The sequence below is a fragment of the Hippopotamus amphibius genome, chromosome 12, assembly GCF_030028045.1.
Source record: "Hippopotamus amphibius kiboko isolate mHipAmp2 chromosome 12, mHipAmp2.hap2, whole genome shotgun sequence".
NCBI lineage: Eukaryota > Metazoa > Chordata > Mammalia > Artiodactyla > Hippopotamidae > Hippopotamus > Hippopotamus amphibius.
This window is the reverse complement of record NC_080197.1, coordinates 101895857-102040035: the sequence shown is the minus strand read 5'-3', so window position 1 is coordinate 102040035 and position 144179 is coordinate 101895857.

Genomic DNA, 144179 nt, shown 5'->3' with positions numbered 1-144179 from the left:
TAATTGATATCTAGTCTCATGGCGTTGTGGTCTGAGAAGATGCTTGATATGATTTCAATTTTCTTGAATTTGCTGAGGTTCATAACAAACTTTTTATTTTACATTGTGAGGAAACTGCTGTAATCACCGGCAAAAGAAGAGAGCCAGACAATGCAGTTATCAGAATGATTGGTTTACCTACTTAGAATTTTATGAATTCAAAAACACTATAGCCTTGTAACTAAAGAGATGTTACAGAAGTAATGTCACCCAGGACGCAGATTTATCCTGTATTTTATTGACAGCTTTATAATTTGTTTTAGTTTTCCTCTTTTTTGGTCATTTTTCTTCCTTTTGAATAGTCACTTTTAACACACTTTCTTTTCCTTTATTAATTCACAAAACGCTTCACTGAAGTGTTTTTAAATAACAAAATCAACTGAACTGACAAGTTACATGTACAGGCACCAACATCCATGGATTTTCATTTTTCTACTATCGACATGATATTTTTGCCCTAATTTCCTCATTATTCATCTGTTTAAACCAACATATTCAGTACTTTTCTAATTTCTATCTGGATAAATCAACACTATAAGTAAGCTTGGGATACATCAATGACAGATCAGACTAAGAACTCTGAAACAGAGTAGTTTGCTAAAGTTTTATTTTGTTTTTGTTGTTATAGCTGCTAATTTTATTCTAAATAATGCATATGTTGGTAAGCAAAGCAGATGCTGTTGTCACAACAAAAATTAAAAATCCGGAAAAAAAAAATAGTGGAATCTGTTAGAGGTTGTTCACCAGGCAGAGAGGAAACGTAGCTCAGCTGGAAATTTGGAGACAGAGACTCCTCACTGATAAAAGTGCAAGAGGTTCAAAGTTGACCAGGTTTTATCTTCTGAGACTAAGGCTCTATGGGAAAACATGAAGAGACAGAAAGTTGAAGCATGCGTTTGCTATAAGTGGCTGAGTTCATCAGCGCATTAGAGGGAAGTGACGGGCTCAGACAGGACCGGGCAAGTTTAAGAGCAAACAATGGAAGCTAATAGAAAGAATCCAAAATCTTGAGACTTCCAGTATTCGAAAAGTCAGCTGCTTTTAGTCCTCAAAAGTAGAAGATATGATTGAAAAGGAATTTGGATGGGACAGGCCCATTAAGATTTATACCTGCAAGATGAGATTAAGAATAGGGCTTTCCTCATTCAAACTCATTCCTTCAGGCAGCCTCAAGATATACGTTAAATTGAGAGCAATGACTAAGGGAGTTAAAAACGAAGGCATAAATCAGTTTCAGAAGTTTCCTTTGGAAAAGATTTTTGTATAGGTATTGTGGTATTGGCTCATAGAACTAACGAGAAATAACTGGATCTCAAGCCCACTAAGTTTTTTAGAAAATTATGTTGTCGGATAAATTATTGATTTGAAAAACTTTGAATATTAAAGTCTTTTTATATTTTACTTTTTGTTGAGTGAAACAATAGTGCTTTACAATTTTCAAAAGTTTCACACGTGATTTCACAGAATCCATTAATAACCCTTTTTTTAATCCCCTCCCCCGCCCCCTCCCCACTGGTAACCATTAGTTTGTTCTCTGTGGGTCTGCTGCTTTTTTGTTTGATTTACTAGCTTGTTGTATTTTTTAGATTCCACACGTAAATGATATCATACAGTATTTGCCTTCATCTATCTGACTCATTTCACTTCGCATAATGCCCTCCAAGTCCATCCATGTTGCTGCAAATGGCAAAGTTTCATTCTTTTTTTTTCATGGCTGAGTAGTCTTGCATTGTGTACGCACCACACCTTTATCCATTCAGCTGTTGACGGACACCTCAGTTGCTTCGATACCTTGGCAATGGTAAATAACCCTGCCATGATCATCAGGGCGCGTGTATCTTTTCAAATTAGCGTTTTTGTTTTTTTCGGATATATACCCAGGAGTGGAATTGCTGGGTCACGTGGTAGGTCCATGTTTAGTTTTTTGCGAAACCTGCACACTGTGGCCCCCAGCGGCTGCAGCGCTTTACACTCCTATCACCAGTGTAGGAGGATTCCCTTTTCTCCACATCCTTACCAACAATTGTTGAATATTTGAATCTTAACCCGTGGGTCCCCAAACTTAAAGAACCTGAGTCTCCCCAAGAGGAACTTTACCACTGCCATAAAAGCAGGATCCACCCACAAGTTTATCCCTGCCGTGAACTAGCGATGCTGTGCTTTTTCTTATCTTCTGATAAAAGTGTTTGCTACAGGTATGGTTCCCCTTTGCCACCAGTGAGCACTAGTGTATGTGTGTCTCTAGTGGGAAAAGATGGAAGCAAACACATTTACTTCCCCTTTATAGAGCACCGGATTATATGCAGCTGCATTTAAACATGAAGGAGAGTAGTTCACGTAATTCAGACTTCTCGATCTTTGAGCTGAATAAAATAACTGAATGGGATTGTAGCTCATTTATCTGGAGAAGAGAAGAGCTCTGGGTGTGGGAAACATCTGCACATTGATTTTTGTTGGCCAGACTGAGAAAATCCGGAGAGAGAGTGCTCTCTACCAAGAGTTGTGTTCTTTCTTCCATAGTGTTATCTTGCTGGGGTGCAACTTCCTATAAAGAGATTACTTTTTTCAACATTCCTTGTCCCTTGGGGACCTACATGAATAATGTACTCATTTGTTAAGAAGAGAAAGCATAGATGAGGAAAAGTCTTGGTGTAGAGGGTGAGTGAATCAAGATAGTTATTTTGGACAGGTTTAGTTTGAGATGGCTGTTAGATATCCGGGTGGAAATTTCAATTAAAAATAGGCAGTTGCAAATACTGTTTTGGAGTTCTCCTTATGAAAATCCTTTTGTCTTGTTAATGTTTACTGAGGCATAGCCCTTGAGGCATAGCTCTTAAGGTCATGCTTGGCTTTTTTCCTTATTTTTAGAGCTAGTATTAAAACTCTATCACTCTAGAAACCATTTGTCCTGATGGCAAGATCTGATTTTCCAGAAAAGAAGGAAACATACAACATGGTGGATCAAGACAATATAGTGAGTGTGTCTGGATTTCCATTTTGTTCTCCAGCTTTCTAGCTCTATAACAATAACAAAGTTACTTCATCTCTATAAGTTTCTTTCCTCTGATGTAAAATGACATGAGCACTTGTCAACTTGATGTAAGGATTAAATGAGCTAACATATTTAATATGTAAACTATAGAAAATGTGTGAAATATGGTAAAAATACAATGATAATTGTGGTAAGATTGATAAATTCCCTCTGTATTGTGCAAAAATTTAGTACCAAATCACATTGCACACCTCCGGGGCAAATGATTCATGGTCTAAGGAATGATAGCGTGATGCTATCATATTTTATTATAATACCAAATGAGTTTTCTTTTTAGTATAACCATGATATCAAACTTCTAGCTCTATTGTATAATTCATAAATGATATCTCAAAGTCATAATCTTTTAAAAATGGGGCAAATTATTTTGACAAATACTTTTCCTTGCCAAGAAAAGAATAAAACCTGTTATTTTCTACTTATATACATCATGTTGTGAAATATTCGTACAGTTTAGGCCTGTTAATTTTTATGAAAGAAATAGCAAGAAAAGGGAATTGCTTTTAAAAAACAAAGCAAAACAAAACAAAACCCCAACTATTAACCCCGTCAGTCTCTTAGCCTTTAATGCAAATGAAGACCTTTAATTCACAATCATCTTGTAAAATACTGGCAAATTTTTATAACTTATTCTCAATATCTTTTCTCAATGTGAGGGGTATAATCTGGGATTCTGCCTTAAAATTTAATGTCATAAGAAACATTTGGCTTGGATGAAAAGTTGAACTAAAGGGAATTCTCACTTTTCTTTCTTGTTTTCTGCTCTAAGATGCTCATTTTTAATGATGTAATTCTTTTTTACAATATGTCAGAGGTTACAGTACATTTTGCATGTACTTCCAGTGGCAGATCATGAGTTGTTAGCCCATAAATTTAATTTTCTTACTACTAACAGAATGACTAAATGCTTTCATCTGGCAAACTTGCCTGTAAATGGATCCTATGTGGCGTATTTCCAATGATGAGAGATTAAAAGGTTATTTTCAGGTGTTATTTGTCTTGCCCAGAAAGAGTACCCGCCAATATGAAAACGGCGGGAGCGCGCATTTAAAATTAGTCCAGGTTCCAAAAGTGGATTACAAATGATCCATGCATAAGTAAGGCTCCTGAAGTGTAACAAGTGGTGCTGTTCACTGACAACACTGTGATTCTTCAACGTTTGGCAAACATAGGCAACAGATTATAAATCGACTTGCTCTTAGAAATAACGATTTTGATGATTTTGAACTTGGCTGAATTTTCTACAGTTGCTCAATAAACAAAACATTAAGAATGCATTTCATGCACCTGATAAAAGGGCAGAATTCCAAAGCAAATGAACACATATTTTATTAGTCTGCTTATGTTCCAAACAGGGTAAGTTACTGATGATGAAACAATTTCGTTTCAATACTCTAACTCATATTCCTCCAAAGACTTTTTTCAACAGCTTGACATCCAAAGTTATTCATGACTGTACTCACATATTAAAACCACTTTTCCAATTGTCGGTAATTTAATCAATTTCCTTGTATTTGTCATTGTTTATCATATCTTCTCTCTGTTAGGTCTAGAGAAATAGTTAAGGCTCCACTTTTTACTTTTTCTTTTTTTTTATTATTTTCATACATTTCAATTTGCTTCTACATATATATTGTCATTTACTATTCACATCATCCTGTTAGAGAATTAAGACAAGTTTTTATCTTCACTCCTTTTACGTGTAGGAACCCACAAACATTGTGAAAAGTCAAGTGTCACAAGCTAGCTAATGATAGCTCCGCTACTGGAATGTAATTATAATTGGTCACATTATGCCCCAGTTTAAGATTTTTTATATCACAAAAATATTATTTGTCCTCGTGTGTTCTCCCTTTTAACCCTTTCCTCTGCTATTATTTGTATAATTTCTCGCATCAAGAAGCCACAATAATCATGGAGACTGTTTCATAGCAGTCCCGCTATTTCATTAGCATATTTGCAAGCTCCTGTTATAGCAAAGGAGGAAAGTGTGTGGAGTTATGAGGCAAACAAGTCAAGTAAAGATATTTCAAACAGCATGGCTGATATTGTAAATAAGTGATAAAATTCAATTTTAACTCATATTTACCTAAAATGTAGAATACATGTTCTCGGATAAAAACAGTTCTCACTATAATGGTGCCATTAGTAACAACAGTCAGCTGTTTTAAAAACAATCTCAAGGGAATTATTTTGTGACATCTCTTCAAGGACAACCTGCTTCTATTCCGCAGGAGGTGATGGAGTCAAATGCATCTTGTGTCTTTAATGACTGCTTAATTTTTTAAGAATGGTGACATGTTTCCGTTAAGTTCATGTGGCTGCAGGCTTCTAGACAGCAAGGCAAAGTTTCCAAAGTCAATACACAAAGAACTTCCTTTTAAGCCTATAATCAATCGTTACCAATGATGAATAAGCACCAATGATGAATAAGCACCAATGATTAACGGTGGATGCGGTTAGGCTCTTTTACTTACGTCTGCTCTTAAAGCACTCGCAGTGGATCACTGCTGTCAGGCGCTGCCATTAGACAGAGTCCATTCCCCTGGAACACAGACAAGGGTCAGAACTGTCCACAAGAGATGCTTAACAAACCCAGGTTACCTCTCTTTGATTCAAAAATTCACTCTCCATGATATACTAAGGAAACCTGGCTTAAGATGAATTTCTGCTATGTTATTTATACAAAATAAAGATTAGGATTTTATTAAATTCTTGTATTCAGATTTTATTGAACTTGCAACAAATTTACCACAAAATCAGAATTTGCCGAAGATTAGACATTCGATTTTTCCATATGATTTGCAAATAAAAGTCAGTAACCTTTACTGGAATAGGGAATAAGTTACAAACTGAGCTGAGATAAAGTCTTGGCATGAGGCAGCACATAGCAGTATTATAATGCGGTGATAAAATGCATTAAATGATTTTTTAGAAGGTGTTATCTAAAGACCCAGAGGAGATCAGTATGGAACAAAAATTCAGATTGAAACTTAACCAAAGTATCAGGGCCTTGTGTGGAAAACACAATTTTGAGTAGGACTCACTTAAATTTCAAAACTAGAAACCCAGATAGAGTAAAAGACAGGCAAATGTAGAAAGTCACTCAACATCTTGCGTTTACACTATAAGAGAAAATGGGTCAACAGTGTAAAGCCAAACAAGAAAAATGCATAGACCTAATTAGCTTTTCTGCAAAAGAATGACAAGATTTGGACCTTTCAGAGGGAAAGAAGGATGATGAGATCAGTTATCAATGGAGTATAACTGTAAAAAACTGCAAATCACTGTATTGCACACCTGTAGCTTAGACAATACTGTACATAAATCATACTTCAATAAAAACAAATAAATTAAAAATTTTAAAAGTACACGATCACTAATTCATCATCAGTTATATGTAACAACTCTGTGCCTAGTTTCTGCTGGTTTCTCAAGTATACAATATTGTATTTAATTCCTAAAATGAACTTGTAGGGAAATCATTATGACAATACTCATTCCACACTGAGAATTAAGGTTCACAGGTGTTTAATAACATGCCCAAGACAACAGAGCTAAAAATATGAACAAAGCACTGTTAATCCTTTTCTGATGTATGGCCTATCGTTGGTCTCTTCTGTAGCAGACAGCTAAGGCCAAGTGTAGAACTTAAAATACAACGTTTAAGATGCATTATAATTTGTACTTCTACCAACAGCCTCTCTCTCGCATGTACTTAATTGCCTAGAAATATATTAACGCGTTAAATTAAGGAGAATAGCACTTATCGCCATGAATTTATGGATTGGGGAGTGATATCAGGATAATATTTCTTCGCTATCAAATTCTAACTCTTCTGAATTTCTGTTAAGAATAAAATTTCATACTAACATTAGCAGCTGAAATTGTACATTATTTCCTTGACCTGAAGCTTGCTTTTTTCTAAACGTTTCTGAGACAACTATTAGGGTCTCTGATGCATAGTTCTGATTCTTCAAGGCTCAGTAGACACTGGCTGCCCTCAGTGCTTCCTGACTTAACGTCCCTCACTCTGAAACCTACTGAATATAAGCGATACCTGGGGATTTCAAAGGGAGAGTCTCATCCTCCTTTCTCCTGGTGGATTTTGTGTCTACATTCTGTCAAGAAATTAGACATTTTAAATTTGACAAACATCCTTGAAGGCTTTCCACAATACCTTTTCTCTACCAAGTTTTGTCTATTGGTTTAATTGCCTTAAATAGTACAATCCTGCAAACTTGTGCTAGTTTTTCTGAATTACATAAAGTAAATCATTCACATATAACTTTTTATTGACATGGAATATCACTGAAGTATGTATCGAGACAACTAAGATAAGTAAAAATGAAGCAGACCTTTTCACAGTGCCATTACAATTTTTTAAAGAATTCAGATTTAAAACACTTGATTAAAATATGATTTGCTTTTGGGCTTCCCATGTGGTGCAGTGGTTAAGAATCCGCCTGCCAATGCAGGGGACACGGGTTCCATCCCTGGTCCAGGAAGATCCCACATGCCGAGGAGCAAATGAAGCCCGTGTGCCACAACTACTGAGCCTGCGCTCTAGAGCCTGCAAGCCACAACTATTGAGTCCATGTGCCACAACTACTGAAGCCTGTGCGTCTAGAGCCTGTGCTCCACAACAAAAGAAGCCACCACAAGGAGAAGCCCTCACACTGCAAGGAAGAGTAGCCCCCACTTGCCAGCAGCTAGAGAAAGCCCGTGCAGCAACAAAGACCCAATGCAGCAAATAAATAAATAAATAAAATTAATTAAAAAAAATATGATCCGCTTTTATATATTTAAGTACCCATAATGTTTTTGTTTCTTATTTGTCTCAGTGAAGGTGCTGAGTCATCTGAAGATTTTTAAATAGAAATGTACAAATCACAGTTTAAATGTCAAGTTGTTTCTGGCCTCAAAGGTCTCATAAGTTTAACTCTGTAATGTAGCAAACCCAGTATTTCCCTTAGACATTATCAATCCTCGTCCAAACCAGGTATCTGGAGAAGCAGGTTAGTTTAAAAACTTTAAAAAATCTGAATGTATGGTTTGTGACATTCACTTACTTATCTATGGAATAAAGAACAAAGGCTAATATAGATTTAAAAATCAGTTAATTTATATAGGAGAATCCTTTCTTTCAAATGGTTTCACGATAAACTTTACTTATTTTATTGGCTTTTATATATAACACAATTAATCTCCAAACATTACAAAAAATGAAACCTAATATCTTGATAAAATCACATCAAAGGTATATTTTCAAATTCATGGATTATATAGAATTTAGTTTGAAGGTTAAATCATTTCTCCAAGATTAGAGAGCTAAAATCTTTGCTTTTTGAAAGTAGTGAAAATAGTGCTTTGCTATTTACCTTTGGGAATATGAGGCATTTAACAGGAGAGAATATGTATTAAAAAGACTGAGAGTGTGCTATCTGAACCTTTCCTTTGTGGTCAGATGCTTTTTGCCATAAACCGAAGTGGTTCTATGAGACTTAATTTCATATCCCTTTAATAGACTCAAACATAATCAGATTTCCATCTATTCCATTTCTTAAAATTAAAAGACTTTTAAAACATTCTCTAAATTGGTGTAAACATTTTAAATTGTTATAAATCAAATGAGAATGGAAACTAGTTATTTTCTTTGAAGCACAAATTATAAAAATTATGTAATATTTAGGAAAGAAAATTAAATCTACCCAACCATATAATATCCTGTATGATAAATTAACGTATAAAGACTTTATTTTAATATATTATATCCTATTATTCTTTTCTAGAATTAATTCATTAGGTTGAAACACTGTGTAAAAAAAGAGGCACAGGGAATGAAACCTGATACTTGAAGCAAAAGATAGCTTTGCTTTGATGAAAAAAATATTTAAGTGAGATATTTTTAGGCTGTATGTTACTAATCCCAGTTTTTGTTACCTAATTAATGAAAAGTCATACATTACAGAAAAAAAACATGCTTTGTTAATTTGTCTACCAATATACTGCAGTGTCTTTGTTCTTTTTTGGCTAGGAAAACTGCCAAGAACTTAAATTGTCTCAAGTTAATTCTCTCTCTCCCTTTCTCTTTAAAATTTTTCCCTGTCTCCTAGAGTTCATGACCTTTTTCTCCACTTCAACTATATTTATTTCATACCTAATACTGTGTTGGCATTACAGTACAATCTCAAACCTTATTAAAAAATAAATAAATAAAAGACAGATGAATCAGTGCCTACTTTCTTTTACCAAACTATATAAGTGTAATCCAGAGAGGAAAAAAATAATGAGAAACAGCATTGAGTATAGATCCATTTCTGTCAACAATAAGAATGGAAAAATCTTCTTCAGAAGATACTCTTTGGCATTTCAACATATTTTACATTGCCAGAAGTTTTCCAGAAAATAAAAAGAAGTTCCTCTGGAAGGAGATGTTGAAACAAAGTGATTCTCTGAGAGAGAAACATGAAAGAGAAAGATTAGGTCTGCTGGCAACACATTCCCTTGGTTTTCCTTCTGTGACAGTACCATGATTTCTTCTTCATTCCTGAATATTTTCCTGGATACAGAATTCTAGACTAATAGTTCTCTTCATTTAACACTTGAGAAATGGTGTACTAGCTCCTGCTCATTGCAGTGGTTTCTTGTGGGAAACTTTGGGTCATTTAAATTGTTTCCCCCTATATGTAAAGTACTGCTTCACTCTCCATACTTTCAAAATTTTTTTCTTGGTCTTTAGTTTTCAGAATTTTGAGAAGTGATGTGTGTTGGTGTGGTTTCTTTGAGTTTATTTTGTTTGGCATTTGTTCAGCTTCTTGAATCTGTAAGATTGTGTCTGTTGCTAAATTTTGGAAGTTTTAGGGTCAATACTCAAATACATTTTCAGCACCACTCTTTTCTTCTATTTTTCCAGGACTCCGATGACACAAATGTCAAATATGTAAAGTCCCACATGTTCCTGAGCCTCTGGGTTTTGTTTGTTTGTTTTCAGTCAGTCATCTTACTTTTATTTAGATTGGATAATTTCTGCTTTTGGTTTTTCAAGTTCAGTAATTCTTTCCTCTACGTACCTCATTCTGCTGTTGAGCCAATCCACCAGTAAAAACAAATTGCATTTTCTAATTTCTAAAATTTCAATTTAATTCTTATCTTCTATTTCCTTGCTAAAACTTTCTGTTTTTTTCATTTGTTTTAAGCATTTTAATAATAACTCATTAAAATATCTTTATGATAGTCACTGGCATCCTTGAAAGTGTACGTCTACAAATAAATGAATAAAGAAATTGTGGTATATGTATATAATGTAATATTATTTAGCCTCAAAAAATGAGATCCTGCCATTCATGACAGCATGGATGACCTGGAGGACAGCACGCTATGTGAAATAAACCAGATACAGAAAATTTAAAAAAATTATATGATGTCACTTATAAAGGGGATCTAAAAATGTCAAATACACAGTAGCAGAGATTCGAATGGTGGTGGGGTGGGGAAAATGGGAAGATATTCATCGAAGGATACAAAGTTGCAGTCTAAAGGAAGAATAAATCTAGAGCTCTAAAGTGCATGATGAGTATATGTAATAATAATGTACTGAATACTAGAAATTTGCCAGGAGAGTAGATTTCAGGTAAGGAGTATGCGTGTGGAAATTGAGAAGCTGGCAGTGGTTGATGTCACCCAGAATAAGAAGAAAATATTGTCCAGAACAGGAGACCTACTTAAAAATTAAGTAGAGAAAGATGACATACAGTTGTTGTTTTTTTTTTCAGTTAGAAACTGTGCTTGAAACATTACAGATGGTAGCTGACACCTAAAAAACATTATTTTAGTAAAATATTCCACTGTAGAACCTATTTAGGTAATCGAACATTGAGGTTGTCTGTATTGCCACATACCCCTATTGTTATTTTTTCTTAAAATGAGTTTCTCCAATGTTGCATTAACTCATGTATCTTGAATCAAAGCTTTTCATATACAGCTGGTTTATACCGTGCTGTCTTTGAAGATTCAATACCCAAAGCACAACCTTTGTAATTGCAAAGACATGACTCATGATTAATCAGTACGGGACATCCATATTTGAACCGACTCACCAGTGACCCAGAAGCTTGTTAGAGCTAAGTCCGAGTAACAGCGTGTTAGCTTTCCGAAAGCTCTTTGGAAATGAAGTGCTGTCCGGTAGTCATTAATTTCCATTATTCCTGATCAAATAGCACCATTGGGATGTGCATTAAAATTACCAGCTAAAATTAGACTTTGGGAGTTCTTGCAGATTTTCTTTATGTGCTTTTCAACATTCTATATTATATAGGCTCATCGAGGCTCATCTTCTTTAGAAATAAATTCATCTTTTGTTGTTTTGTTTTCTTTTCTGTAATTTATGCATGAAGAAAAATCAGAATGACAATTGCCTGCATTCAGTATGAAAGAGTGTTGGATGCTTTGTGGCAGACATTTTATCAAAGCGAAAGGGTCTTCCAGCAACATGAGTCCCTGTCATTTTAGGTTGTGATACTCTGTGTCCCACACTTAGATTCCAGGAGGGGCAGCACCGTTAGATGCTTTGATTCTCCTTTAGACATCAAGTTTTAAGTTTCAATAAGATTTCCAGCACAACATAGCAGTGCTGCCTCATAATTCTCCTCTGATAAACGCACAAAACATGGAACAAATTAAGATTTATAATGCACATTATCTGCATCCTGAAATTAGTAACCCTACACGTTAATCCCAGATGCTAAAATCAAGCAGATAGTTTTGTGAAAGTGGAAACTGAATCTAGGATTACGTGTCGCTTGTAAAGATTAATAATGAAATTCGAAACAAGAAATAAAAATTCTGAAAAAAAAATCAGCATATGCTGTTCATGGCATATGTGTATTCTCTTGCCTCCTCTAAAAAAACTTAAAATGATATTAAATGAAGTGAACATGTTGAGTTCTGTAAATTTCAAGGTCAGTAAATATCGAGCAACATCTTCCTGTGAGCAAAATCTTGTCCATGAGTATGTAGTAAACACATATTATTTGCAGGGCATTATATGTTCATTTGCTATCTCATTTGCGTTAAGTTAAACATGCCATGGTGTGAGTCTGGATCGAGATGGGGAAGCAGGAAGACCCTGAGCTCACCTCCTCTCGTGGGCACACCAGTACTACAACCACACCTAGAACAACTGGGAATGACCCGCAGGCTAGCAGAACAGATTTTCTACAATTACGGGTATGAAGAAAAGGCCACGTCAAGCAGGAGAGGGCGGGGGCCGGCAGTCACGTGGTCTGGTCAGAATCCACACCCCAGCACGGCAACCCACAAAGCTTCCCCTTGAGGAGCCGGGGCTCCAAGCCCCACGTTGGGCTCCCCAGCCCAGGGGAACCCCCATAACACCTCGCGTTGAACACCAGTAGGGCTTACACCCAGAGGGGACTCCGGGAAACAGAACTCCCCTCTTAAAGGACTTGTGCACAAACGCACTCTCCCCGGATCCCAGCACAGAGACAGCAGCGTGAAGAATGTCCGGGTCAAGCAAGGAGATTCACTGACTGATTTTAGGGCCCTTGCCAGAGGGGCAGGCAACTGGTGGAACTTTTTCCAAGGACAGACGTGTTGGTGGCTACCATTATTATTTTTTAATTCTCTTTCCACTTAGCTGACCTAGCACAGGTGGGCATCATTTATGCGTCTCTCCATCAACCTAGCCAACACGAAGAGGCCCACCCATGTGCTCCACTCAGGACCCACCCTCTTCAGCTGGGCCCTCCTAGGCAGGCCCTGCCCCACACTGGGTGGTGGGCTGCCCGGGCAGCCCTGCCACCACCCAAGGAGCTCCCACGCCAGGGCACCAGCCCCACACACCAGCACACCCACAGCAACTGCCGCCCAATCACAGCAGGAGGGTGTGTGCAACCCACACAGGGGCTGACTTTGGGGCACCTGGCTTTGTGCCCAGGGAGGATGGCGCCCCTTTCAGGACCAGGAGCCATAACTGAAATGCCTAATACATAGAAACAGCCACAGAGCATTAGACAAGATGAGGAGACAAAGGAAAACCTTCCAAACGAAAGCATGAGACAAAACCCCAGGAAAATAACAACATGCAATGGAGATGAGCGATTCACTGGATAAAGAGTTCAAAATGATAGCTACCTTTTCACCCACCTAACATGTGCTCAGGGTCTCTCTCTCTCTTTAAAGGCGTCTCTGAGGCAGAAATTAATACACAGCATAACCCTGAGAAATTAATGTTGGCTGTGGGCCTGTACTGAAAACAATCCTCAGTCCCATCACTGTTCAGTGCAACAGAGTTTGTAAACTTTTTCCAGTCTTTGCCCTTAAAGCCTACAGGTGGAAAAGTGTCACTTGTGGGTACATTCATAGAGACTGTATGGTTAAAGCTTAAGATAGTATGGTCGGAGCTTTGGGATAGGATGCTTTTAGTTTCTGAGCCGGGATCTGTGTGTCACTGATTCTGTGTCTGTAGGCAAGCTAGTTTGACTCCTTGTCCCTCAGCTTCCTTATCTGTTAAATCCAGTAATAATGTCTGCTGAAGAGGTTGAGTCTCGGCACAAATGAGAGGAGTTATGTATGCAAAGCTTAGTGAAGTGCTATATATGTGGTAAAGTTACTATATGTATAGTATATATATATACTGACAACTCAGACACCATCTCTCCTTCCTCTGTGCTACCAGAATACCTGAAACATAACTTACATATGCATTCCACTCTGCTGTGACTATACATCAAGGCATGGATTTCTATCCTTAAACTCTGAACTTCTCTACCATAGAGCCTGCATCTTATCCATTAGTATATTTCCAGCATCCATCTCAGTGCCAGGCATGTAGAAACACTCAATAAATCTTGAATAATTGACTAAATAAAATAACAAAGGAACAACTTACTACATCCTTGGATCAGGCTCAAACCCTCCCTCACTCAAAGGATTTTCCCCATGATGCATTTTGTCCAAATGGATCTTTCTTCCATCTCAATGGCAGTACTTATTACAGATTTTCATTACAATATAAAATCAAAGGTATATACTTTCCATTTAAAGTCAAAAATTGAGGGGACAGAAACTTCACATATTCATCTCTATACTTGTTTTTGTCTTACATATAGCATACACTTAATGAGGGAGAGGGCATTGAAACAAGTAAGTATCAGGCTAAACAGAATTACACATGTATTGAAATAATAATATAGAAAAAAAGCAAAGTGCTCTTGAGTAACAGAAGAAGGGACTATTGATTTTTGACTGGAGATCTTAGGGAAACTACACTAAATATTTAGCATCTGAAGCAACTTTGAACCAGGAGTACAGTTTTGTTAGCAGAAATGAGGAGAGAGAGTTCAGTCTCTCATTATCTTTGTTGAAATCTATTATTGTATTTATATTATATTCTTATAATAAAAATGTATTCATTTTCAAGACATATATTATGATTTATGTTAAAAATTCTCCCTCCCATAGATATGGGTTGATATACAGATGAAGAAAGCAAGAAACGGATGTGTACCCTATTTTTTCTTCAAATATCTTTCATGGAAGTAAATGTCATGGTAGGATAGTGTAGGGTACAAGAACACATATTCTGGTATGGTTTTATATTTCCCAATAATAGAAATATGGCCATTATTTGAATAGCAACAATTTCCTCAAAACAATGTTAGACAAATATTTGATTTCCAGTATTTTATTCAAATACAGTGTGCAGAATGGAAACGTGTGCATGAAATGTGTATAGCTTCTTTAATTTTCACAATATGACCACACCTGGTGAGAACCACTCACATCAATAAATAGAAAAATCACCATGAAAACCCTGTGCCCCTTCCTTGACACTGTGCCCCCAAAGAAACATTATTTTGAATTCTATAAGCAAAGATGAGTTTTTCCTGGTCTTGAAATTTACATAAATGAAATCACACAGTATGTATTCGTGATGATGGCTTCTTTCTTTGGTGATTATAATTTGAAATTCAACTATGTTGTTGCATGCAGTAGTGACCTGTCAGATTTATCCATGCTGTTGCACATAGGGGAGATTTATTAATTTAGATTACTAAACAACATTATATATGAACATATGTCGCAACTTATTTGCCCATTCTCTTGTTGATGGAATTTAGATTATTTCCAGTTTGGTGCTATTACAAATGATGTTGCTTTACACAATTTTATACATGTCTTTTGTTGTAAAGTTATATGCATATACTTTGGATACATATGTAGGAGTGAAATTGCTATAAGATATGCACACATTTAGCTTTACTCTCTTTAAAGTGGTTGTGCCCATTTACGAACCTACCAACAATAAATGTAATTCCAATCACACTATATCCTCATCAACACTTAGTATTCATGTTTTTTTTTCCTTTAGTTTAAATAATTTGGAGGGAGGTATGTAGGTAAATAATTGTGGTTATGAGTAGTAATGTTGAATATCTTTTAGCATGTTTAGTTGCAATTTTAATATCTTCTATTGAAAAGCATTTTTTAGTCATTTTCCCATTTCCTTATCACATATGAGAGTTCTGGGGAATGACTTGGCGGGGGGAAGGGTGGTAGAACTGGAAAAACATGGTTGACTGAGATTAATCTTTCTAAACCCTAAGGACTCTGTCTTGTGACTGCAGCAAGGGAACTGGGACTACGATTAACTGAAATGTATCATTGAGTAACGAAAGTCTTTGTCCTGATAATTATCAATGATTGTAAATTCCTAAGGAAACGGTAAACTTTAGGCAAATGTTGATGCTATAATTAACTCTGCTCGCTCTGAAGATATAAAGCCTACTCATGCCAGACCACTTCTTGGGTCTCTCCAACCCCTTCTGGAGTCTGTGCCAGAAGCTGCTGTGCTCTCCTCTTAATAAACTGTTACTCTGTGGCTTAAACCTGAGTGACGGCTTGTTATTGGTCCCAAGGAGAAATCTTTTCCTTCAGAGATCACGAATCCACTCCCTAGATGGATTCTATGGCAACACGTAGTTTGTTCTTTCTCATTGATCTGTAACAATCTTTTTATGCTAAAGTATGTGAATCTTTGGTCTGAGACATGTATTCCAAATGTATTATTTTATTCTCTATTTTTTTACTTTCTTAATTGTAACATATTTTACAAACTCAAATTCTGAATTTAAATAAGATCCATTTAACCAATATTTTCATTTGTTATTAATTTTTTGCTCTCTTACTGTTTTTATCTTAAAGAAATAATCATTTATCCCAAGGTAAGCAGAAGATAGTCTGTTATTTTTCCTGGAAAAATTATTTTATTTTTCCATTTAGGCCTACAATTTAATCGAAATTGATTCTTTATGTATGGCGTGAGGTAGGAGTCAAGGTTCATTTTTCCCTATCTGGGTATTCAGTGGACCCAGCAGAAACAGCGACAATTATTGTTATAAGGGAAGTGACTGTATACGTAGGTTTGTATCTGTACAAGTAGGTCTGAGTCTTTAGTCTGTCCCATCTGTCTGCTCTTTAATTCTTATTTCAACACTTTTAATTATCAAAAATTGGAAATAAGCCTCTGTAACATACAGTGCAAGTCCTTCAACTTTGTTATTCCTCGCAAAAGTATCTTCACTGTTCTTGCCAGTTGCATTTGCATATGTCTTAGATTCATTTTTGTCAGTTTTCTCAAGTGGGAAAAAAAAAAAAAAAGACCTCTAAGAATTTTAAATTGCTTTGATCCACAGATCAATTTTAAAAGAATGGACATTTTTATAATATTGAGTCTTTCAACTAATAAAAAAGGATAAGCCTTTAATTTATTTAGTTTTTTAAGGCTTCTAGTATTTTAGTTTTCTGAGGGGTTTTACACATTTTAATTAGCAGATTCCAAACATATTTGATGATTTTAATACGATTACAAATGTATACCTTTATTTGATCTCCTAATGGCTTGTTTCTGCTGTATAGAAATGCAGCTGAATTTTGGATATTAGCATTGTATCCTGTGATGTGCTAAACTTACTTAATAGTTCTAATAGTTTACATGCATACTCTTGGGATTTCCTATGTAAACAATAATGCCTTGTGTTAAGACAGTCTTATTTTTCCTTCTCTCTTCCTCATATGTGGCTTTATTTGCCTTGCCAGAAAAACATAAAAGGTAAATAGTGTTAACAAATAGACTTTAATTTCCTGAGCAAGATTCCACTATTCTCTCTTTAAATATGGTACTTTCTATATATTTATTAAATGAAGGATGACCCCTACTATTCTTGGCTACCTAGATTTTTTTGTATGGGTTGTTTTTGCTTTGTTTTCTTGAACCATGATTGGATGCTGAATTTTATCAAATGTATTTATGCATTAAGTATAAATTTTCTCATTTAGCCTCCTAAGTAGTGAGGTGCATGATTGATTTTCAAACATTTAAATAAGCTTGCATCCTGACATCAACTGTAGTTGACCTTTATTTGAAGTGTTTGTTCAAGTCCTGGCTGCCTTGGTAACACAGAGATTGCTATAAACTCAAAGTTTCTGCTTTCTGATGGCCAAAAGTATCAGGAGAAAAAAGTGCCTGCAAATAAACAGGAACCCTCAATATGTTTCGTTCTGAAATCTAGGCCTGAGTACTGACTACTCTTCAGTGCCTTCAAACACATATTTTTGCTTGTTTAGTTTTTTTTTCCCACCTCTTATTTTCTTTTTCTTTCTTAAAAATTATCTAGCATTTGTGGTCTGATTATATCTACACTGTCAAAGCTAGAAGCAAAATCTTCAATCATTTATTTTCATTGTGAAAATTTATAAATTCTTGAGATCAGAGAACTAACATGTCCCAAATCTAATTTGTGACAGGCACAGTGACAATGTAAGATATATTTTGTTCTCATCTGTCCTAGAATTTTAAACTTTCTTAAGGGCCCAATCATGAAAAAACATGGGGCACAAAAACCTTTATACTCAGACAGAATAAAGGGAAAAATAAACTTTTCAGAATCCAGGAAACTCTGCATTAAACTGCATTTTATTAAATTACCTCTTTTGTAAATATTTACCCTAAAAACAGATCCACATTTTTGGAAAAATACTATGTGCTGGTCTTCCTAGAAAGTGTCTGTGAGTGGTTCTGAATCAAGAGAACAGCTAGCCACCGTAGTGTCTTTATTTCTTGATTTCAGAAATAACAGCATTTATTTTAACTTATTTTGGGTGTCCTTTTACACTTTTGGTATACCAGTTAAGACAGAAGGCAGAGCACCGGAGTCTTCTGTGATCATGCATAAGTGCAGAATATAAATACACTAATTATCATATTCGCATAGGACTTTGGGCACAAACAGAATCTGAAACTGATGGAATTCATATTGATCTTTAGTCCCTCGCATGACACTCATATTAATAATGAATGTTACAGGAGCGTCATAAATATGCAAAAGAGTAACACATCAGCCTAAACATCACCAGTAATTTGTAGACCCACACTCATAGGAAACCACTAATGGAACATAGTGCATTTTCTTTTCTATGAATAGTCAAATGTCATGCATAATATAACAGTGCAGTTGCTAATAGCGGACTCGGGCAGGATCCCTTAAACTCGCCATTATGGGCAGTGTGAACTGATCTTTGAGGTGGCCTCTAATAAAATACTTCTCTGCCTTCACCCTGTCCTGATTGTTCAGTTATCCATTCCCAGAGCCTGTATTTATAGGAAGCACGAAAACGATTACTTTGATATTTGGGGTGGGGAGTACTTATTCTCTATCAAATGTAGAAGAATGGTGACCAATGAATAACTAACAAACCGAAGCTAAAAGTCAGTGAACCATCTGCTCAACCTTTCTAATGGCAGAGTATTGGAACATTCTTTCAGAATATCCATTATCACATTATACCCTCAGGGTACATATTTCAAAACAGCCTTTGTTTATGTAAAAGCTCTTACAGAAATGGTAATACTGAAGTCATCTGTCAATAAGTAGGACCAGAGTCTTGGTTGTTGGAGCTTACAGCACCTAAAACTAGGATAAGTATAGCAAGCTCCAGGAAAATGCTCACTTATAAAGGAATCCTGCTTGATATAAATATCCTGGTGATTTTTGGTTAGTCACAGGCTGTATTAGGTAACATAATAGTGGATAAATGAAACGATCCTAGTATTTTAGCTCTGTTTGGAACCCTTAAGAATTCTTGAGTTCCTATACTCTATTCCCAAGGTTAAGAAGTGTGTATCTAGCATCTGTTTGGTCGTGCTGTAAAAGTACTATAGAAGAAACTATTAAATTGTAGAGGTACTCCAACCTATGACTTTTTAATACTTTGTATGAGAGATTGATAATACTTTATTATATTGTCTTATGGCACAATATAAAATGTTACCTTTAACAAAGGCAATTAGTGAAAGCTCTTAATGTTTAATATCATAAATCAGCAACAAATTTGGAATTCTACCATCGATATATATTCATAAAAGAGTTTCACAAATACTTATTGAAATATTAAATACATATTTTTTTTTATTTGAAGAGATAGAGCCTCCAATGTAGTCTACTTAGTTAAGTTATATGAAAATATGCAAAATCCCATCTTTGGATTAGAAATTCACTAAGATATATTCATATAAGGCATTGATATGAATCAGAAAGCCACACCCCACTCCCAGGATTGTCTGCATACAATGACTGACAGATGCAAAGGTAAAGTCTAGCCACCAAGTCGTATGCTGGGACATACTAAAAGAGCCCTCTCAGTCTGGGAACTTCTCATCAGTTCTGCCAATACTTTTGTTGATACTGCCATGCAGCCCCAGTTCTTCCTCTCTCCAGGTAATGCCCCGTTTATTTTTCTCACAGATATAGATTTCAAGAGTAATACTTAATTAGCTTACAATATGCTCATCTTCATCTCAGAGTCTGCTTCCTGGTTAACTCAACTGATAGCAAGTCCTTTGCTGCCTATTCTCTGAGAAACAAGTATTAAGACAATTAAATGTGCAAGGCTTTTATTACATTCAGTGCTTGTGAGAACAAGTGGAGAGAGATCCTGGAGAAGCTTGAATAGTCATCCGACCCTGAAGTCTTACTGTAGGAAGTCTGACTGTAGAATAGTGTAATGTTTGACAAACTCAGTGGAGATTCTTAAATCAGAGTCAGCCCTCAGAGGAATCCCGTGCCTCTCAGAAACCGGCTGGCTTTAACATCCCTGCTCTGAGAGGTACTGCGTGTCCCCAGTATTCTCGGGGCATTGATTCCAGGACCTGCCATGGATACTAAAGCCTACGGGTGTTTTCTACATCTGTGACTCTTTCTGTTTTGTAAATAAGTTCATTTGTACATTTTTTTTTTTAGATTCCACATATAAGTGATATCATATGATATTTGTCTTTCTCTGCCTTACTTCACTCAGTATGACCATCTCTAGGTCCATCCATGTTGCTGCAAATGGCATTATTTCATTCTTTTTTTATGGCTGAGTAATATTCCATTGTATACATGTACCACATCCTCTTTATCCACTTCTCTATCAATGGACATTTAAGTTGCTTCCTGGGGCTGGGAAAGGGGAGGAGGGATAAATAGGGAGACTGGGATTGACATATACACGCTACTATATATAAAATAGATAACTAATAAGGACCTAATATATAGCATAGGGAACTTTACTCAATACCCCATAATAACCTATGTGGGAAAGAATCTGAAAAAGAGTGGACATATGTGTATATGTAACTGATTCACTTTGCTGTGCAGTAGAAACTAACACAACATTGTAAATCAACTATACTCCAATAAAAATTTTTTAAAAAAGAAAAATTTAAAACCTTTAGCTGCTCAAGTCCCATAGTTGGTCCTCCTTATCTGCAGTTCTGCATCCTCAATTCAATCGTGTAGTACAACTCATTGGAACAAAAAAATCCATGTATACATGGACCCGAGCAGTTCAAACCCATGTTGTTCAGGGCTCAACTGTCTATTTCTTAACTTGGTTAATTCTCACAGCAAACCTGTGAGGTAAATGTTCACATACCTTGTTTTACTGATGAGAAACTATTTCACTAGAATGATAACTGCCTAAACTTACCCAATCTGTGAGTTACAGAACAAGTGTTAACCAAGATAGTCTGGTCCCAGGGTTTGTGGTCTTAAGGACTACACTGTAACCACACTGAGGCACTCCATAGACTAGGAATTCCTTGAAGGAACTGAGACTAGATCACCCGAAGCAGTACCCTGAGTTCCCTCCACGATTATATATTGTAAGTCTTTCTTCCAGCCTTTCCATAATGAAACATAAGACTGTCAGAATATGCCCAGAGAAAAGGGAAATTCTAAATCTTTCTAGATTATTAAACATAGGCTATGAATGATTATCTAATCAAATACCAATATTTCATACCTATTGCCGTTTTATTTCTGAATGCGTAATTGGAATAGACAAACTCAGTGATGGCTGAATTCCTGTTTTAGGCCCCTGAACCATCTCACGAGGAAAATAAATTAGAAAAGACTAAGCGGGAGCCCCTGAAAGTTCTCTGCCTTACCAGAATAGCAATAAAAATAGCAAAGCTATCACTTTGTCCCTGAGAGAACTGTAATAATTAATTCCATCATTAGATATTTTAAATATGCTGTATTCAGGAAGAAAAAAAAAATGAGTGATTAGGAAGAGAGAAATAACCCTGAAAGTAAGTTTAAATGTTGAATCTACTGAATATCCAGAAGATACTGTTTAACCTAAAAGAATGTTTGATTGTCATTTTTTTTAAACCAGAATCTACTGTTATTTTTATTTGGAAAGCCCAAGTGTTTCATCAATCTTGCTTTGACCTGCTTAATCCCCACCCCCAACCCATACCAAGCTGAAAACTGGAGCTCATAGCGTAAGGAGATAGAGATAGAAAAAAGAAAAAATAAATTTTGTTACATTTTATTTTTGCTTTAAGCAATCATTCCTCTTCACCTCCATATCTATCTCTCTATCTCTACCTCTAGATGTATTTATATAGAGATATAATACAACTGTCTTAAAAATTTCTGTCAGTATTAACAGATTTAATCCTCTCGATATCCCTATCTAGCAGAAAATGTTATTAATCACATTTTACCTGAGAAAACCAAGACCAAAGGCTACTAAGCAAATTGCCCCGAAGCTCACAGTTAGCAAAGAAAATGAATCAAGGTTTTTGCACTCAAGGAATTGACTCTGGAGCCTGTGCGGGCACTTGATAGGCAGTTAATACATGTCTGTTTTAAATCTTATGAAAATATGAGTAAATTAGTCAATTTAATCAGAGCTTAGAGGCCAGGTAGGATGAAAAATGCTTTATTAAGAACTGAAGCAGAGTTTCAGGATTTACTACTTTTTTCTCAGAAATAGTAGGTCTATTTGTCATCAGTGTGCACAGACTGTATATGCATAGATCCATGCACATTCGTATATATTTGTATATTATTCAAGGGCTTAATTAACTTTATTGACAAACAATTTAAGGTACTAGCTAGATACCATTAGGCACCAATTACAATTCTACAAGGATCTAGCACAGATTTACAATCACAATTAATGGCAAGTCAAATTGTTGGAAGAAAGTATTGATGTTCAATAATAAAGCAATCAGATTCTCAGAAGGCCAGATAGTTTGAACATCTTTCAAAAATGTCATTTATCTAAGATTATATGCAAAATGTTATCATATTTCAAAAAGAAATGGTGGAAGTATCAAAGTATGTGTATTTATCTTTGTGGCTGTGTTTTGTGGCTCAAGAAGAATATAGAAGAAAGGTGAAAATTCAAGTCTATGATCTGAATCTTTGGCTACATGTTGCCAAATATTCAGAAACGTTTGGTTTGTTACTATGTGGTGATTCAATAGTATAATAATAATTTGCATCCATGTATGGTGGCATCATTTGATACAAACTTACTGTAGCAAGCTGAGTTCTAGGATGGCCTCCAATGAACCCTGGCTCCTGAGATACTATGCTTGTGTAACAAGCATCTCTTCCTCTGACTGTGGATTGGATTTAGTCTTTTAATTTTAACCAATATAATATGATAAAAATGGTGCGATGTAAGTCATGTGCTTAGGTTACAATAAATTTGTAACTTCTGTTTTTCCAGCATACTCTCCCTTTCTTTCTGGCTTTGATGGAGCAATCTGCCATGTTGAAAAAGCCATGTGGCAAGGGACTGAGAGCGGGCACCAGGGAGTGAGGGACTGAGCTTCTCAATCCAATAGTCCTCAAGTAACTGAAGCAGCCAACAACCACACATGTGAGTATGAACACAGATTATTATTTCCCAGTAGAACCTTCAGATGAAACTTCAGTACTGGACCATACATTGATCACAGTCTTATGAAAGACTCTGAAGTAGAAGGTCCAGCTAAGCTGGGCATGTATTCTTGACTCACAGAGACTGGGAGATAATAAATATGTTTTATTGTAGCAAAATAGACATAATATTTATTACTTTGACCACTCGTTATCGTAAATACAATTGAATAAGTATCCTTATACACGTTAGCAATATTATGCAACCATCACCACTATTTCCATCCAAAACTTTTTCATCCCATCCAAAAGAGTTTGCACCCATTAACAATGGTACCCCTTCCCCCTGAGTCCAAGTAATGACTATTCTTTCTGTCTCTATGGATTTGCTATTCTATGTACCTCATACAAGTATAATCATATAATCATACAATATTCCTCCTTCTATATCTGGCTTATTTCACTAAGCACGATGATTACAAGGTCCATGTTTAGCATACATCAAAATTTCATCCTTTTTATGGTTGAATAATATTCTAATAAAGCATATACTGCATTTTGTTTATCCATTCATCTGAAGATGGACAGTGGGTAGTTTCCATCTTTTGGCTATCGTGAATAATGCTATGAACATTGGTATACAAATATCTCTGAGTCCCTGCTTTCAATTCTTTTAGATATATACCTTGGAGTAGAATTGCTGGGTCGTATGGTACTTCTGTGTTTAATCTTTTGAGAAACTGCCAAAATGTTCTTCAGTGGCTGCACCATTTTACAATCTCTACAACAATGCATGAGTGTTCTATTTTCTCCACATCCTCACCAATACTTGTTATTTTCTGGTGCTATTTATTTATTTATTCTTATTATTTAGCCATTCTAGTAGGTGTGAGGTGATATCTCATTGTGGTTTGGGTTTGCATTTCTCTAATAACTACTGATGTTGAATGTCTTTTCATGAGCAATTTGTCATTTGTATATTTTCCTTGAAGAAATATCTCTTCAACTCCATTGTCTGTTTTTCATTTGGGTTGTTTTTCTATTGTTGTTGAGTTTTAGAGATTATTTATTCTGGATATTAGTTTCATACTTAATTTAAAAATATTTTCTCTTATTCATAGGTTGTCTTTTTGCTTTCTTGATATGTAAATTCTCTTAATTTTAACAAAGTTCAGTCTATTTTTTTTTCTTTTGTTGCCTGTGCTTTGGTGTCATGTCTATGAAATCGTCGACAAATTCAGTATAACGGAGATTTTCTCCAATGTTTTCTTCTAGTGATTTTAGTGTTTGAGCTCTTGAGTTTAGGTTTTTGACCCATTTTTAGTTAATTTGTGTATATGGTATGGGTAAGGTCCAAATTTATACTTTTGCATGTAGGTCTTCAATTTTCCTAGAACCATTTCTTGAAAAGACTATTCTTTCCCAATGAAGAGTCTTGATACTCTTGTCAAAAATCAATTGACCATCATGTGAGGATTTATTTCTGGGATCTCTATTCTATTCCCTAGGTTTATGTGTCTGTCATGCCAGTACCACACTTTTTAAACTGCTGTAGTTTTCTGGTAAGTTTTGACATTGTAAAGCGAGTTCTTCAATGTCCTTCTTTTTCAAGAGGATTTTATCTAGTCAAGACCCTTGGGACTCCATATGTATTTGGGGACTGGGTTTTCTATTTTTTTGCAAAAAAAAAAAAAAATTTTGATAGAGGTTGCCTTAAACCTGTAGATTGCTTTGGGCATTAATTCTTTCAATCCATGAACATGATGCCTTTCCATTTATTAGGTCTTCTTTAACTTCTTTTGGCAGTATTTTCTAGTTGAGGCATACAAGTCTTTCACCTCCTTGGTTATATTTATTTCTAATTATTTAATTCTTTCAGGTGCTAATGTAAATATATTTTCTTTCTTAATCTTGATTTTGAATTATGTATTGCTGGCATATATGAATACAAATGACTTTCGTATGTTGATAACTTAGCCTGCAATTTTGCTGAATTTTTTTATTAGCTCTATCAGATTTCTTTTGAATATTTTGGGGAGACTTTCTATATATAAAATCATCTATGAGTAAGGATAATTTTTTTCATTTTCTTTTCTGATTTGGATACCATGTATGTCTTTTTCTAGCCTAACAGTTCTGGTGAAAACTTCTAATTCAGTGTTAAATTGCAGTGGTGAAATGGGCATCTGAGTTCACGATCACAGTTGGGGAAGTTTTGTCTTTAATCATTGTATATGGTATTCGTTGTGGGTTTTTCATAAATACCCTTTATCATGTTGAGGAATTTTACCCCTATGCTTAGTACTCTGAGAGTTTTTATTAAGAAAGGGTGTTAAATTTTCTCAAAAGCCTTTTCTGAGTCAATTTAAAGAATCATGTAGTTTTTATCCCTACTTTCATTGATACGATGTGTTACCTTGATTGATCTTCTTGTGCTGAACCACTCTTGCATGTCCTGGGATAAATCTCATTTAATCATGGTTAATCTTATTAATATGCTTTTGGACTTCATGTGCTAATATTTTGTTGAAGATTTTGCATCCATATTTATAAGAGATATTGTTCTATACTTTTATTTTCTCAAGATGTCTTAATCTGGTTTTGGTATCATAGTAATGCTGGCATGGTAGGATGATTTAGGAAGTGTTGCTGCCTCTTAAATTTTTTGGAAAGTATAAGAATGATTGGTGCTAATAATTAGTCAAATGTTTAGTAGAATTCGCTGGTAAAGCCATCTGTTTCAGGACTTTTCTCTGTAGGGAGGTTTTTGGTTACTGATTCAGACTTGTTATAGGTCCATTGAGATTTTCTATTTTTTTTTTCTTGAGTGTAAAGTGCAATTATTGATTTAAGATCTTTCTCTTTTTTTAATGTAGCATTTATAGCTATAAATTTTCCTCTGAGTACTGATTTCACCACATCCTTACATTTTGGTAGGTACTGCATTTTTATTTTCATTCATCTTTATTTTCTAATTTTCCTTATGATTTTTTCTTTAAATCACTGAGTATTTAAGACCATGTTGTTTAATTTCCACGTTTATGAATTTTTTAGTTTTCCTTTTATTGTTGATTTCTAGCTTCATCCTGTTGCAGTCAGAGAAGATACTATGTGTGTTGACTATATTTTTAAATCTACTGAGAATAGTTTTGTGACCTACCCTGAAGACGCTCCCATGAGTGCTTGAGAAGATGTATTCTGCTATTGTTGTGGAAGTATTTGTATTTGGCAATTGTTTTATTTAGGTTCTCTATTTCCTTACTTTTCTTCTAAACGTTTTCTTGATAATTACTTAGGTTTTTATGCCCAATTATTTCCAGACTCCCTCCAGATAAGTGTAATTTAACTTCAAATTCTAATATATCTGTTTCTTAAGCTTAGTTCATCTTTGACTCCCTATATCAAATAGAAAATCATTTTGGCAGCAGCCTTGTGATATACATATACAAAACTCAAAACCTAGAAACTGCAGCCTTGGTTCCTAGAAGAAGTCATGAGGGGATAAGTTTGAAAATAATTACTGACCTTCATCAGAAATCGTCAACAATAGCCCAGTCCTCTCTAATGAGTGTGATTAACATCATAAGAGCTCGGCTAAGATGAGGAATTAATGATTAATGCAAGAGATATTTTAGATATGATCAGAGAAGATAATCTTTGATCCTTCCCCTTCTAGACCCACATGGTTGGTGTATTAGATAAAGTCTCTATTTTCTTCCCATTTTCCTCTTCCAAAAGAGTTTAAAATTGAAACCCTGAACAGAGGTGTTGCCTTATAGAGGGACAACAAAAGGAATAGTTAACATGATAGACTACATGCGGTCAGGCTCTCCCACATCTGTTTACCTGTAAGCATAGTCTGTGTCCAGGTCTTTGACATTGCCCCAAGATACACTGCTCACAGGTGAACGTGAACTCATAGGTCAGAGAAACTAGACATCGGAGTAACACAACTACTATAAAAGAAATGTAACAGGCTAAAATACATTCATTATATAAAGCAGAATTGGTGGAAAATGTAAACTCAGCACGTAAAGTATGTTCTATAAACATAACCACAGAGGTAATAAAATGTTCATACTGTGAAATGAAAATAAGGAAGCCTAAAATAGGTGAATGCATATATTAAAATATAGCAGGTGAGAGCACAAAATGTATATGCTGAGGAAAATAAAATAATGAATTAAAAGATCAGATTTTAAAAGTTTCCAGTTGGCAGCAGAAAAGGATACAGAAATAGAGAATATTCAAAAAAAAAAAACAACTAAACACTTGTAAAAATGGGAGTAGCAGTCTCAAAATATGTATAATGAAAATTGAAGGAGAAGAAAAAAATTAAGATGTAGGGAAAAGATAACAATGGGGAAAATATTTGAAACAGTACAGATAAAATACACAGGGTTAAAGCAAATGAGAGTCTTCCATTGATGTGTATGTCTGTGTGTTATATCAGGCAGAATGAAAAGCTAAAATCAAACACATTAGAGAGAAATTTAAGATATTAAAATCCAAGAGGAAAGTCTAAAACTTCTAAAAGGAAAGTGTTTACCATTTATAAAAGAACAAGATTAGTTTGACATTAAACTTCTCAAAAACAACCCTAGACATGATAAATAAATGGAATAATTACTTTTAAGTGCTAAAGATAAAAACTTTAAACATAAGATTTTGTGTGCTTCAAAATTTTCAAAGATTTTCTTTCATATATTAGGCATAATAAAAATACTTTTAGGAACTCAAGGTCTCATAACTTTTGTTTTACAAAAATTTATGTTGAGACATGTATTTTGATAAAAAGAGAGAAAACAAAAGAGTAATCAGAATTAAATAATCATATACCTTGATAAAGTTTAACATTGGCTTTAAAAAAAGCTTAAGAAAGAGAAAATAAAATAAGTGAAAAGAAAAGAGAAAGAAATCATCAGCCAAAACAAAATCAACATTATTGGGGGGGGGGGTATCTGAAAGTACTTGAATACGTAATTTGTAAAATATGAGAAATAGTTATCGATAAGTATAAGAAATTTAAAAATAATATTATGATTCAGGAAATCACTATAAAACCTAAATAGACTCTACAAATTTTAAAGTAGTATAGAAACTCTGCTATCTGCTATAAGGTAAAGAAAGAAAACTATTTTTATTAAAGAAAAAAAGAAAGTAACTAAAGAATATTTTCAAAAATGTCAAGAATGAGTTCTTATGTATCAACACACTGTAGATGAGTTATACTACATAAATGACAGTCCTATATGAAAAACAGATAAAAAGCCAACAATACATTGTTTACAAGAAATAAGCTCAAATTAATGATGAGGTTTATAAATTTGTGATCATTTACTCAAAGAGGATATTTAGAATCATAGATAGAGCATCTTGAAAGAGAGTGTCCCCAAGTTAATATAAGGAAAGAGAGCTCAAAATCTGAATATTGAAATAAGCAAACACGTCAAGGTCAAGTAGTGGATAAAGAACCACCAAAGAATATGTATCCTACCTCTAAAGTGTTTTGGAAACATCACATGATGTTTTGGAAATATCACAGGACATGCAAGTGCTTTCAAAAGTGGTAAAGTTCAGTACAAATATAGCAGTTTGTTATATTAATGAGTAAAATTTGTTTTTCTTTTCTTAAAACTGCGATCCAATTTTCTGGCTAGAAAAAATTACAGATCCCTGGAATTGTTCCTTTCCCAGCAAAAGGCAGCAAAATATTTACCTCCTGAGTGAGAATATGTGAATAACCACCACCCCCTTCAAAGAAGCACTGTAAAGTCCCAATCTATAGTATTATAATGCATTAAATGTAATATTCAAAGGCATAAAATCCCTTCAAGGCCAGTGGTTCTCAGTTTTTGAAGTGTATTAGAATGAATTAGGAAGTGGTGAAAAAAAAAGGGAGAGAGAAAATTGACACATGATCCATCTCAGTTGAAATTGTTATAAAGTGGTTTAGGCTTCCATAAGGTGATCAAAAATTTTCTAGCAAGATCAAAAAGTTATTTTTGATTAAATATTGTCATAAACAACATATATAAGTGCCTATTCGTACTATAGTACTTTTAAAATTAGCTAAATATATGTATTTAAATCACATATAATCTAATATATCAATTCATAAATAATGTTTTCTTGCACTGATAAATTATGAAACATTTTATCCAGATTTTTTTACCTGCATTTTGGCAATATCCAGAACTACTCTCACAGTTATTTGTTTTTGCTTTCTAGAATATCGTATTTTCATTTATGTCTTGTTCTTTCAAATGTAGTAACACTTGAGTTATGTGCATGTTGTTTTCAGTGGAAATTAAATCGGAAGCCACAATTTGAATAATGACAGTCCATTCATTTATACTGAAACTGTATTCCTGTGACCTCCTTAAAAACTACTTAATTTTTTTTAAAAAATGGGGACTAAAAAAATGTTTAAAAGCCAATCAACATTTGTGAGATCATAATTCAAGAATATTTTTTGGATTTGTATTAGTTATCTTTTGTATCTTTTTCTTTCTTTTTTTATAAATTTGTTTATTTAATCTGCTGCGTTGGGTCTTCGCTGCTGCTGTGCAGGCTTTCTCTAGCTGTGGCGAGCAGGGGCTGCTCTTCCTTGCAGTGTGCGGGCTTCTCATTGCAGTGGCTTCTCTTGTTGAGGAGCACTGGCTCTAGGTGCGCAGGCTTCAGTAGTTGCAGCACAAGGGCTCAGTAGTTGTGGTGCATGGGCTTAGTTGCTCCGTGGCATATGGGATCTTCCCGGCCCAGGGATTTAACCCATGTCCCCTGCATTGGCAGGTGGATTCTTAACCACTGCACCACCAGAGAAGCCCTCTTTTGTTCCTTTCTAGTTGGTTCATCCTAGTAACCTAAAAAAAAAATCTAAAATTAGCATGAATTGAGAGAATATTCCATTTTTCCCATTATTATATAGTTTAAAATACACAATTAAAAGAATGCCCTACAATATGACAGTCCAGGTAAAATTCTCAAAAATAAGGTAACCTCTTCATTTTTGAAGGATAACTTTGGGGAAAACTATCTTCTTATTTGGGCAATTTTTCTCATTAAATAGAGAGCTTTCCACATAGTATTAATGGTAAATTAACATCCATAGAGGTTAATTTAAGAAATAACATGCATATAATATATAATTATAGACATTAATTGGCATAAACAGTTACAAATATCACACAAACTTATATTTAGAATCCTCCTGAAAATACAAAAAATGCAACACATTCAAGCATTGAAATATATGAAATGCAGTTGTTTGTTTAAAGGAAACGAAAGGTAATTGTACTTTAAAATTACTGGTGAATAATTTTTGTCCTTCACTGTGTATGGAAACAAGAAAATTGTTTTTATAGACATCACCTACTTGTCTTGTTATGTAAAGCTGGTTGTAAGGGAAATAGATAAACTGCCTAGACTGGAGTGTGGTTGTAATTGTGGAAGAGGATGTAAATGTTTGATGGTTATTATTCTTATAATAAGACATCTGGGTTATTACTAACAGTGTCCCAGAATTCTTCTGAAAATAGGCTAGTATATTACATTTGGGTTTTTTAAGATGCATATTTTGGTGATTCTATAAATTGGTTTAAATAAGAACTGGATTATAACACAGTGACTATACAGGGCCCCTTTTTTCCTGCAGTTTAATAAAGGAGAGCTTATTTTAAAAATGTATGATGCTATGTTTGTAAATATACTTTCCTAGAAACTGCTCTTGGTAAATCCTAATAGGCATTTTAATAATCAGTTATTGAGCATTTAAATTGTATTATAGAATATTTTAGTCAATATATATTACAGTGTATGATCCATCCATCTTACCGATGTATGATAATTTTTATCAACTGATACAATTACCATAGAACAATATATTAAACCACAAAATTAGGTGTATACTTCCTTTATCTTTCCCCTTACTAAGTACGAAAAGTGCTTTTTTCCCACAATCCTTATGTCAGTCAATCAAAGATAAAGCACATTTTTCCAAAATGTTCTCATCTCATAGGAAATCTAATTTCTGTGCTTGCTTTCATTTTCTTCCCTTACTTATTGCTCTGTGTCCTTTAAAGTTGTATTGCTTTATGGATAATAACAAACAGGAAAACTTACAAAAGACAATATTATAATAATACACCTATTAGAAACAAACTTTTTTTTCACTAGCTTAATAACAATTTCTTTATCTAGATTTTCAGCTCCCAGCCTGACATAAGGTAGAGTAGTGAAGGGAGTGACAATTGCCCAACAATTTGAAGCTTTGTGAATGATTAAAAATTTGTATAACTTTCTGGTTCCACATGTAAGGAATTTGGAAGTCACCACTGCATCCTAACAACAAGTTAAAAACTGAACAGACTGAAAAATCAAGAACACCTTTTGGATTCCTAAGAGAAGGAAGATCATAGGGCAAACTACTGGCCCCAAGATTGGAAAGCTAGGCAAATACAGGGCGTCACAGCTTCCTAGAGCAGACACTCATAAACAGAAATCCCACAGAAACCAGTTATGGGATAGGAAAATCTGAACTATAATTGGCAAATTGCTAGAGGATCAGTGTGAACAACTATTAAAAACTACAGGGGGATCTAGTCATGGGGGGCCCGCACAATATTGTGAGATATACTCCCAGGAGCTTAACCAGGTTCCCACAGTAAATTTTGGAAAAAAATATCCTTGTGCCTCCAGAAGGGGGAGGGGCAAATATTTCCTTTTGAAATATACCAAAGCACTCCATTCTTTTTCAGGAGGTCTGACCTCAGGGGAAACTTGTTAACCAGTGCCTAACCCTCTGGGGTATTATCGGAGCCTGATTGACCTTAAGGAAAGGAAATACTCAACTTTAGCCCATTCTAGTCACCTAATGGGGAAAAAAACTGAAAAACACCTGTGAACTTTACAGTCCAGAGGCACAGGCTCACTGAAAAAACAAGATCTAATCTCAGGACTATGGAATATTTCCCCTCCCTTCACGCCTAGCTGCCACATTACTAATGCCTGTTTACAGCAGTTCTACCCAGTACATCATGTCTAGCTATCAAGAAAAATTAGAAAGCAGACTGTAGGGGGAAAAAAAAAAAGCACAATTTGAAGAGAAAGAGTAAGGGTCAGAACCAGATATGTCAGGGAAGTTAGAATTATCAGACTAGAAATTTAAAACTATGAGTAACTGATGTACAAAGGGCTTTAATGGATAAAATAGACAGTGTGCAGGTATAGATGTGCAATGTAAGCAAACAGATGCAAATCCTAAAAATGAACCAAAAAGAAATGTGAGAGATAAAAAGTGTGTAACAGAAATGAAGAATGTCTTTGGTGGGTTTATTAGTAGACTAGACACAGCTGAGATAACAATCTCTGAGCTAGTGCATATGTCAATAGAATCCTCTGAAACCAAAGAGCAGTGTGTGAAGGACAGAAAAGGGAATCATATAAAATGTTCAATTAAATGCACAAAAGGGAGAAATAGAGTGAAAAACAAAATAGAAACAAAGACAAGGGTAACAGATATAAAAAAGGAATAAATATGATAGGTATATAATCAACATATCAATAATCATTCTTAAAGTCAACATGTAAATGCACCAATTAAAAGAGAGAGATTGCCAAAGTGGATCAAAAAAAAAAAAAAGAAGACCCAACTGTATTTTGTCTTCAAGAAACTCACTTTAAATATAAAGACACATGCAGATTCAAAGTAAGCGGGTGGATTCTTTTTTTGTTTCAAAGGTTCACTTGTGTCATATTTTAGATTCCACATATAAGTGATATCACATGGCATTTGTCTTTGTCTGACTTACTTCACTTAGTATGATCATCTGAATCACTTTGCTGTACAGCAGATATTAACACAGCATTGTAAATCAACTATACTTCAATTTTTTAAAAAAGGAAATGGGTAGAGGAAATTGTACAGTGCTAACCATATCCAAAAGAAAGCAGGAGTAGTTACATAAATTTCAGACAAAGCAGACTTTGAAGCAAGGAAAGTTATCAGGGATAAAAAAGGGCATTACATAATGAAAAAGGATCGATTCTCCCAAAAGATGTAACAAGTCTTAACATGTACGTGCCTAACAACAGAGTGTCAAATTACCTGAGCAAAAACCAATAGAAATTCAAGGAAAAAAAAAAACAAATCCACTAATATACTTCAAGACATTAATACCCTTTTCTCAGAAATGGACAGATCCAGCAGGCAGAATGTCAGGAAAGACATAGTGGAACTCAACAACACTTCCAATCAACTGGATGTAGTGGACATCTATAGACTACTTCATCCAGCAACGGCAGAGTTCACATTCCTCTCATGCTCACATGGAGCATTCAATAAGACAGACCACATTCTGGGCCATCAAACACATGTTAACAAATTTAAAATAGTAGGATGCCTACAGTGTTTTCTCTCACACTGCCATGGAATTAAACTAAAAATCAGTAACAGAAAAGTAAGTCCCAAATCCATGGAGATTAACAACACATTTGTAAGTAACACATAGGTCAAGAAAAAATTTCAAGGAAAATTTTAAAAAATATTTTGAACTGAATGAAAATGAAAACACGACATCATAATATGTCAAATGCAGTGAATACCGTGCTTAGAAGGACGTTTATAGCATTGAATGCATATATTAAAAAGGAAGAAAAGTCTAAAATCAATAATTTATGTTTCCTACATAGGAAACAGGAAAAAGAAGGGCAAATTAAATCCAAAGTAAGCAGAAGAAAAGAACTAAAAAGGTTAATGAAGAAATCAATGAAATTGAAAACAGGAAATCAGTAGAGACAATCAACAAAACCAAAAGGTGTTTTTAAAAAAAAAAAAAATCAATAAATTCTACAAGCCTCTAGTCAGGCTATATAAGGAAAAAGGGATATGATATACATTACTAATATCAGAAATAGAAGAGGGGACACACCTACAGATCCTATGGATATTAAAGGATATAAAGGATTACAATGAACAACTGTATGCCCACAAATTAGAAACCTAGATCGAATGGATGAATTCCTTGAAAGAAAATCTGTAAAACTCACACAAGAAGAAATAGACAACCTGAACAGCTCTTTATCTGTTAAAGAAATCAGATAAATAATTAATAACTTCCCAAAACAGAGAACACCAGATGCAGATGTGTTCACTGGTGAATTCCACCAAACATTTAATGAAGAAATTGTATCGATTCTGTGCACTCTCTTTCAGTGGACATAAACAGAGAAAATACATTCTAACTTATTCTGAGGCCAGCATTACCCTAATATTAAAACATTTCAAGAAAAACTATAGTCCAATATTTCTCATGAACATGGTTACAAAAATCCTCAACAAAATATTATCAGATTGAATCAAGCAGTGTATGAAAATAATTACACACCATGACCAAGTAGGACTTATCCCAGGTGTATAAGGCTGGTTTAACAGTCAGCAATGAATTAATGTAATTCATCACACCAACAGACTAAAATAGAAAAATCTTTTTTTTAATTAATTAATTTATTTATTTTATTGGCTGTGTTGGGTCTTTTTTTTGTTGTGCATGGGCTTTCTTTAGTTGCGGTGAGTGGGGGCTACTCTTCATTGTGGTGCATGGGCTCCTCATTGCCATGGCTTCTCTTGTTGCGGAGCACGGGCTCTAGGCACATGGGCTTCAGTAGTTGCAGCACATGGGTTCAATAGCTGTGGCTCACGGGCTCAAAGCGCAGCCTCAATAGTTGTGGTGCACAGGCTTAGTTGTTCCGTGTCATGTGGGATCTTCCTGGAGCAGGGATAGAACCCATTTCCCCTGTATTGGCAGGTGGATTCTTAACCACTGCACCACCTAGGAAGCCCTAGAAAAATCTTATAATCATATCAATTGATGCAGAAGAACATTCATGATAAAAGCTTGCACTAAAATGGAAATAGAAACTTCCTCTACCTGATAAAGAATAATTACAAAAAAACCTACAACTAACATCATACATAATAGTGAGAAATGTGAAGGTTTCCCACTGACTCAGATACATAGCAAGACTGTAACTTCTCACCACTTGGTGCCAACATCATACTAGAATTCTGGCTCATGCAATAAGGGAAGAAAAGGAAATAAAATGTGTACAAAGTGGGAAGCAAAAAAAATAAAACTTTTTGCTCACAGAGGATGTATTCACCTATATAGCAAAGTCCAAAAGAACCAATAAAAAACTTCAGGAACTGGTAAGTGATTATAATAGGGTTATAGGGTGCAAGGTTAATATACAAAAATAAATCACTTTCTTTTATACCAACAATGAACAAATAGAATTTGTAATTAAAAACACAATCCCATTTACATTGGCACCCCCTAAAATAGAGTATTTATACATAAATCTAACACGATATGTACAAAATCTATATGAGAAAAACTACAAAACTCAGGTGAATTAAATTTAAAAAAAAACTAGATCTACACAAAGATAGTCCATGTTCATGGGTAGGAAGACTCAACATGGTCAAGATGTCAGCTCATCACAACTTGATCCATACAGTCAATGAATTCTCCATCAATATCACAGCAATTTATTTGGTGGATATCAGCATACTGATCCTAAAGCTTATGTGGAGAGGCAGAAGACACAGAATATTCAGTACAACCTTGAAGAAGAGTAAAGTTGAGGACTGGCACTACCCAACCTCGAGACTTGCTATAAAGCACAGGAACTCAGGATAGTGTGGTGTTGGTGAAAGATGAGACAAATAGATCAATGAACAGAATAGAGCTTCAAGAAACAGACCAATATAAATAGAGCCAATTCATCTTTGACAAAGGAGTAAAAGTAATAAAATGGATAAAAGATAACATTTCAACCGATGGTGTTGGAACAACTGAACACATACATCCAAAACATAAATAAAATCCAAAGTCCTTACACGCCACAAAAATTGGTTTAAAATGGATTTGAGACCTATATGTAAACCACAAAACTAAGGAAGTAACGTAGGAGAAAACATAGATGACCTTGGGTATGTCAATGCTTTTTTTAGATAGAGGAATAAAGGCACGATTCATGGAAGAAATAATTGATAAGCTCGACTTCATTGCAATGAAAAACTTTTGCTCTGGGAAAGACATTATCAAAAAATGAGGGGAAAAAACCACACACTTGGAGAAAACATTGCAAAAGACACACCTGATAAATGCCTGTTATCCAAAAAGAACTCTTAAAATTCTACAGGAAAATAACCTGACTTTAAAATGTGCCAAATACCTTAACAGACATCTCACCAAAGAAAATATACAGATAGCAAATGAGCATATGAAAATATGTTCCACATCATATGTCATCAGGGAAATGCAAATTAAAACAAGATACCATTACCTACCTATTAGAATGGCCAAAATCCAGACCACTGACAGCACCAAATGAGGATGAGGATGTGGAGCAACAGGGATTCTCATTTATTCGTTCATTACTGGTGGAAATACAAAATGGTACAGTTGCTCTGAAAGACATTTTAGCGATTTCTCACAAAATTGAGCATACACTTATGATACGATCCAGCAATTGTGCTTCTTGGTATTTACCCAAAGGTGCTGAAAACGTTAAGTCCACACAAAAACCTGCATGTGGAGGTTTAGAGCAGCTTTATGTGTATTTGCCAAAACCTGGAAGCAATGAAGATGTTCTTCAGTAGGTGAATGGATAAGTAAATTGCAGTACATCTAGACAATGGAACATCATTCAGCACTAAAAAAAAAATGAGTAGTCAAGCCGAGAAAAAGACAAGGAGGAACCTTAAATGTATACTACTACATGAAAGAAGCCTATTTTTAAAGGCTATCTACTGTATAATTCCATCTATATGACATCTTGGAAAAGGCACAACTATGGAGATGGAAAAAAGATCAGTGTTTTCCAGGGGTTGGGGGGTACAGAGGGATGAATAGGGAGGGCACAAGGGATTTTTAGGGCAGTGAAACTATTCTGTAGGATACTATATTTTTGGATACATGTCATTATATATAGTTCTTAGTTGTCCAAATCCATAGAAGGTACAGTACCAGGAGTAGACTCTAATGTACGGTGTGGACTTTGGGTGATCACGACGTGTCAGTGACGATCCATCAGTTGTAACAAACGTACCACCCTGGTGGGGGATGTGGATCATGGGGACGGCTATGCATGCGTGTATGTGGGCAGGTGTGCATGGGGAATCTCTGTACCTTCCCCTCAGCTTTGCTGTGAACCTTAAACTGCTCTAAAAAAAAAGTCTTAATTTAGAAAAAGAAAATGACAAAAGTATTTATATGAAATATTTACATAAAGAATTGTTTGGATTTACTCTAAATTAATGTTGTCTTATTTGTCAGAAAGTCTTGGCCCGGTCACTTTCATTCCCCTGTAGTCAATGTTGTTATTTGAAAACTTTTCAGACTTATTTGCAACCTGCAAGCAACCCACATACATTACTTTTAGTCAATGCATGTGTCATCATAGTTCTTAGCTGTAAAATACAAAAGTGAATTAAAATTAATATAATTGAAAGATGGATTATTAGTAGTATAACATAAAGCTCACAGAATCTATGGAAAGCCTATTAACATAAGCAGCTAGGAAGTGGAAGGTAAAAGTGAAAAGCTGAGAACACAGTGGTATCTCCCAAAGACCTCCAGAACAGCATGGTTTATGATGGGGAACGAAGGAGTGATGGCCACAGCTGGATAGCCACCCTCCTGTATACTTAACGCAGTACTGATGGGCTTTTTGATTCCAGTGTCACTGTCTTCAGTGTACTCCAGGTTCTGGTAGTCAAAGTCACGATTGGTGGAATGAATCCTAAAGTGTCACTGCTGTTTTGGGTTTTTAACACCAGAGTCAGAGTCGAATATGTACTGTAGGCTCGCTGTTCCAAGTGATACCACGTGACTGGCTTAGCTTTAGTCACATACTGGTGAGCTGGATGTCAGCGTCTGAAGGAAGCAGAGAAAAAGTTGTCCAGTAGGACAACATCACTAGGAAATATTCACAATATAGTTTACCACTTTGGCTACCCAACACCCATATACATGCTTTTTTGCATAATTAAAATTGTTTATACCTAATCTAATGCAACCATTCTGCATTTTGCCCAAAATACATTCACCCGTCCACAAGGTATTACCTCTAGTTCTGATCTACCAATTCAATATTCTTCATGTCATGAAATTAAGCATCACAGCGTATCTTGTATAACAAGGTCAGTGAATATTTAAGCAGAAAGCAAAAATAGTTAAACTGTATATGTATTCACAGGCTATAGCAATAAAGAAAATTAGGTAGAGACTACAGTCTTCATTTCTACAAGTCATACAGCAATTATTTTATGGTGAATTGAATTTCTTAATTACCCTTAATTTACCCAAAGTCACAGCTAGGAAGCGGTAGGACCAGATTCCAGACCAGGTGGTCAAGTTTCAGATCCATGTTGTTAATCTCTAGGCATTATTTCTTCTCAGTCCTACTAACTTTCTGTCCTTTTTCTGGTTTCTGTAATAAATCATTTTCAGATGTTTATTTGTCTCAAAGTCTTTAAGATGAAGTTTTCCAGTCTTCATTCTTCTATGACATTTTCTAATTTTCTTATATTCCTTCTAACTTATCCCTTGTATCTTCTGAAATTCAAATGCGCAGCCTAATCCTTAAATCTTATGTTTACAGCCTGGCGGAGCAAGTGGTATTCCCCACACCATTACTGTTCCTCTTAGAGCCTTCTCAGCCTTTCCCGTGATTATTCCCTTTGCTTTCTCCCCAGTGGGAAATAGTCAGCACTGTTTCTCTTACAAACTTCCTGTCCAAAGTAAGCCTATGTCAGGCAGCCTAAATCAGCCACACAGTTGACCCTGTATCAACTCTCTTGTCCTTACACTACTTTATTCTTCCTAGCAGGACCATTTCTTCGGAACCAAGCTTCCTCAAATATAACAGAGGTAAACAGTTTTGGCCTGAGATTTAGGCGTGGACGTTTTTTTGGAAAGTCATTTGCAATGTTGTAGTTTTTTTAAGTCACTGGGTATCTCTCTTAGATATTTTTCCACAGCATGTAGCCTAAATTATCATAAAGTTTTATTAGATTGACCTAAATCCTTATAAAAATTTTTAAGAGTTTGCTTAAAGTGTACTCCATGCACATGTTTTATTGGAAGTGTAAAAGAAGAGTAGAAGGAAGGCATTCGAGAATAAGGTTCAGATTTATTAGATCCCTTGTTTTGTCCATGTAACTCTCAACTGTTCCTTCATTGCTGTCCCTAATGGGTCTGTGGAGGATAAGAGTACTTTGAGTTTCTCAAGAAAAAAAACGTATGCATGATAGAAGACTGATTACAAGGGTAACTGTTTTTGACCTGATTTAATTAGAGTGATTCTAGAATCTCATAAGTATAATGCCAGTTATTACTTTTAGATGTACTTCATCATGTTGGTGATAGTCATTCCGATCTAATTTGTAATGAAATGTTTAAATGAAGAGTCTTTAAAAATATTTTCTTTCAAGGAATTCCCTTGTGGTCCAGTGGTTAGGAGTCCCATTTTCACTGCCAAGGGCGTGGGTTTGATCCCTGGTGGGGAACTAAGATCCCTCAAGCCTTGCAGCACAACCAAATATAAGTAAATAAATAAATATTAAAATATTTTCTTTCAAATTTCTCTTTTGGTTGATTTTAGTCCCCTCTTTCTTTTTCACCCTCAGTTCTCAAGGCTTAGCATTTCCTCCTTAATATTTTTCACATCTAAACTTCCTTTTACTCCATCTTCCTAGAACAGACCTTTATCATGCCTTGACTGTACTGTTTTAACGGTTTCCTGTGAGACAGATTATTAATACCAGGAAAATGGGGACTGTGTCTCTGGGTCTCCTTCGTATCCTATGTATGCTGAGAACAATGCCTGAGTGTAGCAAGGAGGCTTTTAAAATATATCATAAACTGATAAAAGAATGAATAATGAAGATGCATTTTCTAATTCATTCTCCCCCTAACCCTAACCCAAAAAATAATCAGACTAGTCAACTGCTTTCATGACAGCATTTTTTTGCATACACACACACACACACACACACACATATATATTTTTAAGTTATGTATTGGATCACGGTTTTTCTTAGAATAAATTATATTTCTTCCACTAGTTTGAAAACTCATTGATTTTTTTATAAAATTATCTAGGAAATTAATTTCAGCAGACTTATTACATTTTTCTCTTCATGCTGATAGTGGATCACCATATTATAAAAAGTAAAGATCCCACATGCAAAGAGTACAGAAGGTGGCAAAATATGCAAATATTTAGATTGATGGTTACTATTGATGTTCAGAAAATTATCTTCAGGATATTGCAGAAATCCTGGAACATCATTATTGCTTGCATGGGTCGAATTTCCTCTCCCATGTTGTTTTCAGATTTGTCTATCTGAAAGCTTTCCTCTTTTCTTTTCTCTTTGCTCCATGATTGTTGAATGCTACATGTGAGAAAAGTGGTGGAATTCAAGTGCAATTTCAAGGCAGCCAAGCATAGTGGCTAAGAGCATGCACTTTGGAGTCAGACCACATGAGCTTGAATTCTTGCTGTGCAGTGTAAATATGACGGCACTTATATTGTGGAGCTGATGTGAGGTTTAGATAGGTGCTGGTCATGTGGATTGTTCTCACACGTTTTTATCATCACTTGTTTTTTCACTTTAACCTTGGTTTAGTCTTCATATGCAGAATGAAATTAGTAATTACATAAGTAATCCATGAAAAACAGTAAATTTAAAGGAAAGCTTCACCTTTTAAAATATGTTTCAACAAAAACCTTTTTTCTATGTGTTAAGTATTCAAATTATCACCTACATGTGTATTGTTCTTTTTTAGCAATAACTATACAGAACGTAACTCTCTAATTCTAGTGATTCTACTTTCTTCCAATCAACTCACATTAAAAAAAACACCATTCAGTGTAAGTAATATTTAATTGAAGTATGAGTTTAGTGTAAGTATAGCGTGCTAATATACACATTCCTATATATACGCACTGCTAAAAAAACAATCTTCAACCATGGGTCTAGGTTTCATTAAATAAATTCAGCAATTGCTTCTTTTTTCACTGTAGTGTAGCATCACATTCGTAACTTGGGCTTCAATGCTTCATGATAATTGGCCTCCTGTTTCTTTGACTCACAGTTTGATGTCGTATACCAGAGATGATGGGGCAGGTAGGCCTTGCAAGAGTTTTCTCTCACTGCTTTTGGTCTATTAACCACTGACCAATAATGCGAATCAAAAAAGAGCACACTGAAATGCCAGAATGAAAATATTCCTTGCTCTTGATGTCAAAAATCTATTTGAAGGTAGTCTACAAACAGGAAAATCTCTATAGGCAGCAACTTTATGTTTGCTTATATAGTATTCAAGTGGAAGTAAGTTCCAGTGAGAAAATTCAAGCACCTTGCTTCCTCTATGCATTATTCATTGTAAATCAACAAACATCTGCCACAGTCTTCCAAATGTAGCTTCCAGAGCCCCAGTGGACATAATGGACCAGAATTTAGATATTTACTTTTTCCAAAATTTGATAAAATTCAAGATGAGTTGGCTTTGGGCAGTGACCTTTACTTTAGAGTTACTGTGCTATGGAATGCCATGCTATTATCATTATTTGCTTCCATGGAAATCAGTTTCTTCTATGTTGTTTGCGACAAAAGTAAAAGTAGAAATATTTTTGATAGATCAAAGCAAAATAATATAATTTTTATGGAATTTTTCAATGCCATTCTACTTGTACAGGCAGAAAATAGGTTGATTCTATTAAATATAAATTACATTTTTATATAGTAAGTCCTAATAATGACAGTACCATATCATTCACATCCAATTTTTGTTCATAAATCACATACAGAATGCAATGCATACATTTTAACCATAAGAAGTGTTACATTCTTAGGAAAAAATTACAGAATTTCAGTGAACAGACTTAGCTATCAAATTTACTTTTAATGAGAAGTCAACAGAAAGATCAATGAGATTTCTGCAAGTGAATATAAACCTCTATAAAGAAAGTGTCAGGTAAGAGTTTTGCTAGTTTACACTATTTCATGCTGATTTTGGTAAGATGTGTTAACACAGTCAAGGACTGATTACATGATGCCAATTCTGTCTGACTGAAGGAAGACAGAGCTGTTCTCTTAGAATAATAACTTCAGTTCCTTTTTCTGAAATCCAAAGAACTATTCAAATTGATTATAAAAATGGAATGTAATCTTGATGGTATCCTAAAGAACTAATAATGTGTATGTCATCTAAAAACTGAAAACCGTAATGTGTTTTATTTTAACTAATTAATTAATTTTTTTATTGGCTGTGTTGGGTCTTTGTTGCTGCACACGGGCTTTCTCTAGCTGTGGTGAACGGGGGCTACTCTTCACTGTGGTGCGCAGGCTCCTCATTGTGGTGGCTTCTTTGTTGTGGAGCACAGGCTCTAGGCACGTGGACTTCAGTAGTTGTGGCACTTGGGCTTCAGTAGTTGTGGCATGTGGGCTTCAGTAGTTGCGGTACACAGGCTCAATAGTTGTGACTCAGGGGCTCTAGAGCACAGGCTCAATAGTTGTGGCGCACGAGCTTAGTTGCTCCGTGGCATGTGGGATCTTCCCGGACCAGGGATCAAACCTCTGTCCCCTCCATTGGCAAGCAGATTCTTAACCACTGCACCACCTAGGAAGTCCAACCATAACGTGTTTTAATAAAACGTATCACCTACTGACTACCCAACAGCAGGCTGTGCCACGGTAAGATTAAAAGATTATGCTTCAAACTTACAGAAAGAAAAACATAAAAATGTGAAGGGATGACCAGGGATATTTTTTTCTTAGTGCTCTTATCCAACTTAACAATATCTATTAAACCACCGTTTGGGGGAAATTTTATTTATATATTTCTATCAGACAGGAAATATCTATTGAAAGCATATAAGTTACAATAAACTTTTCTTGGCTTTCTATGTCTTTATTTAAAAAGTAACTTAGAGAATTATTTTACATACTCCAGAAATGCCATTCATTTGCATTACTTTCTATCATCTCTGTCTATATGGACTGGTTTTGTAATAGAAATAGAAATAGTAGTAAAAATGGTTTACATTTATTAGGGATTTATCACTTGCCATGCTCTGTGCCAGGCACTCTAATGTCACATCATGTTATGTTTCCTTATGAGGAAGGTAATATCTCCATTCTCCACATAAACACATGCCTGAATTATAGCTCTGCCGATAAGAGTCTCCCAGGGACATGTAAGGATGAGGTGAAATTTCTTGCAAGGCATTCTAGAGGAAGGTAATAATACTGAACTGGTGTATTGAAATCTTAATACCTAGCTTGAAAAGCACTTTCCCAGATCATACTTGGTAATGTCTTGCCGGGATAAGGGCTCTCTTGGAGGACTCAGCTTTATTTTTCAACCAAACAATAGGCTGGCTTCATTAGGCAATAGCAGGTGTCTCAGGGCGTCACCTTTAATCCTTCCCGCTGCTGATGTTGTAGTTCAGAACTTAATTCCTTACTTGAATTTTCCTTTAAATATTTCTTTCCAACCTCTCCCCACTCCAATCCACCCTCTCCTTATTTGGACTTTCTAAACTGTTCAACCCATCATGTTACTCTGCGATTTAAAAAGTTTGCATGATACTTCACTGCTTAATATAGTTGAGCACCGACTGGCTGGGTACGTATGACCCTTAGACTGTTCGTTTAGTTAAGAAAATATTTGAATGTGAATGTATTGTTGTCAGACATGCATTTTCCAGTTCCACAGCTCTTGATGTTCCAGTATCTTCTGCTATTCAAATTCATACAAGTACCTGTTCTTATAGCCACACAGGGAGTAGATTTTTTGACTCTAAGTAGATAAAATTGAGTATCTTTAGCTACCATTTATGGACCAGGAGATGGTATGGTTTCTGAAGTTATGCTGCCTGGTTTCAAATTCTAGGTTCAAAATCATGGTAAATAAAACTGCCAAGTGTCTATAATAATTTTGTTGTGGCAATACAGTGAACTTAGGCAAGTAACTAAATCTGCTTTTCAATCTCTCATCAAACAAGTGGGATAGTAATTTTACTACAAGGCCACAGTGTCATTGAAATTTTGCAGCCTAAGAGCTTAACCCAGCCCTTGGTTCTTAGTAAAGTGTTCATTAGATGCTAATGAAAATTATTTATTTTTATACACTCCCAATTTCAAAGTAGTAAAATTGATCTCTACCCCTTAATCAAAGCAAACCTCTTGTGTTCTAGCAACACCAGAATACAGTTTCTCACACACAAGGATATTTCTCAGCTTATGTTCATTCATGTTATCTTACCTGAAGTCGTCTTTCCTGCTTTTCTGCCCAGCTTTCTCTTCATTCTCTAAGTTCCAGATCAAATGTCACCTGTTATCTGTATGTAGCTTTACCTGAGTCTTCTAGGGAGAATAATTTATCCTGTATTCTCAAAGTTACTTTTTGCATATCTCTGAAATGCCATTTATCACATTGAAATGTATTTATTTATAATAATAGCTAACATATGTTGAACACTTACTATGTGCCAGGTATTATGCTAAGTACTTTATATGCGTTATTTCAATTTAAGTTTCAAAGTAATCTTCAGTGGTATCTATTGTTATCCTCATTTCTCAAATTCATGCATTAATTCAAATTTTATGTAACAGAAAGAAGTAAAATTGCTTAAGTACATACTCTTCGTAAGTCGCTGACCTGGGATTAAACTTAAGACTATATGACACCAGAGCGCATCTCTTAATCACTATAATATGTGAGCAGTAAGCACCACTTTCATCCCCAAACCCCAGAGAAGGGATCATGTCTCATTCATCATGTTTAAACCTCAGCATCTAGATGAGCTTCTGACCAGAACAAGGGCTCAAATACATTATAGATATGTGAATCCCTTGATTCACTTGTCTGCAGAGGAGCTGAGGTACCTGGAAACTGCTAATAAAAATCTTAACATACAAAGAATCTTTAGCATCCCTGGAAGAAACTTGCCAAAAGACCAGAGTGAGAGCTAGGCAATAATTAAAAGGACCTAAGGATTAGCTCTGAGTAATCTTTGTCTCTAATAGAAAAAACCTGGACACCAAAAACGGGACATCAAGAGAAGCGGTCATGAGAATATACTGTGGTAACCTTCAAAACAGATGAAATGAAACTAATTTGACTCATTAGAAATGAACAGAACTTGTAAGGCAATCAACTGCTACAGCAGTTAACTGTCATAAAGTAAGACATCACAAAATGTTGTATGTTAAATCAATAATCTTATTTCTTCTACTTTGTCTGTAAATTATCTGGGTGATTTAGCTGACCTTGTTGGGCACTGCTGATCTTGGTTGAGTTAACTTCCGTACACGTGGACAGCTGGTAAGTTGGGTAGAAGCTGGTTTAAGATGGCCTTGGCTAAGATAAGGTCGAAGGCTCAAAGATCTGCCTTCAAAGAAATTACCAAATAGTAGAATATATGCTATGTAAATAATCTATTCTAATTCAATAAACTGTGTGATATGTGATTGAAAAGTCTGCATGATGTTATTGGAGTTAGAAGAAATATTTTCATTATGATAATTGGAGATGATTTCATGAAAGTCACATTACTACCGGGGCTTAGAAGAAGGCTAGGTTTTTGGCAAATGGATATTTTTTTATCAGATGGAATGACAATTATGAATATACAGAGGCTAAAATGTTCAAGACCTTCAGGTCATGGCAAATTGTCCACACTGAGCAGAACACAGGCAAGTAATGTGAAGAGCTCAGCTGGGGGTGAAAAGTCGGGGTCCAGCTTATGCTGAGTTAGTTTGGATATGTTTCATATCCTTTATATAGTCTCTTCCTCAGATGTTTTATATTTAATTGTGGAGCACAAAAAAAAAAAAAAAGATACAGGAAGGAGTCATGACTCATTTGCTAGTAGAGAGACTGCTCACTAGCAGATTCACACATACTAAGTGGACGGTAGTTAGGTGCCAAATCCTAAAGTAACAGTAAAACCTTGCCTAAACTTTTTCTCAAAGTTTTGGATAAAAATATTTGAACCAAATAGAGCTAAGACACTAACAAGAATGTATAAGTGCTCTTATTTCATAATTTTCTCTAACAGGAAACATGGGTAATAATATTTAAAAAATGCCGCACAATTTCTCCTGTTCAACTTTCCCTTACTGCTGCAAAGTGATTAGTGTTGGGATGTCAGGGACAATGATTTCTTTGCTGATAGGTTGATTACATGAGGTGGAGCCCGTTGTCGCTAGTGAAGGTGGTAACTGTGTGGAGGAGAGTGACAAAAGCATCCGCATACATCCATGGGACTCTCTCTAGAACAAAAACAGAAGCAGAAGGATGCTTTCACAGACACGAGACCGCTCCCCATCCCTGCCCCATCAGACATCTGAAGCGGACCCCTTTCATCAACTGTCAAGAAATGTCACAACTACAAAGAAAAAAAGTTTTCTAGGAATTTTAGTGTAACTGACTCCTTCCAGTTTTTCCTCATCTGGAGGCACTGAAATTAGCCCCTTGAGGCACCATAAAATTCAGCCAAAATCTAAATCTAAATATTTTTTTTCCAAAGTTTCAAATGAGAAGGTAGGTTCTATATTTTTTTTACATTTTATGAGATGGATTCAAACCCATTTCAACAAATGTTACATGCTAAGGACCTTATGTATTGTATTTAAAGTACATGCTACTTGAATGAAACTGGGACATTTGTAGAGACATGGATGGACGTAGAGACATGGATGGACCTAGAGACTGTCATACAGAGTGAAGTGAATCAGAAAGAGAAAAACAAATATCATATATTAACACATACATGCGGAATACAGAAAAATGGTACAGATCAACCGATTTGCAAGGCAGAAATAGAGACACAGATGTAGAGAACAAGCACATGGACACCAAGTGGGGAAAGCCGGGGAGGGGCGGGGGTTGGGAGGGAATGAATTGGGAGATTGGGATTGCCATATATACATTGCTAATAAGAAAAAAAATCAAATTGTACACTTTAAATATGTGCAGTTTATTGTATGTCAATTGTATCCCAATAAAATTTCTTAAAAAAAATAAAGTACATGCTACTTAAAAATTTCTTTAGGCTGACAACTCCTGAACTTAAACCGTGCTCTTCATTTAAACAAACAGAAGATTTAACTTAGTCCCTGGCTATTCATACATAACTATCCAAAATAGAAATGTTAACTTATCTTGTACATTTTCTTCTCTTTTAAAATTTTATTTACAGAAATTGTGTTTATTCTTATCCCATTCTACATATTAAGACACCATTGCAATATTTTTAAGTATTTAATTTAATCCAACTAGCAGAATTTTGAGATCTATAAGCTTTTGCTGATTGTTGGATTATCAACAAGCTTTGTCTGAAGGATAATCAGAAATTCTGAATGTCATCACAAAAACATTTATTATTTTAGTAATTTTTCCCTTCCAGGAACCATAGCCCAAGTATTACAACCTGTTTCCTGCACCACAGTTTTGTGATTACATTTCCCAGGCTTTCAACATCATTAGAAATGTGCATGTTTACAATGTTCACTGCAGCACTATTTACAGTAGCCAGGACATGGAAGCAACCTAAATGTCCATCAACAGATGAGTGGATAAAGAAGATGTGGTACATATATACAATGGACTATTACTCATCTGTAAAAAGCAATGAAACTGGGACATTTGTAGAGACATGGATGGACTTAGAGACTGTCATACAGAGTGAAGTGAGTCAGAAAGAGAAAAACAAATATCGTATATTAACACATATATGTGGAATGTAGAAAAATGGTACAAATCAACTGGTTTGCAAGGCAGAAATAGAGACACAGATGTAGAGAACAAACATATGGACACCAAGTGGGGAAAGAGGGGAGGGTTGGGGGGGGAGTGAATTGGGAGATTGGGATACCAAATTGTACGCTCTAAATATATGCAGTTTATTGCATGTTAACTGTATCTCAATAAAAGTTCTTAAAAAAATAAAAAAATAAAAAAAATGTGCATGTTTAAGTATGCATACATTGTTTGAGCTCTGTCATTGCAGATTTGAATATATTTAGTTACTGATTTTAGTCACTTAGAAGGTTGTTAAACAAAAACTATTATTATCTTTTATGTTAGGTCTATCATTTTTATGCAACACGCTGATATTCAGGCATTTCTCTGGTATTATACACATTTGTCTTTATATAATCATTTCCTAATTTTGTGCAAGTCGACATCCTCGTGATGTTTAAATAGAATTCGAAGAACCAAATAATACTTAAATAATCCCCCTTATTTCAAATTGCCTATGTATACATTTCTGACTGCTGATATCACTAACAACTGTATCCGTGCACTTAATTTATCTGTATTTGATTCAAAAAAATTCTGCCTGGTAGAAGGATATCGTTCGTCTGAGTTTTGAAAGCTTAATGTATTTGTCAAATAGCACCGGCAGCCTCTGAATGTCTATTGTGAATATGTTAATGTAACATGATAAAAATGGTCCAGAACCTCGCAAAAACAACCTAGTAGCTAAAAGCACAGACGCTAGAACCAGACCCCCTGCGTTTGCCTCTTGGCTCTGCCACTTGCTCTCGTGTGACTTAGGACAAGTTACTCCATCTCTGTGTTCCTCAACACATTCATGTGCAAAGGAAAAGTACGTTGCTGCATTGTGAGAATTAATGAATACATGCGTGAATGTGTATGTGGGGCATGTGTCTTTGTGTACGTATGGATTTACAAGCAGCGCTATCCAGCTTCTTAAACCATAGCTTCTACTACTACTACTACTACTACTACTACTACTGCTACTACTACTTATTATTATTATTCATGAATGGCCTTATTTCTTGAGTTAACCCCAAACTGACAATCAATTAGGAGCAGCACTAATTCCCACAAAGAAACCACATGAGGGTTTTAAGAAGACATCTCCAAAAATTTAAAACTTTGACGCCATTATTTAAAAAAAAAACTGCTGTCTCTAGATGTGGATTAATGATTATTGACAACAATGAAAAAAAAAATTTCCTTTGAGGCCTGGAAACTAATCTTGGATTATGCATTAAGAAAACACAGTATTTGAGAGGCCTTTCAACCAAGGCAATGTAGAGGAACTCTTGCTCAAACCTCAAAGGTATACATTATGTTTTCTGACACTTACATATGGAGAGAATAGGTTTACTGTATATTTTATATATGACTGATACGTTGCATTTTTATGCAATGAAAATCCCAAAATTGAAATAAACTCTCAGCTATAGTGTTTCACATTTTCAAAGATACTGTCATTTCTAATACATTCCTCTAGTCAGCTCTGCCTCTCATCTTCACAGCAGTGTTGAAAACGCTGAATCACCTTCTTCTCAGGATCAGTGGATGGCCCTACAAACGACCTCACAAGAAAATGGAAAGCAGACAAATAATTCTTACCTCAGCTTCCCAACACCAAACCCTAACAGAACAATCCATTCGCTCTTCTGTTTGAATAGATCTTCCCACATCCAACTTTTCTTATTTAGACACTATTTATTTAGTTTTCATTTAGTGTTAGCTGGAAGCATCACTTCTGTTTCCTGGAACATAGACATGTCTTCCAGGTTGATGTCTACTCATTAGCACTTAAGCCTGTTTAAAAATTAAGCAAAACAAAAATTTTAAAATGTCAACACCACCAAAATAATTAACACCCTAAAACGACTACTGGATTCCACTATCCTTCCATCATTTAACTTTTGTTGTATAATAAATTACCCAGTGGCCTGAAAGAGTAAACATTCATTATTTTCATGATGCTGTAAGTTGGTGAGTAGTTCTTGTCTGGGTTGTTCTTCTCTGGGGCTGGATGGGCTAGGGTGACCTCACCCAAATGTCTGACAATTTGCATCCTGAATGGGCTCATGGTTGGGCAGCTTGGCAGGGATGGCTTCTGTCTGCTCTCTCATCTTCCAGCAGCTTTGCTTGACTCTTATAAATTCTTCATGAACACTAGCACCATCTTGGAAGCTTGATTTATACCCTCTCCAAGAAATATTTGATAAGAGGTACTGTACCATTTCATGGTTATATCAGAGGCTCATATTGTGATTCTGGTATTCACACAAATACAATTTAAACAGTCATGCACCATTTTGTATCAGATAGCACTCTCAAGAAAATTCCGTGACAAACCAAAAGTCAAATCTCACCAAGAAGTTAGACAAAGGGTGGAGAATTGAACCTAAAACTGAGCCACACGACAGCTACTACTGAACATTCCAAGACCTAGAAATATTTATAATTAACATTTTACAACTTAAGATAACCTCTTTGTAGTAGAAGAGTTTAATGCCAGTTAAGAAATACCTTAAGAAAGACTTTGATTTCTGAATCAAATAAAAGCACTCTTCATATCTCAGAAATCGTATCCCCAAGTGGACACATAATGCCTAAATCATGCAGTCTAATCGCAAGCATGATCCAGGAAGTTCAGTTAACACAGCCGGTGCTTTGGAAGGCACAGGTCAATTAATTGTCCCTTAAATATATTGGCTAAAGTTCAGTAATCTGGAGGGAATAGCTTCCTCCTCTTACAAATTAGCATAAATTGGTAAGCCTCAGGTATGCAGAGAAATATAATAAAAATAATACATTTTTATTCTAATAGGAAGTGTAATACCCAGCGAGAATGAGAGAATCGCTAAAATATACATCAGTTCTCTCTCAATTCATTTTCAAACATTGCTGTTGTGACTTCTTCCTGGAGACCCAGATCCACATTGAGTCATTCACTCCCTTTGGTGTGCCTGTCTGGCAAAATTCATTCTTGTAATTTGAATCACCCGTACGTATCCCTGTCTGAACCTCCCATTTCCTCTTAGCTCAATGTTAAACCAGAAAACATATAAACATATTTAAAACAAGATTAGAATTGTCAAATAAAAATCCAACATTTTGCAGTAGAAAAGGAGCCTAGAAAGTTTGAGTTGCCCAAGACAGAATTAAGACCAAATCAAGACTCACAGACTAGTGTTCTTTCCATTTAATCATACACGAACTTTGCTAATGGTGACTGCCAAAATGTGCTTTCCTCTAGACCTTTGGGCTATTTTAATCTTATAAAGGTTCTCTGGAGTCTAGCACATTTTTTTTAGCAAAAAGTGTCATTCGTATCATACTACATGAGGCTTTGCTTATTCCAACCACATGTAATAGCAGTTACAGCCCCATAAAGTCTATGAAACTATCCTCAGGTAATCATTTCAAATACATAAAATGACACATATTTGGCTGCAAATAAGATAAATTATATTGAAATGTAGTTATCAAAACATAACTGTGATATAGTAACATATGCTCTTATATAAACTAAAAATTTACGATATTGGCAAAGTGTGAAGTGCATTGGTCAGCTTGGATAGAACAGTATACTATAGAGTGGTCTTTGACTTACCTCCTTCCACATATTGATCAAACAACATTGAAGTTAGGGAACACTAGAAAGCAATAAGAAAATGTGACTTTATTTAAAATCACTTGAAAAAAAAGACTAGACGTCTTTGAGGGTTTTTATATATATTTAGCAGTCCTAAAAATATATTTAAATTTAATTAAATTCCATATTATTTAACCAAACCTAAATTTCACTTAAATCATTCTATCTAATCATCGGTTTGACAAGTGACTAATTTTCCTAAAAAGAACTACCTTTTAAACATTTGGGATTTTTAAAAAATCATTCACTGAGATGTCTATTTTAAAAAAAAGTAAAATTTAAGTAATTAAATTTTTGACTACAATATCATACAAATTCCACACATATACAGTGTGATTGAAAGCAAACAGAAATTGGGGGAAAAAAGTAACTCTTATCCAAATATACAACAATCTTCTCATTCTTAATGGTAAAAAATGTGATACTTATAAAAATTTAAATTATCCTTAAAACAAAAGTCCAAAGGATACCTGAATAGATATTAAAACATTAAAAAGTGACTATAGGTGAAATGTCATTAGGTATCCTAGTTAAACACAGCATCAGAGTAAATAATGGTTGGGTACACCGGTATCAAGTCACCATGGCTGTCAGCTGACTTTGGATACTTGTGCTATAAACCATTCATGGCCTAGGATACCTAAAGTTTTTCACCAAAAAATTTCAGTTCAGGGGCATAACTTCGATACAGTGGTCCTTGATTCAGCCAGGCTGAAATAATGATTTTTTCCCCCCTCCTCTATCATCAATTTCACTTTAGGTACGTAAGGTTGTCAACTAAATCATGTACAGGAGCAAAATTTGCCGCCTCAAAATGTGTCTCTTTGGCATAAGGATTAATTTAAGCTCATTATTTTTAAGCCCAAAAAATTCAGGAAGAACCGTTGACTTTGCCGTTACCTGCCTAAAAGAACACAGAGGAAGGACGTGCTCCAGGGAGGGAGCTGTGGCCGTAAGTAACTGATGTACACCAGGTGCGGTAGACAGGGCCAAGCCTAGCAAAGCCTGGTAAGCCTGTTCCTTGTTCCTCTCTGTGTCACACTGTCTTCCAAGGCCCAACAAACATTTGATTCCCAAACATTTGTTTTTCTGTCTCCATGTCAATTGCCTTCCTCCCCTTTGAAGTCCCAAACTACTACCCCCAAAACCTTTTTTTGCCTTTAGCTGAAGATGGTATTTAAGGTGAGGGTTTCAGTCATTTTGGTGGGTTACTCAGTTTTCCTGGGTCTCTCCAACGTGTATGTTAAACGTCTGCTTGATTTTCTTCTGTTAATCTGTCTCAGGTCAACTTAACTCCTACAGCAGGCAGAAGAACCTAGATGAGTACAGGAGAATCTCTTCCTCCCTGACAATCATATTGGATCAATGAGATATCATCTAGTATATGAATATGTAAATATGTGAATGTCTCTCAATTTACGAACCAAGAGATTTTAATCTTTCATAGTATATCCAATGTGAATAGAGCTGTGACACAAATCTATTCCTACTCCACAAATCATTAACCACATTGTAGGCGGAGGAAAAGATGATGACATCCTGAATTCCATTTTGATGATGTCCTGGATATTTATTTCAATCCTATTCTATACCTATTACATACAGTGCATAGAATACTGCACTAAAGGACAAGGACTGCAGCAGCATTCTTTGTGACTGTAGTGATTGTTGCCAGAGGTTAGTTTAACCATTTACCATTCACAGAAAACTCAACTAAATCATCTTAAGCAATTCCTTCTGCTGGTAACACTTCAATGTATTTTGTTCATCCATGATAAATTCTGCTATATAATGACTTGGAGACAGCTGGATGGCACTGCTAAATGGTAATTAGTGCCTGACTTTTAAGCATCTACCATCCCTATACACATCAATTGGTTATCGATCTGTCTGGAAATAAAATCAATGTAAGTTGCTAGATTTCATCTATAAATGATATTGTCAACTTGCCTCATAACCTTTGGAGATCTCTCTCCTCACATGCATATAAAGTCTTAGGAACACCTATCTGTAAGATTTGAAACTAAGGCTACTGTTGTGTTTTCAAGAAAAGTCCAAATACCAGCATTTCTGATCTAATAAATCTTGAATTGATTGGCCCTTCAAGCCACTTGAAGAATGAGCCATGTTCTCTTTAAAAGCCCACCCGTAAGCCATTCTTTTTATTTGCTCAGTGGCTTGTATTTGTGAACTTTCTTGAAGTTTGATGGTAGGTATAATTCTAAGACTTTAAATCTGCTCCTGGCCTTTAAATAAAGATCATCGATTAGTGAATAAATTCCTTTAGCTAAAAATTGCCCAAAAAGGGGGAGGCTTTTTCTATTGCTAAGTATGACTGAAAGAAAGACAGCTAAGGAAAGGACACTGGCTAATAAAATAATAGATTTTAATCTCAACCGCAAGTGGAACAACCATTAAAGTTTTTGAATGTTTTTTTAAAATGAGGATGTCAGCTCAAATAACCTTTAAATTTCTTGTCAGATTAACATTTTACCAGGACCTTCATGAGACAGAAGTTATATCTATGACTATATCTGACAAAATTTATGAGAGTCAAAGAAAATAAATAATTTTACTCTTACCTTTACAAACACTTCTCTTCTACCCTTTTCTCCATTGAGCATCTCACTTTGTCATTGGCCTCAGTGGACCAAATACCCACATCGTTAATATGTCAGTTACTTTCTGTATGAATTTTGAAGGATCATTGCCTTTTGATCAAATATTTTTAAATTTATTCTTTTGATTGATGTTCAAAGTGTGCCAAATATATATATGTATATATTTATTTTGGAACTGTGATATAAAGGCCTGTCTTTATTTCCTCTCCTTCATTGAGCAGTCATTGAACTTTGGCATCTGTAACTTGCTGATAACTGCAGGCCCTAGTTACCTTGCCTGTGAAGTATCTGAGAGGAAAAAGGTAAATTGGCTCCCAGTAGAGACACTTGGCAAACCCACCAGCAATACACTTTTACTCAGATCTCAACTAAAACAACAATAGTCAGCACTTAATGAATTGATATCACATTTTATGTCTTTCCAGACATTACTTGATGTTTCCTTGTTTGCTGGTGCTCTTAAAGATTTCCCTGGTTGATAATGTTTTTGTGTTGCTACCAAGCCTAATTTGGCTTTTAGTGGAGCCTTTGAATTTTTTATAATAAAGTCATTTACAGATGCCAGTAGATAAATTAGCACCACAAATGCAGCTAAATTGCATAATCGCACCAATTGATTTTGTGTTAGCCTTCAAGATGTATAGATAGCTGGTGGCATCTCTGTCAAAGGAAGGCAGTGAAAGCCAAAGCCCTTCCATTTCCAGAAAACAGAGAAAAGCATATCAAGGGACCAGAGAAAAACACAATTCTCCAAATTAAATGTTTACCTGTTTATAGATGCTCAACAGAGTGATAGCACCTTGACATAACATTTAAAGGGATGTGAAGCCTAACACACACACACACACACACACACACACACACACACACACACACATTCTTAAGGGGATACCTAACCATACGATTCTATTAGAAATAGCCACCATAATTGATCTTTTTCTTCGAGTTATCAAGTGAATATTAACTTACATTTTCGTTACCTGCACATATTTTTAATCTCCCCCAGAGACCTATACTTCTCAGCATAAATACAATTTTAGGGGATTAATGTGATCATTGCCGAATCTCCAAATTAAGCCAAAGTACAGTGATTTTTTCATTTTATATATTGATTCCAAACACTTGGGCAATTGTATGCAATGTACTCTAAGACTGTAGCTCTGGAATGGTATGACTGGTCATTGGAAATGATCACATTTGAAAACTTTTGATTGGAAAGGCACACAATTGAAATCTCTTGAAAGTAAAAAAAAAATCGAAATCATGGTCCCTGTTATATAAAGAAAATCATATTTTTAGTACTTCTCATATTGGCTTGCCTTTGAGTCTACCTATACTAAATAATCTTAAAGTGCTTTTGAATCTAGCTTCTAGAGTGCTTTTAAGTCACAGAATCATTTTCCTTCAGACTAAAATGAAACTATTTACAGAGTTAAAGTGTCATTTGTTCAGAAAAGAATAACACAGAAAGAGGAAGTAGATGGAAATAAACTAGAGAAATAAGCTCTATGCTTAACATTTAAATCTATAATTTTTGTCATGAAATTCCTCTTAAAGTTAATTTCTTGCTAGTCTAGAAATAGCATATATAGTGGAAAGATGGAAACCTTCGAGTCGTGTCAACTTAGGTTTGGTTTCCAACTTTAATATTTTCTTGCTGCTTACCTTTCAGAGTCTCAATTTTCTCATCAATAAGATTGTAATACTCATGATTATTGTGAAAATTACAGTCACAAATAACGTTTGGAACAAATAAGTACATATAAGTGGTGCCATTTTCTATCCCTGAACTAACAAGTCACGTGTACTTAAGTCTGTGCTGTGCTCCTTAATCTCCCCTTCGGGATGGAAGGAGGTCTTCTCCCAGCGACCAGAAGTGCTTCTGACCGGCCGTCCTCGACTTTAGTCTTCAGCTAAAGGAAGCCACTTTGCCCAAGGTCAAGCTCCAGTCCCAATGACAGCCTTCATTTAGCAACTGGTTGATGGAAAGTTTATAATTCGTAGCCATGTCCCCCTAAATCCAGCGACTCTGAAGGGCTTTCTCAGCTTCATTCCACGCATGGAGCTGCCTGAGTCCACATTCTAACGGTGGTGGAATCCATCTTACCTCTTTCCGTTTCCTGCTTCCTTTATTCCTCCCACAAGTTGCTCATCCTGAGTATTCCTCCAAAAAACTGCAGCTAACTTCCATCTGAGTTGGCTGTTCAGGGAATGCAAGATCTCCATCTTGTTGCAAAGTCTACTTTTTATGTTTTATATTAGATTTTTTCTGGTGAGAGCTTTCATGGGTGTCTTTCTATAATTTTACTTTCAACTTTACTAGGTTATAATATTTAAGAAGTGTGTCTAGTGAGCAGATAAAATTGTTTCCTTTTTATCCAGTCTGACAATCTTTATTTATCCATTAATGTATTCAGTCCATGTACATTTCAGATAATTACTGATGCATTTAGTTTGACAACTATCTTCTATTTGTTTTTTATTGGGTTTATCAGGTTTTTAAAATTTGTTTTTATTCTTTTTTTTCTTTTGGGTTGTTTTATTTATTATTTATTTTTCCATTCTATGAATTTGCTAATTAAATACTGTTCCTATTCTGACATTCCTGACTTTTAATCAATAAAACATACTCTTTTTGCATCCTATACAATGCAAAGCATTTAAAATACTTTTTTTTCCTAAAGTTTATTCAAATGGGCTTTACCTCAGGGATTTTTTTTTAAATGTTTTATTAAAGTATAGTTGATTTATAATATTGTGTTAGTTTCAGGAGTACATCAAAGTGATTCAGTTTTTATATATATATATATTCTTTTTCAGATCCTTTTCCATTATAAATTATTACAAGGTATTGAGTAGAGTTCCCTGTGCCATACAGTAGGCCCTTGTTGTTTATCTATTCTATATATAGTAGTGTGTCTGTTAATCCCAAACTCCTAGTTTATCCCCCTCCCACTCCCCATTCCCCTTTAGTAACCATAAGTTTGTTTTATACATCTGTGGACGCTTAAAATACTTTAAATCCAATCCTCTCCCTCTTGCTTTTGTGATCTTATTCATATATAAGTATTTTACTTCTATATACTTTTAAACCTCAAAAGTAATTATTATTCTTACTTTATAAAGAGTCAATTCTCCTTTGTATTTATACACATATATATTGTTCCCTTTGTTCTTCATTCCTGCCTGCATTCACATGTTTCCATTTGGAATTAATATTTATCTGCCTGAAGAATTCCTTATTAGATGTTTTCTCTAAACTAATATCAGTTTTTTGTTTTTGAAAGTTCTTTTTCAGCTTCTGTTTTTTGTTTTTTTTTTTAATGTTGTTTTTGTCGGGTATAGAATTAAAGATGGGCAGTTATTTCCTTTTATCCTTTAAAAAGTCCATTTCATTACATTTTTAAAAATAAATTTATTTATTGGCTGCGTTTTGGGTCTTCATTGCTGTGCGTGGGCTTAGTGCAGTGGCTTCTCTTGCTGTGGAGCACAGGCTCTAGGTGTTCAGACTTCAGTAATTGTGGCACACAGGGTCAGTAGTTGTGGCACACAGGCTTAGTTGCTCCACAGTACATGAGATCTTCCCGGACCAGGGCTAGAACCCATGTCCCCTGCATTGGCAGGTGGATTCTTAACCACTGCACCACCAGGGAAGTCTCCATTTTGGGTTTCTTCATGTCTGTTTTCAAGTCAGTGACCATTCTTAATCTTGTTTCTTTGAAACTTGCCTGTCTCTCACCTGCACCCCTCTTCTGACTGCGTTCAAGATTGTCTCTTCATTTTGATTTTCAGTAATTTTACTATCAGGTGCCCCAACATAGTCTTATTCAAATTTCTCTTGATTGGAGTTCATACTTCTTTTTTCCTTCTTAAATATAAGCATTGTACGCATTTTTTTAAAAATTCTTAACCATTATCTCTTCAAATATTGCTTCTTCCCGCGTATTTTTCTTCACCTGGTAACCTTATCATGTGTGCGTTTGGCCTATTCTTTAGGTTCCATGTGTCTCTTACAGGCTTATCTGTACTTTCAAGCCTTCTTTTTTCTTCTCTATTAACCCCCCATATTTTAATATCTTAAAATATGAATGATATTTATATTTATTTTCTGTTAACTCTAAAATCCAGACCTCTTGCAAGTTATGTGGATTTTTTTTGCTGCTTGTTTAAATGTTTTTTTTGAATATCTGATTATTTTTTATTGAAAGTCTGAATATTGTAAGCTGTAGAGATAGTTTAAGACTGTATATTAACTTTTTGCATATAGAATTTACTTTTACAATTAATAGGAAGCTAGTGTAAGGAACATCATTTTAATCCATTTAAGATTTAGCTAATTTGAAATTCAGTTTTAGTATTTTTCTATACCCTTTTCCTAAAGTGTAGCCTTTAAGGGTCAAAGCTGAAAGTTTGGGCTGTCTACTCATTCTTGTTGGGTCTTGAACTATAATTTTTTTTCTCCCCATCCTCTTTACCATGTAAATCTCTGCTCAACTTCTTTGCTTCTCAGCCTTTAAGCTACAGCTTGATAAATGAAAATGCCATTAGGGAAAAAGAGGCACAGAATGTCAGGGTCATTTCCTGAATTTCCCTTCTAGCTAGGATCTTGGTCCTTCAAGTCTTGTCTAAGTTGGTAGTTTTCCAAAGTCTTCAAAGAGATTGTTTTCTTCTGTTTTGTTTATATGTTTTATTAAAAATTCTAAATGTTCTCAGCAGGAAGAATGAGGTATACAAGCTGATCTATCATAGGCAGAAGTAAAAGTTTCAGACTTAACTGATTTTTTTCCCCCAGAACCTAGGAAAATGCTTCATGTTTCAGCAATAATTCAATCAATATTTCTTACATAATTTAAGGCAAGAAATAGCATTTTGCTTTAAAAGAAAGGATAGTAATTCAGTTTTGTTTTTTCTTGTTTTTAAATTTTATTTATTTATTTATTTACTGCATTGGGTTTTCGTTGCCACTCTCGGGCCTTCTCTAGTTGCGGCGAGCAGAGGCTACCCTTCATTGCAGTGCATGGGCTTCTCAGTGCGGTAGCTTCTCTTGTTGTGGAGTATGGGCTTTAGGCATGCAGTCTACAGTAGTTGCGGCATGCAGGCTCAGTAGTGTGGCTTACGGGCTTAGTTGCTCCGCAGCAAATAATTCAGTTTTATTGTTGCTTAAGTTGTTAAAGATAGAGTGATCAGGTATAAGGCTGGTAAGATAATTAGAGGCTAGATTTTAAAGGGCTTTCCATGTGTTTGAACATTACTGTGAAAGTAATGGAAAACATTGATTTTCTTTCTTCTATAGATTGCAGTGGAATAATCAATTATAGATCCTTCGGTCAACAAGCATTTAATTTGGGCCATGATATACTGTGCATTATGTCAAAGTAGAAGTTAGAACCATAAATAGTATGTTAGTTCTATCTTTAAGAGTCATAAAGTTTATAAAATAATATAAGCGATAAAGAGTTTGATTTGTGTACTAAGAAAGTTCAATAATTTTGTGTATTGGAGTTCCTAATGGCTTGCATTTAGTGATAGTGATCCTGGTTGATAAAAGACAATTGTGATTTATTAAAATAATATTAAATAACTCATAGATTCTCTAGTAGATCAGGGACTCAGCCTTGCTAATCAGCAAGAATTATTTTCCACATCACTCTCCATTACTGTTCCGGGAAAGACTCAGATCTCTACTGGCCTCTTGCTTACAAAGATACTTGTAGTTGCACTTAGGTCCCAAAATAATCTTCCCATCTCAAGAGCCTTAATCACATCTGCAAAAACCTTTTTCCAAATATATATTTTATATATATATCTGGAAATGCTAGGATTCACAGGTTTGAGATTAGTACTTGATATCTTTGGATGGCCATTATTCAGCCTGCTGCAAACATTGCCCCAGGATGGATGCAGAAGCAGATATCTAAGTGAGACTGTCTTCTCTTAAGCCACAAATTAAACAGATTTGAAAAAATTTACAACAGTGCTGTTTTCACCATTTTTTTATTTGGAAAATATAATGATTTTTAATTAAAGTCTGTTGTTGAGATTAATGTGTTTTATATAAAACAGCACTGTTTTCACTATTTTTTATTTGGAAAATAGAACTACTTTCTAATTAAAGTATTTTGTTGAAATTAACATGTTTTATACTTATGGTTATTTTAAGTGAATTAATAAATAAATATTTTAAATGGCTTGGTATCAATAAACTGCATAAACAAAAAAGACTTCTGGGATCCTCAATAATTTAAAAGATGTTAACTCAAAAAAAAAAAAAGAGAGAGAGAGAACGTCTGCATTATCAGTACTTAGGTAAGAGTAAACTAAGAAAAAGTGAGTTCCTAGGAGCCTAGTTTTATGTTTTGCATTGCTGTTTAATCTGTGCTTTGTGTGGTATCTGAAGTCCAAAATATTAAACCACTATCATTTACTATGAGGCTTTTATGTATAATGTTATAAACAGGAACAGTAAATGGAGATTCTAAATATCCTTGAGACCAAATTCCTTGAGCAGCTTTTACAGTTTCTCCAAGGATATTATGGATTTTCCTTTGAAAGCTCCCCATATTCTCTACTAGGCTATTTTCAATCTCAGAGTTGTCTAGAAACCTGCCTCTTAATTGCTGCCTGCCTTTTAAATCACAGCATCTTTAATTCTCTGCCAAGGGAGCAAGCAATGCCCTCCTCAGGCTACCAATGATACCTTTGAAATTTCTTCTTAAATTCAAAAGTATTTTTGTGGGTGTTCTAAAGGAGTTGTAAAAATGTGTAAATATGAGAGTTTCCTCTTTCAAATCCATGTCCTTTAGCTGCATAAAAAGTTCTGAAAATTGCTGTGCGATTGTAGAGATCTCCTTTGCATTATTCAACATTTTTAGTAGGATTATGTGTGTCTATGTTCTTAGTCAGTGGACTATCACTTAACAAGGTGCGTGCATACTTTATTTCTGAATAACTCGCGTTAAACTAAGAGCTTAGTCTTTGGAGTTAAATAGACCTTGATTCAGACGTATCAGCCATTTCTCAATTGTGAACCTAGTGAAATCACTCACCTCTGCAGCTTAGTTTCCTCTACTGTAAAGCACGGATAACAGTATCTAACAAGTCTGTGCAAAAATTAAGGAAGATACCATGGGTCAGTTGCTCAATTAAGAAAGCCTCTCATTACTATACTAAGAATTTTTTTTTTCTATTCTCTTCTTCCTGTTCCATATATGTGTCTATTTCTCAGTTCATCAATGTTTGGCCAATGTCTCAAGAGTTAAAAGAAGTAACTTCTCAGTTTTCTTAGGAGTTAGTATTTCTGACCCAATTTATAGTCTGAGTTAAGGCCAAAATAGGAAGGGGATGCACTTTGTTTCCCTACATAAATGATCTCCTTCCATCTTCTTCATTTTCATGCTTAGCTCACTTATTAATTGCTTTGCCCATGGCTCCTGGTTTGCTGCTTCAGTTTGCCCGTCTTTGGATACTGAACACATAAACCTTAGTTTAAGATGCACATCCACCTAAATATGACTTACATTGGCCAACTCTGCTGAAGAGTAAGGACTATTTCCCAACAGATACATTATAACACATATAACATGCTACTATAGACCCCTAAACATTTGAGGACAATTTGTAGGATAGAGTGCTTTAATTATGTTTTTCTGTGCTGTAGAGGACTCTTAGCTTTTGGACTGAAGAGAGGTTTCAGCTGAGGTTACTCCTTAATAGTAGATACCAAAGAGCTTCTCTAGACTGTACATTCATTAAGAGCAGAGGGTAGGCCTTCATTATTTCCATAAACTTCAAGAAGTGATTGTTGGGTAAAAATACAGGCTTGATATCTCCTAATGAGGACTGTTCAGCCCTAAGGATTTCCATCCATCAGGAAAACTATTAAAGAATATGTTATAATATTAAATAACAAATCAATTAATAAAAATCAGGGCTGTCTCATATCATGTCTAGATCTTTTCTTCCAAGGAGTGCCCTGAGCATCAGATATTCCTGCACACATTTTTCTGATGCAAGCATGGGGACGCTCTGGAACTTTTGGGCCTTGTGAGGTTATTGGATTCATATTCCAAGTTGATTTATGCTGTCATATATGGATGCTAATGGATACTTTTGTTAACTCCCCCAGGTTATATTCATTTGGTAAAGGTATTTTTAACATATCAACTGCAAAAAGAGAATTATGCAGAATTTCTAGATACCTTTTCAAAAATGTGGAACAAATTGTAGGTGTAGGAGAATTTTAAAGTTGTTAAAAACACATAAGTAATAACCAAATACTAATATCACTATTGCTAAAGGGGTTCATAAATTAATAAATTTAAATGATTAACAATTATAAATTTAGAATATTAAAGCCAAGAAAATGAAAAGAATATTAACACTACAAATATAGCTAAATATCCCTTTTCCTATCTGTCAAACCATCTATCATCTATTCATTTACACATCCTCACATTCAATGAAATTTGTTTTGTGTGGATAAGTGTAAAAAATTAGACAAGCCTTCAGCCTTTGGACAGCAAGAAACTGAAGTCCTCAGCCTAGCAGTCTACAGGGAACTAAATGTAGGCAACAGCTATGTGAGCTTCCTTGGTTGAGCCTTTGGATGAGAAATCAGTCCTGACCAATACTTTTCTACTTTGCAGAGAACAAAACTAAGCTGTGATTCCTTGCCCACAGTAATTGTGAGATACGAAAGTATGTTGTTTTAAGTGCCTAAGTTTGTGGTAATTTGTTACACAGTAACTCTTAAGGATATTAATCTATTTCAATTTTTTATAGATATACATGGTGGCAGTACATAAAATGCCCTAGTGTTTGTCAAATGTGAACCCAGTAGTTCACATTTTATGTCTAATATCTGTTCTTTAGCTCAGATTGAAATATTTTGTATTGAATTATGTATAATTTAAAGCAAATAGAGCCAAATAACATTTTAACTGTTAGCCATACAACCAAGGATATCAGTAAGTAATTTAATAGGAAATAATATATTTATGAGACAATATTTCTACTAAATGTCACTGGCTTTTGAAAATATTAGCTAAAAATATTGTCCTTTCATAGCCATGCACAATATTACCATGTACCATTACGTTCCTTATCTTGCTCAATTTATAAGGAATTCTTGTATAAAGTTCAAGGCAAAATGCTCTTTGTTTTCACCTCAGTATTCATTAAATGAGTCTTTCTTTCTCAGGAAATGTTTGATTTGTGTTTAAATCTGTTCTCAGGTGCTGGGAAGAAAAGCAAGAGTAGTGTGACAGTGTTTTGTGAACAATATATGTTTGACAGCATGTACCATATTTCATCTAAAATGAAAGTTATTAGATTCTTGAAGTCAGTAATCAAAGTTCAGTTGCATTTTCCTTAGGAAAAAAACTTCCAGTAATAATAAAAATTGCTCAGAAGTAAACATATCAGAGAATTAAATTTTCTATTTCAACATGTTTTGGAAATGTAGTCCACATAATGATACCATTATTAAACTCTGAAGTTTAAGATTCTATTGTCCAAGGCAGTTAACACTTTTCCTCTTGAAGTAATATTGTTCCATTATTTTTTTCCAGCTTAGGAAAATGTTATTTAAAAAATACAACAAAGGAGGAGGAAGGTTCAAGGTGACACAGGAAGAGCCTATGAACTTACCTCCTCCTGCCATGGACACAACAAATCTACAACCACCTATTAAATAATTTCCTTGCACTTGAAAACTGGATGAACAGTGCCTCCAGAACAAAGGGTAAAGGACAGCAATGAGATAAATAAGAGAGGCAGAGATATAGTCTCACCAAGAGCAAACCACAACCCAGCTGTGGTGATCCACAATCAAATTCAAGCTCCACTCCAATCCCTAGATCTTGCACCAGAGAGACAAGTCCTCAAAACAACCGATTTTGAAAACCAATGGGGAAAAATATAGAATTATAGGAAATGGAAAACCCACTCTTAAAGGGCATTCACACAGACTCACTTGACCCAAAAGCCAGCACACATACTAATCTCTAAGCACTTGCCAGATGCAGGAACCAGTTGGGGTACCCCCTGGAAACTGAGACACTGACAGGAACCATTTTTATGACATCAGGCTACCTTGCTAATGCAGGTGCAATTCTCCCTCTAACTTGTTAATATCAGTGAGGCATAGTCGTAGTAGAGGACTTTAACATCCATTTACGTCAATGGATAGCTCATCCAGAGAGAAAATCAATAAGGATATAGTGAGCTTAAATGACACATTACACCAGAGAGACAACAGATTATATCAAGAATCCCACTGATAACATAAGAACACACACTTTTCTCAATTGCACGTGAAACATTATGATAGATCACATTTTAGGTTACAAAGAAAGTCTCAGTAAATTCAAGAAGATTGAAATCATATCAAGCAATTTTTATGATCAAAATTCTGTGAAACTAGAAACTAATCTCAAGGAAAAAATGGGAAAAACTGCAAAAACATGAAGATTAATCAATATGCTATTGAACAACAAATGCCTCATTGAAGATACCAAAGGAGAAATCAAAAAATACCTAGAGATGAGTGAAAAAACAGAAATGCAACATGCCAAAATCTCTGGGACACAGCAGAAGTGGTTCTAAGAGGGAAGTTCATAGCAACGTAGGCCTACCTCAAGAAACAAGAAAAATCCCAAATAAACAGCCTAAGTTTACTACTAAAGGAATTAGAAAAATAAGAACAAACAAAACCCAATTTAATAGAAGAAAAGAAATAGTAAAGATCAGAGCAGAAATAAATGAAATGGAGACTAAAAAAACAACAGAAAAGATCAATGAAATGAAGAACTTGTTCTTTGAAAATATTAACAAAATTAGCAAACCTTTAGTTAGACTAACACAAAGAGAAGACTAAAATAAATAAAATCAGAATGAAATAGGAGAAGTTACAACAGATACCACAGAAACACAAAGGATCATAAGAGACTATTATGAACAATTATATGCCAACAAATTGGACAACCTATAAGAAATGAATAAATTGCTAGAAACACACAATCTTCCAAGACTGAATCATGAAGGAGTAGAAAATCTGAATAGACTGATTACTAGTAAGGAGATTGAAAGAGTAATCAATAAAATCTCCTAACAAGCAACACCTTAGGACCAGATGGCTTCACTGGCAAGTTCTATGATAAATTCAAAGAAGATTTAGTATCTGTTCTTCTCAACAAAGAAGGAAATCTTCCAAATACATTTTATTAATCCAGCATTACTCTGATACCAAAATCACACAAAGAAGAAAATTACAGGCCAGTATCACTAACGAACACAGATGTAGAAATTCTCAACAAAATATTAGCAAACCAAATCCAACAATACATTAAAAGGATCATACACCGTGATCAAGTGGGTTTTATTCCAGAGATACAAGGATGGTTCAACAATTGGAATTCAATCAACATGATACATCCCACTAAAAAAATGAAGGATAAAAATTATATGATCATCTCAATAGCTGCAGAAAAAACTTTTGAGAAAATTTGACATCCGTTTATGATGAAAACTCTCAACAAAGTGAGTATAGAGGGAAACACCTCAACATAATAAAGGCCATATATGGCAAACCCACAGCTAACATCATATATACAGAAATATGTGGTGTTTCTATGCAGTAACACCAGGCTCTAAAAAAGACAAATTAATAAAACAATTCCATATATGATTGCATAAAAAAAATACAAAGGAATAATTTTAATCACAGAGAGGAAAGAACTGTACACTGAAAACTACAAGACAGTGATGAAAGATATTCCATGTTTATGGATTGGACAAATTAACATTGTTAAAATGGCTATACTGCACAAAACAATCCACAGATTCAATGCAATCCCTATCAAAATTCCAGTGGCATATTTCACACAGCAAGAACAAATGATTCTAAAATTTGTATGGAGCCACAAACAATCCCAAATAGCCAAGCACTCTTGAGAAAGAAGAACAAAGCTGGAGGTATCACCCTCCCTGATTTCAAACTATATTACAAAACTACAGAAATTAAAACATGGTACTGGCACAAAAACAGAAACGCAGATGAATGGAACAGAATTGAGATCCCAGAATAAACCCACACATGTATGGACAATAACTTACAGCAAAGGAGCTAAGAACATACAATGAAGAAAGGATAGTGCTTCGGTAAATGTTGTTGGAAAAACTGGACAGCCACATGCAAAAGAAAAACAACAACAAAAAAAGGAAACTAGACCATTATCTTACATAATACATAAAATTAACTCAAAATAGATTAAGTCCTTGAATATAAGACCTGAAACCATAAAATTCCTAGAAGAAAATTTAGGTAATAATCTCACTGACATTGGTTTTAGCAATGTTTTTGTGGATTTGACTCCAAAGGCAAGGGGAACAAAAGCAAAAATAAGCAAATAGGACTATATCAAGCTAAAAAGTTTCCACACAGTAAAGAAAACCATCCTCAAAACAAAAGGGCAACCTCCTGAATGGGAGAAGATATTTGCAAATAATATAGATATTTGCAAATAATATATACATTAAGGGGTTAATATCCAAAATATATAAAGAACTCAAACAACTCAACAGTGAGAAAACAAACAACCCTATTAAAAAATGTGCAGAAAGTCTGAATATATATATTTCCAAAGACTTATAGATGACCAACAGGCACATGAAAAAAATGTTCACTATCACTATTAGGGAAATGCCAATCAAAATATCAATGAGATAGAATGGCTATTTCAGAAAAGATAAAAGGAAACCTTTTTATGCTGTTGATGGGGCCATGAACTGTTGCAGCCACTATGGAAAAAATGTATGCAGATTCCTCAAAAAATTAAGAATAGAACTACCATATGTATTCAAAGAGCACAGAAACGCTGATTTGAAAAGATACATGCACCCCTATGTTCATTGCAGCATTATTTACAATAGCCAAGATATGGAAACAATCTAAGTGTCCATCGACAGATGAATGAATAAAGAAGATGTGTACACAATGGAATACTATTCAGCCATAAAAATGAATGAAATCCTGCTATTCACAACATGAATGGATCTTGAAGGTATTATGCTAAGTGAAATATTTTAGACAAAGACAAATGCCGCATGATCTCACTCATATGTGGAATCTAAAAAAGCAAAATAAACAAACAAAACGAAACAAAAACAACCTGATACAGAGATTAGACTTGCGGTTACCAGAGGGGAAAGGGTTGGGGGGTCTTCAAAATGTGTGAAGAGGGCCAGCTCTATAGTTATGGATGGAAACTAGGTTTGTGGTGGCATCATTTGTTATATATACAGATGTCAAGTTATAATGTTGAACACCTGTGATGTGTATAAATTAAAAAAAAAAAGCACAACAAAGCAAATAAGGACATTTTCCATTATCACACATATGTTTGTATGAAGCTAATTTTAACTGCCATAGAAAACTGCTCCTCTACCCTCCACTTTGGAGGCTTAATTCCAAAAGAGCCAGCAGTGCTCTATTTCACCTTCTCCTTTAGAGCAATACTGTATTCAAACCCTCAGCAATGCAAAGATACTTCTTACTGAAATAATGTTTAATTCTGAATAAACGTGTTCTAGGTCTTTAATGGTAATCATTTTATATAATTAATCCTCAAAATTAAATACTAAGTTATGGTTCAGAGTATTTTATCTTAATGAAAACATAGTGATCTTAGGACATGAAGTTTTAGAAAAGTTTGAAACATAAAAAACTTTATTTTTATAACATGAATAGTCTTGGGTATCTTACATCATGAACCTCAGCTAAGGTGCTCCCTTCTCTTTTCCCTGAATGTGGTTTCCCCTCCCTAACTCACTTAATGTCTTCATCTCCTACCGCTACTCCCATTCCACTCCGTCTTAAACTCTTCTACTAGAAAAAGGTCTGAATTGTTTTCCCTCTCTTGGAGAGAAGCTGTAAGTCTTATCCTAACTTCTCCAAACTGCTCTTTTTTCTAGCTGTGCTAATCTCTAGGGCAAACTTGGTTCTAAGGCACTGAAACACAGAATATTCCTGCCCCAGTTAAGAACGAATGAAAACTCCTCAAAGCAAAGCTTTTCTTTTTCCTGACTATAACATTTGAGAAGTTTAAGGGTCTTTCCATTCACATTAATTTATTGTTTGAGAAAGACTTTATACACACACACACACACACACACACACGATTCCTGATTGTATTTGTTTTTCGTAAATTTCCCTAGAAATCTGTGATTCCTTTATTAGTTCACCCCTTTGAATGTATGATAATTTATGTACATAATTCCTCCCTAACCCAAACTCTTTTTCCATACACATGGAGAATTGGTCTTACAGATTATATTTCTAGACATGTAAATATGTTAGCTATCCATATTATACTTGTAATAAGAATTTTTACATGAAATATAAAAATATTTTTCTCATAAATAAACATGATAATTTTAATATAATCTATGGGAAATAAAATTCAAATGAAATAATGTATTTTTTTCTTCTACGACCTAAAACTGAGTACTGTATTCTGGCTCCTCTACCATGTTCTTCTTCCCAAGTGAAGACTAAACCAAGTGTAAACCTGTGATAGTTGCAAGTTTCCACTTCTAAAACTCTAATTTTGACAGAGATGTCCTATAGTCAGAAATTTGCTTGCGATACATTTAATAAATTGAAATAGCAATTGCTTTTTCTTGATGTTCTGCCTGAAGCTCAGCATGTAGATATACCTAATTCATTCCTACCAGGAGCTAAATTTTCGAACTACAAGAAAAAAATGAGCAAACCTCAAATGTCTATGTGCCGTGAACAGGAAGGTTGTTTCGAAAGAAAATATAGCAAGGAGAAATAAAATTTAAGCAAGTATGCTGCAGGAAATACACATGCTAAGTTTTGATGAATTGCTTTTTCCTCTGCGCAGTTTTTATTCTTTCTCCTTGCAAATGCGGCTGTAGTTTTGAATTTTTTAATTTCCTTATTTGCTAAGAAATGAAATTTTCTTTTCATCTTCCCCATCCCCCCCTTAATGTCTTTGAAATGGCTTCTCCTTTTACATACATTTACAAGCCTGGACACTTCCTATGTCTCTTCTTTATACACATTAAACTTGATGCTTCTCGCTTTGGTCATCCCACTCTTCTCATATGCACATGTGTTCGCACATAGAAACACATACATGTATCTACAGGAAGTTACCAGTATAACTTCTGTTGAATATGTTAAATGGTCATGAGAGGGAGGATAGAAATCCTTGAATTCGTCAAAGATCTATGATCCTCCAGAGTTGTTGCAATAAGAATGTTAATATCGCATTTCCCAGAATTTTTAGACAGTTTCTAAAAATTCTCCTTGTATCCTAAGGACATGACCTACTGAGCCGGGTAAGTACTCAAATGCCCCCAGACAATGTGACAAATTCATATAAAGCGTCATACCAGATATTTTTTTCACTTTTATTATTAACTTAAGTGAAAAACATAAAAGGCAGTGAGATATTCCAAAGGGAGCCTCGGCTAAAATCTTGATGGGGGGAAATAGGAAGAAGGAAGAGAACATGTATCCTGTAAGTTGGAAAGCTTGCTCTTGCCGGGTAATTAAGCAAACAAATCTGCACATGGTCCAGCAGAAGCTCGAAAGAAAGTGTAAACTGATCACAGCCATGAGGGCATTCTAAAGGTTTATAGCTACGCCCTCAGTGTGGTACCTCTGGCCACCTGTAGCTATTTAAATCTGTATTTAATAAAATTAAATTAAAATTTTACTTTTTCAATCATAGAAGACAAATTTCAAGCGCTAAGTGATAGTCCATGTGGCTACTGCATCTGGAAGCGGCAGATGTAGGAGTTTCCATCATTATATCATGTTCTGTTAACCAGCATCGTTTTATAGACATAAACTCTGTGTGACTGGATGTAGGTAGTGGTGATTTACAAATGCACACATAAAGACCAAACCTTCTCCCTGTGGATATGGTAGAAACTGTTAGCTGTTCCTAATGTCTATTTTCCCTTTTCACACAATTTTTAGCTAGTTGTATAACTGTCCAGAAGAAAGGCCATGTCCTCCAATCGCATTTACAGCTAGGTCAAAGGTAGATATAAATGGAAATGTTATATGTCAAATTCCTGGGGTTTTCCCTAAAAGACAACGGGCTGTCATTTCTTCTCTGTTCCTAGGCCCTTTCTTCCAGCCTGCTGCCTGAATGTGGATAACGCGTTCCAAGCCCTAATTGCCGTATTTGATCATTAGAACAATGCTACCCACTACGGTTGGTGAAGCAATAAGTAGAGAAAAGCCTGAATTTCTGGAAACTTCATGGAGCAGGGCCACCATACTAGCCCAGAACTGCCTACATCCTGACTTTTATATGAAAAAGAAATACAGTTCCTTTAATTTACGCTTTTGTACTTGTAGGTCTCCAGCAGTTTAATCTAAACCTAAGAAATAACTTTGATTGCATTGCCTATGACTCACAAATTAGTTTGTTTTTGGACTTCTTTGTTTTCTTTTTTGGCAAGATGCAAAATATTTTTTTGAAATGGTCTTCTTGCAGATTTAATAGAAACAGTCAAAAACCACCAAATTTTCGACCTTATATAAATTAGTCTTTCTGGATAGCATTTTAATATTTCTGTCTCGTATACTAGAGTATTTTATAGCAAATTCCTTTGTGTAACCTTTCTCTATGTTGTACATCTTTCTGTCACTGTGTGTTTTGATTTTAATGCCTTTCTCCTCTTAGCAGTTTGTAAGCTCCAAAGGTTGTAAGTAATATCTCTTTGTCTAATCTTCCACCATATGGTAGCCACTTGCAAGCAAGCAGGCAGCAAGGAAAGAAAGAAAGAAGGAATGACTAGGCGGGATGAGAATAGGGCCACAAGGAAATACGAATAAATAGGAGGCTTATAACATCTTAAAGGAAGTAGGAATCAGACACTAACTTAGATGGAAACTACATGAGAAATTCTTAAAATAGCCTCATTCTTCAGAATCACAGCTTGATAAGGTCACATATGAGAATTTTTCATTTGGCCAATTCACATAGCTCCTAATAAGATAGTCTTAGAGGAGAGTTTTTAAAATAACATAATGAGAATGCGTGGACCTTTGCAGTTCGTACACAGACCTCTTTGAATATTAGTTATGTGAGTTCAAAGGAAGCACAAGTCCTGTAATTGAAAACCTCAAAGGGCTCCTGTGAGGACTTGGAACAGGTACAGGAATAAGAAATAATGAGGTTAGATAGCTAGGTATATAGACATAGTCATATAGTTATATAACTAGGTATATGGTTATATAATTACAGTTATACGGTTAGTTATATAGTTATATGATCAGTTATGTAGTTATATAATAATAGCCCAAAATATGAAGTAAGTATCCATGAATCTATGGATAATTTTAAATAATTTTTTTAAAGTAAAATATTTTAAAAAGTCATTTTAAACAAACTTTGTGTTTAAGAACAGTTTTAGGTTTACGGAAGATAGTATACAAAGGTCCCATATACCCCACCCTCGATTTCCCCTATTATTACCATCTTATATTAGAATAGGGTGTTTGTCACAATTAATGAACCAAATATTGGTGAATTGTTAGTAAGGTCCATAGTTTATTCAGATTTCCTTCGATTTTACCTCATGTCCTTTTTGTTCCAGGATACGATCTGGAATATCACATTACAGTTAGGATCTGTGTCTCTTTATGCCTCCTCTTGGCTGTGACAGGTTTTCAAACTTTCCTTGTTTTTCACGAATTTGACAGTTTTGAAGAGTACTGCTCGGGTATTTTGAGGACACATCTTTACTGGAGTCACTTTTATGTTTTTCTCATGATTGGACGGATGCTGTGGGGTTGTTTTGGAAGAATACCATGACGTTTTCATCACATCCTTATCAAGGGTCCATACTCTCAGCTTCACTTGTGCACTGTTAATGCTGATGCCGGTCACAGGGCTGAGGCAGTGTTTGTCTGGTTTCTCTACTGTAAAGCTAGACTTTCCCCCACTTTCCACACTGTGCTCTTAGGAGAGAAGTCACTGTAAGCGGACAGCACTTAAGGGATAGGAATTTATGCTCTTCAGCCTTTAGGGCAGAGAATCTCCATAAATTGTTTAAAATTCTTCCTCGTAGGAGCTTTGTCTCTTCTCCCCAAGTTGTTTATTATTTAATCATTTATTTATATCACTATGGACTCGTGGACGTCTATCTTATATATTAAACTATAATCCCTTACTACTTCATGTATTATTTTGTTCAAAATTTTTCAGCTTTGGACACTGAGAGTTGTTTCAGTTGGCTCCTGCGGCCCTTTGACATACCCCATTGCTGTGGCTATTTTTTTTTTTAGCACTTCCTTACTTTCCAGCAGTATAAGAGGCTCACCTTGTATATTCGCCCTATATTTCCTGTCCCAATCCTGAAAATAGCAGTGTCTCCTTTTATTCGTGTCAAAGCAAGGTTTGAATGCTAAGCAAATCGTTGAAATAAATGTGTGTATATTCACCCGTGGGTAGTCATATAAGTGTGGATATTTCTGTAGATAAACTTCCCTATGTACGTGAAACCAACCATGAGCTAGAGACTCATATCCTCCTCTCTAATCCATTACCACGTGCATCATCACAGCCCTTGCTAATCTTTACCCTCCCACTCCAGCAGTGCAACACTGGCTCCCGCGGTCCGCCATCCCTTTCCTTAACTCTTTAATTCCAGTGTATGTGGACAGCAGTGTCAGCATTGTTAGCCTGGACTTTCTTGGGAAGAAATTTTATCACCTAGAGTAGCGTGAGTATGTGTAGTTCTGTTTGCCTTTAGTATCACAGACTTTAGTCACTTCCGAAGTTACTACTCCCACCCGCGTTTCCCCCGTTTCAAGTTAGCGAGGGTATCTCATACACAGTTGACCCTTGGACCCCTTGGGGTTTAGGGATGCCGGCCCTCCTCGCAGTTGAAAACCCATATATAACTTATAGTCAGCCCTCCACATCCGTGGTTCCTCTGTATCTGGGGTTCTGCATTCCTGGATTCAGCCAACCCAGGATCATGTAGGTCTATAGCACTTGCTATTGAAAAAAAAAAAAATCTGTGTATAAATGGACCCACACAGTTCAAACCCATGTTGTTCAAGGGTCAACTGTATTTGTAATACACTTAAATTGTCACATTCTTCTTTTTCATCTTGGGATCCCCCAGACTTCTAAATATTTTTAAAATTTGTAAGCATTAAGGCTCACTCTGTGTTATAAAGTTCAGTGGGTTTTGACAAATGCATAATATTATGTGCACACAATTACAGTATCAAACAGAATAGTTTCATCACCCTAAAGACTCCCCCACGCTTCAGTCTACTCAACGCTCAACCCTCCCTCTGAATCCTGGCAGCCACGAATCAATTTACTGTACTTATACTTTTGCCTCTTCCAAATGTCCAGGTATTGGAATCATACAGTCTGTAGCTTTTTCACACTCACATCTTTCACTTATCAATGTGCATTTAACATTCGCTTATTTTTTTTTCTGACTTGATAGCTCATTTTCTTTCAGTGTGGAATAGTATTATGTTTATTTGTGTACCCATTGAAGGACTGCTTGTTGCATCCAGTTTCTAGAGATTATGAATAAATCTGATTTAAACATCCATGTGCAAGTTTTCATGCAGATATGATTTTCAAATCAGTTGGGTAAATATTTAGAAGTGTGATTGCTGGATCTCATGGTAAGATTACTTTTAGCTTTCTAAGAAAATCACAAACTGTGGTCCAAAATGGCTATACCATTCTGCATTTCCACGAGCAATGAGTAAGAGTTTACAATACTCTTCACCTACATCAGCAACTGGTGTTGTGAGGCTTTTTTCTTTTAATTGGAGATGTTTTAATAGGTTTGTAGAGGTATTTATTTTAATTTATAATTCATTAAAAATAATGTTAAAAGTCAACATTATATTTATTTTCTATCTGTACATTCTGGTGAGGTGTCTGCTCTCATATTTTGGTTATTTTTAGGTTGGGTTGTTTGTTTTCTTATTGCTATGTTTTAAGAGGTTTTTTTTTAATATTTTAGACACAAGTCCATTTATTAGATACATGTTTTGCAAATATTTTCTCCCAGTCTGTACTAGTTGTTTTATTCTATTAACAGTTTCTTTCCAGAGCAAACAAAAAAGTTTAATAAATTCAATTTATCAATATCTTATATCTTGTGTTTTTGGTGTTATATTTGAAAACTTATCACCAAACCAAAAATCAAATATATTTTCTCCCATGTATTCTAGAAATTTTGCAGTGTTGCATTTATCATTTAAGTCTGTAGTCCACTCTGAGTTAATTGTTTCATCCAGAATATAAAAGACACATGGTCTATGTGTTTATTCTTTCACCAATAACACACCATCTTTATTACTGCAGCTTTATAATAAATCTTGGCTTATAATCTTTTGTTATTCATTGTATACACTGTAGGATAGATTTGCTAATGTATAGTTGAAAACTTTTGCATTTATGTCCAGGAGCAATGTTTGTCTGCTTTTCCTTCTGTGTAACATCCTCATCCGGTTTTCATATTAGGAAAATGCTTGCCTCAAAGAATGTGCTTAGAAGTGTAGTATTGCCTGTGCTTCTACCTTCTGGAGGAAACTATGGAGAAATGGTATCATTTCTTCTGTAAATATTTGATCAAAGTCACCAGTGAGACAAACTGAGACAGATGTTTTCTTTTTTGGAGATTATTAATTTTTTATTTGATTTCTTTAATAGATAAACAGCTTTTTAGATTATTTATTTCTCCTGTGTGGGTTTTGGTAATTTTTGTCTTTTAAGGAAATGGTACACTTTATCCAAGTTATCAAATTCTAAGGCATAGAGTTTTATAGTATTCCTTCATGATGCATTTATTAATTAGATCAGTAGTGAAGAGCCCTACTTTATATCTGACATTGGTAATTTATTCTTTTTTATTTCCTAAGTTAGTATGGTTAGAGGTTTATCAATCTTACTGAGCTTTACAAATAACCAATTTTTAATTTCATTGATTTTCTCTATTTTCTTGTTTTAAAAGTAGTTTTCTGCTCTAAATTTTATTATTTCTCTCCTTCCATGTGCTGTAGGGGGTAATGGCTCTTTTTTCTCTAGTTTTTTAAGATAGAGCTTAAGTTATTGATTTTAGATCTTTCTTCTTTTTTAAAATATGTATTTAGTGGCATAAATTACCCTCTTAGTATACCACAAATTTTGATAAGTTGTATTTTCACTTTAATTTAGTTTAAAATATTTTAAAATTTGCCTTGAAACTTCTCCTTTGACCATGCCTCACTTTGAAATGTATTGTTTAATCTCCAACTGTTAGGATATTTTTCCCGTGATTTTTCTGTTATTGATTTCTACTTTAATTTCATTGTTGTCTGAAAACATATGTTTTCTGTTCCTTTAAGTTTAGGATGTGTCTTTCCAAGCAAATCTTAACCATCTCACTTCAAATATTTTGTTTCCTCTGTTCCATTCCCTTGGGTTAGTGTTTCAATCATGCATGTGACATGGGTAGCTTCAAACATTTCATGGCTCCAAGGAATAATACTGACTTTAACTCTCATCTTTTTCTTGTGGTACATATGGGCGTGATGACTTCCGCACTGTCAGAGGTGAAGTTGGAAATCTCCTGAAAGTTTTAGTGATCAATAATATGGAAAGGTGCAGCAATGTTTTTCCTGCCTTTCACTGCACACATTTATGTGTAGAATGCCATAATGACAGGTTAATAACAAAAGTACCACTCTGTCATTTGCAATTCTTTCAGTATGGTCCAGAGATAGGAGACATTTCAGGACGATGGAGGTGTGCAAGCATGAGGGGTAGTATCCTGTGACCTGAACCTGTGTGGACAATATTTATTGTCATGAAGAATAGTATTTATGAAAGTTGGATTAACCTCAAAACTTACTTAGATTTTCAAGAAACAAAGTAATTAAATGCCACTACCTAGGATTTGATGTAAAAAAAAAAAACATAACTGCAGAAAAAAGCTGGTTGGAATATTGATTGAGTCACTTCAAGGATGTGTGGCTTTGGGAAAACTAAACATCCTATTTTTTTGTAGAAGTTTTTTTAATAATAAAATAAGGAAAACAATATAGATTTTTATAGTTTTTGAAAATGTGCATGGCACATGGAAATCACTCAGTATTAGCAATGATGATGACGGTGATGGTAAGGTGATGGGAGAGTTTCTTTGTTGTTTCTATAGTATTAAGTGCAACTTACAGAAATCTTCAGATGTCACAGTGTCTCCTATAATGCTCTATGGCCTATTATACAAAAATCAGAAGTAACCTTTAGAGAAACGGACCATCTCTCACTGGTCTCCTTTGGGAATGATGAACTAGAGCACATCTGATGGTTCATGTAGCAAATAAGCACAAAAGACTCCAACCAATTAGGTCTGTTTTGTTGACAGAGACTCTCTTGAAGGTTTTCAGAGAATGTTTGATTATATTTTATTCCAATATAGCTGTGTTAAATCATCTTCTGATAAACAATGACCACTTAGTCACTAGTCTTTGAGAGGGAATTTTCTGAAGCATGGTTCATTTCATTGAGAGACATTTGTTATTATTAGACAACTGTGTTTTCTTCGGGATTAATTGTGGGTGAGATTGGTGGTTTATAATTTCAAGAATCACTGATGTTTAAGCCTAAATGTCACTTCCTTAGACAAGCCGTCATGAAACTCTAAACTAAATCAGGACCCTGAGTTATAATCTCCATGTTACCTTTCAATTTTCATTTCTACCACATAGCACAGTTTGCAATTATGTCCCCAAATTAGGTTTTTAAGTCTCTTATAGACTAGATATAGTACCTGCTTAAGCAACTTTAGGACCTATGCTTATAAATTTTTTAAAAATAGTTATGCAAGGAGATAACCGAGATACTCGCTATTTTGGTCAGGCGTTAGTGGGCTTATGGCTTTCGGATAAGCATAACATTGGCAGAAATTCTGCTGTGTGACTTCTGAGGCTGCGTTAGAATAGGCGACACAGTTTCCAGCTTAGTTTATGCAAACACGCACAGATGGAGTTTTACGAGTAAGGCAAGCCTCATAGAAAAGCCACACATAGGCGCTCCAGTCAGCGTACATAGTTTTCAGCCTCCAAGCCGAGTTGCCAGGCATGTAAATGGTGAGCCCTCGGATGCTTCCAGCGCCTACATGAGCCACCCCAGCCTTGCAGGCTTTGTAGCTGAGGTTCCAAACAGAGCCACGCCGTCCCCACTCTATGCTTTCTAAATTCTTGACCTTCAACATTTGTGAATGTGATATGGTTGTTGTTTTAAGTCACGAGGTTTGGAGATAATTTGTTACAATCCAGTAGTAACTGAAACATGGAAAATAATGGAAATTTCACAGGGACATCTTAGAATGTGGACAAAGAACTAACTCTATATGAATTTAGGATTCAAATGATGGGCTCTGAATGCAGACTAATTGCATATAGTAAGAACCATGTAATGTAATAAGTGCTCACTATATCCTAAGACTATGCTAATGAGCTTACATGCATAATCTCATGTAATTCTCATAATAACTGTATTTATGTGTTATAAACAAGAAACAGAAGCTCAGGGAGGTAAAGTCACTTCGTAAGTGTCACAGATACAATAAGGCCTCACAGGTGCCAATGGGATGCTCTGAAGCTGGAATGGCCCTTCAGAATTGTCCCAATTGTGAGCAGGGAGAGAGCTCAGCCCTTTGTAGCCTGTGTCAACCAATCACAGCATGCAGGCTGCTCCAATCATATAGGGTTAGCAAACAAGACACACTATTTCATGGCAATAGACATCAGGAGAGTTTTTAACTGGTGGAGCACTGACTGGAAGAACAGACTAAGTATGTTTCTGGGGTGCTTATATGAGTCTCTTTATCAACCTGGTTTTGGTCACAGGAATGTATTTTGCTTTTGAATATTCACTGGCTACACACTCAGAAGTTGTAAACATTTTTGTATGTATTTTAGACATCAAATTGTTTTAAATCTGCTATTCAAATGCTGATTACCCAATAAAACAAAGTAGAGCTTATTCCAAGAATGCAAGATTGGTTTAAAATTTTAAAATAAATGACTGCCATTCAAGAGACTAGCAGAATGGAGGAGGAAAAAACCATATACCCACTTCAGTAGATGCAGAGAAAACAGTTGATAAAAACTGTGGTTGGAAAAAAGTGTTTGATAAGCATCCCTTTCTCACTAACAAGAATATTTAGGCCATCTCTTAGATGTGTTCTTCTCTAACTGCCTTTCTCTCCTGTTTGTCTTCACTCAAGATGCAAATTTCCCAAGAGAAAATCCGATTGGCCTCATTTCAGTAATGTCCACACGCCTCTGACAAGGGTGAGAGAGTTACTCTGGTTCCTGCTGTACCAAAAGTAGCACTAAACATAAAAAGCAGGCAAAAATAAGAGAGAATCACTTCATTGTTTAAATATTTATTCAAATATATCGATGGACTACCAGGTTCAAAGGTACAGATACATAACAACTAAATTTCATATATTCTGAGCTATGAATGGTTCATTGAAATTGGAAAGACAAATGGAAGTGAGAAAATTACTGTATATAAAACAGCGGAGGTAGACAAGAACCAGATCTCAAATGAAATGTTAGCCCACGTATGTAATATGGATTTAATTATAAAGAAATAGAAGATCAGCAAAGCATTTAAAGTAGAATGGACATGAGCGAATGTGTGCTTTAGTTAAGAAAGAGCATGCTGGCATCTGTGATGAGAGGAAATATGAGAAAAGTGAACCTCAAGCACAGAGATTAATTGTAATGATCCATGTGAGAAATATAAAGGACCCTACTGAATGGATAATAGAATGAAGAGAAAGGGACAGATCTGATTACAGTTTATAAGGTACCACCCATGAGGCTGAGTGTCTAGCTGAGAACGCAGAAGTAAAAGAGGATGAGGTGTCAAGGTTGAAAGGTGCGTCTAAGTACCAACAGAGGGGGTGTGAGAGAAAGATCAGTGAATGGGAAGAGATAGAGACAATGAATCAGTTTGCTCTACTTTGAGGTTAAGTTTCCAGCTGGCCATGATGCCCGGGATGTCTGCAGGCATCTGCATACACAGGTCTGTTTTGAATTCAGGTACAAAGTATCAGAATGTGGTGAACAACTACTTAAAGCTTTTCCTGTAGTTTGGAACTTCTTTTTCTAAACCTCTTCTCCTTAAATACACCCATTCCCTCTTAAAGGATATATTCAAGTGTCACTTCTGAAAAGCTTTACCTGTCATAATCCCCACATCATAAGAGAAAAGAGCACTTTTTATTCTCCTCTGTTTTCCTTAGTGTAACCAGAGCTGTCCATGTTTAACTCTAACATGGAACTTCACAAAATGATTTATATTCTACATTTTGCAGTTTATGTGTGTCAGTGCTACTCTCTCACTTCATCCCAGCTTCCCTTCCCCGCTCCGCGTCCTCAAGTTCGTTCTCTATGTCTGCGTCTCTATTCTTGCCCTGCCACTAGGTTCATCGGTACCATTTTTCTAGATTCCATATATATGTGTTAGTATATGATATTTGTTTTTCTCTTTCTGATTTACTTCACTCTGTATGACAAACTCTAGGTCCATCCACCTCACTACAAATAACTCAATTTTGTTCCTTTCTATGGTTGAGTGGGAGGCTCAAGGGGGGGGGGGATATGGGGATATTTGTATACATATAGCTGATTCACTTTGTTGTACAGCAGAAACTAACAGAATATTGTAAACCAATTATACTCTGATAAAGATGAAAAATAAGTACGTAAATGATTAAGAAGTAAAAAAAAAAATTTGAAAAAAATGATTTATATTCATCTAGAGTTTAAACTCTATAGGAGCAAGAATTTGGAATATCTCCTCTAGAGTCTGTCTTTCAGGCATAGCCCTCTTCTTTGTAGATGCTGAGTGTATGATAAATATTTGGTGAACCAAATGCAAACAGAAACAGAGACTCAACAGTGTGTAGTCCCTTATCCCAAATACTTCTCCCAGTGCCTTGCATATAAAAATATGCAATGAAGAGTTTTAATTACAAAAGACCAAAGAACTACAGAATTACTTACACTTCATAATAAATGCATAAATACATGTGAACTGCATGCATTTTCTTTTATTATCATTTCCATCATTGCCTCTCTTTGGCTATAAACTACATATTTATCTTTTAGCTGGAAGAACACATTGAGGTCTGTGCATTGTATTTTAATAATCTACATCATCCTAGGAGGGTGCTTTATATACTTCCTGCCTTTATGTGTAATGTGCCATTGCTTCAGGGTATGAGACTTTTGTAACAGTCTTATGCATTCCATTGAAACTCTGGCCTCTAATAGATATTCTAGTCTTTTATTCATTATTTTACACTTTAGTTATCAATAATATTGAGAAATAATGACAAGTAAAAAGCTAAATGACATTCTAATTCACTCTGGAAGTGGCTGTTTAAACACTCATTGTCTGGCTGTTGCACAATAAGGGGAAATGTACAGCAGGTGTTGTATTCCCTAGTCATCGGCTAGCCAGTTAATCGTGCTACGTTTACATGCGCCATCCTGATTTTGTCTTCCTACATTCTAGTTGTGGTTGAAGATGGCTCGCAAATGGGATTACATGAGGGTATGTGTGTGTTTGCCTGTGTAGCACTGCTGAGAAAAAAATACACTAAGTGTAATGAACTTTCCAAGGAAAATGAAGCTTAGTTCTATCGCTAATACTTTTGAAATGGTGATTCACGGTGCTCTTCCTCAAATACATTATAAATGTAATCGTCTTTAAAAGCAGAAAACACACTGTTCACATTTTTGTTGTTGTTTGGATGCTCAAGTTCTATTTTGAGTATCATATTTTGAATTCTTCTCATGTTCTTTTGGTGTCAATCATTGAAAATTCAGCAGTAATGATGCTTATTTCAAGTAGTCTTTATACCTTTTCTGCTGCCTTTGATCTGTTGGTGGCTGGTAAAAAAATATATCAAAGCTTCTTATGAGTTATATTTAATATAAGAATCAATATAGCACAAAAAGAAGCCATATGAGGAGAACTCAAGGCTTTAGTTTATGAGCTTTGCAATAAAAAATTTTGTTCCTAAACAATTTTTTTTTCTTTTCATGTATTTTCAGAATCATGTAATTTGTTCTGTGGGACTGATATTCACAGAAGTCAAATCTGTGTAAAAGTGAGGCATTTCTCTATTGGAAAAAAGATTTACATAAGAATAGTTATTTCCAAGTTGTTCTGTGGCTGAAATTGTGTTTTTTCCCTAAATAGGAGATGAAATGATCTTGTGAAATTAGTACCGGCTTTGGAATAAGAAATATGAATTTAAATCACAGAAATGATAGTTCATTATGTACGTTAACTTATAGGACTTAATTAATTTGTGAACCTTAATTACTAATCTATAAAGTGGGGCACAATCACTTATGTCACATTGTAAGAATTCAGTGACATATAATACAAAAAATACTACCGCAGTGTCTGTTATGTGCCAGGGTGGGTTCTAAACTCTTTCCATATATTAATTTATGTAAATCATGTATATATTATATGCATATGTGATTTTTAGGATAGAATCTGATATGCACAATCAGGAAAAATTCTATTAGCCTAATAAATAAAACTTTATGGCATTTTGAGCATGCAAATCACATGAGAAGAAAAAAATCACCAGTGCTGTTTGGAGAATGAAACACCAAATCTAAGAGTTCTCTTTTCCAGTATCAGGCAGGCAGGTAACATGTAATTCTTGTTATTCATGATTCTTCAATAACATGAAAATTGGCATACTGATTCTTTGCTATAAAGCTCATCTAGAGATCCTAAAAACTCCAGAATGGTTCAGAATGCCCAGAATTAGGCAAAAAGAATTAACATAGGATGAGGCTTGCAGGTAGTTTTAAGGCAAATTTCCTGAAGACCTCTAGTACTCACCCTATGCACAGCCTTGAGTAGCCAGGGTTTGGCTCTAAGAACAGAAGCAAGCAAAAACCCTAGTCCCTGTTTAGAAGTTTTATGAATAGTGTCTGAAAAAAGAAAAATTCCTATCAGCATTTCAGGATGGGGCCAGTGAAGATAGTGATATAATTGCGAAAAATTCAGAAGATTATAATTTTTTTTTGAGAAATGGACCCAAAGACTATATGTGAAACTTGGAAAACATTATACCCAATTATTTAAAAAACAGGCTTTGGTTATAAAATATCATAATTGTAGGGATTAGAAATCATCTTTTCTATTCCTGAGGAATTTCAAGATCAATCTAGAGCAATACAAATTGTTCTAATATCATTTTATTACAGCTTGTACCTTATTATTCATTTTTAGGGATTTATATCTGCCCTTGGCTTCTGTCTGAGAACTTCTTTGAATACTTGCTGAGCAATTACCTTCTTTAGCAGTAGGGAAGAAATAATAGGCATGAGAGGTGAAACTCAAATTAACTATTTTTCTTTTTTACTAGTTTTTAATACTTTCCACAATTCCTGTTGCTAAATGGCCTGAGCTTATACATAGAGCTACAAATCAGTGCTGCCTAGCAGATGTGAACAGAGATGGGAACAGTCAGACTGATGTAAATACCATGTTCCCATGTGCCCAGAATCTTATTCCTGAACAGGCTTTCAAAAAACATAAATCGAGGGAGCAGTTTTCTCAGTCTATTTCGAAATAGGACAGAAGCATAGAATCTCGGACATAAAGAATAAAGGTCATAGGTCAACTTGCCTTGCCAGAGCTGGGGAGCCTGCAGGGAAAGTAGTGCCGCAGAAGGGTGAGTTCTCCACTCCTCAAACTTAAGGTGGTCGGTGATCGTGTGCACTTTGTGTACACTAATCTCTTTGCAAAATGTCTTATTACTTCCAACACAGGAGAGATGTGAACTGACAGGATAAAAGCAATAATCCTAGAAAGTAATAAGAAAAAAAATAAACTATCCTATGTTGAATCAGAATCAAATTATTGTCAAGAACTTTAACATGGAGGAATGTGATATGGAGGAAAACAAACTCTAAGCTTACTGATTATCCAACGGAATGAAGTTCTACCTGAGGATCAGTAAAGGAGAAGGAAGCGTAACATGCAGATAACAGAAAGCAAGGGGAAGTCTGCTACAATTCCAAGGAGGCAGAACCTCCCTCAAATTGTGAGGTAGGTGAATGTTTAAGGAATACAGAGAGAGCTGCACCTGAATAACTTTGGATAATTTGTTTGGATAGATGTTATCCCTTTGATATATACAGTCTAGTTTTTCGAACCCAAGTTTCCTCATCTGTAAAATAGTGTAGGTAACAACACATATTCTTTTCATTTTTTAGTATGATGGTCAGCTGAGATAATGCATGGAAGACAACATGGAAAAATAGGAGGCAATAGTTCTGGAACTGGCTGCAGATGTATTACGTCCACGTTTTAGTGACAATGATGTAATGTAGGAGAACACAAATCCCAATACAATTAGATCTGTAATAAAATGAAATATTATTTCCCTAAGTTTTGTGTTTATTTTACCAGGATTGTGAACAAAATTTGATCATTAAATCCCTGCTATTTTATTGGTCTGTAAGAAAATACCTTTTTTTTTTTTTTTTTGGCCACACAACAGGGCTTGGGGGATCTTAGTTCCTGAACCAGGGATCAAACCTGTGCCCCCTGCAGTGGAAGTGTGGAGTCCTAAACACCGGACCGCCAAGGACTTGCCAATACCCTGTTTTTATATATCAAATTTTAACTAAAGTATGGGCACATCATCACTATGTTTCTATTATTCCCTTTAAAAAAGAAGTATGAATGGTAAAGCCAGAATCTACCATTATTGAAGGATACCACATATTTATTTCAAAAAGAAAACTAAATATGGTTGAATGAACAACTGTGAATTAACTGCCAATTAAATATCTAAAATCATCACAAAATCAGGGATTTTATCCATACCTTTTTTTGTATTTAACAGTTTAGTGTATGTGTCGCACAGAGAGAGAGAGAGAAAGGGAGAGAATAAGCAGGCGTGGCCTCCTTATTCAGATATAAGGGACTGCTTTCCATCTGTCATTCCCCGGATTACATGTTATCAGGGGAATCAGTCAATAAATTCGTATAAAAGAATTTATTGTCTAGCTTAGTTTTCCTTCCTTACACACCCTCTTGAGAGGACAATTATTATATATCCATAACCCCTTTCCTGAACAAATACCAAAATATATACTTTTGTTTTTTTAGGCTGCGGGAGGAGAAGCACAAACATGGCATACGCTGCACACCATTATTTACTTGTGTTTGGTGTTTCATTTGCCACGAAGCAGCAATGATAAATAACAGCCAAGAGAGGACACAGCCTTTAATAATATTGTTTTGGGAATACATCACCTAGCATTGAAAATGTCATATAAAATTCATATCCATAACTGTTTACAGAGGGAGGAAAAGAACAGTCGCACTCCGCAATGCTAGCACAATCCTCCAGCACATTGAAAAAGATGCCGTGTGCTCTGTCTTTCGTTTCACACCTGTTTTTGGTATCCGGAGCTATGTTTCAGGGCGATATTGATTTTCATTCTGGCTGTGGTTGATTAATGTTTCAGGAAGGAGTCAGGTGCATTAGTGCAGAGCTGAATAGAAATATCAGTGCTGTTTCTCAAGTCAAAGTGAGGCAGGGGTGGGACAAAACCAACCCGCCTGCTGGTTTTGTCTGGTAATGTGTACACACAATAGAATGAATCTCTAAAATTGACAGCCACATAGACTGGTCACCAGGAAGCTCCACATTCTCTTCAACACTTCCTGTTGCTATTAATGGCCTGTCGGCAGCTTCTGGCAACAAATAAAATGTTAGTGTTTTGTGAGAACATTAGTGATCTTTTTATTGTTTCTTCAGATTTAATCTCTAGGCTAAGTGTGTTCACCTTATAAATTTGCTTCCCAGAAGGTACGTTCTTCAGTAATTGCTTTTCTTTGATAAGGATGTCTCACTCATTACAGAAAAACCGCAAATGGAGTCGTGGAGATGATTCCGTGGTTGCAGCGTTTTTCATCCCGACCCTGTTCCCAAGGTTGACAAATTCCTTGTCAGTTTAATGTTTTCTCCTTTTTTCTCTGCCAGTTGCATGCTTCTATTTTAATAGCTCATTTTCCACCATCCACAATTCTCTTCTTCATATCAGCTTGGCTTTTTCATTATATGACTGTTACTTGATGCTCACAGATTTCTCTGAACCTGTTAAATGTCCTACATGTTGTCATCCTGATAAACAATCACACCTAATTAATGCAAACTCCCATTCATTTCCAAGAAGGAAATACATTTTGTAGAAATAACAGATAACCATTTAGACCCACTGGTTATTACTGGGTTTGAAATATTACATTTTATTTAAAGAAATGTTAATGATTACAGTGCATAAGAACGCATTTAATAAAACAGACTCAGTAATTCAATTCAGTTGTAATCAAAGGTTATCTTAATTTGAAATTTTGGAAGAAACCAACACTTTTGTTATTTTTGGCAGTTCTCACATTTGCTAAAATTATACAGCTTACATGGAACATGACTGAAAATTCAACTTAAATGTATTTTTAAGACTGCCAAAGACTAATCAACTTCAGGAAGTCCAGTAGCTATATGATGAGGAACTGATTATAAAACTCTAAATCAATAGAGAATGTCCCTATAATAGAGAATGTCACACACTTCAGTTCTTTGAAACAATCCAAAATGTTAGTTGCTCCAAATGTGAACCATGTTTTTCTGTTTCCTTGAAAATACCGAAAAGCTTTCATTTCTTTAATGCTGACCAAAAAACAAAACATCCAGCAGCAAATAACGTAACTTCTTATGCAACTCATGTACATCTAGTCTTAAAATCATATTTCCTATTACATTAGGCCCATTTCTTTTCTCTGAAAAAAAAAAAAAAATCTCTTCTGAAGCCCTGAAGCTTTAATCTGAACTAATTGGTTGCTTGACACATTCCAAAATTCTTTACTTAAATATCTTTGGGGTTTACTGGAGTCTCAATCTTCCTCTGTGTTGTTTTTGCTTTTGTTTTGTTTTGTTGTGGTTTATTACCAACTATCTTCCTCTGAAAGGAGTACAAGGAAAAAAATTTGTGTCTTTCATGTCTGAAAATATACAAGGGAGAGTCAAAAATTGTTTGCACTCTGGTTGTATTAAAACTTCTGTTGGCTGCACTGTCTTATCCGCGCTTTCTGTCCAAGGCTACTGTCTCCCCAGTCATGGCTGTGCAGGTGTGAATGTGTTACATCAGTTCATCTGTAACTGCAGTGCGAGCAAAAATGGATGCCCCACTTGTGATTTGCACGAAAGGAGCAGTGTGCAGTGATTCGTTTTTTGTGGTCTGGTACCATTATTTATTGAAGACTGTGTGCAGTATGGAGAAAATGTTTTGTTGTGAAGAAGTGTGTATGAATGGATAGAGAAGTTCAAGGAAGGCCGCACAAGTGTTAGCCATCAAGAAGGAGCCGCACACCTGTCCACATCCACAGCTGATGAAAATATTGAGTGTACGTGTGAAATGATTCTGTTTTCTGGGATTCTCAAGGGCCAGGATTGGAACATTATCAGGAAAAAGGTTCAACAATCAATAGTGCTCATTACAGTGAGATGCTTATTGAAGAGCTGAAGCCTAAACTTTGGATTAAATGCAGAGGACTGCTATCCAAGGGTGTTGTGATCTTGCATGACAATGCACGTCCGCACACATCTGCCCACACTGTTGACACCCTGCACAAACTTCATTTTGAGATGTTAAAGCATCCTCCCTGTAGTCCTTATCTTGCTCCATCGGACTTTCGCCTGTTTGGTCCCCTGAAAGCAGCCCTACGAGGACAAAGATTCGCTTCTGATGAAGAAGTGAAGACAGCGGTGCATTTGTGGCTCACAGCTCAGCCTAAAACATTTTTTAATGAGGGAATGTGACAGCTTGTTGACAGATGGACAGATTGTATTGAAAAGCAAGGAGATTATGTTGAAAAATGATGTATTTTCTAAAGGTTAATTAAAATAAATTCTACAGCCAGAGTGCAGATAATTTTTGACTCACCCTCATATTTATTTTGACTTCATGCTTGATTGTTCTTTGGATGGGGATAGAATAAATAAGTAAATAACATTATTGAAAAGAAATTTAATCTAAGAAGTTTGCATGTTGTCTCTTTTGTTCCATTGGTCTTTCCTAAAATGTTATCATTTTTAAAATGTTATCATCTCAAGAATGTTATATAAACAGAATCATAACATTTTAGATTGACTTCTCCATTAAACATTAATTCCCTGAAGATTCATCCAAGTTTTTTACATGTCAATAGGTTGTTCCTTTATATTGCTGAATGGCATTCCATAGTAAACATGTAGCACAGTGTGTTAAACCATTCACTTGCTGAAGGATATCTGGACTGATTTCTTTTTCGCTGTTACTAATAAAGCCCCTTCTAATATTTCCATACAGATTTTTGTATGTGAACATAAGTTTTTGTTTCTCTGGGATAAATGCAAGTGCTGTATCATGTGGTAGCTGTACATTAAGCTTTTTCAGACTCTACCAAACTCAACCAAGAGTATCTGTATCATTTTACATTCCCATCAGCAATGTGTCAGCAATCTAGTGTCCAAATGCTCACCAAACTTTAGTGGTGTCATTATTTTATTACTTTACCCATCCCAGTAGATGTGTGATGTATCATCATGGTTTTAATTTACATTTCTGTAATGAACTAATGATGTGGAACATCTTTTCACATTCTAATGGTCACCTGTATATCATCTTTGGTAACAAATATGTTCATTTATTTTGTCCATCTTTATATTGTATTTTTTATGTTGAATTTTGGGATTTTTATATATTCTAGATACTAGTGCTCTGTTGGATACATGGTTGGCAAATATATTTTCCTAGTCTGTGGCTTTTGCTTTCATTCTCTTCACATGGGCATTTACAGAGCATTAAAATATTTTTTTGATAAGAACCAATTTTTAATCAATTTTTTCTTTATAGATTATGCTTCTTTTATAAGGTCTAAGAACTTGTTGTCAACCCCAGATCAAAAAGATTTTATATTTTTTAGTGTTCTATATTTTTATGTATTACTATTAAATCTGTATTCTGTTTAGAGATTTTTCTTGAAGTATAATTGACTTACAGTATTATAAGTTTCAGGTGTACAACCTGGTGTTTTGATGTTTTTGTATATTACAAAATGATCACCATGATAAGTCTATTAGACAATAAGTCTACTCTAATAACATGCAAAGTTACTTAAATATTATTGATTATATTCCCTATGCATCCCTGTGACTTATCGACTCTATATCTGGAAGTTTGTACCTCTTAATAGCCCTCACCTAATTCATTCATCCCCACACACTCCCCTCTGGTAACTACCACTTCGTTCTCTGTATCTATGAGTTCATTTCTGTTTTGTTATGTTCATTCCTTTGTTTGTTTTTGTTTTGATATTCTGCATATAATTATCATATTCTCTTATTCACTTTCTGTGTCTGACCTTTTTCACTTAGCATAATATCATCTAGGTCCATCCATGTTGTCACAAATGGAGATATTTCATTCTTCTTCGTGGCTGATATTTCATTGTATGTATATAACACATGCACTTGAAATGAAGGTTTATTCTGCTTTTTGATGGATTGTTTCATATATATCTATTAAATGCATCTGATCTAATCTGTTAGTTAATGCCATTATTTCCTTATTGATTTTCTGTCTAGATGATCTATCCATTGATGTAAGTGGGGTGTTAAAGTCCCCTACCATTATTGTGTTACTGTCAATTTTGTTTGTTAATATTTGCTTTATGTATTTTGCTGGTCCTTTGTTGGGTTCACATATATTTACAATTGTAGTAACTTCTTGTTGATTTGATCCCTTTATCATTATGTAATGTCCTTCTTTCTCTCTTATTACATACAGTCTTTGTTTTAAAGTCTATATTGTCTGATGTAAGTATTGCTACCCCAGATTTCTTTTTATTTCCTTTTGTATGGAATACCTTTTTCCATTGGATATACTTTTTGTTTAAGGTATGAAGTTTAAATTGAGGCTTATTCTTTTCCTTATGTAGATCTACTTATTCCTGGACTATTTGTTGAACAGGATATTTTTCCTCATTGGAATTGTTTTCCAATTTTGTTAAAAATCAGTTGGGCATATTATATGGGTCTATTTCTGCTCCATTGATCTATGTTGTCATCCTTCCACCAATAATATTCTGTCAATTATTATAGCAATATATTTGGCTTTAATATCATATAGAGTATCTTGGGGCTATCTTGGGGCCTGTGCTTTTCCTTTTAAATTTTAGAATAAATCTGCCCATATCTACACAAAATCTTGCTGGGATTTTGTAAGAATTGCAGTAAACCTATATGCCTACTAGGGAAGAATTGACATCTGCAATGTGTTGAGTCTTCCAATTCATGAACACCATTTATCTCTCCATTCACTTGGGTCTTCTTTGATTTCTTCCATCATAATTGTGTGATTCTCTGCATATGTCATCTTGTACATGTTTTAAGTGTATATCTAAGTATTTAATTTTCTTTGGAGTGATTGTAAGTGGTATGATGTTTTTAATTTCTGTTTCTACATATGTATTGTTAGCATATAGAAATGCAATTGATATTTTTGTGTTTATCTTGCCTCCTGTAGCCTTGTTAAACTGACTTCTTAGTGCTAGGAATTATTTGTAGGCTCATTATAATTTTTATGTAGACAAGTAGATAGATTTATTTCCTAACTTAAAACTGTATGCCTTCTTTTTATTTATTACTATCACTAGGACTGCCAGTACTATGTTGAACAAGAGTAGTGGAAGCAGACATTCTTGCCTTGTTCCCAGTCTTCAGGGAAAGCATTCAGTCTTTCACCACTAAGTATTATAATAAATGTAGAATTTTTATAGATTATTTCTTTCCAGTTGAGTTAATTCCACTGTATTCTTAACTGGCTGAGAGTTCCTTTCATGGATGGGTATGGAATTTTGTCAGATTGCTGGTGTAACACATCCATTAACTAATTTGATTAAAACAACACAAATTTATTACTTTACAGTTCTAAATTTCAGAGGTCCTAAAACAATGTGTTGACACCACCATGTTCATTCTGAAGACTAGGAAAGAAGCTGTTGCCTTGCGTTTTTGTCTTCTAGAGACATTTCTTAGCTCATGGCTATTTCTGTGTCTTCAAGATCAGCAGCATAGCATCTTCAAATCTTCCCCCACATACACTGCTTCTCTCACCTTTGCTTCTATTATCATGTCTCATTTTTCAATTCTGACCTTCCTGCCTCTATTGCATTAGAAATCATGTGATTACTTTGGTTCTACTCAATAATCTAGGATAGTCTTTCCAACTCAAAATCCCTGACTTAATCATCTTCAAACTCCCTTTTGCCATATAAATTAACATATACACAAGTTTGGGAATTAGGACATAGATATCTTCGAAGGAGGAGACCTCATTTTGTCTACTGCAGGTCTTATGGTTTCTCTCCCTTAGCATGTTGATATAGTGGGTTGAACTGATTGATTTCCAAATGTTGAACCAGACTTGCATACCTAGGATAAATCTCACTTGGCCAATTTGCATAATTGTTTTTAAATATGATTGGATTCTACTTGCTAATATTTTGTTGAGGGTTTTTAAGTCTCAGTTCAGAGAAATGTTGGACTATAGCTTGTGTGTGTATGTGTGCGTTTTGTCTTGGTATGGTTTTGATATCAAGATAATAATGCCACTGGTCCTTATTGGTGATACCTGAGAGGACAGAAGGGTTTACTCCAGGCCGGGGTGCCAGATGTATCTCAGTAGGGGAGAAATGTGGTGCAATCCTCTCACCATTCAAACCCTCCTCCATTTGCCCCAGTGTCTCTGGGAAGGAGAGGAGAATCTCTGGCCTGAGGGGACCAACAGGCCTTCGACTCAGTAGTGAATCCCCTACTGTAGTGTATCTCTCCTGTTGGCTCTTCCTATCTTCCTTGATACCGCTTAGTGGAAAAGGGACGTTCTCCAGCCTGGTGGAGGAGGATGCTTCCCCTGGGTACTTATTTCTGGTGAGCTCCCAGCCTATTCCCCTTTCCATTGGTATTAAGCTAGTGTGCACGATTGTTAGAACACTGATTCCATCAAGGCAAACAATGAAGCTACCTAAACAGTCTTCTGTTGCCAGGTAGGGGGTCAGGAAACAACAGGTCTGGGTAGGCTTCTGTTGACTGGGAGCATACCTGACTCTCTGCTGCTGTGCAGTCCCTCCCGTTCTGAGTCCCCAAACCAGCTCTCCCAGCACCGTTCAGAGCTCTCTTTTGCTTCTCTTTTGTACCTTCTCCAGGGATAATATAGTTGTGCTTAGCAGGGAGGATTGGGGAAAAACAGGCCTATACCATCTTTTCCAGGCTGCAAGTCTTCATTTTTTAAAAAAATTCTGTCTTCCCTTGTTACTTTGGGAAGTAACTAGTGTATATCTGGGTGACAATTTTACTGGTGTATATCTAGGTGACAATTTAAAAATTTACCTTCATCTACACTGAGTAAACACTCAATTTGAAGGCTCGTGTTTCTTCTCAGCAGTGGGAATTTTTCTTCCATCATTTCTTTTTTAATTTTGTTAACTTTGTTGCATACATTTTACCTATTCTCTCATCCTGGAACTCCAATTACTTGAATATTGGCCCACCTGTATTGATTATTTATAGCTTTTTAATATTTTTCCCTCTGAGGATTATTATATCTTTAGCATTTTGCTACATGTTCTACCACTATATTCAAGCAATGGTATACATTTTTTTCAATTCAGCAACTATAGTCTTAATTTCTAAGAATACACTCTTTTCCCCATTTTTAATAACAATATTAAATTCTTTCTGTAAAACAAGAGCAATATCTTTCAAAAAGCTCTGGAAACCAACTATAGGTTGTTTTTGAATTATTTCCTATTTCCTGAATTATCTCTGATTTCTTCATGACTTAATTTTTTCTTTTCTTTTCTCAGTCTTTCTTTTTTACGCTGTTGCTGTTCTGAGTCTCCTCTGCTAAACATGTAATACATGTCCACTTACCATGAAGCTTGCTTATCATTAACATGATACATGAGAGGGGCATTTTCTGCCATTTGCAGTGAGTTGGGTTTGCTGTCTATCTCTGTGGGCTCTCCAGTGCTGAGATGATGAGAGCAATAGCAAGTCCCCAATGGTTTGCTCAATGCCTTGGAGATTACCTCTACCATTTTTTATTTTGGGGCTAAATGCTAGATTGCATGATATTTTTCACTCAGATAGTATATGAAAAGATACAGCTGTTTTCTTTATTAAACTTCAATCAATCTCCTTGTCTTCAGCACCCCATCTCACCTTGGCCCTTAACAAACTGCCAAGGAGAAGCCTGGGTCTGTTTGGCTAGGCAATCTGCATTCATGAGGTACTGACAGCTTCCTCTCCACTTCATCCATTAGCATTCCTCAGAGTACACCTACAGAGAAATTTAACAACTCTCACCCACTTGTGAAGACCCTTTTGCTTCTCTTTGTTGTTGTGGCTCCATTCTTGTTCTCTTTCTCTTATTTCTGTGGAGAATTGGGTATGCAGTTTAGAGATAATGCGATGTAAATTATTGTGCTAAGTCTTTCATCTTAAATTGCAAGTCTATTCATAACATTTAAGTACTAAAAATTACATTTGTTATAAAGATACATTTGCAAACAGAAAAATCTAAGCATGGTACTTACCAATAATTTCTAGAAACAAGAGCTATCTGTTATGTTATTCTTTCCATGACAACCGAATTGTATTTCCCCAAAGGGTTATAAAGGGGAAGTATGTATTGAATTCTTTTAAGTTCCTGTAGATATTATAATATTTTTTAGAAATCTCCTTTTTATCTACCTTGCACACAAGAATAAAAGATTCTTGAATTTCTGAATATTAATTCTTTTCCTGATTTTATTGTATTTACCTATATATTTTTATAGTAAAACTGAAGCATTCAAAGAAGCATCATGTTAAACAATTTAAATATTTGCTCGAATACCATGTCTATCTTTATGTAAAGCATAAGAAACTTATATTCTCTTTTATATGTATATATTTTTAAATTAGACCCTGATTGTTTTCTGTTATTTGATATCTCATTGACTAGAAGTGTGAGTTAGCAGTCATTTTATTGTCCTGGGTTCAGTTCTTCACATGGGGAAAGAAGGTACTTTGCTAGACAAGTGTGCATTTTTCCTAGGATTTTACATTTCTTAGAATACATGCTTTAGTCTGCATATGCAACTCATGTTTGGAACATGAGCAGTTACACTGAGGAATTTCTAGTTTCATTGTTCTACTTTATTTGCTAATATTTTGACCCTTCTGGCAAAAAAATTTTAAATGTTACTTAACTATTTCATTAACTTCAATAAATGTTATTAAGTCATTTCTGTCAAGCCTCTGAAATTATTTTACCAACTGAGCTAAATGCAGTTTAGAGGCCAACACAATATATAGATCAAATATACACTGGGAACACATGTATTTAAAAAGTACACTCATGTACTGGAACCACTTTGAAATTTATTTAAGAAGAAATATTACAATGAGTGTATTTATTTCACATGACTGTGCGATAGCACTTAAAGTTACCTATTACTTACCCATTCTCAGTTTTTTCTTTCTGATAGAACTCTGATATTTTCAGGAGTATAATGCACTAAGAAAACTTTCCAGATTCCCATTGAGTTGCATTTGTATAACTGACCCATATGTCAATTAGATATAAGCTTCAGTCTACTGGTGGCACTTCCAAAAAGCTGTTGCTATCTAAAAAGAAGTATCGGGTTGGCCAAAAGTTTTGTTCGGGTTTTTCCGTAAGATGTTAAATATTAAACTTGGCTGGTACTATTCTTTTGCCCTTCACTTTCTCCCTTCTTTTCTACTTTCTTTAAATAGTTTCTTTTTAAAAATAGTTATAGCAGCCATTTTGCGTAAGGCAATGAGTAATAGAAAAGAATACCAGGAAAGAAAGATAAAATCACCACTGGAAACTGATCATATCATAGAAGTATCCACACCACCTCTGATCTCCTTTATGTCTGAGGTCTTCTGCTACATGAGAAAAATAGATCCCCATTTGGATAATTCTGTAGTCACGTATTTCCATTATGTGAAGCTGAGTATTTTAATTTTGCAGTTTTTTCGTGTTTCAATTGAACAGACTTGCTGATTTAAGAGCATATGAATAGTATAATATAATATTGAATTGATCCATATTTACTGAGAATAAGGGAAGTCAGATGATATATCTGTTACGCAAATTCAAGTAACAAGGTATTTAAACCTTCTCAGAGAGGTGGCATGTGCTTGCTAGGAAGTGTCATTTCTAACTATAGGTAACAGTATTATTGAAGTCGTGAAATTTACAGAGAGTTTCAGCAAAAATGAAAGCTAGACATCTAATCAACGCACATTTTGACCTGAGGGATTAAGAGAAGTTCATTAGGGGGTCTAAATACGGAATGACATTTAAAGCAGAAGGATCAACATGTCCAAATGTATAGAGACGAAGAGTTGCACAATATTTTTAAAGAATGTCAAACAATTCAATAACTGTAATTTATAAACTCTGAGGACAGTGGAGATCTTGTAAACTGAGCCCATCTGTAGCGCCTAGCACTGTGCCTGGTATACATAGTAAGCACTTCAAAATATTAATGAAATAAATGAGTGGATAAATGCATTCATGAAAAAATCCCCAAAATTTGGAGTGGTTGAGAAGAAAAAGACAGGAAGTATATATTCATTCTTGTCTAATGATTACTTTTTCCCTTGTTTCTCAGGACCAAGTTCTTACTATTTAACGTCATGAGAATAATTATCTTATGAAGGCTATCTTGCTGTGTGTTATAAAAGGATATGCCTATACCCATTCAGCATTCATAAATGGGTATAATTTATAAGGGTTTACTAAACAGTTAATATCAATCATGTTAGACATTATAGAATTTTGAAAAACAAATGTCAGATAATAACTGCTTAATTCACTAAATTACATAAGTAAGATTTTAGTATTTGATGCATTTCTAAAATAATTTGGGGATATCAGTAGTAAGACGTATAAGTTTGAAACATTTCAAGGTGTTGCCTAATGAAATTATATCTAAGAAATATATGTGTCTAGTACCCGGTCAGATGAGTTATTTAAAACAAATAATCTAGAGATCTGACTTTCTTAATTTATATAAATATTTCCTGCAAGATATCATATATTCTTAAAAATTAGATGTCTGTCTAGCCAATCTGCATTTCATCCTGAATTATAGCTGACTTTTACATAAAGTCATAAAAATTGCATTCTTCCAATTTCTGTTGGTAATCAACTGTGACATTAAATGGCATAAATCTTTGTTCAATTCATTTCCTGCTTCTTCAAAGAAATGAAAATAAAGTACATCTAAAAATGGTGGTTATAGCAAGCACAAGAGATTCTAATTTTTTTGCTAAGTTCTTTGAAGTTTCAATTTGAATTTAAACTTTTCCTGCCATTCATCTGTAGCAATAAAAGAAAACTTGCTTTATTGTTGAACTTTATTGTTAATACTTAAACTTTTTTATTATTTCAGAACAATTTGAAAAGTATCATTCAAACATAGTCCTGTGTTTTCTAACTCAAACCTCAGGCAATGTCAGTGAATATAACAGCCTAACGCAAGGGTGGACAGGCAGCAAGAGCAGATGAGACCAGACTAATATCTCTGGGGAGACTGACTCGCTCTGTTGCATTGGGCACATTTCTAAACCAATCTATGCCTAAAGTTTTTCCTACCCATGAAAGTTAGATTTTTGATAATACTTTTGCAGAGGGATGATCAGTAGATTTGTGACTTGATTTATAGTTTACTTTTGCATCTGAAAGATATTTTAAGTTATAAATTTTAATGTAGTCTTTTTAATGAAGAAAAATTTCAAACACAACACATATCCAGTGTTCAAAAATTATCAAGATTTCTCTTCTCTTCATTGTTATTACAATGTCCTCACTAAAAGTTTAAAAGGAATCTCAAAACTTACATAACTTCATTCCTATGTGTTTCAGTTTGCATTTTTTTTTAAATAAGCAAACTAAAATGTTCTTTTCAGTAACATTTGTTATTAAAATGTTCTCCTCATATGTCACACATACAACAATAACAAATTTTTGTAATCATCAATTACCCCCTTTATTCTAGGACAACCACTAAAAAAAAGTAAAAAAAAAAAAAAGGCATTATAGCTGATTAAGAAAGGAGGTGAACTCAAATAATAATAATTTAAAAATCTTTAATTAAAACCACAAAAGACAGAAGAAAGGAAGATGATATTGAGATATTAATCCAACTATATCAATAATCACTTTGAATATCAAGGTCTAAATGCACCAATTAAAACAAAGATTGTCAAAGTGGACCAAAAAACAAGACACAAATATACATTGTCTTCAAGAAACCCACTTTAAAGACACATATAGATCAAAAGTAAATAAATAGCAGAAAATATACCATGCTAATACTAATCAAAAGAAAGCAATAGAAGCTTTTTCATTTCAAATGAAACAAACTTCATACTGTGGAAAGTTATCAGGAAAGAGAGAGGCACTATATGATGATAAAAGACTCAATTCCCCAAGAAGACATCCAATCCTTAACATGTATAATGTGTACCCAACTGAGAGTTGAAATATATGAGACAAAAAACAATAGAATTGCAAGGAGAAATGGATGAATCTCCAATATACTTCAAGGCTTCAATACCCAACTCTTAGAAGTGAACAAATCCAGCAGACAGAAAATTAGAAAATCAAGACTTAGTGAAACTCAATACCACCAATCAGCTGGATGTAATGGACATCTATAGACTCCTTCACCCAACAACAGCAGAGTTCACATTCTTCTCAAACTCACACATTCAACAAACTAGATCACCTTCTGGGCCATAAACCACACCTCGACAATTTAAAAGCATAAAAATCCTACAATGTCTGCCCTCAAACAGCCATGTAATTAAACTGGAAATTAATAACAAAAGATAGCTGGCAACCCCAAAATAAATGGAGAGTAAATAACATACTTCTAGATAATACACGATTCAAAGAAGAAACATCAAGAGAAATTTAAAAGTAAAATGAGAATGGAAACTAAATGAAAATGAAAACACAGATTATCAAAATGTGTGGAGTGTAGCAAAAGTATGCATGAAATGCTACATTATAATGATTTTTATTACAGTTGCCATTCCTTTAAGAGAGACGGAGTAAAAGGTACCGGTGCTGTGAAGCGAGGAGACTCTGCAATGATCTACATCCAACTATACATACAAGTAGACATGTCAGGATTTCAGTAACACTCCAATCATTCAGGATGGGGCAGAAAAACACCAGCACACGTTGATGTTGAAGAAGAAGTAAGGAAACCCCTGACTAGGTTAAAACAATGAGCAGAAAAGGAGCCAAGCACAACCCATGGCAGGTGCTCCGAAGAGCTCTCTGTGATATGCATGATGAAGAGTTCCATAAATGCTACCAGAAAGAAACTCATGAAAGAGGCAAGTAAAGAACTCAGAACAGACCTTGACCTCCAAACCCAACTTTATTGCAGAGAACTGAAATTGCAGAGGAATATAAAGTGACTGGAGGTGGAGAATCATTTCTTATGCACTATTCCACTATTTCGTTGCTCAAGATAACAAAAGAATTCTTATTTACAAAATTTATGACAATACTTACTATTTAAGTGCCAATACCACATTATTTGGTGGTGGCACCTTCAAGACTGCAGCAACACAATTCATTCATTCAGTTATTCACCGTACACGATGCAGTATTGGGTTACACTACGGCATTGATTTATGCAGTGAAAACCAAAGACACCCATGTATTTATACATATCTGAAAGAACTTGCATTTGCACAAGAAAGAAATCTTGACATTAACCTTTCATTGTGTATGCTGGATTTCGAGACTGCAAATATGGATGTGATTTGATTACTTCTAACAAACGCAAAAGGAGAACAGTGCTCGTTTCACTTTTCACACTCACTGCGGTGAAAAATGTTCAAGTCTGACATACAAGTATGTGACAGTGGGAAGTAACACCTGTAAGGGTGCATCCGTGTTGTTTCCATTTTCATTTGTGCCTTTGGAAGATGTAAATGAAACTTTTGAGTACATTGTGGAGAATGCAGAAGAAAATTTAGATGACCTAATGGATTCTGTTGAGAGACTGTATGTCCGTGGAAGATGTGGCAGGGGCAAAAGACCAGAAGTTCCCAGATTTCCACCAGAAACTTGGAATGTTTATATATCATTACTTACTTACTTACTGAGCAGTGGCTACAGAATGGACAATGCAGAGGAAGCCTGGCAGAGCAAATTTCAAAAGCTGATGATAGTGCATCCATCATCCTTCAATTTTGAGATTTATCGAAGTGTTAAAAGATGAAGAGCAAACACAATGAACAAATTATCACTCAGTTTCTTGGTGGCCACATTCATACATGGCCACCAGTTTCATGGTGATACAGACAAAATCAAATTTTATAATTGAAACAGTTAACATATATAACTAATATAAAGCCAATAATTATGTCGCTATATACTTGAGAACAATTCCTCATGGACTTAAAAGTAACCCGGCCAAAATGCATGATGAGGAAGAACAAGTGTAAAACCCAAAATTCATCATGAATTACAATAAAAATGATTTAAAAAATTTAAACATTTAAAAGTTAAATATTTGCATTATTTAACAAATCATGGACCAAATGTCTCAATGGACATTTTGGACAGGACCAAATTTCAAGGATCTTTTGGTGAAGTTAAATGCTTAATTATTTAATGAGTCATGGACCAAATGTTTCAATGGATATTTTAGATAGGATAAATATCCTGTAATGCTAACAAACATTTAATGAGGAGATTATACCAATTCTCCACAATCTCTTTCGGAGGACAGAACCAGAGGGAATACTTCGTAACTCATTCTATGAAGCTGGTATTACCCTAATAGCAAAACCAGAAAAAGATAGTATCAGAATAAAAACTGCAGACCAAAATCTCTCATGAACATAGACACAAAAATCTTCAACAAAATATTAGCAAATCAAGCCCCATAATGTATGAAAAGAATTATACACCATGAACAAGTGGGATTTATCACAGGTACGTAATTCTGGTTCAACATTTAAACATCAATTAATGGAATCCATCACGTCAACAGGCAAAAGAAGAAAACCACATGATCATAAAGCATATCTATAGAATATCTATGTCTAACATCATTCTTAATTGTGAGAAACTCGAAGTCTTTCCACCACTGTTAGGAGCAAGGCAAGGATATCCCCTCTCACTACTTCTTTGAACATTATTTGGGAAGTCCTGCAAATGCAGTAAGACAAACAAAGAAAATAAAATGTATATAGATTGGGAAGGAAGAAATAAAACTGGCTTTGTTTGCAGGTAACCTCATCCTCTATTTGGAAAATCTGAAAGAATAGACAAAAACGACTCCTGGAACTAAGAAGTGATTACAGAAAGCCTGCAGGATGAAAAGATTAAAAGGTAAAAGCCAATCATTTTCTTACATACCAGCAATGTAGAAGTGGCATTTGAAATTAAAAACACAGTACTGTTTACATTACCATCCTCCAACATGAAATACTTAGGTATAAATCTAACAAAATATGTACAAGATCTATACGAGAAAAATTACAAAGTTCTGATGAACGACATCAGATATCCAGTTCATTTAAAAATATCTCAGATTACCTCACACTTGTCTCTTGGAGTTCAAAGTAAGATTCAAAATAAAGTGTATACATTACTTTTAGTTATAATATTTTGTCTCTTTTAACCTAGACTGGTTATTCTTCCCCCTTTTTTGCACTGATTGAAGAAATACATCACTTTCGTAAAGACCCACAGCTTTGTATATTATGATAATATTTCTCCCTCAAAATATAGTGGTGTATTTTAACTCACTGCAATTTCCCAGCCGACAACATCTTTAAATGTAGATGGTATTAGCAACATGGATGCTCAGCTTGTGCCTTCTAGCTTTGAGCTGCTTAAAGGACTTCAGCTTACCTGTATCTCAAAGCCCACTCCAACTCCACCCCCATAATATCTTGTGCCTCATTATTTGTCAGAGACATGAGTTGGAGTAACCACCATCAGTGGAGAAAGAAATCAAACAAGTTCTCAGGAACAAATCTAACTCTTGCTATTTTATTCTAGCCTTTTAACCAGAAAACCTCAGCACCACCCTTAGAGCCAGTGCTAGCTGTTTGCATATGCCATGAGGGTAGTGATGAATCCACTCTGAGTGTCAAGCTGGGGCATAGTCCATGACGGGCTGAGACCTGGTCGCTGAGCTGGAGCAGCATGGCCTTGCTGATCACCCCATTTTGCAATTTATCACCTAAACCTCAGGGTTTAGCATTTCAATAAAATATGGGTAATGCAGCTACAGAACAAAACGTTCTATAAAGGAAAACATATACACGCTGTTCGTTTCACAAAGAAAGAGCCAGTTTTCATAATATATCAAGAGCTTCTATATATCAATAAGAGAAAAGTCAATAATAAATAGAAAAATGAACATGGACAATAAAGAGATTTTTCAGGGAAGGAAATGCAAAGGAATCTTAAAGGATAAGACATGCTTATCCTCAATCACAATAAAATAAATTAAATTAAAATTACACTGATACCATTTTTTCTCCTTTCTTGATAAAGCTCAGAAAGCTTGAGAACACATTGTGTTAACAAAGTCTGGGTAAAATAGACTTTCATTTACATTATTGTGGAATAAGAAATAACAAACAATTGGAAACGATCTAGATGTCTACCAATAAAGAAGGGTTAAATAAATCATGGTCCGTCAAGGCATTAAAATTCTGTGTAGTTGGTTGATAAACTACAAGAAAAAAGTTTTCACACAGTGAAATGGAGTGATGGCCAATAAATGTTAAGTAAAAAAGTCAAGGTGTACAATAGTATACAATAGTGTATAGTACACTATCAGTTACATGAAAGAAGGGAAAGAGTGTGTGTATTATATGTGCACATTTGGTTATATAAATATAAAATATGTGTGGAAAGTAACCATAGAAAATGATAATGTAGGTTGCATTCAAGGAAAGAAAGTGTATAATTGGAAATTGGGTAAGGCAAAAGGACTTTTTCATTGTTTATTCTTTTATACCTTTTGAGTTTGAACTATGTGAATGTATTACATCAATAAAAAATACTAATTAAAAATTTTACAGTTTCAAGTATGATGTGTGGAAAATACAACATACTAGTAATCATAAATGTTTCATCACATTGTAAATCTATTTATTCAAGCAGGTGTATTCATTTACAATTCTGCCTCCTTCTTCAACATTTAAAGGATAACTCGTGATTACATTGAACCTACTCACAAAATCCAGGATAAAGTCCTGATTTTATGGTTATCTAATTAGCACTCTTTATTCCATCAACAGCTTTAAGCCTCCCTTGTGTAACATAACATTTTCATAGGTTCTAGGAACTAGGATGCAGATATCTTGGTGGGGCCACTATTCTGCCTCTTATGATAGGCAACCTTTGGGAAATGCCTCCACTTCTATACACTTCGTTCATATGTAAATGGTGATACTACAACCTCAAAAACAATGTAGCCTTGAGCTCTTTCTGCTGTGTGGAAGTTTCAATTATCCTATCTTAAATAGCATAGGGCTAGGAGTCAAGAAAGGCATAACTACCAATGAGATGTGACCTTGAGCTATGTCCTTCAGTTTTCTTAGCTTTGACTTCTTACACTAAATATGAGAATAAAAGTATGTACCTCATGGAGCTGTTGTGAGAATTAAGTGAAATAATATACATAAAGCTTCAAAGATACAGTGGTGAAACTATTACAATTTAAACAATGCAAATGAAACAACGTTAAATTCAAAAAAATTGTAGAATACACATATTATGTCATGATTTTTGTGTACTCAAAAGTCAAACAAACTTTCATGTTTAGAGAGACACATATATATGGCAAAACTATACAACAGAGCAAACAGGTATAAACACAAAACTTAGAATCATGATTGTTGCTGGGGCTGCTTGGAAGAGAGATTCATAGACAAGCATAGAGCCACTTTCATGTTACTGAAATATTCTAATTCTTACGTCAGTGGGTAAATTCAGAGAGGATGAATTTATAGTTTTATTATGATAGTTCCAAAGTTACAAATAGGCTATCTCTACCTCTCTATGCTTCTGTGCTTAACACGTTATGTACTAAAATATTTTTAATTAGTAAAATTTTTATGATTTGAATGAGTAATTATAAAATAATCTGATAGAGCAGAAATGTCCATTTATTAGGTAAAAGTAATCATCCTATCACCTTCCTAATACACAAATTAACCTATCAGTTATTTAAATATAAAAAGAATAAGATCCTCTGATATAATAGCAGTAGAAAATTGAATAAAGTCAAATATTCTTAGAGGAATGCTGATTCGATTCATCTAAATATTCTCAATTAATACATTTCATTAAATTCTCAGTTCTTCTCTTGATGCTAATTTCTTCTTTTGGATTGGATCCTCCAGCCCAGTTTACTCCTGGTAGATTTGATTGGGTTTACCCCACAGCGAATCCTTGTGAGTGAACTCAGCATACACTTCAAATGAGGAAACGAAAAATGAACGTAAAGAAAACTGACGTGCATCCTTCAACTGACTTTGAAACAACCACAGAGCATTTTAAAAATTAAGTTTAGAACTGTTTATCTTAGTGAGAAACCTGGAAAGAACGCACTATTTATACTAAAAGAAAAGAAAAAAAACTGGCTGCAAAGAAACACACAGATTAAAAGCTTCTTATCAATAAAAAAGATCAAATTACTATTGTCAGGGTCGTCTTTTATGCAGCACCTCAACACTCACGAGAGGATACCATCTGGGCGGATTTCAGCTAGATGGTGAAGGTAACCTAGCTGAAATGGCAGCAATAAAATCTGCTTTCCAAATCTTTCTGATTAAATACCCTAGTGCAAACTCACTCAGAGCTGTTAGGGAAACCACTGAAGTTCATTTGATAATCCTTAAAAGTTTCATCCTGAAATCCACAAATTGTGTGAGGTCTCTTCTGTAACCTGACTCATATTACACATCCTTAACTGAACTATAATTGTCTGCCTTTTTCAGTGATGTAATTAAATCAGGATGATTCAACTCTCTGTGATGACTGAAGAAGCATGTGGCTTTAATTCCTCTCTCTTTTTTGAAAGGTTGTTGGTTTGTTAATGAACTGAAGCCTGGGGGGCTGGATGAAGGCAAATAAATCCGACGTTCAAAAGGAAACGTGTTGTCAAATAAACTGGTTGCCGTTGCTAAGTCTTCCTCTAGTGTAAAAATTCTCTGAGATATTTCTACCATGTAAGTTTTGCTGATTTTATTACCAATAACAAATTCTATTCATGGCATTGTTCTGTCTTCTTTCCTTCCAGAATCAGAGTTTGATTTGAAAGTATGCCTGTGATGATTTGGAAACCCAAATTAGGATTAGAATAGGCTGGTGAACATGTAGGAATGCCTACCAGATACCTTTAGCAATAATATTCTAATCTAGTTCACGTGCACAGAAAAGAGTGAGAGAATTCTCCCTTTTTAATCCATTTTGGAAAGGCCTATTTTCCAAGCTTTTACTTCTCTCTCTCTCTCTCTCTCTCTCTCTCTTTATCTCTCTCACATACACACACACAATTCCACCCTTCTGTCCTTATAAATACATAGTTTTTCAGAAAGATGGGCTTTCCCTAACCTGGATTATTATCCTCTTATTGAACCTGTTGACTTTGTACTTGATAATGGTCCGTAAAGTGGGATTATCGAGAAGAATAATCCAAACACAGATTCTACAGATGATCTCCATACAAAATCACACTTACTACTTTTCATAAACTAAAATTGCGGTGGATCTGTCTGGTTGTCTTGCCTTCCTTTACCCTCAACCAGTCATTTCTTTTCCCTTGGCCTTCCAGTTGAGTTATACCATGGTCTTGTATCAATTGTGTTCTTAGTTGGCATAGGTAAGGAGATCTTTCCAGTATTGAGCACGCTTAAAAAATAAAGTTAAAATCAACATGTCATGTCATGTCTTGATGCCAGAAAGCAGGCTTCTGGCTTCCTCCCACATTGTACATTGAAAGCCTGAGAAACGGGGTCCCCACCTTGCCAGTTCTTCTCATCAAAATCCAGCCCTAAAATCCCGTCTAGAGCTGGGCCCCATCCCTGCTCCGTTCCTTCCTAGAATTTCGTGCTCCTGGCACTCTGTGCATCTCTTGCTCACACGTGCCGCTTCGTCCTCGTGCAGTTTTGCCCACTGGCAACTGCCTGCTCCTTCTTATTAAACCCTAACACACCCACTGCTAGTATGAATTACCAAGTCGTCTGTCATCTCTTTCTGGATATCAGCAGCTAAATTGAACTTCATACCTGGTTCACCTTAGTAAACATCGCTATTTTCTTAATATCTGACTCCCCTGATCTGACCTATCCCATCACTGACAGGACTTTAAAGCATGTTTCCAAAAAACATTGAATCAAGTGTTTCTATTGAATTGTCTAGATAATCGACGAACTGTTCAGTTTTAACATATGTCTATTGATGACAACATGGATGCTATGAGTGACCCCTAGAATGTATATTAAGAGATCAGTTTCATCCAACATTTGTTCAGAAATACGTAATGAGTGCCGCCCATACTAGTTACTGGAGTTACACAAGAGATATGAAAATGTCCCAGCTTTTAAGAAAATGTGTGCCATGATACAGACAATAAAATAGCAAATAAATGATCATGATGATTTTTAAGTAGTTTTTAATACTATGAAATAACAAACCAGGGAAAGATGAGAGCAACCACTAAGTATTAGCAGTCAACAAAGACTTCCATGATGGTAAGGCACTAGCTACAGGGCAATCCAGAAAGACTGTACTAAGGGCGAGAACAGCAAATACGTTTCTGAAGGAAGGATAAAGAAAGGTGAGATTGCATAGGTCATTAAAAAGTTATATTTCAAAATGAGGAAACTGACAGATTGACGCAAAATACTTCTAGAAAAGAGCATAAGATTCATTAATATTAAATCTCATTAATAATGTCGAATAACAAATTCCTTTAAGAAGAGCAAAGACATTTGGAAGTTTGCAGACACACTCAGAATAATTATTGTTCTCCAGGTGATAGTCAGACTTCTAAAGAGGACAGTTTATCGCTGTTATTTTTAGCACCTTTCGTTTGTATTTTTTTCTTCATTTTGTTCTATAATTAATTTTCTCTCCAAGAAAATGTGCACAACTGCTCTGAAACACCAGCATAGGCTTCCATTTCAATAATTCCACATTAAATGTTGTACAGCTGAGGCTACACATGAATACAGAGAAAGCACCTGATCCAGACTGGAGGGATCCTCTGCTTGCCTTGGTCTGGGTGCCCACAGTGCTGGAGAGAGTGATGGTTTAGGTTGTGATGATTAAGTGCTGGTCATTGTCTTTCATTTCTGATCTGCCACTGTGAAGCTATTGCACATTCATACTAAGCAGACAAGATACTCCAATATTATCTTCTTTGAAAGTTCCCTGAAAGAACTGTTTCAGTCTAAACTGAACACCATGTCACAGGGGAACCTGTCTGTGAGTGGTGGTGGCAGCCAGAATATCTTTAAAATATAGACTGCAAGCAACAAATTGCCTCGTCTGTCTTTGATCACGGCTAACTTAAGTTTATAAGCAGCATTGAGATATTATACTAGTTTCATCACAATGGTGGGCAAATCTAAACTCAGTCCCAAGCTTTGCCACTTCTGTACATTTCTATCTATCTATCTATATCTATATCTATCTATGTATCTATCTATGTATGTATCTATCTATCATCTATCTGTTATCTATCCTATCTACCCATGTATCATAATCTATTCACCCACCTTTCAAACTACTATAAATGTTCAATACTGATAATCACAATCACATTAAAAAATGTCTAATTTAAACCCTTTATTTCACAAATGAGAAGAATTCAATGACATGACCAAGGTCATAAGCCTAGTTTATTGTTGATCATTCACAGCCCTCTTAACCCTTCACAAATTTATCAAGTTTGTCTTTTGACTATTCCCATTAATTCATCAAAAGCATGTGAAGAAATATTTTTCCATTTTTTTTTTCTTTTTCAGTGTGGTTTCCTTGAATTTGCCTTACTATAACAGAAAGGGTCCTCTTTTTAGTATTATCACTATTTTCAGGTAAATTCTTGTGTTGGATTTATGCTGCAATTTAGCTTTCAAAAAACCTCTAATTTGATTTCTCTTTAAACATATAAGGCAGGTAGAAATTATGCAAATTATTTAAATTTTTAAAAATAATTTTCATGTATTATCATTTAATAGATGAACATGTTGCAATCTGATAAAGTAAAATGACTCATTTCAAATTGTATAGAAAATTTCAAACTTATACAAAAGTAGAGTATAATTAATCTCCACCTACCCATCACCTTGATTCAGTGATCATTAAATTATGGCCACTTTTTCATATTATATCCTTCCACCCCTCCAGATTATTTTGTAGCTTATCCCAGGCATATCATCAAATATTAAATAAATGTTCATATTTTCTTAATTGTATGATAGATACACGTTATGTAAAACACACACACACACACACACACACACAGTGTGTAGTCTAAGCTCTACAGTTTATACATAGAGTAGATATATTGTGATTTGTTGACGTGTTGCCTGCATCTACAGGTCTGTGGACTAATTCTTTGCCTCATTGATTATTTTTTTTACATCCTTACAAGATTTTGTTGAGGAAATCAGGTTGTTACTACCATCATCTGAATTTCCCTCATTTAAGCCTCGTGATGTGCTTTAGCATCTCTTCTCCTTATTTCCCTCTTGTTAAACCAGAGACTTGATAAGATTCAAACTTAATCATTTTAGTGAAAGTGTGTTTAATGTGCGTCTGCCTTTCTTTTTGTAATGTTAGCAACCATAGATTATCAATGCTTAAATCCATGGATTTTTAGAGGTTGAAAACTGTTATACATTAAATCTATCATTATTTCTTCATTTACTGGCTAAAATACTTTCATAAACATTTCATCAACTATGGCATTATCCCAAGATAAATATTACGTAAAAAAGGAAGATTGATATCTAATTTCTCCTGTGAATTCACCAGTTTTAAAATAATGAGTTGCTCCCTAGCAACCTGTGGAAGTAAAACTGAGTTCATTTTTTTTTGCCTTTTTGTTAATATGATTAATCTTTGGCTTTAATGCACTTTATTCACTTTAACTTCTTGCAGTAATTATTGTTATCAATTCACAAATTTTGCTATCACAGTTTATTCTCAGTGGCACCTAAGTTATTTTGCCATAATCTAGTGGTCTTTAAGAGTTTTCTTGTTTTCTAGTATTGTTACCAAAAGTGGGGGTCCAGCTGCTTGCCGCTCAAAAGCCAATAAAGAGACAAGCTGGTGGAAGGGAAATCTTGCTTTATTTCAGAGGCTGACAACCCCCGGCGGATGGGGGGGGTGTGGGGGCAGACTCCTGTCCAAAGGCCGACTCCCCTGCCACCGGTGATCAGAGGCAAGAGCTTTGATAGGTGAAGGGAGGGGGCTACGAGAAGAAAGAGCACCGTCAGCTCTGACAGCCACCTTGAAATTGGTGATGTGGTTGGCTGACCAGCATCATCTTGATCGTTTTAAGTACAGTTAATCTTCAGTTCCAGGGTCAGTTTGTCCCCATCTTCTTCAGGCCAGTTCTTGGAATTGTGGCAGCTTATGTGATGGCTACAGTCTGGGCATCATGCAGTTAACGTCTTCCACCTGGGGGCGGGGGTTCAGTCCCTACAAGACAGCTCACAGGATGTGGCTCAGAATATTATCTAGAGCTCTTGAGGAGAAACCAGAGGTCTTTGACCTTCCTTCATGACTAAACGATTATTATTTGGTCTCCTTTGACTGTTTTCCTTTGTTTCTGCATTTTCTCACGTCTCTGATTAACTTTATTCCTTGCCAAAAGTTTTTCCGCAGACAAAAGGTAGGCTGAGCACTGGAGGGCAAAGGACCGTAGGGTCTTGCTCTGTTTCAGAATGACAAAATATTCTAAGCTCTTCCTGAATATTTCTGGCCCCAGATATTTAATCTACTGTTTCTTCAAGAAGCCTGGTTCCTTTTCTTGAAAAATAGTATTTAAAGACCAGAATTTATTTGCCAAAGTGTGCCCAAGGCTACTGAGTTGCTCCGTTTCCGGGCTTTTCAGTAAGAAAAGCTAGGAAATATGTGCTTTGGTTAAAATACAGTTTAAGTTCACAATCCTCCTGATTTCAAATCAAGACTTTGGTTTTTTATTTAATGGGTATGTTTTTGGTTATATTTGGTATGATAGTTTTTAACCATTTAAACCTCTGTATTTTCTAGAAAGTGCTCAGTGTTTACTTACCTGATTTAGTGATAGACTCAGAACTGGAATCCATATAGTAGTTAAACACTTCCTACCACTGCATGTACTATAAGAAGTGGCACTAACTCTCATGTGCTCGTTTCTTATTCTGGGATAGTTGGGAAACTCCTCCATGGTGTGCCCAAGGGTGCTTATAGTAAATTCTAATACATCTTAGTAGTTGAATCAGAACCTGGACCTAATCAAGCAGAATGATGATTTCACTAAAAATCTTGGAATGTCCTGGACTAAAACGGCTATGATTCTAGGATAGAGTGACGTGTTAGTCAGAATATCTTAGTTGTACCTTGTTTCCCAATTATTGCATTGTCCATATGAAGCAGCTTTCCCTGACATGGCTTACCTAGGTTTGTAGCTGTAGAGTCATCTGCATGTGAAGAAACCAAATATTTAATGATAATACTTGTAGATAAAATATCTATCTTATGTTTCTTAGTCTTCAGTAAAGAGGGTATTTATGTAAAGAAGCAAAAAGAATGGAGAAAGCTTGGGAAGATGGAGCCTTCCTAGAAAGTATGGAAAATTCAATGTGTTTGAGGCTTAAATGATTGTATCTTACAGTTATACATAGACTCACATAGGGAGCTTAATACATAAAAATATGTGCCTGGCTGTACTTGCAGAGCCTCTGACTGATTTGGAGTAAGATATGCATATTCGTAAAGCTCTTCAGATAAATCTAATGTGCAGCCAGGGTTGAGAACCAATTATACACTCCAAGGTCTTCATAAGATTAGTGAAGCCCAAAGAAGTATATCTGCTGTGTGGCACGCACACCTGGTTAAGGAGAGCCCGTGCACAGGCCCGTGTAAACCATAAGCCTGTATGGCATGGTACCTTGTGATGCCTTTTTAATGTCTCTGCTGCGGAAGCTACATTTTTTTCCCTTTTGTATTACTGTTCAGGTACAGTCATCACGTGCACTAGATACTCATGCAATGAATAAGGGAACATTTCCAGTAGGAAACACTGGACTGAACTTGGGGACAGTCCTTTGGCTGATTTCCCCTGGCAGCCCTTCCTATCAGGCTCTGTGTTGGCAGGGCTGTGCATGGACGCAGCTTCAGAGATAACCAGTTTCTACTAATCAGGCTGTTTCCTTCCCTTTTCGCTGTAGGTGCATCCCATTGATAAAAGGCTTTATACTTCTCAGTCTTCTCTGCACCTCCTGGAAATATATTAGCTCCTGTTAACTTACAGCATGTAATAATAACCAAAGGAAATGACAGTCTGTAAGGAATTATGGCATTCTCAGCAAGGATTTTCACAGCTTACAAAAGAAAAAAAAAAAAAAAAGCCGAAACCTGCTCATTTCTTGTGGGCTCTTGTCCTCTTTTTCTACTCTTTCTTGCTCTACTTAAATATTTGCATACTGAGTGTTATAAAGCATAGGGCCCGTATTTGTCATCTCGCTGAAGCGAACTGTATATGCTGCAAATATTGGAATATTTTTTGGTAAGAAATCACTTAATGTAATCAAACCTTTAGCCTGACAGTTTTCCAGAATTATCTGAAGAATATTTGAACATAATATGTCTTACTGAATCCCCATGGCTTAAGTCTTTGACTAGAATTTTTATCTGATGGAAGTATAGTTTTTTTTAAGCTCCTTATTGGAATATAATTGCGTTACACCGTTGTGCCAGTTTTTGCTGTACAACAAAGTGAATCAGCTGTATTTATACATATATCCCCATATCCCCTCCCTCTTGCGACTCCCTCCCACCCTCCCTATCCCAGCCCTAAACCAGAAATGGTCTTTTCATTAGCTATTATGATGTGGGACAAGAACATTCAAATTTTATGTCTAATTGCATTAAGAAAGATGATTTGAGATCATCCTGTACAATAGGCAAAAGAAAAGAGTTTACTAAAATCAAGGTTATCCTCTGTAGCAAACAATGGTCTATCTGCATCTTTTCTAGAAATCACTGTGTTCTAAGACAGTAGCTCCTATAAATGCTCAGTGACTCTAAATCGCTTGAGGATCTTATTTAAAGGCTTCCTCTCCTTCAGTAGTTTCAGGGAGAGTCTCGAGGCGCTGCCTGCTAGCCTACTCCCGGGTGCTCCCTCCACTGCTTGGACACAGCACCTCTGGCAACATAGGAACTTCCTGAGTGAGAAGTTAACTTACTAGAGTACTGGGAGGTCACAAAGCAAAGATAAATCACTTTCGCTGTCAAAGGCATGTAGCCAAATTTTCCAGCTTGTCTTTTCTTAACACTCTTTCAAGTTACCTATACTTCTTTGGAGCTTGCAATACTTCCATTAAAAAATATATATACACATATATATATACACACACTATATAAACGATAACTGAAAGAAGTGGTAAAACTGGAATGACAATTTAATAGCTACAGGTTTTTCTTTTTCTTCTTTTTTATTGAGATATAATTGACATATGACATTCTATTAGTTTCAGGTGTACACCATAATGATTATATATATTACATATATCTTGCGAAATGATCACCTCAATGTCTACCACCACCAGCCCACAGTTACTGTTTTTTTTCTTATGACGAATATTTTTAACATCTATTGTGTTAGTAGCTTTCAGATATGCAATAGTGTTCTTAACTATAGTTGCCATGCTGTACGTTATATCTGCAGAACTGATTTATTTTATAACTGGAAATTTGTACCTTTTGACGTCCTTCACTCACCAATCTGTTTTCTGTATCTGCGCGTCCAGTTTTGTTTTGTTTTGTTTTTTTAAATTTTATATATAAGTGAGATTATGCGGTATTTGTCTTTCGCTGTCTGAAATGGGTTTTTGTCAGCGATGAGTTTTTAAAAGACAGGAAACAACCTACTGTTACCTCCTCTCCTTCACCCTTATGATTAGAATCTTCTCTATGTTATAATTATATACATTTGTGGACTGAAAACACACGGCTTCTGTCAATATTTTGCACGTATTTACTCCGGAGTACATTACTTAAAAAAATAAAAAGCTCTGACCACACCTATACATATAATTCAAGTACTCTGAGTCTACTCTGCTTTTCCAAATAAGAAAGTGAAAATAATATTTGACACCATTTTTTCCAAGTCTATACACCAGTGGCTCTCTAAAATCATATTGATTTCCCCAAATGCAGCACTATTTTACTGCATTTAACCCCTAAAGGTGTTTCTAGAAACAAATCTTGTTGGGGAGTGGGAAAGTAAGAGATCTAGCTAATCTAGGTTTCTTTTTTTCTCTCTCACCATACCTGCCTCTCGCTCTCTCTCTCTCTCATACACACACACACACACACACACACACAGTTTATACACACGTGACTTACTCCCCAAAGTTTCTGTTTACTTTAATTACATCATTTCCTAATAAGCCTTCAACATTTCGAGAGATGGATATCTGGAAGTCCCTGAAATTCCCTATAGAAAAAATAATTGTTCTGAGTCTATCATGGATGATGCTCTAGCTGATTTGAAATCCAGTAAGGAAACTAGTAACAGTAAACATGTTCTGATGGTCTTGTGAAAACATGTGATTGTTGAATTCCAAAAGAGGAGCTCAATCCATATGTCAAGGCCTTTATAAAACACATAAATTCTGCATAAGAAGTAATTAGATTTTGTAATTTTTAATAAATAAAAAGAAAATTACACTGGAGATTATGCTTCAAGTACATTTAGTTGGATCTAATTACACTAATGATCATCTATCAATGTGAAACTAGGAACTTTCTATTAGATTAACAGCTTTATTTCTCCAAGCAAAAATACTATGAGATTTGATGCAAACCAATATTATCTTTAGCAATAAAGTCTAAAGAAAATGATTTACCAATATAATGTTAAAAATCTTCTCATTTACTTAAAAAAATAAATTATGAATGTATTTTCTAGAGAGAACAAATCAAAAGAAAGACAAAGAACCAGGAAAGTTACTTATATTTTTAATTTCTGAAAAATGTCTGCCAAGTTTTTATAATGTGATATACCCTCCTTGACTGAAATACAGACTCCTTACTAAATGAGCAAAAGTCTAGACTCCAGGCCTTAGAATCCTCTATAGTGCAAAGAGTTAGACTTTATAACCTGATAATTTTATATATATAATTTAAAAGTAATCAATATATTTTGATAATCATTACTTTAGCCTATCTTAATATGTGAGAGTATAATCTTTCTCTTGAAAAATAAATTTCTTAGATCCATGGAGTTTGCTTACTGAGTATCCTAAAATCAGCCAATCTTTCTCTGTGTTTTTCTCTTAATAACAGAATGCTACTTCCATTCCCCTCTCTCATGATGTGAGATGAGTCCTGATTTTGCAGGGCATGGGAATTTGAAAGACGAAAGACAAGGTAAGTGATCAGAGATATAGATTACTTACTTTAGTATAAATCTTCATTTTGAATGCATATCATGGGTTTCAAATTTAAAAACAGCAGATAATTGTATTCTAAACAAAAAAATAAATATAAGGAATGAGAACACTTCCTTTAAAACATTTAACATCTAAGGGAAATAATATATTTTGTCACAAAAAAATTGAATAACAATGATAAGATACAGAAGAAAATTATAAGCATAGAAGAGTCTTGTATTTTGATCACCATTGCATTTTTTTGGTGTTTATTATTTTTCATTCTATTATGTCAAAGGGAACTGTCACATATACTAGTAGCACAAATGCATAGATAGAAAAGAACACTATATACTTCCAAGTAAGCAGCTATGAACAAGAGGAGGTATTTATCTGACTTGGCAAAGCTTTTTATAAGAACACAATGCTAAGAATTATAAAACCATAAACAAAAATTGAGAAGTGTCTTATTAAACACAAAAGAGTATAGGTATCCATGGTACAAACTTAAATAAGATTTGTGTGGAATATATTTTTGAGCTAATACAATTTGATATTTAAAATAGGTTCCGGGGCTTCCTAGGTGGTGCAGTGGTAAAGAATCCGCCTGCCAATGCAGGGGCCACAGGTTCAATCTCTGCTCCAGGAAGATCCCACCTAGAGAAAATAAATAAATAAATAAATAAAAAATAAAATAAAATAAAATAGGTTCCAATTATAAATTATAAAGCATTTGTAAAAGTACTGTAAAGTTTAACTAAAATTAAAATAACTGGCTGATCTTCATTTATTATTTGATACATAAAATGAAATAGAAAGGATGAACTGGGTGTGCTATTGTCTTTGTGGATATTCAACACACATTTGCTAGCCACAAGAGAATTGAAACTATATAATAAAGAAAATAAATTTTAAGCTAAAGCACTAGTCTGTGCATCTAAATTAGTGTCTCCTCCTTCAAGATAGTCATCTTGCTTGTCCAAACTATGTTTAATTATTCTATTAAAATAGTTTCTGGCCATAAAAACAATACTACAAATAGACTGAGAGACAGAAAAAATTTATCTTTGAGGCTGAACTCAATTTTATGATAATAGTTGAACATAATGAAGCTAATGCTCAAGCAGGGTATTAGCATCGAGGGCCGAAGATAAGGTATGACTACAAAGACTGAGGGAGTGTTTAAGTATGGAGTAGAAACTAGTTCAGAAATCACCTTCAGGGACTTCTCTGGTAGCACAGTGGTTAAGAATCTACCTGCCAATGCAGGGGACATGGGTTTGATCCCTGGTCCAGGAAGATCCCACATGCTGCGGAGCAACTAAGCCCATGCACCACAACTACTGAGCCCATGTGCTGCAACTACTGAAGCCCACTTGCCTAAAGCCCATGCTCCACAACCAGAGAAGCCACAGCAATAAGAGGTCCTTGCACTGCAACAAAGAGTAGCCCCCACACGCCACAACCAGAGAAAGCCCACATGCAGCAAATAAATAAATAAATAAATAATAAATATTTTTAAAAAAAGAAGGAAAGAAAGAAAGAAATCACCTCCAAACAATGTTAGGAAACTTTTCTCAGAGGAAGCACTGTAGGCATATTAAATTGTTTCCCAAATACCTTCCTTAGTATATATCACTTATAAGGATATAAATGTTTTGGAATTACATTTTAAAAAGTGAGAAAGGCTTGTATTGGAATTTCATAAAGGCATATGCATTTAGAATAATTGATACTTTATTTTCCATTGGAGAAAATAGAACTAATTTTTCATACGAATTATAGAAAATTTATTTTCAAAATACTGAATGGAGATAGACAATTACGCCTAGCATTGCTACCTACCTCCTCTCAGAACAATACAAAACAACAGAAGAAAAAAGTAATTCTACATGGAATACAGGCCACAGGGAATAAATGTCAAAGTATAGTTGACTCAGAGGGGCAGTTATGCTTTAAAGGGAAGGGCATAATTTAAAAGGCCATATGCAATCTAAAGATTAGACTTTGAGGCACATAGATTCCAACAAAGAAAAAGACAATAATAAAGGGAGAGGCACCCCTCTGAATTCAGGTGGGAAAGGAAAAAGAAGAAATAAGAAAAAAAAATTTAAGATCTTGTAAGACAAAATAAAGCCACAAAATAAGAAGATTCAAAACCACACCACCACCAAAATGAACAAGGAAAACCACCAAAGTACTTGGACGTGCTCTTCTGACAAAAAGGATCCCATAAAACTGGAAATCTTGTAAAATGCCTGAAAATGTTAAAATGAAAACTAGGAAAGACACATTTGTAATAATTACAGAAATTAAGGAAATAGCATTTCATACAACTGAGAAATTTCACAATATCAACTGAAGAAAATCCACATCCTTCACCAAAAAACTCACAGAAATTGTAAGTCAGTAATCCAAAGAGAATTAGATGTACTTGAACAAGGTGATATGAAATCATCTTGAATCAGAATTCTACAAATTAAAAACAAAAATGGACAAAAATCAGGAAGAAAAGATTTGAATGAACTCAGCAAAGAAATATAAAAAGAGACAAAATTATCTCAGAAATAAATACTAAATTAGGAGATGCCCAAAGTAGAAAATGCTCAGATGATAAATTAATAAAGGGCATTAAGGAAAGACAGAAAAATAATGAAGCAAAGACAGTGACATAAAGAAAGAAGTAAAAATGATGAGAGAAAGAAGTAGGAAATGGAATAATATTGGAAGTAATAAAAATGCAGGGAAGAAAAACATTTAAAGTGTAAGAATCCTTAAAGAACTAACATGAAACCATGAAATGCAGCTATTACTCTACTCAGCAAGAATCTCATTCAGATTTGATGGAGAAATCAGAAGCTTTACAGACAAGCAAAAGTTAAGAGAATTCAGCACCACCAAACCAGCCTTACAACAAGTGCTAAAGGAAATTTTCTAAGCAAGAAACACAAGAGAAGGAAAAGACCTACAAAAACAAACCCAAAACAATTAAGAAAATGGTAATAGGAACATATATGTCAATAATCACCTTAAATGTAAATGGATTAAATGCTCCAACCAAAAGACACAGACTGGCTGAATGGATACAAAAACAAGACCCTTCTATATGCTGTCTACAAGAAACCCCCTCAGACCAAGGGACACATATAGACTGAAAGTAAGGGAATGGAAAAAGATGTTCCATGCAAATGGAAGTCAAAAGAAAGGTGCAGTAGCAATACTCATATCAGACAAATTAGACTTTAAAGTAAAGACTATCACAAGAGACAAGGGAGGATACTACATAATGATCAAGGGAACAATCCAAGAAGAGCATATAACAATTGTAAATATCTATGCACCCAACATAGGAGCATCTCAATACATAAGGCAAATGCTAATAGCCATAAAAGGGGAAATCGACAGTAACACACTAATAGTGGGAGACTTGAACACCCCACTTACATCAATGGACAGATCATCCAAACAGAAAATAAATAAGGACACACAAGTTTTAAATGACACATTAGACCATCTCAACTTAATTGATATTTATAGGACATTCCATCCAAAAACTACAGAATACACTTTCTTCTCAAGTACACGTGGAACATTCTTCAGGATAGATCACATCTTGGGTCACAAATCAAGCCTCGGTAAATTCAAAAAAAGTGAAATCATATCAAACATCTTCTCAGACCACAATGCCATGAGCCTAGATATCACTTACAGGAAAATAACTGGAAAAAATACAAACACATGGAGGCTAAACAATACACTATTAAACAACCAAGAAATCACTGAAGAAACCAAAGAGGAAATCAAAAAATACCTAGAAACAAATCACAATGAAAACACAACAACCCAAAACCTATGGGATGCAGCAAAAGCAGTTCTAAGAGGGAAGTTTATAGCAATACAGTCCTACCTGAAGAAACAAGAAAAATATCGAATAAACAACCTACCCTTACACCTAAAACAATTAGAGAAAGAAGAACAAAAAAATCCCCAAAGTGAGCAGAAGGAAAGAAATCATAAAGATCAGAGCAGAAATAAATGAAAAAGAAAGGAAGGAAACAATAGCAAAGATCAACAAAACTAAAAGCTGGTTCTTTGAGAAGATAAACAAAATTGGTAAACCATCAGTTAACTCATCAGGAAAAAAAGGGAGAAGATGCAAATCAACAGAATTAGAAATGAAAAAGGAGAAGTAACAACGGACACCTCAGAAATACAAAACATCATGAGAGACTACTACAAGCAACTATATGCCAATAAATTGGATAACCTAGAAGAAATGGATACATTCTTAGAAAAGTTCAATCTTCCAAGACTGAACCAGGAAGAAATAGAAACTATGAACAGACCAATCACAAGTATGGAAATTGAGACTGTGATTAAAAATCTCCCAACAAACAAAAGCCCAGGACCAGATGGATTCACAGGTGAATTCTATCAAACATTTAGAGAAGAGCTAACACCTATCCTTCTCAAACTCTTCCAAATTGTAGCAGAAGGAGGTACACTCCCAAACTCATTCTACAAGGCCACCATCATCCTGATACCAAAACCAAGGAAAGATGTCAAACAAAAAAGAAAATTACAGACCAATATCACTGATGAATATAGATGCAAAAATCCTCAACAAAATACTAGCTAACAGAATCCAACAGCACATTAAAAAAAATCATACATCATGATCAAGTGGGGTTTATCCCTGGGATGCAAGGATTCTTCAATATACGCAAATCAATCAATGTGATAGATCATATTAACAAATTGAGGGATAAAAACCATATGATCATCTCAATAGATGCAGAAAAAGCTTTTGACAAAGTTCAACATCCATTCATGATAAAAGCTCTCCAGAAAATGGGCACAGAAGGAAATTACCTCAACATAATAAAAACCACATATGACAAATCAACAACCAACATTGTTCTAAATGGCAAAAAACTGAAAGAATTCCCTCTAAGAACAGGAACAAGACAAGGGTGCCTACTCTCACCGTTATTATTCAACATAGTTTTGGAAGTTTTAGCCACAGCAATCAGAGAAGAAAATGAAATAAAAGGAATCGAAATTGGAAAAGAAGTAAAATTGTCACTCTTTGCATTTGACATATTATACATAGAAAACCCTAAAGACTCTACCAGAAAACTGCTAGCACTAATCGATGAATTAATAAAGTAGCAGGAGATAAAATTAATGTGCAGAAATCATTCCTATACACTAACAACTAAAGAGCAGAAAAAGAAATTAGGGAAACTCTCCCATTTACCATTGCAACAAAAAGAATAAAATACCTAGGAATAAACCTGCTTAAGGCGGCAAAAGATCTGCATGCAGAAAACTATAAGACACTGATGAAAGAAATCAAAGATGATACAAACAGATGGAGAGACATACCATGTTCTTGGATGGAAAGAATCAACATTGTGAAAATGACTATCTTACCCAAAGCAATTTACAGATTCAACGCAATCCCCATCAAATTACCAATGGCATTTTCCACAGAACTAGAACAAGAAATCTTATGATTCGTATGGAAACACAAAAGACCCCGAATAGTCAAAGCAGTCTTGAGAAGGAAAAACAGAGTTGGTGGAATTAGGCTTCCTGACTTCAAACTATACTACAAGGCCACAGTGATCAAGACAGTATGGTACTGGCACAAAAATAGAAAGGAAGATCAATGGGAGAGAATAGAGAACCCAGAGGTAAACCCAAGCACATATGGGCACCTTATCTTTGACAAAGGAGGCACGAATATACAATGGAAAAAAGACAGCCTCTTCAATAAGTGGTGCTGGGAAAATTGGACAGCTACATGTAAAAGAATGAAATTAGAACACTTCCTAACACCATACACAAAAATAAACTCAAAATGGATTAAAAACCTAAATGGAAGGCCAGACACTATAAAACTCCCAGAGGAAAACTTAGGCAGAACACTCTATGACATACATCAAGGCAAGATCCTTTTGAACCCACCTCCTAGAATCATGGAAATAAAATCAAGAATAAACAAATGGGACCTCATGAAACTTAAAAGCTTTTGCACAGCAAAAGAAATCATAAACAAGACAAGAAGACACCCTTCAGAATGGGAGAAAATACTAGCCAACAAAGCAAAGGACAAAGGATTAATCTCCAAAATATACAAGCAGCTCATGAAGCGTAATACCAAAAAAGCAAATAACCCAATCCATAAATGAGCAGAAGATCTAAATAAACATTTCTCCAAAGAAGACATACAGATGGCCAACAAACACATGAAAAGATGCTCAACATCACTAATCATTAGAGAAATGCAAGTCAAAGCCACAATGAAGTATCACCTCACACCGGTCAGAATGGCCATCATCAAAAAATCTAGAAACAATAAATGTTGGAGAGGGTGCGGAGAAAAGGGAACTCTCCTGCACTGTTGGTGGGAATGTAAAGTGGTATAGCCACTATGGAAAACAGTTTGGAGGTTCCTTAAAAAACTAAAAATGGAACTGCCATATGACCCAGTAATCCCACTACTGGGCATATACCCAGAGAAAACCATAATCCAAAAAGAAACATGTACCATAATGTTCATTGCACTACTATTTACAATAGCCAGTACATGGAAGCAACCTAAATGCCCATCAACAGATGAATGGATAAAGAAGATGTGGCACATATATACAATGGAATATTACTCAGCCATAAAAAGGAATGAAATGGAGCTATATGTAGTGAGGTGGATAGACCTAGAGACTGTCAAAGAGCTAAGTAAGCCAGAAAGAGAGAAACAAATACCGTACGCTAACTCATATATATGGAATCTAAAAATATGGTACTGATGAACCCAGTGACAGGGCAAGAATAAAAAAGCAGGTGCAGAGAATGGACTGGAGGACACGGGGCTGGGATGGCGGGGGGGGGGAATGGGAAGCTGGGACGAAGTGAGAGAGTAGCATAGACACAGATACACTACCAGCTGTAAAATAGATAGCTAGTGGGAAGTTGCTGTATAACACAGGGAGATCAACTCGATGATGGGTGATGCCTTAGAGGGCCAGGACGGGGAGGCTGGGAGGGAGTCGTGGGATGGAAGGGATATGGGGATATATGTATAAATACAGCTGATTCACTGTGGTGTACCTCAAAAACTGGTACAAGAGTATAAAGCTATTATATTCCAATAAAAACTTTAAAAAAGGAAAAAAAAGAAATACAGCTCTCATTTAAAATCGTAACCTATGAAAATTTCTAGTAACAGAAAAGAGCTGAATCTAACACTATAAAGTGTTATAGTGGTTATAACACTATAGAATATAACTCCTATTTAATTGAGGTTTCTGTTTATCAATTTTTGTACAATAAAAAAAAGTGAAATATGAATAAGGTCTATAGTTTAATTAATAACATTGTGCTAATGTTTAGGTTAGTGGGTACCTAAAAAAAATTAACTCCAAATGATCAACTCTGAGATTGATCAGAGTAAATCTTTCAGATTTCAAAGATAAAGAATAAATCCTCTAAACCTGAAGACAAAACATTTAAATAATTAACAAAGGCAAAAGAATTAGAATGGCTTTAGGCTTTTCAAAGCAACTTACAGGATGTCTTGCTTCAGACCAACATGTAAAGAGCTTAAGGTTCTTTAAGCCACCTAGTCTGCAGTACTTTGTTATGGCAGCCCTGCAAATTAATACAACTGTTAAATAAAAAAAGAACATGCCATCCTTAATGTAAGAAAGAAGAGGACATTTATCTTTCCACTTTTGCAAAAGAAGTGAGGGAAAAATAAGCCAGAAAATTAAAAGATTGGCTGCTTAGAGGAGCTGAAGGGAAAGGACTGAAAAGAAGAGTCAAATGGGAATTGGGTCCTAGGGACTGAAAAGGAGGGATACTTCTCTTAATAAAAGTTTTTATATAACCATGATTCTTAACATTATAGTACTGCTTCAGAGATCCTCAAAAAAATAAACAAAACATATAAGAATGAAGGGAACAAAGTAGAATAAAAACAATAACAAATGAACTAAACTGTTTTGCAAATGAATAACAACTACACTGAGCAAGAAAATAATTAATGTTTCACTTTGGAAAATAGTGTCTGGACTAGATTCTGTAAAGCTAAAGACAAAAGGAACTATAGAAACACTGCAGTCTAGTTAGTAAATTGTTTTCTGACATGGGTATGATCTAACAATTCTGAAACACCTTTTTGTATATACTATAATTGGTCATATAAGTATGTATATTACATATGATGAACTTAATTTTTTTATGTTTGGAGAAAGAAGTTACTAATAAAGGGAGAAGCCTAGAATAAACTTTCTGTTATTGGATTAGAAACAAAGATATATAAATTCATGTTTTTAAGTTTATACACAAATTGACAGGGAAGTAAATATAGATGTGTATACATGGATGGATTAATATGGATACTAGTGACTCCTAGTTCTGTCCCCTGAGAGAGCCTAGATGCAGTGCTACCCCAGCAGCAATGAGCGCTCATAGCAGCCAGACTTTGGTTTCTAAACACTTCCCTCCAGTAAAAAGAATCAGGGCTCCTAATGTAGCATCTATCAGTAGACCTTGTCTGCAGCAATTATTATTATGATATTTTCCTAAAGATAATTTTCTAGTTCCTTCTTTCCTTCTGCATTTACTAATTGGAAAATTTCTGTAAGTATACATATTCTCATCCCAATCATGAGAAAAAAACAAATCCAAAATGAGGGACATTTTACCAGGTAACTAACCAGTAATCTTCAAAGGTGCCAATGTTGTGAAAGGTAAAAGACTGAGAAACTGTCACAGATTGGAGGAGACTGAAGAGACATAGCACCTAAACATAATGTGGAATCCTGGATTGGATACAAGTGCATAAAAAGGGAATTAGTATGTTGGCCTCAAACAAATAGACTGCCAGATATTTCTCCAGCAACAATAGGTTTATTCGGGATCAGCAGATAATTGCAGTTAGGGGTCTGCAACCACGGGAGCCACATGAAAGTCCCCACAAGGCAAGGGAAGAACACTAGAGAGAGGAAAAGGAAGTCGGGAGCACTATAGTAAATAAAGAGTCCTTGGCTTTTCATCAGCTCAGGCCTTGCCAGGAAAGACGAGGAGTCTTTCTTCTTCCCATTGGGCTCTGCTATGGTCACATGAGAACTCCCTCTTCCGGCCCCCTAACTCTATTTAATTGTGTTTATCAATTTTTGTACAGTGAAAAAACTGGTGAAATATGGATAAGGTCTATAGTGTAATTAATAACATCGTGCTAATGTTACTTTTTTGCTTTTGAGTATTTTAGCGTGGTGATATAAGATGTTAGGGGATGCTTGTGAAACATACGAATGAATTCTCTTTACAATTAATGCAAACATTTCTGTAAGTCAAAATTATTTCAAAACAATAGAAATTTAAAGTAGGTAAGTTGAATACTAAATTGGTCTCTGAGAACAGAAATTTAAGGTAGTAGCTCATCTTTCACATAAACTTGGGAATTCATTGAAAGTCTTCACTAGAAACAAGGAGAGTGAAGAAATTGTATTACATACTGTATAGGAGAAGGAATTATGATTATGTGGAGAGGTTAAAAGGCATATTATAATTATCTTTAAATATTTGAAGTGCTAACCAGTGATAATCATTTTGAACTAGTCTATACAATAATGCCTCCAAGGAAGCGTTGATGTAGTTTTAAAGTCTGTAATTCCAATAAGACACTCACTATTCATTGATATCATCAGTCGATTTGGGGAACCTTACGTGCTATTCTAGGAATATGTGGCTTTCAGTTCTCATTCGATTTATAATGCAGGCAATGAAATTCTTTACAGAAATTCTGTAACCTACATTAACTCTAAATCCCTTTGAAGGGAAAAAGATAAGACTTTTCATCAACAGTGTATTGCCTTGCGAATTTTTGCTGTTGCCCAAAAATATACAGGGATTCCTAAACTATGTGGGAGATTGGACTCTATGACTTATTAAATCTCCTTCCAGCCAACAATTTTGAATTGAGATTTTTCACTTTAAGTGTAACGATAGTGATGTGAAGAAACATTCATTAGAAAGCTGAACTTAGAATACAGTTTCTCACATTTTATATATAAGTACATTTTGCTTTTAAAGTATCCAAATTTATAACACAATTCTATCTAAGAGTTATGATTCAGTGATAATAAATAATCAGAGGATATTCTTGAGAACAGGAAATAATAAACTGTAAGCATTATTACCTTTAGTGTTAGGCATTTGGAGATTTGTAAAACATTGGTATTAGTAATCAATATAAGCTATATTGAGTAAATATTTATTTTCAACAGTATTTCTGACAACGTAAACTATTTTATCTTTTAATTATAGTAGCAAATAGAATGTTTAACTTTTTCACTTACTTTGATCTATGGTGAAAGAATTCAACCCTGAATGCTTCAAGAACCACTGTGTTCAGGCCCTCTAAACTACCGTCTATTTCTCCTCTGGTCCAGTACTTGCCGCACACAGATTTGATCAATCGCATCTTCTTTCTTTTCGCACCCTGACAGTGTACGCTCAAGCTCCACCAATCTTGCATCATCCTTGTCTCTGACACACCATTCTCAAATTTCTAAGGTAGTTGAGTAGAGATTTTGTAGGATATATAATTACTTGATTTTGTTTTTCAACCTCCATTTCCATTCTCCAAAATGGTAATAAGTCTTGGGCTAGGCAGAGAAAGGCAGGTATACAAAATGTAAGCTCACTGCCCTGTCAGAATTCACGAAAGCTAATAGGCACCAGTTTCATGCCCCTTGATGTTTTTAGTAACTATTTTCTGATTTCGCAGTTTGACCCATAACATGCTATAACATTCAAATTATGTTTGAATTATTAGTAGCTTTACCCATTCAAGGTTCTTCTTGGCTTAATCTCAACAGGCAGCCTAAACTGGCAAGATTGAGTATGGCATCAGGGATATTATATAAAGCCATGCTACACAAAGCAGAACATAATTAATGCCAAAGCCTAGTTCTGCCTGCACATTTACAGTCTATTTGAACTACTGAAAAGTGCTAGACTGGTTCAAATAATCGAGTCCTGCTTGAAATTTCAGTGACCTAATTTCATGGAACAGAATTGTGCTCCAACTGCTATCAGTAAAGTGTCTTCCGTTGATTTACAAAATACTGATAGGGCAAATGCTATAACTGTTATCATTTTGCTGTGTTTATCCATTCTTCATCTTGTCATTTGTATTCGGTGAGGACAGAAATAGACACAGGTTCTGGGATACTATGGAGAAATATGCAATTTCCGTGGCTAAGCCAAGTTTGAAGCGTTTCATTTAAACCAAGTTTGAATTTTTTTAGGATAGTTTACAAAAATTCAGAAGGCTCTTAAAAATCAAATAAAGTATTTAATTCTTATTCTGTACCAACTGAATTTCATTGTTTTAAAATTTACATAAACAACCCATGCTTATTTTATACAAATTCAGCAAATACAGATAGCAAAATGGAAAAAAAAAAGTTATTTTCTCATTCCTGAGAGATAAAAAGTGTTAGAATTCGATATGTATCCAACCAGAATTTTCTAAAAATATAGTACTTAACAATATTAAACAGTGTTTTATTGGCTACACATTATTCCATCATATACTTTATAATTATAAATAGCTTTTCATTAAGTTCCTTACATATATTTTTCTGCTTATCTGAATATTACCTTATTTTTTTTTACCTTATTCTTAAAATTAGAAAACTTGGATCAGAAAAAAAAAAATTTAAGGGTTTTGTCACAAGTTAGTCCAACTTCTTAAAAACTATGTAGTGTGAATTTTTCTCTTCTCAGTCAACATAAATATCTAAAAATCTTTCTATTGATAAAATCGTTTGCTAAGATTTTTCCCATCATTCATCTGGGTGAAATGTTTTGTGTGTGTATATATATATGTATAAATATAAAATATATATTTGAGCATTGATTTAAAACAATCTACAATAAATTATTAAACATTACTCTCATAAATAAAAAATATGGAAAAAGATATATCTCATAAAAGGAAAAAATAATAAGGAAATAGCATTGATTGAATGATTTTTTTTTGAGATAGGAACAAAAATAAGTGCTTATGTATATTATTCTGTTTTATTTAATTCTCACAATTCAGCATGAGAGATCCATTGCTCTCATTTTCTTTTCTCTCTTCTAGAAGAGGGCAACATAGCACAGTGATTTTAAATATGACCCATATTAACTTAACAAATCAGTCATAGAAAAAAAGTGAACTCATATTTCTATGCCTCCCCCAATTTCTCATTCCTTATATTATTCCACAAATGTAATTCTAAGATGCCTTTTTTCGTTATAATAATGAAGGATTTAGAGATCTTTTTATACAAGGAAATTGGAACTTGACTCCTGGAAAGCAAGACTATCTAATAAGAGTAATAAAACTCTTTCTAAACATCAAAGGGCTATTCTAAGTAAAATAGAATAATTAAGATAGTGTTTCTCAAAGTGTGTTGTGTTAAGATGTGAAATCATATTCGAATACAAGTGAGAAAGAAAAATGGGGAAAGTCTGAGTTACACATGATAGTCACGTTTGTTTAAAGGAAGAGTTTACAGAGCCTCTAAATATCCAGCATGCTGTGAAGATTTCAGAGTGAGAGAAACAATATGAAGAATTTCATGGATGTGTATTTATAAGGAAGGTTGTAAGTCCAGTGCCCCAAGGGACATACTTTGCTAAAAGCTTTGGTTGTTTAAGTGAATGGGGCTTGTCTAATATTATCAGGTCAAATGAAGGGAGATGGTACAGAAGCCTGTATAGTTATAACCATTAGACCCACAGATCCATGCCAGCTCCTGCTAAGAATTCCTACTGTTTCTGCTGAACTTGCTGTTCTGCTTTTCTGCCTCTGCATCCATGAAGAATAATTTGCCATTAGTTAGGATATACCTACTTGCTTCTGTGCAGTCCATCCTTTTTTGATCTATCCATTTGCTTGTTTTAGGCTTGATACACTGATAACATTGTGTTTGCTCCTCTTCGTTTTCTCTCCTGCCTTTATTTTCATCTTAATCCCGAAATCCTTCTGCCTCTACTCTACTGGTTCCTGCATTATAGACTCAGTCCACTTCTGAACCATATCTAAATGTATTCCTGATCCTTCCTAGCTCTCCTACAGTCCTTCTGAATTCCTTCAGAATCACGTATTCTCTCTTACTGCTTTGGCAGACAATTTGTTACAGTTATGTCAAGTTCTACATTTTTGCATCTTTACATATTAACACAGCACATTACATCCTTCTAATTCGATTTTTAAGGTATCCCAAATAGCATGTAAAAGGTTATATGTAATCTTATTAAATTCACCTAAAATTGATTAAAATCATCAAATGCTAAAATAATTCTACCTTTTAAAATATAGCATTACTTTTGTAAATATATACTGTCTTTCTTAGCCTTAAGGTGGCAACACCAGGTTAAAAAAATGAATAACACAAGTTCAATTACTTTACCTACAGAAGCTGAAAGAATAGAGAAGCACTATGTTTTTCATTCCTGGAGGAAGTAAGAATAATTCTCACACATTGTTCTTGATGGAACAACGTTCTAGTTTGCCACCAGAGCAGTTTTAGAAGTGTCTAGATAAGTGGTCTCCTAGCCTCAGGGTCAGGACCAGGCCCACAGCTGATTAAGTGAACAGTGAGTCAGGAGCCTAAAGTGAAAAAGGGTGAAGTATAGACTGAGCGGGTTTATAAAAGTTTCATGACTTCACTTGAACAACAGAAAGAACTCTAAAATTGTTTGGTATACCCCTCTGATTAGAACTGTAGATACACAATAATTTATATCTCCTTCTGTGAGGAAACAGTCCACTACTGCAGAACCAAGAATCCAAGGCATGGAAAAATATCTCATTAAGACCAAGGGGACTTGAAAAGAAATGTATGTCTACTTTCTTCAAGTAGACGTTGACTGGATGTGAGGAATATAAGTGGAAACCCTGCAGACGATAACATTAAAATTGTATAATGCGGATTTTTATCTGGCTCTGCTACTGTGAGAGTAGTAACATAACAGAGTTTATGTTCTGATTTTTCTTTTCTTCTTTTGGCTTATTCACACTATCTTGAAAATACTGTTTAAGAACTTTTCAAGTTACAAATATTAGATCCAAGTACAGATAGTTTATTGCAATTTTATATGCCCTGAGTTTACTATCCAGACTTTCTGCCTTTATGTGTTGTTTCTTTTCCTTTTACAAGAACATATTATCCACTTTATGAAAGTTAGTTCAGTTGTTAGATACTACAAACAAGGGTTTATGAACAAACAACTTCAGATTACATTTATTTAATATAAGCACATATTTTTGTCAAATTGTACATGTAAAATAGGTTTTGATACCTTGAAAATGTAACACATATTTTGTTCTAATTTAGATAGAATTGTTTATTTTTTTAGGAAAAAAAGACACTTTTTAATTTGGAAAGTTGTTTCTGTGCTAAGAAATATGAGATAGCATCTCTTATTCATGAATCAGAAAAAAACAACTACATAATTTAGCAATAAGACTAAGTACTTCTTCACCCAATTAAGAAATCAACCATCACACTATTAGAACATAAATGTTAGATACTTCAAAGTAGGAAATGGTGACTAGTAATATATAATATATGAACAATATATTATATGAATATATTTCTGGAACGTTTTCTTAATGATAAGAGATATGAAGAAATAAACTGTCTATACTGAGAAAAAACTTATTAAATTAAAAAAAGAACTTGCACAATAGGAGTTATAGGCAACAAATCCAAATTTAGGAACCTAAAGAACTGTTATTAAAAATCAATCAATCAATCAATAAACAGGAAGTAAAGCAATCCACCTAATAGAATTTTTCAGTTGACTGCTAAGGAATTTTCAGACTTGGAGTCATCCAACTTTTATGACAATCAAAATTTCTAGTCAATAAAATAATGTTTTGGTTTGACACATGAGTATGGTGTTTACATAAAATGTATACAAATGTTAGATTATGGTAACAAGGATATTATAAATGAGCTTTTAGAATTTACTGTATAGTGGTTGGCATACTGCTACATTCTGTTAAAAAACTGCACCAAGAATTTCAAGAAAATTAGTGTAAAAGGAAGGTTACAATTACATAGATCCTGATGCCATAATATTGTTTTGTTTACTGAGAAAACAATATCTAAATGTCAAAGAAAATTACAACATACAACTATGGAATGAAAATGAAGATTTCCCAAAATTATAAATAATTTGTTTTGAAAGCCTATGCCACATTATATTTAAAAAAACCCAGCTTCAACAACAATGTGAAATATGCACAGATATTGGTAAATAACACCCCTACAGAAAAAAAAATTGTCACTAAAAGTTGTCCCTGAGGAAAGATGTTAAATTTACTAAATGAAGACTTTAGATCAACTATTATTAAATATGCTTAGGGAACTAAAAGAATGTCTGAGAACAATGTCTCACCAAAGATAGAATATCAGTAAAGAGATAATATTTTAAAAGAACCAAATAGAAATTCTGGAGCTGAAAAGTACAATTGAAATAAAAAATTTATGACGGGGGCTAAACTGATTTAATCTAGCAAAAGAAAACAATCAGCGAATTTGAAAATTGGTCAATATCAGGAATAAAGAATGAGACATCACTATGGACTCCACAGACATTAAGTAGGATAAAGAGGGATTACTACAAACAATTTTATGCCCATAAACTGGACAACTTAAATTAAAATGCATGAAATTCTTAAAACACACACACACACACAGACACGAACTAACTTGCATTTAAGAAGGAATTGGTACAGCTGATTCACTTTGGTGTACCTCAAAAGCTGGTATAAGAGTGCAAAGCAATTATATTTCAATAAAGAGTATAAAAAAAAGAAAACCACAATAACATATCACTTCATACCCACTAAGGAAGATATAATAACAATAGCAACAAGGATATAAATGAAATAAAATGTTAGTGAAGATGTGGGAAAAAAAAAAAAAAGAAGGATTTGGGTACAGTGGGCCTTCTTACCATATCCATGGGTTCTGTATCCCAGGATCAATCCACAGTTGATTGAATTCAAGGGTGCAAACCCAAAAATATTGAGGGCAGATAGTACTGGCCCATTTTATATAAGGCACCTGAGCATCCACAGATTTTGGTATCTGCAGGGGTCCTGGAACCAATTCTCCATGGATACCCAGCAACGGTAATCTGAATAGCTCTATATCTATTAGAGATATTGAATTATGTTTTAAAACATTCCAAAAATATAAATCCCAGGTCTGGATGCTTAAATGGTGAATTTTCCCAAAGTTTGGGAACTCTACTACACATCAATGAAAGAAAAATAACAATTCTACAAAATCCCTTTGAGGAAATAAAAGAGGCAGAAACACTTTGCAACTTTTTTTATAAATCCTTCACTTATAAACCAGATAAAGACATTTCCTAACAACTACTGACCAACATCTCTCATGAATGTAGATTCAAAAATTCTCAACAAAATCTTATTAAACTGAATTCAAAAATATAAAAAGTTATGTATCACAACTAAATGTATTAATGCTAGGAATGCAAGTCTGAGTCAATAGTCAAAAATAAATCAATGAAATTAAATACATTAATAGACTAAAACAAGAAAAAATATAATTACCTCAACAAATGCAGAAAAAAATGACAGCGTGTCAACATCCATTCACCATAAAAACTCTCAGTAAACCAGGAATAGGAGGGGACTTCCGTAACCTAATAAAGTGTGTTTACAAAGACCTATAGCTAACTACTTAATGACAAAACACTGAATGCTTTCACCCAAGGACACTGAACAAAGCAAAGATATTCTCTCTCATAGGCGCTGCTTAAATTTATAATAGATTTCTTAGTGAAGGCAAGAGAGAAATAAAAAGGAACTAAAAAATACAAATTGGGATGGATTAAAAAAAAGTCTCTATTCACAGATAACAAATCTATGTAGAAAATCTTAAAAGTTTACAAAATAACTCCTAAAAATAGTAAGTTTAACAAACTGTCGGTATACAAGAGTCAAATTACTACATAACAGCAATCAACAATTTGAATTGGAAATTACCAAAACATTACTATTTATAACAGCATCAAGACAGTTAAATACTGAGGAACACATTTAATAAAATATGTATAGCATCTGTATGCTGAAAGCTACAAAACACTTATGGAAGAAATCGAAAAAGATAAAAATAAAGAGATATATTGGGTTTATGAATTAGAAGACCCAATATTATTAAGATGTGATTTCTCCCAAAATTAAATATATACAATTTTTATTTTAAAAAGCAATAGTAATAGAACGAATAGAACAGAATAAAGAGCCCAGAAATAGATCCACACAAATACAGACACATGATTTTTCACAAAGAAACTGAAACAATTTAATGGAGCAAGGATAGTCTTTTCAGCAAATAGTGCTGGAACATTAATATCTATATACCAAAAACAAAAACAAAAGCAAAACCCTTGGAACATACCTCATACCTTATATACAAATTAACTCAAATTGGATTATAATCCTAAATATAAAATTAAAATTCTAGAATTTTTAGAGGAAAATACAGGAGAAAGGATATGGGAGCTTTGGTTTGGCAAAAAAAGTTTTTAGATACCACAACAAAAGCATAATCCACTAAAAATATTGATAAATGGCCCTTTTCAATATTAAAAACATTCACTCTTCAAGGACATTGTTAAGAGAATAAAAAGACAAGCCACAGTTTGGGAGAAAATAACTGCATATCACATATATGATACAGGACTTTTTTCTGCCACTATATATGAACTCAAAACATAATTTAAAAAAAAATTAAATATAAAGACATTTCACCAAAGAAGTAATGCAAATGGCAAATATGTGTATCAAAAAATACTAGATATCAGTCATTATGGAAATCCAAGTTTAAAATATGCCTACTACTATAGAACATTATTAAAACGACAAACATAAAAAGTACTGATAATACTAAGAACTGGAGCACACATTTCTGGCTGATACAAAATGGTAGAACCATTTTGGAAATCTATTTGGCAGTAAACACAATTAACCAAATAACAGAAGACTAGCAAGCTTTCTTTAGAGATTTATTCAAATGGATTAAAAATGTGTATTCACATACATGAACAATCTTTATGCAAAAATTCATAGCAGTCTTATTCATATCACTAAAATCTGTAGACAACCTGGTTGTTCTTCAATTGGTGAATGGATAAACAGTATTTAGTCCACACATACAACGGCACACTTCTCAGCAATAAAAAGGAATGCACTATTAATCTATGCAAAAACATGGAAGAAACTTACCCACAGTTTATTATATGAGAGAAGCTAGTCCCACAAGTTTTCATACTATAATATTATTTTTTACAAATAAAAAGTAGACCCAGGAAACAGACAATTTGATCGAGGGAACACACATTCGAAAGTCTGCCAGTGATGCTAAATTATATGCATGACGTAGGCCAGGTAAGATAGTCATTGCTAAACTGTTTTATAAGCCAATGCTTACAAGTATTAAAACACAAACTAGATGTTAACAACATAAACTAGATGTTAAAACACAAACTAGATGTTAACAACAAAACAGTGTGTCTAATAAAATACCCCCCCCCACAAACTGAATATCAAGTTAACTCCTCATCCAGCCTAGAGAAGGAAAGACTTCTCCATATCTCATGTGTAAGAGGGGGTGCCACCTTCAGAACACAGTCCTTCATTTCCACTCTGGTCAAGATAAAAATCAAAACATGAGAGTATTTATGGGAAAACATTTCTCTAAAACGTTTTTTACCACCAGGATGAGTTATCAAAGGAGATTACAGGACATTTCCCCTGAAATGTTTACAACCATTTTAATACCTAGCTCCTAAACCAAACTCTGAGAAATTGCTGTGTGTTTGTTTCAGCCTTCACGTTCTATGAATTTGACAATTAACTGGGATGGGCTAGTCTGCATACTCTGTTGTTTAACCTAAATCAATTCTGATATTGAATTTCTCTAAATATGCAACATGCAAGTCAGCATCAAAATCGATAGCACTGGCTCCTCATTGTCCCCTGACGAGAAAACATCTGTGAAATCCAGCCCAACAGGCATCCTCTCCTGAAATAAAGCAATAAGGCCATTTTTTTTCCTATTTATCAACAAAATGTTCATGTGTTGGGGTATTTCAGAGGGATGAGCATCATTCGTAAAACATAGATTTGATCCAAACCATCAAATGATTGTAATGCATTGCATCAAAAATATCAAAGGAATAAGTAGTGGGCTAGGTTTCTGAAAATATCTGACTTTCAGGGAGAGCCTGAATGTGTAGATTAATTATACAGACACTGTAGCAATACACTATTAATTCTATGTTTATCCTTTCTTCACTGAGACTGCTGAAGCAATTGGTGGAGGTATTCACCACACAGTAATCAGGTTCTTTGCATAGCCTTGTGTAGGTATTTTTGTTAAAAGTTCGATTTACTTGTTCTTTGAATAATGACTACCCAAAAAAGAGGTAGCCTTTAAACATCATATGCATAAAACAGAGTAACTTTTCTAAATGACATTAGTCAAGCTGCAACCTTTTTGTTTTTCTTTTAAAACCTTCTATTCCATTTCTTTTCCCTCTGGTTCAAGATAAACATGAGACTTGAAACCTGACAATAATTATAATTGATGACATTGCAGTGAATTTATCTGAGAGTAAGTTCTTTCACGAAGAAAATTCAATGAAATTCAATAAAATACAATGCAATGCATGTATTAACTTTAATGAAGCTTTCCCAGAGCTCAGATGCTTGGACAGGTTTTTAAAAGAAGGTAACTTGGATGCCAGCTGGAGTCTTCTCAGCTCAGTCAGGTTAAGCAAAGAACACTTGTGCAGCTTTATTAACACACACAATTTAGCAGAATAACAGTCAGGTTTCTCTATTTCATGGGTTGCTTGCTTACTGGCAATATCATTCCTGGGAGACTACAGGACTTTTAATTATGCTGTGAATAGTTTACAGTATTGAGCTACGGAATGGAAATTAAACTGAGGACATTTTATTTGTGCACTGGTTAATTAAATAGCAGACAACAGCAAGCTAAACTTATAGAAACCTCAGCAGATTTGGCCTGTCGACCATGTGTGAAAATATATTTTTTTTTCCTTTTTAATTTCCATTAGCAGCCCACTGTGCTAAAATGAAACTGAGTCAAAAGTGGGTTTTGAAGTTTTACCTAGGCAGATAAAATGACCCAAGGACTTTTAAACATTCAGTAGATATTCACAACTCCCAATAAATGCACTCTACTTTTCCAAGTTTACATTAAGTGGATAAAGCATGACTCCTGAAAAGTACAACTCATTGCTAACTCACAGTGTGTCTAAAATAATATAAAAAGAGGAGAATGTTTACATGAGGTCATACAATTTTACAGAGCTTTTGAAAAAGCTACTTTCCAGTATCAGAAAGTAATGATAAAATTCTTTAAAACTTGATTGACAACTGACGTAGCTCTGAATATCTTCACATACGTTCCAAGGACATTTTTGAGCCTCTACGGTATACCAGATGTCTTGCTAAATGCAGCAGATGATTTGATTTATTTTCTTAAGGAATTTTTCCAAATCAAACTTTGATCATTTAGTGATCCTGCTTAATATCCTTCAATCCTCTCTCTTTGCTGTTAGAATAAAAATCAAAATGTTTAACCAGGCTTACAGGGCTGTGGAGGACCCTTGCCCTACCCATCCATAGAGTCTCATTTGCAACACTTTCTTTTCTTGGGCTTATGTGTGGCCACAATGATCTTTTTTCAGTTCCTCAAATGTGCTAGGCTTCTTCTTGGCTTAGAGCCTTTGCTCAATCTGTTCCTCTTCCCCTGATGGTTCCCTGCTCCCTGCACAGCTTGAACTTTTCCCTGTCTTTATTCTACAAAGTTTACTACAACTGCTGATGGAAGCCTTTACTAAACACCCTAGATTATAATCCCATTAAATTCTCTAATAATGAATCATGTGACATTGTTGATGTTGAGCAAGTAATCAGGTATATGAGTCTAGAGTTCTAGGAAGAATCCAGGTTGGAAATATAAATCTGGGGTCCACAGTATTTAAATAGTATTTAAAGCCGCAAGGCTAAATGACATCATTACACAGGAGTGACTACAGTCAGAAAAAGAAGAGTACTAGTGCACTCCAAGCCTTTATTACATTTGTCCGTCTTTGCCTTTTAACTGGTGAGTTTAACCCATTTCTATTAATTGTAAATACCAATATATTTATATCTACTTCAATAACATAATTTATCTTATGTTTGTCTTGATTTCTTTTTGTATTTTTCATCTTTCCCCACTTTAAAGGTATTTGGTATCCTTATTTTCAGCCTAAGAATAAAATATTTTTCCACATTCTTAAAACCCTTAATCTCCACCCAACTTCACCATACTATTACATAAATTTCTAAGACTGGGTTATGATGATAGATGGATAGGTAGATAGATAGATACAGAGACAGATCTAGATAGATACAGATACACATATCTTAAGCAGCAATAAATGTTACTAAGGCAACTGTTTGTCTTTTCTTCAAATATCTCCTGAATTGATGTCTACTATTATTCACATTCTCCATACACAATGGTACTCTGTGTGGTTTTTGTGTAGCAAACTTTCTAAAGCTTTTTATGGCCAAAAATATGTTATCAAGCACTCTATTTAAACGGAAATTTGATGGAGTAAAATTCTAAATCTTTCTCCTTCAAGCACTGGAAATACAGTCCCATCATGTCTCATTCCTGTTTTTTAAGCTCTTGTCTGTGTCCTTTGTCTTGTTTTTTTATCTGTGGTCTCCTCTTTTTTTTTCTTATAGTCTTTTTGTCTCTGATATTTTAAATTTCATTTTATATGTAGGACTGAAGTTTTTCTTATCTCTTTGGTGACGCATGAGTCCTTTTAGTAACATAAGATCTCTTATCAATTTCTTGTTTAGTTTTTATTACAATGCATTTATCTTCATTGTTTTTCAAATTTATTTTCTCTTCATTTTTACTTTTCAATCTTTCTGAGACTCCTATCATCTGCATGTTGCATTTTATTTTTATTATTCATATCTCTTATGTTCCCTTGAGGTTTATACTTCTGTGAAATTTCTGATTCTGTTTTCACAGTTTTCTAATTTGTCTCCAGCTCTGTTTCATCTATTGAATTCTTGTTTCGACTCTCACATTTTTCATATCAAATATTTCACTGGTTCTTTGTGATTTTTTGATAATATATTTCTTTATATAATTTAGTATGATTTTTAAGTTACTATGAAATTCTAGGCCTTTCTTTATTGATATTTCTGCTCCTGATATAATTTGTAATGCAGTGCACTTATTTCTTATTTTTCCCCTGAGGTATAATTGGCAAGTAGAATTGTATATATGTCAAGTACACAACATAATAATTTGACATGTGTATACATTGTGAAGGGATTACCTAATTAAGGTAATTAACACATGCATCTATGGATTTAGTACAGCCTCTATCATAATTCCAATGGCATTTTAAAAATAAATTTATGTATTTATTTATTCATTTATTTATTCATTGGCTGCACTGGGTCTTCATTCCTGCACGTGGGCTTTCTCTAGCTGTGGACAGCAGGGGCTACTCTTCTTTGTGGTTCACAGGCTTCTCATTTCAGTAGCTTCTCTTGTTGCAGAGCATGAGCTCTAGGCACTTGGGCTTCAGTAGTTGCGACACATGGGCTCATAGCTGTGGCTCATGGGCTCTAGGGCGCAGGCTCAATAGTTGTGGCGCACAGGTTTGGTTGCTCCACGGCATGTGGGATCTTCCTAGAGCAGGGATCGAACCCATGTCCCCTACCTTGACAGGTGGATTCTTAACCGCTGCACCACCTAGAAAGTCCCTCCAATGGCATTTTTGACAAATCTTTTTTTTTGCTTTGGCTATACCCCAAATAGCCAAAGCAATTCTGAAGAAGAACTAAGCTAGAAACATCGCATTTCCTGATATCAAACTCTATTACAAAGCTATAGTAAAAGTATGCACTGGCATAAAGACAGACAGACCAGCAGAAGAGAACAGAGTGCCCAGAAATCATCATGCCCTGCAAATATCTTGTCGTTGTGTTTTGTAAGCTCATTTGCCTCCAGGATGAATGGTTTCTTTGTCAAATAATGTGCATGGGGGAAGCCAGGCACAGCTCTAGTCAGCCTTTGACTTTGAGGTAAAGGTGTATGAGTTCAGCCCATTTTGGGGGAGGGAGCCAGCAGTCATGTTTTAGTGTCTTTTCCTAGGACACTGTGAGTTTTAGAGGACTGGGAGATGCAGAGAAAATACCAAGTCAGACTGTTGAGGAGCAATAAATAGAGAACAAGAGATCAGAAGAGACAGTGATGTTCCAGCTGAAGGTGGTGCTGATCAAAAAGAAGGGAAGTAGGACACCAAGATGTTGTTCGTAAATTTGGAGAAATTAAAGTACACACTCTATGTGCTAATATCAAAGTTCTTCTCTGTAACAATGAGTTAATCATGTTAAGCTTCATTAGTTAATCACTTTAATTTGTGTTCACAATGTATTCACTATAAATTGACATTGAAAATATATTTTTTATTTCTAGAAAGATTATCCAATTTTTAATTCCCAAAATACACATTTCATAAAAAAATTAATGTTAAGGAAGTGCAAAAATACATACTTTCATATTCCCTTTTGACTATAAGAGTTTTTTCATTAACTACCTACATGAATTTTGTAAATATCAGTACCTTTCAAATCCTTCTTCTTAGCACCATTTCTGACTCTCATGGTTTTTAACAAACTGAGTAATTTGAGAAGGCACATAAGAAAATGTCAGTGCTTATTTAATTGCCATCCAACTTTAATACATGCTGATATTTGCCTGTTTTGATACTAGCTTAGCATGCTATTAGGGAATAATGTGCTTGTACATATTCATTGTTATAAGTGTCCTGTTTCAACAACTGGCTAGCAGTAATGCCAAAACAAAGATTCATTACACGGAGGCTAATTTATTTTAGTAAGTATCTCGCTGTGTGACCCCATACTCATTCAATTTGACAGGCCAGCTAAAAAGGCCCAATAACTCTCCCACTTCACTACTTAATTTTTGGTAAATACATACCAAGTATGAGCAATCTTGCCGTCTCTGCCATTACCCCACAATCTGTTGTTATGCTTATATCTAAGTCCTGAAGTATGAATCCACAATGGCTCTGAAGGCTTATACTGATAGAAACAGTAATTAGCCAAGCATATTTCCAAAAAAATTAATTTGAAGTCGAGAACATAAGCAAGCTTTTTCATGAAACTAGACATAATATTTGTAATACAGACCACCAAGTGTTGGGTTGTCTTCCCAAAATCACATGCGTAATTCTAAGCAATAAATTCTGAACTGATATGTTTTGCATATTTTTTCTTTGAAATAAACAAAAACTTTATCAAACCAGTTTCATGCTACAAAATAAAAGAACAAAAAAAGGCAAATTTGGCAATCTAGGAAAGTTAAACTTTGCCTAGGGACTCATAAAGACTTGAGTTCAGAACTTCCCTCTGGCAACGATTAACTATGTGATCTTACGCAAATTATCTGTTCTCCCAGAGCCTTGTTTTTATTTTTTAAAATACAGTTGCATACTTCAAAGAATTGTGATGATTTAAGAAAAGGATTGTGATGATTTAGTGAAGAAAAAAACCTCTAAGAGAGAGCATCTAGTATAGTCCTGGTCACTCGAGAAAATTTAGTGCTTTAAAAAGTTATTATTGGAAGAAGAAAGCCATATTTTTTTTAAAAAAGTTATTATGTCCATGTTCAATGGGATGAATGAAAACGGAAACAGGTAGCATTTGTAAATCTGCAGTTTAGCTTAGTTTCTCCTCCTCCTCCTCTTCTTCTACTTCTTCTCCCTCTCTTCCTTTCTCTCACTCTCTCTCCCTCTGCCTCTCTCTCCCCCTCCACCTCTGCTGCCCAGAATCTACAAACTGTTTCTACATTTGTGGAACTCTCTCCTTTCGGTGATATCTACTTGCCTCATGACAATCTCAAGACGTAGTCGTTGAGCAACAGTGTGTCCGATCCCTCATGGCTGTGGATTCTGTGGGCTTCCCCATCCTTGCTTGTGATTTCGCACCACATTGCAGTCGTGTCTGCGACGATGGCGGTCCTAGAGCTTGACTGGGCTGGATATCTAAGAGGGCTCACGCACGCGGCTGACAGTTGAAATATACTTCTTTTTTGCTTACTTCAGTCACATTATTTTTTTTATTTCCTATATTTAAGTGCTTTGATTGATACAAAAATAATTATTTTAATGAATTTTTAATTAGGTGAGTCACTTCCGTCACGTCTAATACTAAACTATGTCATCTGGTCATATTTGAACAAGCTCAAGAGAGTCAGACATCAATACCTATGTCATTCAAACATTTAAGGACTTAACTACAGAATATTCAATAGTTTTATACTCTGCCAAAGAACTAATAACTCTTTGTATAATAGTTAACTTTAGCTTTTCCAGTTTTGCTTTCAATGTTTTTGCTTTTATTTTTATTGTTAAATGTTAGACGAACGCTGTGAGAAAAACCTGAGGCAGTGCAACTATTAAGTAAAGTTCTGATAGAATTGAGTCATCTAAACTACCTGCTGAAAGCCAGAACACAAAAGTTCATAGGCCTTGGGTTACCAGGAGCAAGAAGTGAGGGCACAGCGTGACCAACGGAATTATAAAAAGTAAAGCAAAAGGAACTGCTCCAGGAAAGATTCATCTCAAAAATGTCTGTGGCAGGTTACTCATTGGATACATCAGATTTTTCTCAGAGAACTAAAGATGTTAAAATACACATAAAGCAGACTACCAACAGCAATGGCATATTGTAATTTTAAATCTCTTTCTCATGGTCAAAGAAAAATTACCAACGATACAAAACCAACCTGGAAAGCACAACTGGATGTAAACTAAAAAGGGGAAAAGATATTAACAAATACTACCTGGGTTACATAGTCAATTGCAGCTCATTCTTTTTTTTTTTTTTTGATTTTTTTTTTTATTTATTTATTTTTTGGGGGGGTACACCAGGTTCAATCATCCGTTTTTATACACATATCCCCATCTTCCCTCCCTTCGCAGCTCATTCTTAACAAGTATCATACAAGAACTGAATATGCCTCACGTCTGAATAAAATTCTGGAGTGCTGAATTTTTTGACCTTATATTTTTCCATGGTTCATTTCTCCATGAACAGACTGCTTAGATTCTCTGTTGAGAATACTTTGTATCAGATGAGTGTGTGTGTGTGTGTGTGTGTGTGTGTGTGTTTGCATGTTAAAGAGGGAGAGGAAGAGAGATAGAAAAGAGTTAAGAGTATAAAATATTATGAAGAATCAAAATAAGTAATGCACATTTTACTCACGTCAATCGTTTTCTAGTTAGCTCAGCAGCAGGCCATTTACCAAAACATGAATATGAAGGCATCAATCAAATTTCCAATGAGAGACTAATATATCTCCCCCAAAATCACTTCTAAATGGATGGTTTTCCCCAAGGAGGTTGCTCACTAAGTTTCATGAGGGAGTTCTTCAGTTTTGGTAAGACATCTGAAAAGTCATTAGTAAGTGAGAATAAATATCATAGAATATAACATTTGTAATGTTAACTGAATTAACCTATGCCTGACTTCTGAAAAATAAATTATATTCTGAATATTCTTCTATCCCTTAGAGGACAATGCCACTGTTGTAATCATTTTTTATGTCCTTTATCACTCCCTTCTCGGCACTTCTCTCCTTATTAGGGTGAAGTATGGTTAGTAAATGTCTACAATGGTCATGTAATTATCACTACAGAAACATATTAAAGAGTAAAGAAGGCAAGAATGTCTCATAAAGTCATCAGCGGAATATGGATAACTCATGACTCACATTCATAGTCTTTAAAAATTGACTCAATGATGCTCATGTGGATATTTATTTTAATGAATTTGATTACCATTATAGCAATGTTTCAAATGAACTGGCTAACATAAATGATCAAAACAACCTCATATTTCCAAAGTAATTGGCAAATTCCATAAAGATAATAACAGCTATATTAAAACAAACAGGGACTTCCCTGGTGCTGCAGTGGTTAAGAACCCACTTGGCAATGCAGGGGACACGGGTTCCATCCCTGGTCTGGGAAGATCCCACATGCTGTGGAGCAACTAAGCCCGTGCGCCACAACTACTGAAGCCCTCGCACCCTAGAGCTCTGGCACCACAACTACTGAAGTCTGCACACTCTAGGGCCTGTGCGCCACAACTACTGAGCCCGCACGCTGCAACTACCAAAGCTTACGCACCTAGAGCCCGTGCTCCACCACAAGAGAAGCCACCGCACTGAAAATCCCATGCACCGCAATGAAGGGAAGCCCCGGCTCGCCATAGTTAGAGAAAGCCCGCACACAGCAATGAAGACTCAATGCAGCCAAACAGAAAACAAAAAACAAAAACAAACAAAAAAAAAACCCAAAGCTTGTGTGTGCTCTATAATGAGCCAGATTTTCTACTGAGTTAATTCTTAAGACAAAAACCTCAATGTCTGGGTATTATTACGAATGCCTGTCTTATTTATAAGGAAATTAAGACAAGAGGAGTTAAGGAACTTTCCAAAGATAACACAGTTAGTGAGCAGTCAAGCCAAGATCTGAACACAAGTAGACTGGTTTTAGAGTCAGTCTCTTGAAGCCCCAGTACCCTATCTCTACAGAGATCACGGCCCGTGGCTCCTCTCCTGACATGGCCTCTGAATGCATTTCTGAGGATTTACGAACTTGAAGTTATCTTTATTTTCGGTCATCATTAAAAGTTGCTCAATTATTGAAAATAGCAAGCACTGAAGTGTGCTCTAGTGATTGAAATTGGGACTCTGCGTAGGAAACGGAGCACAGACAGCCCCCAGAAACAAACGCCCCATTTCGATTTGAGAACGTGGTGACTAAGGCAATGATGCTTGTAATTCTTTTCCCATACTTGAGATTCTCTCATTACGTTACTATAATTTCTTACAGAAAGTCAAGAGGGCCCTTTAGTCTAAAAGGGTGGTCTAAAAGGCTTTCCTGTGTATGACTTATTTCCTCAGAGAGAAATACTGCACGTTCTAGTCTAAAGAAAGACCGTCGATATGAATATTTCAGCCCTTTGGGCATTAGCAGTCATTCAGTTTGCCCAGCTCACACAGTTTAACTAGATAAGAGGTCTTATTGTAGTGCCATAAACCAAACTATAATTATCTTTTAATTCGGTGAATTTTTGATCATCAGATAACCAGAACAGTCCTTAGATTAAGATTTCAGTCAGGTAAGATGTCATTGTCTTCAGTTTGTACAGAGAAACGTTTTATTTTTATATTTTTACTTTGGTACTTACACCCCCCCCCAGTTGCCCCATAATTTATTGGCGATGTCCAGTTCAATTCTCCCGTAGGAATCGTCTGTAAGTATTTGAAAGTGCCGGTAATAGTCCTGCAGCTTTTTAAACTAAATATGTTGGGTTGAGATTACATGTCACAGTTTACCTAGTGACAATGACCAAGTTTCAAGACTGTTTGAAAAGAACTTTTATCTGATTTTAAATAAAATTTGTCAGTCATGTCCATTTGGCCATTTAATATGTATTAATTGACTGGTCTTATTTTCTAGAACAGGGGTCTCCAACGCCCAGGCCATGGACCAGCACTGGTCCGTGGCCTGTTAGGACCTGGGCCACACAGCAGGAGCTGAGCAGCGGGTAAGGGCAGCTTCACCTGCCGCTCTTCATCTCTCCCCATCACTCACAATACTGACTGAACCATCCCCCCACTCCAATTCTGTGGAAAAATTGTCTACCACGAAACCCGTCCCCGGTGCCAAAAAGGTTGGGGACCGCTGCTCTAGAGGCGAGTGATGTAAGAGTGAAAAAACAATGCTCATGCTTCAGTAAAATTCTGTTCCAGTAGGGGAAGACAAAAAAAAAAAAAAACCATAATTAAATAGATATAATATATGCTTATGATAAAAGCTACGTTGAAAAATTAACAAATTGTACAATATAGAGTGATGGGAGGGTGATGCTATTTTAATGCATGTGGTTACTGGAACCTTCTCTAATGTGACAGCATTTAAGCAGATCCGAATCCTCAACAAAATACTAGCAAACAGAATCCAACAGCACATTAAAAAGATCATACACCATGATCAAGTGGGGCTTATCCCTGGAATGCAAGGATTTTTCAATATACGCAAATCAATCAATGTGATACATCATATTAACAAATTGAATGAAATGACACTGGCCCTCTGGCAAGCCAGACAGTGTGGGAACAGAAGGGTGAAGTCCTGTGAAGGGAGAAGCTTACTGTGGTCAAAGGAGAGCGCTGAGACCCAGGTAGCTGCGTAACATGAGGTGAGGGGGCAAGTTGTAAAAGATAAGCAGAGTGGCTTGAAATTTCATGACTTGTATATATTTAACTATAATGAAAAGCAACCTTTGCAGTGACAGGTAAGAGGCTAACTTTGTGGTCGTAGAATCTCTAAACTGTGGATTGATATCTCTTCCCATCAAGACACATAACACATCACAAAAATCTCATTATTAGAACATTGATATTATATGCAGACATCATAATTAAAGTATGACAGGGAGCACAAAAGACCAAATGATAATAGATGGATGCTTTGATGTCTGTATAGTTCGCAGACAGAGATAAGATGTGACTGAATATTCTTTTTTTTTCTTTTTAGCTCTTTATTGGCATATAATTGCTTTACACTATTGTGCCAGTTTTTGCTGTACAACAAAGTGAATCAGCTGTATTTATACATACATCCCCATATCCCCTCCCTCCCGACTCCCTCCCACCCTCCCTATCCCAGCCCTCTAAGGCATCACCCATCATAGAGTTGATCTCCCTGTGTTATGCAGCAGCTTCCCACTAGCTGAATATTCTAATATGATCTCATTCCAATACCACTTGTATGTTTTTAACCACTCACCATACCTTCATTATCCTCCCTCTCAAATGTCACCATGCGAGCATCAATTCATCTTTTTAAAGTTTACTTTTGGTAACATCTTTCCTTTGCAGAACATATGGATAAAGATTACGTTTTAGATAGTGATAAATGCAAGCACGTTGTTATAAAATATCACTTTCATATTAGGAACCACGAAAATAGCAATAACGAGCCCTTAATATGGTCTAGACAGAATTTGAAGCATTCCAATTGGGACCACATCATTTAAATCTTAGAACAATGCTATGTAAATAGTTTTTAAAAACTATTTTCATACCCATTTCCCACATGAGGGGACTGAGACAGAGAGATTATTCCTTTTTGAAACTGACATAGCTGCTGAGTGAATGGATTAGAAACTGAACCTGAGCAATCAGTTTTCAGAATCTGTACTTTAACGATTTATTTTATATTATTATATTATTATATACAGTATTTACCATATATTATATATTATACCATATATAATACACGTTAATAGTTCTTACCAGTGTGCTCACTCTTTTCTATTTCAAAACTCATTAGAAATGTCAATGTTAATATTTTCAAAATGATTATTTCAATATTTCTATACTACACTGAGTAGCATACCATTAGTAATTATTTGGGGTGATTCCAGCATTGCAAAAATCATCTTTTTTGCATGAAGGTATCATTATTCTTTCAGAATATTATCTTGAGGAGAGACTGTAGACCATGGGATTAGAGTGTTTAAAGAGATAAACACATTTA